The sequence below is a fragment of the Ochotona curzoniae genome, unplaced genomic scaffold (genome assembly GCF_017591425.1).
Source record: "Ochotona curzoniae isolate NIBS_2020 unplaced genomic scaffold, NIBS_Ocur_1.0 scaffold_3890, whole genome shotgun sequence".
Lineage (NCBI taxonomy): Eukaryota > Metazoa > Chordata > Mammalia > Lagomorpha > Ochotonidae > Ochotona > Ochotona curzoniae.
Window position 1 is genome coordinate 28,709,358 of NW_024467115.1, and position 114,671 is coordinate 28,824,028.

The 114,671-nt window shown below is 44.9% G+C and overlaps 3 protein-coding genes and 1 pseudogene across 12 annotated transcripts; 1 reads left to right on the forward strand and 3 right to left on the reverse strand.

The window, feature by feature from the left end:
- Window positions 1-235: 235 nt before the first annotated feature.
- On the reverse strand, window positions 236-14,112 carry NUP43 (nucleoporin 43). Its single transcript, XM_040965448.1, has 8 exons — window positions 13,953-14,112; window positions 13,619-13,741; window positions 11,097-11,174; window positions 10,039-10,219; window positions 8,814-8,949; window positions 6,385-6,536; window positions 4,928-5,050; window positions 236-577 (listed from the first exon to the last, which is right to left on the reverse strand). The coding sequence occupies exons 1-8, from the start codon at window positions 14,073-14,075 to the stop codon at window positions 348-350; spliced, it is 1,146 nt and encodes a 381-aa protein (XP_040821382.1). The 5' UTR covers window positions 14,076-14,112; the 3' UTR covers window positions 236-347.
- A 1,971-nt stretch (window positions 14,113-16,083) lies between these two features.
- PCMT1 (protein-L-isoaspartate (D-aspartate) O-methyltransferase) lies at window positions 16,084-57,924 on the forward strand. 9 transcript variants are annotated; one of them, XM_040965180.1, is made up of 8 exons: window positions 16,084-16,342; window positions 26,210-26,314; window positions 27,493-27,524; window positions 39,734-39,838; window positions 44,764-44,884; window positions 46,319-46,404; window positions 50,609-50,778; window positions 57,135-57,924. In XM_040965180.1, the coding sequence occupies exons 1-8, from the start codon at window positions 16,117-16,119 to the stop codon at window positions 57,145-57,147; spliced, it is 858 nt and encodes a 285-aa protein (XP_040821114.1). In that variant the 5' UTR covers window positions 16,084-16,116; the 3' UTR covers window positions 57,148-57,924. The 9 variants fall into 9 exon arrangements, with proteins under 9 accessions (XP_040821114.1, XP_040821117.1, XP_040821115.1 ...); XM_040965181.1 differs by having other exon boundaries at window positions 16,117-16,342; window positions 50,609-50,830; XM_040965182.1 differs by having other exon boundaries at window positions 16,117-16,342; window positions 50,609-50,822.
- An 11,182-nt stretch (window positions 57,925-69,106) lies between these two features.
- LRP11 (LDL receptor related protein 11) lies at window positions 69,107-101,248 on the reverse strand. 2 transcript variants are annotated; one of them, XM_040965362.1, is made up of 7 exons: window positions 100,587-101,248; window positions 93,806-93,963; window positions 86,546-86,687; window positions 81,280-81,405; window positions 79,984-80,193; window positions 71,416-71,505; window positions 69,107-69,333 (listed from the first exon to the last, which is right to left on the reverse strand). In XM_040965362.1, the coding sequence occupies exons 1-7, from the start codon at window positions 101,173-101,175 to the stop codon at window positions 69,179-69,181; spliced, it is 1,470 nt and encodes a 489-aa protein (XP_040821296.1). In that variant the 5' UTR covers window positions 101,176-101,248; the 3' UTR covers window positions 69,107-69,178. The 2 variants fall into 2 exon arrangements, with proteins under 2 accessions (XP_040821296.1, XP_040821297.1); XM_040965363.1 differs by lacking the exons at window positions 79,984-80,193; window positions 81,280-81,405; window positions 86,546-86,687; window positions 93,806-93,963.
- Window positions 76,126-76,793, reverse strand: LOC121146082 (annotated as a pseudogene).
- Window positions 101,249-114,671: the final 13,423 nt, after the last annotated feature.

Consider the following 114,671-nt stretch of genomic DNA (forward strand, 5'->3'; position numbering starts at 1 on the left):
TGCCACCCATAATCTGTTCTTAAAAAGTTATACAGGAATAGTAAAGGGCCCCACTGGTGGCCTGACAGCAGCAATGATGAAGAGCTGGTGCCACAGCGGCCTGCAGCAGTCTACGTGAAGGCACGAGGAGCCCTCAGATGCCCGTGCGCATGCTCCCAACGGTGTACCATCCAGGTGTCATGAGGTTCTGCAACCACTGTGGAGAGGATCCAACTGACCAGGACAAAGCTGAACATCAATATCAGCCACAGTTTATTGACATTCTGAAAATCTCATATTTTCTAATAATAAAATTTGTACACAGTTTGGGATTAACAAGGCTATCTGTACATTTTACCTCCATACTTTCATGAGAAAAGTTGTCTAGTAACATAAATTGCTTCTGCATCAGTTCCACACACAAGGCAAGGACCTAGAACATCCAAACTGTTCACAGACAGAGTCCTACTGGGGAGCAAGCTGGTGATTTCAATGCGGTCTTTCGCAGGGTCAGTGCTAAGCCAAGAACTGATTAGAGATTGGTGAGCGTTAACCTGGTGGTTAATGCTATGAGACAGAAACGTGCTGGTTCTTCCCCCTGGGAGAAAAAAGGGAAAAAAAAAACCTCTGAAGACTAACTCTGTATTAGCACACTTTCAAATATCTATAGATGCATCTACTTACGTGAGGTGACGATTTCAACTTGCTAAATTCTCAGAATTAATAGGCTGATAATTCCATTACCATTTAGTCATTTTTGACCAATGGCTTATTCAGTGATATTCCATGGGATAACGCAGATAAGAAACTTAAAGTCTTGAGACAAAACAGAAGATTAAATTTGAGCCTGTTACTCCATTAATTTTTTTTATTAAAGATTTATTTTCACTGTAAAGTCAGATCTACAGAGAGGAGACAGAAAGATCCTCTATACACTGGTTAACTCCCTAAGTGGCTCCCACGGCTGGAACTGAGCCAATCTGAAGCCAGGAGCCAGAAGCCTTCCCCAAGTCTGCTACACTAGTTCAGAGTCCCAAGACCCTGGGCTGTTCTCCACTGCTTTCCCAGGCCACAAGAGGGAGTTGGGTGGGAAGTGAAGCAGCCAGGACATGAACTGGCACCCACATGGGATCCTGGCACATGCAAGGTGAGTACTTGAGCCACTAGGCTACCATGCTGGGCCCTACTCTGTTAACCTTTTAATGGAAAGTCTCAGAAAGGCACCAAAATAGCCAGAAGGTAAGTAGAGTAAATAAGAAGAAAAAAAGAATAGAAATGTATAGATGTATTTCTGGATATATTCTCTTTTTTAAAAAAGTAGTATCAAGGATCATTATTCTTTATTTGAAAGGCAGAGAAATAGGGAAAGAAACAAGAGACATCTCTACTTTGCTGGTTTAATTTCGCAAAGGCTCACGATGGCTGGAGCTGGACTAAGCAGCAGCCAGAAGCTGAGAACTCAGCCTGGGTCTCCAAGTGCTTGAGCCACCACCTGCTCCTGCCTGTTAGCAAGCCAGAGGCTAGAATTTTATGAAAGGCACGTTGCATATTTTGCATGTTTTACTTTCTCAGTAGTAACAAACAGAATCTAGTGACCAGCTTTGTTTCTTCTCCAACTAGGTTCCTTAAGTACTGAAATTTCAAGTGCAATATAATGGGAGTAGAAGTGGAAAGAATTAGCAACCAAATACCTGCTGTTTAGATTAAAGGTTTTTTTCTCCATACTTGAAGCTGAAAAAGATATGCATACACACTCTACACACTGCATGCTTTTCAGAATTTTTCTGGGGTTTCATCAATTTCCCCCCTTTGTTTCCCACTTTCCTGCCCCTGTAGTTTATGCCCTTCTGTTAGAATCACTGCAACAGGGCCCAGTGCAATAGCGTAGCAGTTAATAGTCCTCGCCTTGAACACACCAGGATCCCATATGGGTGCTGGTTCTAATCCCGGCAGCCTGCTTTCCCATCCAGCTCCCTGCTTGTGGCCTGGGAAAGCAGTCGAGGACGGCCCAAAGCTTTGGGACCCTGCACCCACAAGGGACCGGCAAAAGCTCCTGGCTCCTAGCTTCGGATTGGCTCAGCTCCGGTTGTTGCAGCCGCTTGAAGAGTGAATCACCAGAAGGAGGATCTTCCTCTCTGTCTCTCCTCCTCTCTGTATATCTGCCTTTCCAATAAAATAAATAAATCTTTATATAAAAAGAATCAGTGTAAGGAGACACTTTCTCCCCCTCCTCTGTAGTCTGCGCCACAGCAGACACACTGACTCACTGGCAGCACAGGTCAGTTCCTGCCAGCCCTGGCTCATCAGGTGGCTTGCCATCACACTTAGCATGAAATCTGAAGTCCGCCTCAAGGCCTCCAGAGGTCTGTCCTTATCTTCAGCCACTCTGCAGTGCAGCTGAGCCGCAGCCACAGTGGCCCTCTGTTCTGTCCAGACGGCTTTCCCGTGACTCACACCTGCCGCCTCTCCTTGGACCTCTCACTAGGACAGCTCCCCCGCCTTGTCTCATTCTTTCATCTCCCTGTTCTGCTTTACCCTTTTCTACACTGATTGGTATCAGTGTACTTGGCCCAGTTCGTTTGTTTTTGGCCCCTGCGTCCTCTTTTCCACTTTTCTGAGATCCTCTGTCCTGTGGGGTCAGCTCCCTTGCAAACAGGAGGCGTTACTGCTGGGCGACTGTAGCAGGTGGGCGGCAGAGAAGCAGCCCCCTTCCTGTTCCAGGCTTTTGAACACAGCAGCAGTCCCAGTCTCCATGAGGAGGCATCTTTTCTGCTGATCCTGAACCAGCTTCGACAGCATTTCCCACACGGCAGCAGCTGAGGTACTAACACCTTCCGATTTTGATTTCTGATAGCTGCTCTCCCAGCTCTGCTGCTTCTGCACACTTTCTTTTTATTATTATTATTACTATTATTATTATTAATTACATTGTATTATGTGACACAGTTTTATAGGTACTGGGATTCCCCCCACCCCTCCCCTAACCCTCCACCCAGGGTGGATTCCTCCACCTTGTTGCATAACCACAGCTCAAGTTCAGTTGAGATTCTTTCATCTGCACACTTTCTAAAGATCGATTTATTTACTTATTCCTTAGTTTATTTATTTATATTGGAAAGGCAGAGCTTATCCAAAGCCAGGAGCCAGGAGCTTCCTCTGGGTCTCCTGCAGAAGTGCAGGGCTGTTTACTACTGTTTTCCCAGGGCATAAGCAAGGAGCTGGATGGGAAGTGGAGCAGCCAAGATACAAAGAGGCATCCATATGGGATCCTGGTGCAGGCAAGGTGAGGACTTTAGCTGCTAGGCTACCATGCAGGGACCCATGCACATGTTCTAATTGGAAAGCCTTCTAAAGCCTTGATTCTGAGTGGACTCTAAGTGACAGCATCTTGTGTGCCCCCTTGGGCTGCCTGTTCCAGGTACACTGACTTGTCCTGTTTGCTGCTGTAGGTCCCAACACTTAGAAGGGTGTCGATCACACAGTAGTCAGTGATAAGTGAACACGTTGGAATTAATGGGGGGGAAATCCTTTAACACAGCAATTTTGAAAAATAGGAAGCAACCAATAACAGAACCAAACCCTGGGGTACAGTGCGTTGCTTCTGGCTAACCTTTATCTGGCACTGACTTTAGTATTCCGCAGACAAGGCTTTTCAAGCTGAGAAGAAACTAGCACCTTAGTACATAAAAGTTCTAGTTTTGCCTGACAAACACCCTGTTTTGGCAATGCAACATAAAAGTGCATTACCTGTGCATACCCTGTGGGCCAAGGTCAATGTCACTCACAAAGAACCTTGGTTGTCTGAAGTGACTGCACTTGAAGCATGTTTTTAGACATCAGCAATTAGTTCATAGAATTCAAGATTTACAGTATTAAAATATATCCTGTTGCTGGAGAACAGAAACATTCTGACATTCATTGATGCTAAAATATTAGACTCTCAGGGCTGGTGAGGTGGTGCATCAGGCTAATGTTCTACCTGTAAGCGCCAGCATCCCATACAGATGCTGGTTCATGTCCTGGCAGCTCCTCTTTGCTTATGGACTGGAAAAAAAGGGGAGGATGGCCCAGGTCCTGCAGTCCCCGCACCTACACAGGAAACCAAGAGCAGGTTCCTGGCTCCTAGCTTTCAATCAGCTCTGGCTGTTGTGGCCATTTGGGGAGTGAGTCAGCAGATGCAAGATCTGTCTATGTTTCTTCTCTGTTTCTCTGTAACTCTGACTTACAAGTAAAAAGAACTCTTTAAAAACAAAACAAAACCAAGACATTGTGTAATTTGGTATTTAAAAACATAATGAGGGCCCGGCGCGGTGGCGCAGTGGTTAAGGTCCTCCTCGCCTTGCATGCCCAGGATCCCATATGGGCGCCGGTTCTAATCCCGGCGGCCCCTCTTCCCATCCAGCTCCCCGCTTGTGGCCTGGGAAAGCAGTCGAGGACGGCCAAGAGCTTTGGGACCCTGCACCCGCGGGGGAGACCCGGAAGAGGCTCCTGGCTTCGGATTGGCATAGCATTGACCGTTGCACTCACTTGGGGAGTGAATCATCGGACGGAAGATCTTCCTCTCTGTCTCTCCTCTCTCTGTATATCCACCTTTCCAATCAAAATAAAAGAAATCTTAAAAAAAAAAAAAAAAAACATAATGAGCATAGGAAGAGGGATGTGCTGTCGGCCTCACTGTTAAGACACCCAAATCTCCCGTCAAAGAGCCTGGCTCCACTCTCAACTCCTGCTCCCTGCAAATGTACGGCCTGGGCGGCAGCAGGTGACAGCTCAAGGAGCTGAGTCCTTCCAGTTCAACTACGTTCCTAGCTCCCTGTTTCAGTCTGTGGCAATTTGGGGGAATAAACCAACAGATAGAAGCTCTCTCCCCCAAATAAATACATAAACTTTTTGTTTTTAAGAAAACACAATCAAAATACAGAAGAGAATCTTCACTAAGATGCTTTACCTTGATGAAAGAGTGAGGACTTCTCAGGGACGTTGGAGGAGGCATCCCAGTGCCAGAGGGATCCATCTTCAGAACACGTGAAGAGATGATCGGGATTGGAAGGGTGGAAGTGCACTTCCCACACTAAAAGGCAGAAACTAAGGCACTTACTTCTAGCTATAAATAAATCTTAGGCAAACAAAAACAAACAAAACAAAAAAACCCTGTCTCCAGGCAGCATGCTCCATGAACCTCTTAGCTCACACCATAAACCCCAAAAAGCTTCGGAATCAAAAGCATAATACAGTTCCCAAAAGACTGCATCTTGTACACTGAAAAGAGGCCAAGGGAATCTATCTGGGCATTAGCCAGAAAATGAATGACAATAACTGTGAATCATATGACAGTATAATCAAATACATTTCTGGCAGAAAATCATGACAATAGAATACACCCCCAAAATATTAGCACATATTAACAATAGCTTCCATAACACTGTTAAAGGACATTGTCACACAATATGCTAAAATAAAGAGTTGGGTTTTTTCTTTTTTCTTATTGGAAAGGCACATCTACAGAGAAACTAAGAGAAAGATCTTTCATCCATTGGTTCACTGATCAAGTGACTGCAACAGCCGGAGCCAAATCAATCTGCAGCCAGGAGCCTCTTCTGGGTCTCCGATGCAGGTGCAGAGTCCCAAAGCTTTGGGCTGTCCTCCACTGCTTTCCCAGGCCACAAGCAGGGAGCTGGATGGGAAGTGAAACATTGGGGACATGGACAGGCACATATGCGGGATTGCAGCCCTTAAAGGGAAGAATTATCCAGTTAAGCGATCACATTGGGCCTAATAAATTGGTATTTTTATACAGAACAATTTGGTAAACCTATATTACAGCTTTTAAAATTATGCAAAAGTTTTGAACCATCAATTTTAAGACTAATTATATTCATTATAGTTTCAAATAATAAAACATGCTATAGAAGTTAAATATCAAATAAAACAAGGGATTGACAATTTAAATGTAGATAATTCAGTGATTAAAAGCTATGATGTTGGGTGGTGGGAGTACGGTGCAATGGTTTAATTGGCTAATCCTCCACTTCCAAGTGCTGGAAACCCATATGGACACTGTTTCATGTGCCAGCTGCTGCACTTCCTATTCAGCTTTGCTGCCTATGGCCTGGAAAAGCAGAGGAGGATGGTCCAAAGCCTTGGGATCCTACACCCATTTGGGAGACTCAGAGGAAGCCCCTGCTTCCCAGTTCAGGACTGGTTCAGTTCCAGACATTGTGGACGTCTGGGGAGCGAACCAGTGGGTGAAAGATCTTTCCCTCTGTCTTTCCTTCTCCATATGAACCTGTCTTTCCAATAAAAAAAAGATAAATCTTAATAAGAAGAGAAAAGCCACGATGTGAGATGATGTACGTGAGTCTCACTGATGGAAGGTTACATCATGTAAAGCAGCATCTTACTTACTCTCGGCCTCATGAGCCTTCAGCAGAGACACGGGCATGGTACCCTGCCTTACATCCCAGACACTCAGCATCCCGTCCTGGCCTCCGGTAGCGACAATGTGCTGCTGGTTGGGATGTCTGTCAATGCAGTGCAGCGGCACTCGGTCTCCGGTCCTTTTGGGAGAAACACAATGCCATCAGGTAGGTTGTGAAGTGTAGTTTATCAATGGCTAGAGCTACAGGTTCAATCTTAATGATGCCAAAAAAATTAACCAGATCAGAGGATCTGCACTCCTGGCTTCAGATCGGCACAGCACCGGCCATTGCGGTCACTTGGGGAGTGAATCATTGGATGGAAGATCTCTCTCTCTCCTCCTCTCTGTATATATCTGACTTTACAATGAAAAATAAGTAAATCTTTAATAATAATAATATTTAAGATTAATTAATTGAACAAAATGAAACAATCAGTTGAAATGAATAAAAAACTTGGTGTTATAAAAAAAAAAAATCAACCAGATCAAAAACTACAATGAGGGGCCCGGAGCCATGGCCTAGTGGCTAAAGTCCTTGCCTTGAACGTGCCAGGATCCTATATGGGCACTGGTTCTAATCCCGGTAGCCCATCTTCCCATCCAGCTCCCTGCTTGTCTCCTGGGAAAGCAGTCGAGGATGGCCCAAAACCTTGGGACCCTGCACCCGTGTGGGAGACCCGGAAGTTCCTGGATCCTGGCTTTGGATTGGCACAGTACCAGCCTTTGCGGTCAGTTGGGGAGTGAATCATCAAATGGAAGATATTTTTCTCTGTGTCACCTTCTCTCAGTATATCTGACTTCACAATAAAAATAAATAAATCTTAAAAAAAAAAAAACTACAATGAACTATCCACTGATTTCAGTTAGAACAGTTATCACCAAAGAAATGAATCAAGAAAAATGTGAACGAAGAGCAATTCCCATATACTCCTGGTGGGAATTTAGCACAGCCCCAGCACAAACTAGAACAGTGGCAGGTATTCTGTGTACCAGTTAGGTCGCCCCCAGGACACCTGCTCCCATGCTAGAGTGCCCGGTCAAAATGCCAGCTTCCTGCTCATGTGCATCCTGGGAGAGAGCAGGTGACTCCCCAAGTCGTTAGATATCTGCCATCGACGGGGAAGACTGGCACCGAGGGCCACTCTCCTGATTTAGGCACAGTTGAGGACTGGCTCATTCCTGGCTTTTAAGGGCATTTGGAGAGTAAACCATCAATGGGAAGCTCTCTTTTTGTCTTTCAGATAAAATGGAAATAAATACCATATAAACAGTCTCAGAAATATAACTAGCATGATTCAGCAGTCCTACCACTTAGTATATATCTAAAGGAATTGGGGTTGTTACGTTGAAGAACCATCTGTACTCCCATCTTTACTGTAGCACTATTCACAATAGCCAAGACACAGAATTACTCTATGTGTCCACAGGCAGATGGATGAAGCAAGTATGATACAGATATATATATATATATATATATATATATATACACACACACACACACACACAGAGCTAAACAGAGCCTGAAACCATAATAAAAATTGGTACTTGCAGCAATATGCATGGAATTGGAAAACATTATGCTAAGTGAAATAAATCAGGCACGGAAAGAGAAACACTGCATAATTTCACTTACAGGAAGCTTAAGTTGGTCTCATAAAAGCTGAAATATACCAGTGGTTGCCAGAGTTGGGGCTGGGTTTATGAGAAGGGATGTTTGAAGAGAGGACAGTTAACAGGCACAGAGAGGTAGATGAATAGAAGGAATAATTTCTAATGTTCTACCTAGCACAACAGGATAAATGGTTGGCAAAAACTGATTGACTATTTCGAATAGTTACTAGAGAGGATAAGGGATGTTTTCAACACCAGGAAATGACAAAGGAGGTAATACTCAATCACCCCGATCTCATCATCACACACTGTACACATGAATTTAAATATCACAGTATGTTAAAAAAACAATAAATGTCAACGATCTATACTGTTTTTTAAGAAAAGACACAGTAAGAAAATTAACTAAATATCCTTCTAATCAACAACAACAAAAAACCCTTCTGAAATTCATGGTGAAAATTACTCCTTTCTTTATCTGGAGACATGGGAAGCAAGATACTGTGATGGTAGGACACATAAAATACATTTCCATTCCTTAGGTTTTTACAAATACCATACACTGGGGTAGACACTATGGCATCACCTGTGATTCCCAAATTCCATGTTTGCATGTTGATTCAATGGCACAGTTTCTGACACAGTTACTACATGAAGCCTGGCATTCTCAAGTTTAAGTTAGCTTACACTATCAAATTGAATCAGGCATCATTTGAAAATGCAATCTGGGTTGAAGTCAACTGCTATAAATGATTGAACAAACTGATATTGCATTACACTACTGAAATTATGCAACAGCACTTACAGTGATAATATCTGCGAGGGCTCATTTCCTTGTTGTCTGAAATCCCATATTTTTAACTGTCCAATTGAATTTACCGTGAGAATCTCAGGAGTGCGAAGGAAGGTTACGGCATGGAGTGTGCTGCTATCTGCATTGTCTACAAATTTAAAAAATGGTATGCATGTTAATGGATCCCTTTTAATTTAGGGACATGTTAAATCACACACCTACTGATTGAAATTTCACAAATGAAGCTTCCAATGAATTCTGGTTTTTACGTCTACAGAAAAACATGTGGTAATGTATAGGTTTAGACTTTGCTTGGATTGAAAAACAGAACTCTGACATCTGAGCCGCTTTCTTAACGGAGAACCGTTTTCACAGATACCTTCCCTCACATGCTCTTAGGACTGTGACCCTGTGTTTTTGATAATTGATAAAGCTCTTCTATATTCAGCTTTTTCAAGTCCTTGACCCTGAACTTCTATTTTACATTGAACCCAAACTCGGTATACCCTGTAGATCTTACTCTTTGCATTATTCTGCTAATTCACCTCAAATCTATTCGTCTTTCTTTTCATCTCCAAAAGATCCTCCCTGACTGCCATTATGATAATGATCCTTTTCTTTGAATTGCTAGATTTTCATGGGATATAATTTAATCTATACTTATAAATGTTAAACCAGCAGGCAAGCATTCTTAATAATGATATGTCAAGTATTTCAGAAGTAAAATCTGTAGCAAATAATACACAAACATGATTCCTGGCTCACTCTCCGGGGATGCTGACTGAGGGGCCTAAGTTGGTGCTTAGCAACTGCCCCGGCAGTCTGGGCGAAGTGCTGCTCAGAGCACCATCCTAGGATTGTTCTGCAAAAGCAAGACTTGGAGACTATCACTCCCCTGCTCAAAACCTTCTCAGGCCTCTTTAGTTTTCCAGCTAAAAAATACGTAACACTTGTGGTTTAGCATTACAGAATTTTCACAACCTGGGCTCAATTTACCTTTTTGGGTTCACTGTTTGTCTCTCTAATTTAAATAATTAAAGTCAGGTCAAACTATGTTTGCTCCAAATAGTTGTTGACCTCTATCTGGTTCTGTGCCACTCCTTGTCCGGCATGTTATCTTTCACTCCTGTGGTCAGTTACTTTTATGAACTTGCCTTGTGTATTTATAACCCCCTCTTGGCCTTGTGTTTATTTAGTATTCTGTGTAACAGAAAAGACGTGGGACGATTCTTCTTACTTATGGTTCTTACAGCTTCCTTATGATCAGCTCTGAAGAGATTGATTCGACCGTCTTCTCCAACCGTAACAATTTCTGGGTTGTCACACACAATTCCCGTACATGGCGCACTGCTATAGGAAGGACTGCCGGGACCTGTGTGATAGTGAGCTGCGTTCCACTGCTGGCTGACTGACAGCGTCTAGGCATCAGAAACAAGGACAGAAGTAATTAAAGCAAACACCAGGGCACTAGCACGCGACCAGAGTATTTTAAGGTCTAACTCCTAGTTTTTATTAAGTGTAACTCTCTCCCTCTCCTCTGCATGTCATAGTATCAATACTCAGAAGGAATGACCCTCATAGTTCTAGGTTCAAAAGCAATGTGTCTTAATGATGTCCCACATTTATCTCAAATTAATATATGCTTTACAATCATGGGAAATAAGTGTATGTAACAAGTAAATCTCTACTGCCTTTCCTAAGAGACTTCACTGAGGAAAAAAAAAACTTCAGAGCATCTGGGTATTACATTCACTAGGCATGCCTATAAGCAAGGGGGTGTTTAACCCAAAATCCTAAATCCACACTCTCCTCCAGCAGCTCCAACGATGTCACTGCTAATGGAGTTATTTCAGAGAACTGCCTTCACTGTTGGGCTTCAGTACACAAGAAAGCTCTGAGAATTAGCTGTTAAGTTTTCTCACAGCACAAACTGTATTCTGATGAAGACCTGAGTTCCGGCCAGAGGCAAAAGAGCCTACCATGCTCTCTGCTACCATGCCTAAACTAACAGCTGCTCTTTCTTACAAAGACTAGAATAGGAACTTAAAAAGGAGAAATCACAGGCCAATTAAGAGCTATATCACCCAAGTGTTACATCCAAACTAACAGAATGTATTGAATTTACTCTAGTGCAGTAATAACTCACAAAAACATGGTTTTAAAGTTAAATTAATACAAAGGGTATAGTGAAAACCTCCCCATTCATATCTCAAGACTTTTAAATTAATTACAATCTTCTTTAAGTTTTTTTTAAAAAAAAGATACAAATTCATTTTTCAAATTAAACTTCTTTACCTGGTTGTTTGGATGGTAAAGGAAAATTGTTACAGATCCTGTTGATGAAGCAGCTACAATTCTTTCCTGGTCAAAAAACTGAACAGAAAAATTTCTTATTATGGATTCAGAAATACTTGTAGGGATGAAACCCATTTGGTTTAACTAAGTTTATAGCAAATCATATAACAATTCTATAAATGCCAAGCAAATAAAATTTGTTGGGCCTAAAAGTTAACACTGCTATACAAATAAAGGCATTTTTCTGAAGAAAAAAATGACAGTTAATTTTTTCTAACTCATTTGTCTATAATTGCTTCGAACCATGATAAATAAAGCTTCAAATATCATTCCTAGGCCTGGCAGGTTTTTATAGAATGCTGAGACTCTGAGAACAAACTGGGATTTGAAAACCTAATTTTTAATCCCTACCTCTTACTATTGACTGGAAGCATGGATGGTTAAAATCTCTAAGTCTGGGGCCAGTGTGGTGGCATGGTCAGCAAGGCCAAGTCTATGGTGCCAGCCTCTCGTTTGGGCACCGCTTTGAAGCCTGGCTGCTCAACTTCCAATCCAGTTTCCTCTGGTACACCTGGGAAGGCAGCAGAGCCTGGTTCCCTGAACTCACATAGGAGACCCAGCCATAGCTCTAGACTCCCGGTTTTGAACCAGCCCAGCTAGCACTGTTGTAGTGATGTAGGGAGTAAACCAGCAGATGGAAGATCTCTCCTTGTCTCTTCCCCCCAGTCTCTGTATCTCCTAGTTTGAGTCTTGGAATGCAGTGGCCATTTGGCTTGCTATGATGGTGGGCTGACAGACTCAAGTTTCCATGATCTGGGTTCTATGACCAATTTTGGTTCCGGACTTCTGCTTCCTGCTAATGCACAGCCTGCAAAGCAGCAGCGATGGCTCAAGAAACTGGGTCCCTGCCACCCACGGAGGGACACACACTGAGACCTGAACTGAGGGTCTGGCGCCTGGTTCCTGCCTGCTAAAGGCATCTGGTAAATGAATCAATGCATGGGAGTTCTCCAAAATGTTTTTTTTTTTTAATATCTTAGCCTGGCACAGTAGCCCAGTGGATAAAGTTCTTGGCTTGCATGTGCCAGGATCCCAAATGGGGACTGGTTTGTAGCCCGGCAGCCCCGCTTCCTATCCAGCTCCCTGCCTGTGGCCTGGGAAAGCAGTCGAAGATGGCCCAAAGTTTTGGGACCCTATACCCACTTGGGAGACCTGGAGGAGGCTCTGGGCTCTAGGCTTTGGATCAGTGCAGCTCTGGCCATTGTGACCACTTGGGGAGTAAATCAGCGAATGGAAGATGTGCCTCTCTGTCTCTCCTCCTCTATCTGACTTTCCAATAAAAAATAAAATAAATCTTTAAATACATATATTTTGAAACAGCACTAATTCTACTTAGACTAGAATTCAAGAAAGTTTTCTTTGAAAAGTAAACTTCAGGGCCCAACATGGTGGCCTAGCAGCTAAAGTTCTTGTCTTGAACGTGCTGGGATCCCATATGGGTGCCAGTTCTAATCCGGCAGCCCTACTTCCCATCCAGCTCCCTGCTTGTGGCCTTGGAAAGCAGACAAGGACGGCCCAAAGCCTTGGGACCCTGCACCTGCATGGGAGACCTGGAGGAAGTTCCTGGCTCCTAGCTTCAGATTGGCACAGCACTGGCTGTTGCGGCCATTGGGGAGTGAATCATTGAACAGAAGATCCTCCTCTCTGCCTCTCCTCCTTTCTGTATATCTGCCTTTCCAATAAAAATAAATAAATCATAAAAAAAAAAAAAAAAAAACAAAGAAAGAAAAGTAAACTTCAGGGCTCAGCACTATTGCACAGGATCTTAAGCCTCTACCAGTGATGCTAGCATCCCACATGGATACCAGTTCAAGTCCCGGGTGCTCCACTTTCAATTCAGCTCCCTTTCGATGCCAATGGAAAGCAGCAGCAAACGGCCCAAGTGTGTGTGTCGCTGCATCCACGTGGGAGGCCTGGAAGAAACTCTGGGCTCTCGGTTTTGGTCTGGGCCAGCCCTGTCCACTGCAGCCTTCTAGGGGAGTGACCAAGTAGATGGAAGTGTGTGTCTCTTTGTGTCCCTTCTTCTCTCTGTAACTTGGATTTCACATAAACAAAAACACCTGCCCTGCACAGTATGTCAGAAATGAAGATACTTCAAAACGTTTGTGGAAAATGAAAAGACAGACTATTTTGATACAAAAAACTTCTAAACCTGTGCAGTCTTTTTCACAACATGCATTTTCCACAAACTTCAGAGATCCTTAGTAGTGTGTGCTCAAAAGATAATTCTAGAGGGTGAGAAATAATATTTGATTCACAGGCATGCAATTAAAACGAAGTTACGTAAAACTCTGTCAATACTGTTTGTATATAGGAGTTAGGTAATTAACTTAAAACCCTTTTTCACCTACTTCTTTCCAAGTTCTCTGACCGTGCCAGTGAGCACAGAATCTATATCGGGCCAATCATCACCTAGAGAAGCCAGCTTCGCGTTAGCTCAGAGTGCGACTCCACACACTTACCTGTAAGTCCATGACATCGCCGTGGTGTCTGATATCGCACAGCAAGCGATGGTCTCCTTCTAAGCCTCCATCGTAGTCCGAGTTTCCGAAATCCCCGACAGACCACAGGGAAACATGGTTTTCCTACAAAGCGGTAAAGTTTCCTCTTGAGATGACAGCAACAACAACGCTCGTAAAGGGAATGAAATTTACAGTGCCTGAAATCTACCTAGGTTCCAAAGCACGGGGAGACGGGAGGCTCCGGCACACCGAGGCCGGGGAGGACCCCCGAAGGGCGAGCACGGCCAGAGAAGCCTGCGCGCACCTGGCACCCCCGCCCCACCAGCAGCGGTACCTCATTGTCCCAGGAGCCCGTGGCGAAGGTCTCGGCGATCTGCAGGCTCCCCGGGGGCACCGGCCGCCAGCGGGTTTTGCTGATTTTCTGAGAGACGAACTTGGCATACAACAGCTCCTCCATGCCTGAAGGGACCACGGCGGATACTTGTCCGGCACAACGCGCGCCTCGCGGGCCCGCCCCTTCCCGCGGAGCTCTGATTGGGTCGGGCCACGCCGGGGCGACGGTGGCTGCACTGAGCCAATCCTCATCGGCCGGCTGTGCAGACAGTGAGGAGCACTGGACCGTCAGCGACCAGGGATGGCAGAGGTGGCTGTGAACACGACCAAGCACAACTCGGCTTGTGTGCAGTGGGACCTGCGCCTGACACGCAACTTCAGCACAGAAACACCGAGACAACGTACTTGTGCACTAACTGTGCAATGTGAAACTTAAAGAGCTTATGAAACAGAATCATTCCATTTGAAACCACCTTTCCACCAAGACCTCAATATTCGCTTGCGCGGCACTGTGCATATCAAAGAACACAAAATCCTTAAATTTTCAAGGAACTTTCTCCAGGAAAGCGCCTATTTTGTTAACCTGAGCCTCGTACCCAAATTATTTGGCTACATTGTTAATGTATAATGTCAGAACCGATCTAAAGCCACGAACCAGGAGCTTCTTCTGGATCTCTAATGTAGGTGCAGGGTCCCAAAGTTTTGGGCCATCCTCCACTGCCTTCCCAGGCCATAAGCAGGGAGTTGGGTGGGAAATGGAGTAGCGGGACATGAATCGCCCATATGGGATCCTGGCACTTGCAAGGGGAGGATTTAGCCTTTGAGCCATCATGCAAGCCCCTCTCTGTTCATTTTCTTTTGTTGCAGTTCCTTTGCAGTTACGATGTGAATCCTACTGAATACCAGAAACATGACATTCCATTTCTATGTGTCGGCTCTTGGAGAGAGGTTGAGATGGGTTGCTGTCCTCAAGTGGTGGTCCCACTTCCCAGGGACGGTTTGTGGAAGCACTGTGTGGACGTGTCACGCCCCTAGGACAGTGGTCCTGTCGAGGACTCTCCGGCTGAAGACCTTCAGGAATCTGTAACCGTGCAGGTGGCAGCTGGTAAAGGGATTCTTTTTCCCACCAACGATCTTATTCCTATCAGACGTCGGTGTAAAGAACAATTGTGTGTGTTCCCACTTCTGATCACAGAGTCCCACAAAATAGGAATTGCGTCTGTTTGGAACGTCACATTAGACAAGCTCTGGTAAGAACTAGACTTTCAAATCTGTGGCTGCTGTAATATCAGTTGTGACTTTTATTTTGGTTTCCTGAAAGTTTACTAAACTAAGTGGTGGCTGGGTTCTGTCAGTCTCCATGCTAGTTTAGGAGTCAGGGATGCGGACGCCGCAGGCAGTGTCCACGCCAGTGGTTCTCTCTCAAGGGACACAGCTAGCATCCACACGGGGAGTGACCTCTCTGAGGCTCTGTGGGCTGAAAGCGCACACCCGTGTTGCGAGGACACCTTAGCCCTAGGACGCTGCGCTACCTGTCCCCCACGGTAGCTTGCTCCCTTTGTTCTGAAGGAGCCAAGCATTCCCCCTCACCACGCCCCCAGGAGCGCTGCTCTCCCGCGCGCCTGTGTGCTTCTCTGGAGTTGAGAACAATCCAGGGTTAACAGGGAGGCCCCAGTCACAAAAGCTAATGACTGGAGCGCTCGGGGCAGAGCCGGTCGCAGAAGTCGGGGTCCTTCCCGGCTCCAGCTCCGTGAGCTCACGTCCAGTCTCCTCCACCGAAACGTTGGTCAACGGGGTTGGGTGAGGCAGGACTTCAGGAAGCCCCCACCGTCTAACAATCTGGACAGCTATAGGAGCAGACCCGCCGCTCGCCTCAGCTGACCCAGCGGCGACGACAACGGAGCCGCCAGCAGCCGCCGCACAGATCGGCCTGTCATCCCGCCGCCGAGCTCGGGGACCGCCAGGCACAGGCCGGGCGACCAGTCCCGAGGCCTCGGGAAGGGGTCACGCAGCGGCTGCGGCGCCGCCGACTCAGCCTGCGGCCCTCGGGAGCCCGCAGCGGCCGCCGCCCGGGGCAGAACGCACCAGGCCTTCCCGCCCTAGCGGCCCCGCCCGGCCGCGCCCCGGGCCGCGCGGCGTCGTAGGGCGCATGCGTGCCGCGGGGGATGCCGGGAGCGCGCAGTGGCGGCAGCGGCGGCGGCGGCGGCGGCGGCTCCTCCAGCGGGGACGCGAGCGGGGCGGTGACCGTGTGGGAGGTGGTCTCACTCTTGGCCAAACTGTTGGGGACCGTCGCCGCCCTGAAGGTGGTTCTGTACCTGCTCCGAGTGTGCCTAGCGATGGCCTGGAAATCCGGCGGCGCCAGCCACTCGGAGCTGATCCACAATCTCCGCAGTAAGTGCCACCCCCGCCCGGTGTGGGGCAGTTGGGGCAGGCTAGGCCTGGACAGGGTCCCCTGGACCGTCCGGAACGTTCTGGGGGCCAGCCCCGGCCCCCGCCCCCACCTCCACTCCGCGTCGGTTGCAGGACTCCTGCGGAGCCGGGACGGTGGTGGCGAGCTGCAGGCGCTGGCCACCGGCTGCCCCGGGACCTGTCCCTGGCAGGACGGGCGGCGGGGAGATGGTGCGCTGGGGTCACCGCCGCCGCCGCTGCTGTTGGGGCTCAGTGTCCCCCGGCGCGCCGGCGAAAAGGGGGCGCGGCCCGGGTCCGGCCTGGGCCGGCGAGGGGCGTGACTTCACGGTGGGCCTGGCCGCTGGGCAGGGAGCCGAGGGGACCGCAGGCTGGCCCCCGCGGTCCTTCACCTTGCTCCTCCTGCTCCGTGGACTTCTCTCCTGTTCGCCTCCCCCGCCCTCCGGGTTTTCCTCCGGAGGGAGATGCGGCTGTCTGATACCCGCGAGGGGAGGGGAGGAAGGCGAGAGCATCCTGCTGTTGTGGATGCGGGGAGAAATTTCTCGGGCTGCTGTCCGGTGGGAAGCTCCGTGGGGGACGGAGGAGGACAGAATGGGCCCAGGGTGGGTAGGGGCGGAGGCGGGACGCTGTTCCCGGGAGACTTGTGTTTTGGGGGCGTTTAGAATTCCCGAATCCAGCAAAAAATACTGTGTTTCGGGCTACCGCTGGCTTTAAAAACCAAGGGAGGAAGTTTCTTTAGACCATTCTCTTCAGTTATTGTATTTCTTCTTCTGATGATAATTTTAGGGTGGGATGAGTGCTGTGTCACTTTCTTTTTTTAAATTGAAATATAGTGTCGCCGTCTGTTGAGGAGACCAGAAAGAACGCGATGCATACATAATTGCAACTGGGCAGCATTATAGCTCTCTCTTGGCTGTTAACTTTGCGAATAATCGGATTCTGCCACGTGGTATCTTCAGTTGCCCTGTTTTTATATTTTTATTGCCCCCCCCTCTTGCTTTTTCATGTTTGTCCTACACATTGGATCTGTAATCAACTTGGCATCTGGGAACATTTTTTAAAAAGTAGTCTTTGAATCTTCTAAAATAAAGTCATACTTATCCGTTCCCTTCCTGCCTAATACATACTGATTATTCACTGTATCAGAGGACTTCAAATAGTTCGTGGAAAATGGAATGAAAGGATACTGTTTGTTTTGCTGCAAAAATGTTTGGGTTCCGGCCCAGGTTCTTCAGGAGAGGTTCCCCGTGAGTGTGTTAAGGGCTGCAGGTGCTTAGCTCTGTGCTAGGACTGCAAAGGCAAAAGAGAAATAGAGTCACGTCCTTGGCACTTTTTAAAAGTCATCGGACTTTTTAAAACAATACTTGAAATGAGAAAGTTGTGTTTTTAATGTTTAGTAATGAAAACGGTTGAGAGGGAGAGCTTTGTCAGTCATTGCCGGTGTTCACTTCCCGGACAGATATTTGGAAAGGGACATTTATGTAACTGAGGCAGTATTATAAAGTGTGCATAATCTCAGTATGCCGTAAATGCAGGTATGAGGTTTCCTAATGGGATCTGAGTGCCTGCTCTTGCAGTATATGTATCTGAAACAGTCTGTGCATGAATTGTGATCAAGTCGTTTCCACCTGCTGTAGATGATCACCATTAGATGCTTGGCTGTGGCTGGGATTTGTAATCAAGCTCTTGAAAGACTTCTTTTTTGGTCAACTTTGTGGTGAACCAAGACTAGATCTTTACCCTGTGGGTTTATAATCACTTTAATGTATTGTATTATTGTTCTTAGTTAAAATTTCCAGGGAGTTTTTTTTTCTCCCCAGAAAATCTAGTTAGGAATGTTTAGCATAGTTGGTATTGAAAGTACTTGGCTTCCTACTAGACCTCTGATGGGGGAGAGGAAGTTACAGTAGTCAGGTTGCTGAGCCTCTTTTGTAACACTTGTGCAAGCTTAGTTTCAGCTTCTTGCTTAAGTAATTCTAGCTAATTGGTCTTTTTTATTTATGTGTGGAAACATACTAGTAAGTAATTTATAGTGCATTGAATGCTAATGAATTTATATGATTTTTAAATTTTCAATATCAATATGTATCTACTTTAATTAAAACTAAATAAAATTTAAAATTCCATCATTTTATCATACTAATCATTTTGAAAGAGGTAAAAGCCACCTGAAGCTAGTGGCTGCCCTGTGGGACAGAGTAGATGCAGCGGTATTATCTCACAGAAGGTTCTGTTGGGCTCTACTAGGCCTAGCTGCTTGTGGTATCATGTTCTGTGTAATGGAACTTCAGGCTGTGGAAGAAGCAAGTTTCTTTTTTGGCAGACTTGCTTTAAAAGTGACAATAAACGATGGTCAAGATGGAAGTTGAAGATAATAGGAGGATTGGTGTTTTCTATGGTTCTTTGATGAGTTGATATTCTTTTTTAAAAAATAATTTATTTGAAAGAGTTACAGAGAGAGAGAGAAAGAAAGAGAGATGGAAATCAAGTGAGCTTACATCCTCTGGTTTACTCCCAGGTGGCTGCAGGCTCTGAGGCCAGGCTAGATAGAGGCCAGGAGCTGCCGCAGGTGTGGGTCTCTGCTGTGGGTGTCAGGAGCTGCCGCAGGTGTGGGTCTGTGCCGTGGGTGTTGGGAGCTGCCGCAGGTGTGGGTCTCTGCCGTGGGTGTCCAGGAGCTGCCGCAGGTGTGGGTTTCTGCCATGGGTGTTGGGAGCTGCCGCAGGTGTGGGTCTCTGCCGTGGGTGTCCGGGCTGCCGCAGGTGTGGGTCTCTGCCGTGGGTGTCGGGCTGCCGCAGGTGTGGGTCTCTGCCGTGGGTGTCGGGAGCTGCCGCAGGTGTGGGTCTCTGCCGTGGGTGTCGGGAGCTGCCGCAGGTGTGAGTCTCTGCGGTGGGTGTCAGGAGCTGCCGCACGTGGGCCATCCTCTGCTTCTTTCCCAGGCACAGCAGCAGGAAGTTGCATTGGGAACTGAGCAACTGGGGTGGTGAGGAATGCTAACCTCACAGGTTCTTCCCCTTCTGGGCCACAATGCCTTCCTGCAGACTGAGAAAGGGTGCTTAAATAGTTAAAGAAATGTCATTAAAATGGGCCCAAACCAGGAAAATTGAAAGGCAGATTTTGACTTTGTAAAAAAGTTGTTATTTTGGTTTATTTGAAAGGTGGATTTACAGAGAGGAGAGACATAGAGAGATCTTCCATCCGCTGGTTCATTCCTCAAATGTACGCAATGGTTGGAGGTTCTTTGACTTTCCCACGTGGGTACAGGGGCTCAAGGACCTGTGCCATCATCTGCTGCTTTCCCAATTCATTAGCGGGGAACTGGTTCAAAAGTGGAGAAGTGAGAACACCAACCAGTGCCCTTGTGGGATTGCTGGCACTACCAGGCTGAGGATTAGCCTATTGAACCACCTTGCTGATACCAGAGTATTGTAAGACATATAGTAAGGAAGAGTTCACAACCAAAGTCAGCTTTGAAAAATAGTGTTTTCTACCAGGATTGGGGCAGGGGTGGCTGGACAGAACAGTACCCACCAGTAAGTCTGTGGGCTGGATAATAGGGCAGGTTGGGTAGCACTAGGCTTCAATGCCCATTGACATGTATGAGAACTGAATGGGACGTGGGGCAGACTGAATAAGTCTGGTACATACTGGCAAGCATGGGAAACAGGGTAGGAGCAGGCCTGATGGAAGTTCTGAGGAGTCACCCCAACTAGGCTGCAGCTCCCATTGGTTTGCGTGAGGGCCCAGTATGAAGTGGACAAGATCCAGCTGGACTGCAACACCCATTGGTTCCCGTGCAAGACAGGGCTGGAAACAGAACTGACTCCGCAAATGCAACCACCAGCATGTGCATAAGCTGATTGGGGTGAGGGACTGTGTTGGACCCTGTACTGGCAAGCACACACAAGAATCTGGCCTAGGATCACCTCAGATGAAGTTTCTCTGGGGATCCCTCCAACTGAACTGCTGATCTCAGAACCCCAACCTTGAAAAGACTATGTCAACCAGTGGATTCTGAAGAGATTTCATCATGCTTGGAGTGGTGAGACTGGCAGCAATTCAGAATTGTTGAACTATCAAAACTGCATGAGCAGGACCCTTGGAGCATGCCCCACGTTGGGGACCTGGGATGAGTGGGAGGCTGGATGGGGCTTTTACTTTTATCTCTCTTCTTACCCCAGATACAGAGAAAAATAATATTAATGTGGAAACAAAAAAAGAAAAAGAGTGTTTTCTGTTATTGAATTTGTTGACGTCACTAACAGTTGACCAATTTAAGGAATGTTATAGAAGAGCATTCATCATGAAATTTGAATGCACATTAGGTTTCTAAAGACTTTTCTAAATTTTAGTGAGTTTTTAATGACATAGTTTATTATTAGTAGTATTGTTATTACCATTTAAAAGATCTATTTATTTTTATTGGAAAGACAGATATATAGAGAGAAGGAGAGACAGAGAGAAAGATCTTCCGTCCCGTGGTTCACTCCCCAAGCGGGCACAACGGCCAGAGCTGAGCCAATCCGAACTCAGGAGTCAGGAGCCAGGAGCTCTTCCAGATCTCCCATGTGGATACAGAGCCCCAAGGCATTGTACCATCCTCAATTGCTTTCCCAGGCCAGAAGCAGGGAGCTGGATGGGAAGCAGGGTTGCTGGGATTATAAGATTCTGGCGCATTCAAGGCGAGGACTTTAACCACTACTCTATCGTCCCCATTGTTTATTATTTATTTTATTTTATTTGAAAGAAAAGAAAGGATCTTCCACCTGCTATTTGCCTTTTGCATATCCATAGCATGCAGGCTGGACCACATGGAAGCCAGGAGCTAGGCTCACAGTCCTGGTCTCTTGCAGAAATGACAGGAACCTAAATACTTGAGCCTGCTGCTGCCTCCCAGGGTGCTCGTAAGCAGGAAGCTGGTTCTGAGTCAGACACTCTGATAGGGATGTAAGCATTGCAAGCAGCATCTCCCAGCTGGAATAGCCAGGCTGGAGCCAGGAGCCAGAATCACTATCTGGGTCTAGGACATGGGTGATAAGACCCCAAGTACTTTAGTCATCTTCCAAAGCACATTAGCTGGAAGCTGGATCTGCGCCAGAACTGCCAGGACTTAAACCAGTGCTTTGACATGGACTGTCGGTGTCAGCCATGGGTTACCCTCTGTACTACAATGTTGTCCCCTGTCTCCCTTTGAATTCCCCTCCTTTCAAGTCCATTTTGTCTCATGCTGATTTTCCTAGCATGCTTTCTGTTGTCATTCTTCTACCTAGGCCTAAAGCTTACTGCAGCAAGCACAAGCCTTTCTTGCTTAGCTCCTATGCTCCAACTCTCATTCTGTTCTTCAGACTGATCTCACATTCCTACTGCTATACTTTATGCATTATGTATGTGTTAAGCTGCTGTAACAAAGACCAGAATCACAGTGGCTGTCTCCCATAACAATCCAAATACTGTCCGTTCAGGGCTTATATGGTGGTTGAGTGCTGTCGGCGAGCAAGACTCCTTCTGTCCTGTTGCTATGCTCTTGTCATTGATAAGGTTGGAGCTGGTTTACCTTTGTAGTTAATGTATTCTGGGCCTGGTGTGGTATCCTAGTGGATAAAGTCCTCACCTTGCATGCACTGGGATCCCATATAGGTGCCGGTTCATATCCTGGCTGCTCCACTTTCCTTACAGCTCCCTGCTTGTGGCCTGGGAGAGCAGTAGAGGATGGCCCAAAGCCTTGGGACTGTGTGCCCACATCAGAGACCTGGTGGAAGCTCCTGGCCCCTGACTTCAGTTGGGCTCAGCTCCAACCATTGTGGCTACATGGAGAGTGAAACTGTCGATGAAAGATCTTTCTGTCTCTCCTTGTCTCTGTAAATCTGACTTTCAAATAAATAAATAGATAGATAAATAAATAAAACTTTAAAAAAATCTTTAAACAAGATGTATTTCTTTTTATTGGAAGGCAGATATACAGAGAGGAAAGGAGGAGAGACAGAGAGGAAGATCTATCCGATGATTCACTCCCCAAGCAGCCGCAACAGCTGGAGCTGAGCCAATCCAAAGCCAGGAGCTTCTTCCGGGTCTCCCACACGGGTGCAGGGTCCCAAAGCTTTCGGCAGTCCTTGACTGCTTTCCCAGGCCACCAGCAGGGAGCTGGATGGGAAGCAGGGCTGCCGGGATTAGAACTGGTACCCATATGAGATCGCACTGCTACACCATCGCCCCAGGCCCAATAAATAAATCTTTGAAATCATTTCCATATTCCAGGAGAGCAGAGTCTTTCAAGGGAATCAGTGTGGAGGTTGCATACATCATTCTTGTCTACCTCCCATTGACAAGAACTTAACTGTAATCCTACTCATGGTTACGGACCTCCTGAATGCATCCAGTTAAAATGCATTACTGAAGAAGAGACAACACTTTTCATCGTACTTATTAACACATATTATGATGATTCAGTGCAGAGAATTAAAAAGAAACTTTAAGTTGAGTACTATATGTACATGATCAAAATGTAAGAAGGATGTAGTGAAAGTTGTCTACGGCATTTCCTTTCCTGAACTCAGACTGATGAGCCCCGTTGAATTAATTTTTTTTCTGATTATTTTCATATCTAAGCCATATGCCTGAAATGCTACTCCTCGTTTTATCAACTTTAGACAGCATTTGCTGACCTCCTGCCAAGTTGGATGAGCACTTGTACACTAGAGACAGAATCTTGCCTTGATAGTTACATTGTACCTTTTGGTTTCTCTTTTGTGGTTTATGAGTGAAACTTTACGTTGTATCCTTTAACCTCTCATTTGTGTTCTTAATTCTTTCCTGTACTGTAATTTACAAACTTACCCCAGCTCCTAAGCCTGTCTACTTAAAAAAAAGATCTTCAGTCCATTAATTCACTGCCTAGAGGCCTACTGTCTTCAGGGTTGGGCTAGCCAAAATCGGGAGCTTGGAGTTCATTCCAGGTTTCCAACAGAAGTGGCAGACCCTAGTGTTTGGGCCATTGTCTGCTTCCTAGGGTGTCTTGTTAGCAGAAAGCTAGATTGGAAGCAGAGGTCCTGGGGCACAAGCCAGGTACTGCAACAGGAGGTGTGGTTGTGCAAAGTGGCTGCATATCCCTCACCCTCTCCCAACTACTTTGTAGGAAAACAGTGTTAGGAAACTTCCTCTCCCCTCTCTTTCCTGAATTTGTTAGCAGCTCTTTTGCCAGAGTCAATGGGATTTTCATTCTGGCGATAAAGCTATATTTTATTTTGCTGATTAAAAAAAAAGATTTAGGTATTTACTTGAAAGGCAGAGTTACAGAGAGGGAGACACGCATACATACGTACACACATACAGAGAGAGAGTGAGAGTGAGAGAGTATGAGAGAGGAAGAGGGAGAAAGAGCCGTCTGCTGTTTCATTTCCTAGATGGTTGCAGCTGCTGGAGCTGGGCCTGGAACTTGTTTCAGGTCTCCCGCATGGGTGCAGGGGCCCCAGAAGCTTTTCTTATTTTTACACTTCACCAATTGCTTGAAATCACGCCACAGTTTTATTTTCTTCGTATTTGATCCATAGGTCCTGAATAGTATCTTTAATGTGGTTTCTTGGGATTTGATTCTTTGGTTTTCCTCTCTGCCTCTCCAGTTTGAAGGCACCTGTATGCCTTATTGCCAAAGCCCTATTTTTTCAGGCATTTTAGTGGCTTGTAGCTTGGATGCTATTCCATTTTCCCTTCTGCATCCTGCTAACTTCTCATTTGGATCACTTACATATTTGAACCAAATTAGCTGTTATAATTGTTTTTTTTTCGTTGTTTTTATTTACCTTTCTGTTATAATTATTAGACTCTAGGGCAACATGGTATGGATGGTTCTTTAGCTGCTACTTGTTCAAAAAGCCTAGTACATTTGCAGATTTACCATTAACTCAGGTACACGTGCAACATGAAGTATCATAGGACTTTTGTTAGAAATGTTTCAGGACACTGACACAGGTCGTAGGTTTTTAAATTGGAAAAACTGCAGTAATTTAGGATGGTTTGGTTTAAGCATTTTTCACAATGTGGAATCCTGATCAAATATAAGTAATAACCTTGTAGGGGCAATTACTGTGGGGAACTACACAGTATTTGCCCAGTGAAACTTAATTCTGAACCTTGATGCAGGCAGGTTTTTTTCCTAAGAATTTATTTATTTGAAAGGAAGAGTGACACACATACCACACACCCTTCCCTCCCCACCCCACACAGAAAAAGAGGATGGGATAACTGGCAGTTTAATTTGTTAGCCTCTGTGCCTACTCCATATTAGCTTTTTAGTATATTTCTGAGTCACTTAGTAATTTTAGTTAATTTCATTGGTTTCTACACTTGTGGAGTAAGAAAAGGATCAAAGAAACTGTGTGTGTGTATTTAATTTTACAGTTTGAATGGCAGAGAAATAGAGAAATCTTTCATCCAATGGTTTATTCTCTTGGTGTTTTCAAAAGTGGGGGTAGATCCAGATAGATACAGGAAGAAAAAAAATGTGTAAAAGAATGGTCTCGCCCACCTTTCTCACATACTCAACCCTTCCACCCCATCAACTATGTAAATATAAAAAATAAAATTTAATCTGGATCTCTCATGTGGATGGTAGGAACTTTATTATTAGACCATCCCCATTGCCTCCCAGGGTTTTGATTAGCTGAAAGCTAGAATCTGGAGCTGGAACCTGGCAGCAAACCCAGGCACTTTAATGTGACAGAGGGTCATTTTGTGTGTCTGTGTTTTTAAATTTTTTAACTCTTGATTGGTAAGACAGATCTGCAGAGAAAAGGAGGGACAGAAAGAAAGATTTTCCATCTACCGGTTCTCTCTCCAGTGATCCCAAAGGCTGGAGCTGAGCTAATCCAAAGGCAGGATCCAGGAGCTTCTTCTGGGTCTCCTACATGGGTGCAGAGTGCCAAGGCTTTGGGCTGTCCTCAACTGCTTTCCCATGCCGCAAGCAGGAACCTGGATGGGAAGCAGCCAGGATTAGAACCAGCACCCATATGGGATCCTAGTGCATGCAAGGCAAGGACTTTATCCACTAGACTATCACGTGGGCCTTCTTACATCTTTTCAAAAGGCTTTTTTATTAAAAGGCAAAGAATATCAGAGACAGATATCTTCCATCTGCTGGTTCATTCCCTAGATGGTCCCAAAAGCCAGGGAATGAGCCAGACTGTAGACAGGGTCAGGCAGTCCATCTGGGTCTCCCATGTGGGTGACAGGGTCTCAGGTACATGAGCTATTAACTGCTGCCACAATATTTTGTTTAAGTCTTTGATCTATTGAGTGATTTTTGCACACAGTGTGAGTTAAGCATTGAAGTTCATTTTTTCACATGTGGCCATCCATTTGTCCTAACACTATTTGTTGAGAAAAAAAAAAAAAAAAAAGAAAAAAACCCCACAATTTCGTTGAATGATCTTGGCACCTTTAAAATCACGGATTTTCAAGCTCCTTCCTATGGCCATTGCTTTGAACTTGCAAGTCCCAGACAGTTTCTGTGATATTTAGTTCCTGAATAACTGTTGTTTTCCTGATCTCTTGCCCTTGTTGAGGATTTTTCAAAGCGGTGGATGGGATCAGCAGCTCAGGCATTCCTCCTATTGCACCCACTCTTGTTGCCAAGCACAGTGAGTCAGGTGGAGCTTCCAAATGGAAGGCACCACGAATCCTTCCACTTTCCTCCATTCCTGCTATTGTTATTGAAGTTGTGATGTTAGTATTAACTTGTGTTGTGAATACTTTATCTTGCTTACTTTCATTCCAGTCTCTGTAGTGTAGCTAGAATAATTATTCTAAGATGCATTTGGTCCTGTCATTTCCTGAGTAAAAGATTTCCCTTATTCATTTCAGAAAATGGTATCATAAAGACAGATAAAGTATTTGAAGTTATGCTGGCTACAGATCGCTCCCACTATGCAAAATGTAATCCTTATATGGATTCTCCACAATCAATAGGTAAGCTTTAAATTTCTGAAAATTGGAGAATTTTTCTCTGTTACTCTGTTATTTTTGTAAGTGGAAAAGGACTGGGACATATGTTTATCTCTTATTGCCTTGCTAATTTGAATGTTATGACTCAGTAAGTTTCATAATCCCAGGCATATCCATTTTACTGAGATGATGTATCTTTATCTGTTTCTCACATGGTTTGTAATACGTGTAATGATTAATAAAAGAAAAAAACTTCATAGAGAATATTTTAATAAAAAGCAGAACTTTTAATCAATACTTGGTTGTAGGTGAGGGCTGATTTTCTTTCCAGGCCTTTCTGCTGACTTTTTTGAGAGGCCATGGATTTTCTAAATATTTAAAGGAAAAAAATGTAATTGTTGTTGATTTTTCTGTTTCACTGGCCCTGATGTTTTTGGGTTGCGTTTGTTTCTAGAAATGTCTACATTTGCCTCCCTCCCCTGAAGCAGGTTTTGCTTAACTGCTGAGCCTTGGCAGTGGGCGCCTTTGAGGCTTAGAAGGGCCTCAGGATGCCGTCGGCGCGGGCTGCCATGCGGTCTTCTCTTGAAGTACTCTGTCAGCAGAGAAGATCCTGAGGGACTTCTGAACCCCGAAGGCACCTGCTCCCAGTGCTCAGTGAAAACTGCTTCAGAGGCAGAAACAGGTAAAGACTTCGTGAGATGTAGCATTGGAGCAAAGTAGGAGTTCAAAGCCAGGAGAGGACTGTGTGAGTTAGCGTCCGTGACAAAGGCCAGTAGGTCATTACTCTCAGAAGCAGCTTTAGTTGTCACTCGCTCAAGTTCTCAGAAAATTCTTTTGAAGTTGTTGGAAATGTGAAACAATTTAATTTTACAAAGATTTTTAAATATTTTTAATATCCATATTTAGAAGCTTATTTTCTTTTTATAAATCTGAAGAAAAAAATGCAAAAATCTAATACTTCTTGTAATCCCTCCTTTCTTAAGTAAGTGTACAAAAGTCATTTCCGGAAGCCCTGGGACTGTTTGAGATGAGTGTGTTACCCTTGGCATGATTCTGTGTTCTCATTTTAGCTAGTGCACATCTTGAAATTATAAAAATAAAAAGGGATCATTAGGAAAATACTGCATGGGCATTAGAACTAGAATTATGTGAAATATTTGGTGTTTTGTGGCAGAATGTATCAGTAGTCTCTTGTTTTGCAGGTTTCCAAGCAACAATCAGTGCTCCACACATGGTAAGTTAATTTTGTTCATTTTGTTGTAAATGGGTCGTATTCTCTATGAGCAACTTCTTCAATCAAAAAAAAAAAGTGATGAATTAAGAGGAGAATATTTAAAGTAGCATAATGGACATGTTATAGAAATCTCAAGTTGGGGCTAGCATGGTGGCATAGCCAGTAAATCCACTTCCTGCAGTGCAGGCATCCCATATAGGCACTGATTGAGTCCCAGCTGCTCCACTGCTGATCCATCTTCCCCAAAAAGCACTTGGGAAAACAGTGGGAGATGGCCCAAGTGTTTGGGCTCCTACAACTACGTACATGGGGAGACTCAGAGGAAGCTCCTGGCTCCTGGCTTGGACCTGGTCCAACCCTGACAGAGTGATGGCCATTTAGGGAGTGAAAAGCAGATGGAAGATTGCTCTCTCTGTTTCTCCCTGTGTAATTCTTTCAAATAAATAAATTAACAACCACAACAAAAAAAAATCTGGAGTTAAACATTTTACGGTTTATTTGGGAAGTTAAGTCTAAGAGCTGTAAAATCATGACCTTGGAGGACCTGTTTGCAGTGATCTGGCACTTTTAATCTTGAGAATTTTCTTGTGTTTAAATGTCAGTTATTTGAATGAAGACTCTGTTGGACTTAGCTGGAGAGAACAATGGCTTTTCAAATTCTCTGCAAATACTTGGAGTTGCAAAAGCTCATATTTAAAATCTACTCTAAATAAGTTTTGCCCATTTATTTATAGTCAATTGATAATTCTATTAAAAGAAGAAATAGGACACATCTTTAAGGCATGGTAGAAACCCAAAAACTGTAACATAAATTCGCTGTTTTGCATGATGAAAGTTAAGGATTTTTTTTTTTTATTACATTGCATCATGAGACACAGTTTTACAGGCACTGGGATTCCCCCCCGCCCCTCCCCAAAACCCATTCCCCCCCCCATGGTGGATTCTTCCATCTTGTTGCATTACCACAGATCAAATTCGGTTGAGATTTTTTTTCCTTGCAAGCATCTACAAAGCATAGAGTCCAGCATCTTATTGTGCAGATAAGTTCGACAGTTTCATGGGGAGACAGTCTCTGGTCTGAAGATACAGCTGAAAGAGTATCATCCCAATCAATTGAAAGCCCCGACATTGCATCAGTAACAATTTATAATGTAATGGAATTAGTTGACATGGTATTGTGTAACCAGCATGTTAAAAGAGAGAGAGAGAAAAAAAAGAGTGCAAGTTCTGAACCACATCCTATGACTTCTACATTGACATTACAATTATTAGTTTATATACAGCTGGGTTCTATACACCTTAAAATGGCTATAGATTACTATTCAGCTGTCTCATGTCTATTTTAATTTTAGTATTTAGCAGTTCATAGCATTGAAGCATGATTTTGCAGAACCTGGCTGTTTTTTGGGTAGTCTAACGCTATAACTCTAACAAGACATATGTCAACAATTTAGGTGAACAGTGTTAGGAGGGGTGTGCAGAGAAATCCTCAATACCCTAGTGAGGAGCAACCAATCTTCGTGTCCCACCCAGTGAGTTATAAGTGCCTCCCCCTGCCCATTTCCTGTTTCTAAGCTTTCCTTGCTGTTCTCCATCTATTCTAGGGGGGTTTTTTTGTTTGTTTATTTGTTTGTTAGTTTGTTTTGAGGGGTCTGGAGCAATCCTGATGGTCATTATGAGAGAGAGTGGGGACCGAAAGTTAGAACCAGGCAAGAACCAGAGAAAGCTCCTCTCCCTAGTCCCGAAGGAAGTTTACTGTTTTGTTTCTGTGGACTGCTCAGTGCTCCTGGTTGTCGTTCCGATGACCTTGGATCCTGCAAGGCGGGTATGGGCTTCTTCCATCCCATGTGTGAGACCCAAATGGAAATGGGTGACCTCAGAGTTCTCGGCCTCCAAAGGCACTCCAATTCCCCGTGGTCTCCTTGGCGGTTGGGATGTAATCCTCGGAGCTCGTACTGATAGTCCTTGGTGAGGATCGAGGAGTCTTCAGAGTTGGGATACACGCTTCCTCCTGTCTGCCTGCTCCACTCTGGGGTTCCCCCCTGCTCTGTGCATATGACCTCCTGTTAAGAGGTTGTTGGGATTGCTCCTGATTCCCCCCATATGCCTTCGTAGTTTTGCTATTGTCTAATGCTGACTCGAGTCTGTTGTCTATGAGTTACCAGTTATGATCCTGATAGGTTATACTTCCCGTCTTCCTCACACCTTCTTGGGTTATGTAAGATTTCTCTGCTCTTCCTCCCCCTTTCCGAGTAGCATAGAGCCTTACAAGTATATTAGGTTTTACAATTCTTTGATGTAGATCAGAAGCAGTCTGACTCATATCGATTATTGATTCATTGATTACTTCACAATATCTTATTGCATGAGATACAGGCTGTTTGGGGTTGAAATAATATTACTGTTTCAGATTGACATCAATTCATAACAGCCACATCAACAACAACAGCAACAACATCGACAACAAAGTATATCACCCTGAAAAAAAGTAACACCACTGAATAGCCAACACATGCATGACAAAAAGGAAACACAGAAGTCTCTTGGGAAAAATGGTGCCAGCATATACTTCATAAGCACGTGATGAATTTTACTAGAGAATAGAGATTATTTGGAAGCAACCAAACTGAAATAAAAACATCAAAACACATGGGATACAGCCAAAAAAAAAAACAATCAAGAAAATAAAATTAAATTAAATTAAAACCAGGATAGATTGGACTGTTGGAGTTATCCTTTCTATGTTGGCTTCCTTATATGAGAGAGAATATATGGTATTTGTTCTTTTGTGATTGACTCATTTGTTTTATTTTTATTGCAAAGTCAGATATACAGGACCCAGTGGAGTGGCCTAGCAGCTAAAGTCCTCGCCTTGAATGCCCGGGATCCCATATGGGCGCTGGTTCTAATCCCGGCAGCTCCACTTCCCGTCCAGCTCCCTGCTTGTGGCCTGGGAAAGCAGTTAAGGAAAGCCCAAAGCTTTGGGACCCTGTACCCATGTGGGAGACCTGGAAGAAGTTCCTGGATCCTGGCTTCGGATCGGCGCAGTACCGGCCGTTGCACTCATTTGGGGACTGAATCATCGGACAGAAGATCTTCCTCTCTGTTTTCTCCCTCTGTATATCTGACTTTGTAATAAAAATAAATAAATCTTTAAAAAAAAAAGTCAGATATACAGAGAGGAGGAGAGACAGAGAAAGATCTTCTGTCTGATGATTCACTCCCCAAGTAACCGCAATGGCTGGTGCTGTGCAGATCCGAAGCCAGGAGCCCAGAGCCTCCTCCATGTCTCTCATGTGGGTGCAGGCTGCCAAGGTTTTGAGCTGTCCTCGACTGCTTTCCCATGCCAAAAGCAGGGAGCTGGATGGGAAGTGTGGCTGCCAGGATTAGAACCGGCGCCCATATGGGATCCTGTTGTGTTCAAGGCTAGGACTAGCCTCTAGGCCACGGCACCAGGCCCTGGGATTTTTGTAGTAAGAAAAATACTACAACCAAAAATAAATGAAGACAAACTGAGGGAAATACTTGTTTGTATATTTTCAGTATTTGTTGGAATACTTGAAAGGTAATGCAACAGGGACGAAAGGTAGAGAGAGAATGAGGCAGAATGAGAGGACTGATGTTCGCCCTCAGGTTTACTCCCAGAAGTCTGTTGGAGTCGGGGTCTGGGCCAGGCTGAAGCACAAGCCCATGGTTCCACCTGACCTCCCGTCTCCCAGGGGTGTGATAGGAGCCACATACTTGAGTCAGTATTCCTTGCCTCCCGGCATACGCTATCAGGAAGCTGGGTCCAAATGGAGCCTGGATACAAATCTAGGCCTCTTGTTGCGTGATACAGCTGCCCCTGGAAGCAGCTTAACCCGCCATTCTTGTCAACAAGAAGTATTGGTAACACAAATGACATTGTAGGACATATTTCAATGTGTATAGATATATGCATAGATAATATATGTGTATTCCTTACGTTAATAAGTAAAACACTGGTAAGTCAAAGGAAAAGGAGAAAAGGACAAGATTATTTTGGCGGGAGTGGGGTCAGTTGCCTGACCAGAAAAAGCTCTTGACTCCCCTGGCTTCGAATCAGCTCAGCTCCAGCCATTGTAGTTGCTTGCAGAGTGAATCAGCAGATGGAAGATCTTTCTCTTTGTCTCCTGTCCTCCTTGTATGTCAGACTTTCTGATAAAAATAAAATAAATCCTTAAAAAAAAAAAGGTGGGGGGGCCTGGCGCTATGGCTTAGCGACTAAAGTCTTCCCCCTGAACTTGCCCAGGATCCCATAAGGGTGCCAGTTCTAATCCCGGCACTTCCCATCCAGCTCCCTGCTTGTGGCCTAGAAAAGCTGTCGAGGACAGCCCAAAGCCTTGGGGCCCTGCACCCTTGTGGGTGATACAGAAGAGGCTCTTGGCTCCTGGCTTCGGATTGGCACAGCACCGGCCAATGCAGTTATTTGGGGAGTGAATCAATGAATGGAAGATCTTCCTCTCTGTCTCTCCTCCTCTCTGTATATCTGACAATAAAAATAAAAGTGGGGGCTGCTGAGTGCCACAAAAAGTGTTCTTGTGTCTACTGGTTCACTCCTCCAATGCCCACGAGAGCCAGGGCCAGACCAGGCTGAGACCATCAACCAGGAACCTAATTTAGGTCTCCCACTTGTGTGGTCAATTATTTAGCCATTACTGTTGCCTCCCAGGGTGTGCATTACCAGGAAGCTGGACTGAAGTGAACTTGAACCAGGTGTTTCAGTGTGTGTGGACATCCCAAATGATGGATTAACCATCTTGCCAAACACCTACCCTAGATCCCCAATTTTAATATCAAGGTATTTACTCTATATTGTACAAGTGAAAAATCTCTTGAGTGAAGTTGTTCATTGGCACATTATTTGTAATAGAAGAATGTAGCAATAAACAATAATAATCTACTAACAGTAATTTAGAATACATTCTTCTAGTAGTGTTGTATAGCTGTTAAATGAGGAAGGACTACAAGTATGAATAAGGGAATCTCTTAGGAAACAGTACGTAAAGTGGGATGTGGAGGATATTTAGAGTAATCTGTAGAGCATGAAAGCCAAATAGATGCACATATGTATGTAATTTTCCTATAGAAACTAAAGCTAAATTTCTCTAAGGGAATTACATGATTGGCAGTGCAGGAATAGAAATAAAATCTGATTTTTGAGGATTTTTTCTTACTGCTTTTTACCCTTTAGCTGTTATCTCTTTTTGTTTGTTTACGACGGAATAGGAGTGGCTTTTTTATACTTTACCCATTTAATTAAAGTAATGCATAATAAATTATGCTGTTGCGTATTTGGCCGCGTGGCCTCGTGCTGTTTGGGACGCTGCACACCCTGTCAGGTGCCTTGTTCCCAGCCCTGGCTCCTGCAAGTGTGATTCAGCTCCATGCTAGTTCACACACTGGGGGACTGCAGGTGATGGCTTAAGTGCCTGGGCCCTTGCCACCTGTGTGGGAAGCCTAGGTTCTGTGCCTGACTCTTGGCTTAGGCCTGACCTGTCCCTGGCTGTTGTGGGCGCCTGAGGAGGAAACCAATGGGTGGATTTTTTCTGCTTCTGCTTCTGTGCCTGTGAAAGAAATGGAACTTTTTTTTTTTTTAAGATTTTATGTTATTTGAAAAGCAAAGTTACACACACAGAGAGCAAATGTGGGTGTATATGAAAGAGAGAGAGAGAGAGAAAGAGGTAAAAATTTTTCATCTATTGGTTCTCCCCACATGAACAGAGAGCTGAAGCCAGGAACCAGGAGCTTCCTCCTGGTCTCCTATGTGTACAGAAGCCAGGTGTTTGGGCCATTCTCTTCTGCTTTCCCAGATTCATTAACACAGAGCTGGATTGGAAATGAGACAGCTGGGACTCAAACTGGAATCTTTATTGAATGCCAGCATTATCTTCCATTTGCTGGCTCACTCCTCAAACAGTTGCAATGGCCAGAACTGAGCAGATCTGAGCTGCTTCTGGGTCTTCCATGTGGGTACAAGATTCCAAGGCGTTGGGCTAATCTCTATTGCTTTCCTAGGACTAAGTAGGGAGCTGGATGGGAAGTGGAGTGGCCAGGATTAGAACTGGTGCCCATATGGGATGGTGGTGCCCCTGAACCCTCACTTCGGGCCCCTGGTAGTTCACTTTCTTAATGGCTGCTTTCTAAATGACTGTAGTGGCCAGGGCTTGGCCAGGCCAAAGCCTGGAGCCACTAGTTTCTGCTTGGTCTCCCACGTGGGTACCGGGACCCAAGCACTTGGCCCATCTTCTATTGCTTGTTCAGGCCATTAGCAGGAAGCTGGAACAGAAGTGGAGCATCTGGGACGCTAACTGGCACCCATGTGGAAGGAGGTATTTGCAGGTAGTAGCTAGCTGTACCTGCCACGTCATGATGCAAGCCCCTGGCCTTTTCTGATTGGCATTTAGGATTTAGCTTTCTTTTTTCAAGTCTGCATATGAGTCAGTACTTCATTCTGTTTTATGGCTAAATAATATTCCATTTATATATACTGTGTCAGCTGTTGGATTATTACTACCTTTTCTAAATAATATATACAAGTTTTGGTGTGGGTGTACATTTTTTTTTTGTATTTATCTAGGAATGAACTTGTTCAGTTATAACTGCTTGATAGTTCTCAGACTCTTCTAAAGTGGCTATACTGGTTTACAATTCTACAAGTGATTGAATCTTCTAATTGCCCTGCTACATTTTTAGTGTTTGCTATTATTTATTGATGACTTTGAAGTGGTGTTTTCTTGTGAATTTACTTTACATTTTCACAATGATTAATGATGTTGATCTTTTCATATGTTTATTGATCATTTGTGTATCTTTCTTGAAGAAATGTCTTCAAATACCTTACCCATTTTTAAATTGGGTTGCCCTTTTACTGTTGAGAAGTATGCATTTAAGGCCCAGTGTGGTAGCCTCGTGGGTAAAGTCCTTGCCTTGCACAGACCGAGATCCCATATGGGCAGCGGTTCCTATCCTGACTGCTCCACTTCCCTTCCAGTTCTTTGGCTGTGGCCTGGGAAAACAATTGCCTATGTGGGTACGGGTGTCCAAGCACTTGGACCATCCTCTGCTGCTTTACCAGGCCATTAGAAGGAAGCAGGGTTGGAAGTGAAACAGCCAGTACTCCACCTGGTGCCTGTATGGAATGCCTGTTTCACATTAAAAAGAAAAGTTTAAAGTAAATTCTATTTATTTGAGTCAGAGAGAGAGAAACAGAAATTTCCAATTCTCTAGCTCATTTCCCAAATACCTGTGGCAGCTGAGCCAGGCCGACTCCTGAAGCCAGGAACCCTGTCTAGGTCTCCCTTAGGGGTAGCGAATTCCCATTATCTGCTGCCTTTCAGGTTACTCCTTAGCAGGAAGTTACAGTTAGGGACGGAGCCAGGTCTTGAACCCAAGCACTCTAATATGATGTGCTGGCATCCCAAGTGCCTTCTTAACCATTGGGGTAAATCCCCGCCCCTTTTAACAATTCTTAATTTGCTTAAATCAATATCATAAGCTTTTAATTCTAATAGATTCCTCATTTTTTTTTTAAAGATTTATTTTTATTATTTTTTCATTGGAAAGGCGGATATACAGAGAGGAGAGACAGAGAGGAAGATCTTCCGTCCGATGATTCACTCCCCAAGTGAGCGCAACGGGCCGATACTATGCCGATCCGAAGCCAGGAGCCTCTTCCGGGTCTCCCACGCGGGTGCAGGTTCCCAAAGCTTTGGGCCGTCCTCAACTGCTTTCCCAGGCCACAGGCAGGGAGCTGGAAGGGAAGCGGGGCTGCCGGGATTAGAACCGGCGCCCATATGGGATCCCGGGCGTGCAAGGCGAGGACCTTTAACCAATTGCGCCGGGCCCAGATTCCTCATTTTATAGGGTCTTTAATTATTGACAAAAACCATCTGTCCCGTAGAATTTTCTATATTCCGAATGTGAGTGTTTTGATGTTGAATTTGTTCCTGAAGAAACATTTTTTTTTCTCAAATAAAACAGTTCCTAACAGCAAGGTCTTGCTGCTTCACCTCACAGGTTATGTAATACATAGAAATTTTAGAGGTTAAAATAGCCTCTAAACATTGGGGGATGAGCATCTGGTACAGTGATTAAGACAGTGCTCGGTGAGTTGGGCCTTTGGCATAGTGCTTCAGTCACTGTACGGACTGCTTCAGTCCCGTGTTGGACATCTGAGTACCCGTCATATTGCAAGCTAGCTTCCTGCTAAGGTACGCCTTGGCAGGCAGCAGGCGATGGCTCGAGAGCTGAATTCCTGCCACCCATGTGGGAGACCCATTTGAACTCTCTGGCTGACCCAGCCTTTACTGTTGAGTGAATGGATGGAAAGGAAGTCTCTTTTTATTTCTTTGACTTTCAGGCTGATAAATGTAAGCAAGTAGTTTAAGTAATAGATTTTACTGGAGACACTGAGATGTTTCATCCCATTTTGGAGTGTCTAAGTTTAAGTCTTGGCTTTACTTCTGATTCCAGCATCCTGTTAATGTGCACCTGGAAGACAGAAGGCAGTGACCAAAGCTAAAGTACTTGGGTCCCTGTCCCCGAGATGGGAGATCCAGATGGAATTCCTGGCTCCTGACTCCAGCCTGGCCCTGGGCTTTTGGGGAGTGCGCCAATAGATGGGAAAATCTCTCTTTCTCTGTTGCTCTGCCTTTCAAATAGAAGTTTTAAAAATTAAAAAAGTTTTGTTGTTGTGATATATATACAGGAAAGCACACAAATATTCAAATGTCAGGAATTAAAAGCATGGGCATATGTATAACCAGTGCTCAGATCAGGTACTTTGTGGAAGAAAGTGCTGCAGAAGGTTCACGCCTCGCCTTTGCTAGTTGGCCCCCGCCCAGGGTAGCCAGCATTCTGACTTCTATGACCTAGATTAGTTTTGCACAGTAGAGAATTCCCATGCCTTCATTTGACATTGCTGGTTTCTGATGATAAAATTAAAAATACGTACTTTCAGGAATGGTCATAAGAGTAGTGCGGTTTTCATGTGTTCATTAACTGTGTTCTCCAGAGAGTGTTGTATATTTGTTTTATCATTTATTCTCTGTTATTTTCAGCTCCTCCTCATTTATATGTGTGTGTAAGTGTATGTAGTATGTGTTTTTTTTTTTTTCTGAGATCTTTGAAAACAATGTTTAGGCTGTTTACCTGTAAAAGTAGAGAGTTAAAATATTTAAAATGATGCTCTTTAAGTTTGCATTTTAGGACATTCTCTTACCTGACTGAAGTATATTTCGAAAAATCTCAGAATTAACATGCATACAACACTGTTAGTCAATTTACAAACTTTATCTATATTTTATTAATTGTTCTAAACATGTTTCCATTACAGAAAGATTGAATAACAGTTCCTCAGTCTTGTCTTTTTTGGCCCTAACGTTTTTATGAAAGTTGTTTTAAATAATGCCTCTCTATTTGGATTTGATGTTTCCTGCACAATTTGAATGGTATGTTTGTCTGGAATTATTATTACCCCACAAGTGATGCCCGGCAGACATGTCCCTTTAGTGGTGATGTTAACCTTGAACGTCAGGTTAAGATGCTGTCAACACCACGGAGAAGCTTCTTTGAATTCTATTGTGAAGCTACATGTCTTCATTAGTATCTTTGTGGTTATGTAACTATCAAGTGCTATCCATTAGTTTTCAGCATTTGTTTATAGTTTTTGCCTGAATCAGTTACTTCTGTAATGGCTATCCAAAGACAGTTTTCTTAAGTTCAGTATTTTTTTAGCATGTAAATTGGGAATAATGTCCCTCTGTTGTCATCTGGCCATGAAGCGTTTATCACTGTGGATTCATAGATACATATTTTTGTTAGCTTAGATCTGGTAGAAAATGTGTTGCTACTAGATTCAAAACTTTTTTTAAAGATTTATTTATTTTTATTGGAAAGTCAGATATATAGAGAGGAAGAGACAGAGGAAGATCTTCTGTCTGCTTCCCAAGTGACCAAAATGGCTGGAACTGAGTCAATCTGATTTCGGGAGCCAGGAGCTTTCTTCTGGTCTCCCATCCATGTACAGGGTCCCAAGGCTTTGGGCCATCCTTGACTGCTTTCCCAGGTCACAAGCAGGGAACTGGCTGGGAAGCAGGGCTTCCAGGACACGAACCGGTGCCCATATGGGATCCCAGTGTGTGCAAAGCAAGCCACTAGGCTAGTGTGCTGGGCCCCAATTTGTTGGTTTTTTTAAAAAGATGTATTTATTTCTATCCAAAAGGCAGATTTACAGAGAGGAGAGACAGAAAGATCTTCCAAGTGTTGGTTCATTCCTTAAGTGGCTACAAGGGCTGGAACCAAACAGAACTGAAGTCAGGAGTCAGGGGCTTCTTCTGGGTCTCCCACGTGGGTGTAGGGTACTAAGGCTTTGGGCCTGCCTCTACTGTTCTCCCAGGCTACACGTAGGGAGCTGTATGGGAAGTAGGGCAGCCAGCCAGGACATGAATCAGCATCCATATGGGATCTGTGTACTTGCTAAGCAAGGATTTAGCTACTCAGCCATCATGTTGGTTTTCCAATGCTCTCATACCCACTCACCCCCTTAAAATTTTTTTTATTTAAAAAAATTTATTATTATTTATGTTTTTATTTTAATATTTATTTTTTATTTAAATCATTTTAAAAATTGTAAAGTCAGATATACAGAGAGGAGAGATAGAAAGATCTTTCATCTGCTGATTTACTCCCAAGTGTCTGCAGTGGCCAGAACTGAGCTGATCTGAAGCCAGAAGCCAGGAACTTTTTTCAGGTCTCCCACATGGGTGCAAGGTCTCAAGTTTTTAGGCTGTCCTTGACTGCTTTCCCAGGCCACAAGCAGGCAGCTGGATGGGAACTGGGGCCATTGGGATTAGAGCTGGCGCCCATATGGGATCCCAGCACATGCAAGGTGAAGATTTCAGCTGTTAAGGCTACCATGCCGTCCCCCCTTCCCCTCTTTTTTTTTTTCTCTCTTAAGATTTATTTTTATTGGAAAGGTAGGTTTACATAAGGAGAGAAAAAGATACAGATTTGTATAAAAATTATTCATTTTTATTTGAGAGGCATTTTAGAGAGAGCAAACAAAAAAGATACGTATATAAAGAGATCTTCTATTTGCTAGCTTACTTTCCTAATGGCTGTAATGGGCAGAGCTGAGCTGATCCAAAGCCAGGAGCCAAGAGCTTCTTCTGGGTCTCCCATTTGGGTACAAGGGCCTGAGCCATCCTATTTTGCTTTCCCACATTATAGGCAGGGAGCTGGATTGAAAGTTAAGCAGCGGGAGCTTGAACTTTACACATACGGATGCCTGCATTGTAGGCGGATGACTAGTTTGCTGAGCCACTGTGCCAGCCCCTAGATTTGATGATTTTAATAGTGAAAATATTAGACATGTAAGGATCGCTTTTGAGATGTTATTTGTTAGTTTCAATCTTGTATTTTAGAGAAATGCTAAAATTTAAGTTTATAAAGAGGATGGAGTAGGGAAGTCTTTATTTCTTAGTTTGATTCAAAGCATAAACTGTGATTTGTTTATAATTTATACAGGCTATAAACATGAAATGTGTATTCCTTGGCTCTTTCAGTTCAAATTTTTGAATTTATTATACAGATATAATGTATAAGATTTTTATAAGGATTATATTTTTGTCATACAAATATACCTGATAAGATTATTTCAGTTCTTTTTGTTGTAGACTTACAGCTTACTTAAAAACCTCTTATTAGTGATATTTGTCATTATAATATATCCATGTGAGGATATATTCCTCAGGCATAAAAACAAATGAATAAGCAAGTATTGATATAAAAGGTCTTTCAAAGTATAATATGTTACGCATGCATATGTATTTGCTCATACCTGCATAGAAGGAATGTTTTAGAAGGAGCCAGAAGAAACTGGTAACTTTGGTTGCCTGAGTAGGAAGTGAAACTGGACTAGGGATTGGAATAGATTGGGGTTTTGACTGCAGATCCTTTTGTATGAATTTTAACTCAACTTTAAAATTCCACATATAACGTCTAAAATTACTGAGAATTTTATCCTAAATTTTTTCTTATATAATTAATTTATAGATGTAAATAATATACATATATATGCATATGTAACATGCTTTCACTGTTTAGCTGACAATGGAAAAATATTGGGAGAAAGTTGGTGAATTTAGTTATATACCATGGTATGTATATGGTTTCTGTTCTTTGGGCAGCACGCGTACGCACTGGAACTTCTATTTGACCAGCTACATGAAGGAGCTAAAGCTCTTGATGTGGGATCTGGAAGTGGAATCCTTACTGCATGTTTTGCACGTATGGTAAGAACTTTATTTTTATTCTGCCCCCAACATAAGCATATGCTGTGATTTGGCTATATAATGTTCAATAGTGGTTTTGATGGATTTTGAGTTTTTTTCCCCACTGTGGTAAGATTCATTTGTTTAATTATTTGAAAAGACGAGTCACAGAGACAGAGAAATTTACTGTCTGCTGATTGATTGCCCAAATGGCTGCAGCAGCTGGGATGGTGGGTGGAGAAGCTTGATACTGGAGCCATCCTCCTCCGCTGCTTAGGTGCATAGCAAGGAGCTGGGTTGGAAGTGTATGGAGTAGCCAGGCCTGCAGCTGACTCTCTGCAAGGGGGTGCTGGCATCACAAGCAGCAGAATTTGCTCTGCCCAACACCTGGCCACTCCATCACTTAGAATTTTGTTGTTGTCACAGGTGACAGAGCACCCAGCCCCAATTGGCAGGTGATATATTTGGTTTATATTAATGGAAAAGTCTGCTGGCACAGCTGGTCTCTTGTCTGGCAAGTTTGGAAGACGTCCAGACGTTGTTACTGGCAGTGGCTTTCTCTTTGGTTCTTGGTCTGGCTTTACTTCCTTCTACCATTTTGCTTTATTATCAGACAAGCTGTACCCTGGTGACCCCAAGATAATACTCCCAAAGTATCTTCTTCTAAGTTTTCATTTGGCATGGCAGAATAGAGTGAAGCTCAAGTTTGTCCACACTCCTGTGGGCTTATTAGCAATGAAGAGAGTGCTTTATTATTGTTGTTATGTTTTAGTTAAACATGTTTAAGTTATTTGAGAAGCATGGAGAACTCCTGCTAGCCCTTTCCCTATCCAAATGCCTGCAAAGGCTGGGGTGGGCCAACCTGATTCTGGGAGCTAGGAACTCAATTCAGTTTTCCCATGTGGGTGGCAACTTGCTTGAGCCATTGCCACTGTCTCCCAAGGTCTGCCAGTAATTGAACCCGGGCACTCCAGTGTGGAACATGATTGTCTTAACCAGTGGCGTAAATGCTAGGCAGAAAAGGGCTTTTTGAAAAGCACTTATGGGCCCGGCACGGTGGGCTAAAGCTAAAGTCTTCGCTTTGAACCTGCCAGGATCCCATATGGGCACTGGTTCTAATGCCGGCAGCTCCACTTTCCATCCAGCTCCCTGCCTGTGGCCTGGGAAAGCAGTCCAGGACGGCTCAAAGCCTTGGGACCCTACACCTGCATGGGAGACCTGGAGGAGGCTCCTGGCTCCTGGCTTCAGATCAGCACAGCACTGGCCATTGCATTTACTTGGGGAGTGAATCATCGAATGGAAGATCTTCCTCTCTATCTCTCCTCCTCACTGTATATCTGACTTTACAATAAAAATAAATCTTAAGAAAAGCACTCTTTATTCTCCAGTCCTTAGTACCAGGGATAGAGGATTCTGCAGGGCAGAAGCAGGGGACCCACTTAAGCAGCTTGGAGAATAGGTTCACTTTTACTCAGGTAAGTCAGTTAAGTAATTGCAAGAAATTGTGTGTCTGGAAGCCCCAATGAAAGGTTCTAGTCTAGTTGAGTAGGGATTTGGGGATTCATCTAGAACCATTGTCAGTTGCTGCCAGTGTTCAGCCAGCAGATGCTCTAGAATCAAAGCTCTGCAGAGACAGGAATGAACTAATTCCTTCTTACATGATTGTGTCCCTACTCAATGAGAACTGCATCTGGCACGTGTAAAGGGCTCACATGCTTATTTCCAGAAGCTTTGCTTGTTTTGCAAAGTTCATATTCTCACTAATGAATGGCAAGGGTTTAAAAAATACATTTATTTAATTATTTGTTTCAGAAGAGAGAGCTCTTATGCACTCATTTATTTCCCAAAGGACTGCAGTGGCTGGGGTTGGACCAAGGCCAGGAACTGAAACCTCAAAACAGGAGTCTCACTTGAGAGACAGGGACCCATGTATTTGAGCCATCATTGTTGGCTCCCAGGTCTACAGCAGGAGGAAACAGAGGCAGGTGTCAAGCCTAGACCCTTGGGTGCTGGAGTGCCTGCTCCTGCCTTCGGGCTGGCTGAGCCTGTCTGCTGCAGCCATCTGGGGAGTGTGCCAGCACACGGACGGCCTCTCTGTCTTTCCATGTGTCCTTGTTTGCCTATTAGATACATGAACAAATGTTTTTAAAATGCATAATGTTTAAGTAATGACAATTTTTCTATAATTGACATATTTATGGTTTTTGAAGAACATTTACTACTTCCAAATAAATGAATCTTTAAATAGTGAAAAAAAATTAAAAAGATGGTTAGGTTTCTGGGTTTTTATGTTTCTCAAATGTTTCCCATGTACTAGTGTTTCAAGTGCTTTATGTATTCTATCTAATCTTCATATTCTTTAGGGGATGTATGCCATTTTCCACCTGTGTTTTGTGGATGAGGAAGTTCATAGGAAGAGAAGTTAACTTACACAACTACAAAGTCAAACAGTTCAAATTAAGTTATTCAGCTTAAATGTGAACCGTGGTAGTCTGACTTCATAGCCTTTTTTGGTAAATTTGATTGAACATTTTGGTCCTTTTTGTGTTCTTCTAGTTAAAGCAGTAGAAACAGGCTTAGGCATTTATAAAATAAAATATTTTATGTAATATTTTAACATTTAAAGTTATATTTTAGATGAATTTTTTTTTATATTCTTTTTTTAAAAGTAGTGTTTCTTTTCTTTTGATGGTTAAGAAGGATGCATGCTCATGTAAACTGCTGATTAGGGTGGGGAGGGGAGGGTCGATGAATGGGGGAAGTAGATGAGACAGCTGCCTCCAATCTCCCTTTTTCTTCCTGTACCTGGGAAATGTGGGTAGAAAGAGAAGAGGACCACTCCCAGCTGACCAACCACATCAGCACCTGGGACTTGGGGACAGCCACCTGATGTCATCCCAGGTTCCTTGATGTAGAGCATGTTCCAAGGGTGCTGCTTAAGTGCTTTCAGTAGTGCTGAGATGCTGTTGATTTTGTTGTTCAAGGGTTGAGGAAATCCTTCCAAGGTCTGCTAGCTGACCTGTCCATCTTAGGTCTCCTCTTGCCCAGCTGTCCTATCTGTTCTGTCCTTTAGGCTACTAGACATCCTCTGCAGGCCTCAATAAACGGGTTGTCATGTTTCCCATGTGCATCCGGCCATGCTGCCCATTGCATCTGAGGAGGCCCAATCCTCCTTCTTCTTCTTTTTTTTAAAGATTTATTTATTTTTATTACAAAGTCAGATATACAGAGAGGAGGAGAGACAGAGAGGAAGATCTTCCGTCCAATGGTTCACTTCCCAAGTGAGCGCAACGGCTGATGCTATGCCGATCTGAAGCCAGGAACCTCTTCTGGGTCTTTCACGTTGGTGCAGGGTCCCAAAGCCTTGGGCCGTCCTGGACTGCTTTCCCAGGCCACAAGCAGGGAGCTGGATGGAAAGTGGAGCTGCCGGCATTAGAACCGGTGCCCATATGGGATCCTGGCGCATTCAAGGCGAGGACTTTAGCTGCTAGGCCACATTGCTGGGCCCGAGGAGGCCCAATTCTAACGCACTCATTCCACAGTCAGACCACAGAATATGATTTTCCCCATGGTTGGAGTTCTGAGTCCATTGATCCAGTTGGGGGGTCCCCAAAGAAACCTCACCAGAGGTGAACCCCAGACCTGACTCCCATGTATGCCAGTCTGTGTGGGGTCTGGCTCAGTCTATCATCCATATTAGCTTACATACACACTGGTGGTTGCAGTCACCTGTTCAGTTCTGTCCCCAGTCCATTCCTGCCCACCACACACTCAATCCTCACGCACACCAAGAACTGCAGCCTAGTTGGGGTAACCCCCAGTAATTCTCACCAGGCCAGCCTCCAGCCTCAGCTCTTGAACATGTCAGTGTGTGCAGTAGACTGGTCTAATCTGTCCCATGTCCCATTAGGCTCTTGTATACATCATTGAGTGTTGTAGCCTAGCTCAGCCTGACCAGCACCACTGTCCAGCCCACACTCATGCCAGTGGATGCCACTGCCTGTCCAGCTAGGCCCATCCCCAACCAAGGTTCCCATGATCACCATTGGAAGCTGCAGCCCATCACAGGAGAGCCCACAATTTCCCTACTAGGCCTTCTCCAAGCCCTGGATCTTGTACATTCTGGGTGGTTCAGTGGTTAGATGGAATTTTAAATTAAAAATTATTGTACTACCATCAAATACTGGAAAGTTTAAAAAGTAATTTGTTTTCATTGCATTTGAAAGGCAGAGAGACGTAGAGGTCTTTGAACTGCTGCTTCACTCTCGAAATGCTCACGGCAATCTATGCTAGGCCCAGCCAAAGCCAGGAGCCCAGAGCCCCCAATGGTGTCCCACACAAGTCGCAGGAACCCACGTAGCTGAGCCATTGTTAGGGACTCAAGCACTTGAACTGTCCTTTGCTGGCTCCCAAGATATTCATTAGCAGGAAGCTGTTTGGAATCAGAGGCGCCAGGACTCAAGCCAAGCACTGCAACGTGAGAGACTCAGGCATCCCAAGTGCCAGCTTGATCACTGACCAGATCCCACCGCCAAATATTGGCAGTTAAACCCTACTCCAAAGTCTTGGTTTCAAAACTAGAATCTAAGAACAAAAACAAGGGAAAGCAAAAATGTTTGTGTGTATGAGTACTGTTGTAAATAGTTTTATAAATCATTGTTTATGCTTTGTCAAACCAGTGGTTAAGAATATTAGAGTACTCTAGTTGCAGTCATTTGATTAGTTTAAAATTTACTTTGGATAGGTGAAATGGCCGGTGAGAATTATACTTATGCATGATTAATTAATTATGAGAAACTGTTTAACAATCTAATTGGAGGCTTAAGCTGTTTTTTTGTTTGTTTTGTTTTGTTTCTTTCTCATTGGAGAATAAGGCTTTAAATAGAAATGACACTTGAGAAGAATGAATTTACCTCAATGAGTTGTTGAATTATTTTTTTTTCCAGGTGGGATGTAGTGGAAAAGTAATAGGGATTGATCACATTAAAGAGCTAGTTGATGACTCCATAAATAACGTCAGAAAGGATGACCCAACGCTTCTGTCCTCCGGCAGAGTGCAGCTGGTTGGTAAGTATGAGCAAACTTTGAACACTTCTCTACAAAAACTTCTATTTTTAGAGGATCCTATGCAAGCTAACTAATACTAAGAGCTAATTATTGCTTTTTTTTTTTAAATTTAAAATCATTTTACTGAATGACTATGGAAGATTCACACAGCACACAAATTAGCATTTCTACTTGGATGGAAATATTTCAGTGGGCAGTACAGAATTGATACGGCTATAGACACATCATGAACACACATCCACAGTTTTATTAAATAAGTTCCCTCAAGAAAAACAAAAGAAGTGGCTATCTTGAAATATTAGTGAGGTGTACATTCCCCTCCACTCATGAGGAATGTATATCTTTTTAAACAATTTTTAAAATGTAATTCCCAGCTGGTTTTTAACAGATTCCATATGATTTGTAGATAAGTTCTAAACATAATGATATTCTTGGCCTCTCTCTTTCCCTTAATGTCTTCTGTTCCATTCATTTTTAAGAATACGACAGGAGTGACTTGGGTAAAGTCAATGAAAAGTCAATAAAAATGTAAAAAGAGAAAAAAAAATGCGACAGGAAAACAGCGGCTCAGTTCTCCTGGCGAGTGGATAGCAATGTACATTTTTGTGATTTTAGCGTTGTATTTTCTAACCTGTGAGGCTGCATACTTTTTCATGGATTTGACCACTGGGCTTTCCTGTTTTGACGTGCCTGTTCAGATATTAGATTGTGTTTTTCTTTGCTTTTTGGAGCTGTAGAGACTAACTTTTTGGTGGCTACACAGTCTTAATATCTCTTCTGCTGTCTGTTGTGTACCATTTTCATCTTTTTTTTTCCCTTAAGATTTTATTTCACTGCAAGGCAGAGTTACAGAGACAGACAGAGAGATCTTGACTCTGTTGATTTACTTCTCAAATGGTTAGTGGTGGGCCAGTCTGAAGCCTGGAGCCAGAAGCTGCTTCTGGGTCTCCCAAGTAAGTGCAGACCCCAAGCACTTGGGCTGTCATCCATTGCTTTCCCAGGTACATGAGCAGGGAGCTGGATTGGAAGTGGAGCTGGGACATGAACTGGGACCTAAGTGGGTGCCAGTACTGCAGATGGAGGCTATACCCACTGAGTCACATTACCAGCCCTTATGTTTTCATCTTTTGATTACTTTTTAATAAATACAAATTCTTAATTTGAGATGTATTTAGGCTTCCTGTGTTTTTCCATTAATTTCTGTGTCCTGTTCAAGATGATCCTAGACTCATCAAGTTGTTTAGGTTTTTGATCTTCCTAATGTTGATTTTTTGAATGTTTGAGGTAGAGGCTTAATTTTACTTTTTTTAACATACGAATATGCAGTTGTCCCAGAAAAATCTGTCTTTTCTCTATTTTAAATCTCTAGTACTGTAATTCTTCCCACTCTTTGCTCTGAACAGATTTCTTAAGCCTAACTTTTTTTTCTTCCAGTGGGGGATGGGCGAATGGGCTATGCTGAAGAAGCCCCATATGATGCTATTCATGTAGGAGCTGCAGCCCCAGTCGTGCCTCAGGCAGTGAGTTGGGATTTTTTTCTCTGTGTGTTTCCTTCAACTAAAACTTTAAAAGTTATATAGGACTGACTTCTAGATGTTGGAAGGATATTATGTAATTGTGTTTCGCGTTTTGACTATAGTTAGCTGGCTCTTTTTTTTTTTAATGTGTAAATAATTATATAAGTGACACAAAAATCACTGACTCCAGCACATGGCTATGTTATCTGAAGCCATATTCTATCCAAGTAAGAACTAAGACAGCAATAGAAGTGGGAAATTTCCTGTGGAATTCTTGACCTGATAATTAGCTAGATGGGTTTGATATATTAGGTGCATGGGAGATACTAAAAAAATGTATACATTGTACTTTCACAAAAGTGGTATTCTGGAAGAGATACATCATACACATTAAGAGGGAATTTAATGATTTCAAAGCATGCAATTAGTACGTGATACATAATTTGTCTGGAAAAGAAAATATGTATACCAAGGACAGATTATTGCGATGAGTAGTCAAGGCAACTTAATATAGGGCTAGACATTGCCTGTATCTTAGAGAAGAGGAGGTTTTACATACTTAGTAATGACAAGGAAGGATGTCACCGAAATGGATATTACATAGTCAAGAAAATGTTTAAGGTACAGTATTTTTTTGTTTGTTTGTTTTGTTTTGTAAAATGCTGGTCAGGTTGTGTTGATATTTAATAATCTCTGGATGAATTTACTGTAATGTTAAGTCTCCTTTACCTAGGAACTTTACCTATTTCTTGATCAGATGACCGGGAAGTGAAAATGATAGTTTCTTTAGCCTAGTCTTATCTATACCTAACGTAAAAGTTTTTTGTTGTTGTTTTTGGTATGTTCATATCAGTTATGAGAAGGTAAAAGTTAGGGAGTTTGTTCTGGTCTTTGAATTATGGTCCATTGGATGAGTGACTTTGGGAAAAATGCCTTATTTTGTGTCTCAGTTGTAATTTTTAAAAGAGAGACTAGTCCTGTGGCTGCAGTAGCTTTTAATTGAAGTATTAATAAAGTAGAATGGCATACAAGTCAGGAATGAACATCTCAGTGAATTTGCATATATGTACCCATGGCTGCAGGACTTTTAATTAATTAATTAAATTTTTTGGTTTGTTTTTATATTGGCAGCCTAGAGTGAACAGTCCAAATCTGAAATAGTTTATGTTTCTTAGGAAGAGGGTAGATGTGTGGGGCACAACTTTCCCACGGAAACCCTGAGGTGGTCTGAGGACTTTGTCACGTTACCTCAACATGAACTTGTATGTTGTAGGATTTGAAAGTGTTATATTTATATATGTCTATATACATCTTATAGGAACTGTTAAGATAGCTGATCCATAAGGCTTTGCAGTTAAAATATCAAAGTAAAGATGCTGATGTCACTTTTTGGATGTCACCTCCAAACAACAAAGCAGAGCACAGACTGCATTCTCAGTTAAACAGGAAGCAGGTGTGGCCGTAGCTGATGGCTGGAGGCTAGAGAAAGCAGAAACAAAAGCAGCACAGAGGAGTGTCAGTGCTGAAAGCTTTGCTCTGTGGAACTGCAAAATGGCTTAGGGATTGGAGGAGAAGCAGGGCCTTAAAAGAGAGGGTGGCGTGTGAGGAACAGTTAGCCCTATGCAAAATATAGTCCCAAACTGAACGATGTAATTCTGTAGCTTATATAGGTCTACTGGGTACCGTGAATTCTTCTAGTTAACAAAAAATAGCTACAATATTATCATGCAATTTTAGGATATTAGGGATAGCAAGAAGATTCTAAAAGCTCTCAAAAAAAAAAAAAAGGTCATTTCTTTTGGTAATCACAACTGCATCAGGTTATGAAATAACAGCATGGGAATCAAGTCTTTGGAGCAGACTGGATTCTGACCTAAAAATGAGTCCTAGCCTCAAACTCTGTGGGCAGATAGAATACAGATAGCTTTAGATTTACAAATCGGAACTCTCTTTCTTCAGATATTCCTTGCTGGGGATGAGTGGCTAGCCTGCTGGTCAAGGCACCAATTGAGACACCAGTGTTACACATGGGAGTGCCTGAGCTAGCTCGCTGCCTCCAGCTTTCTGCTCAGGTAGACACAGGGAGGCTAGGCCATGGCTCAGGCTATTGCGTTCCTGACACTCAGTGAAAGAAGACTCAAGTCCTTGGCTTCGGCTTGGCCTGGCCCAGTGGAGACCTGGCCATTGCAGGAACTTGGAGTGTGAGGTAGCAGGTGGAAGCTCTCTCTGCCTAACTATTGTTGTCTTTCAGGATTAGACAACTAAGTTTTTTTTTTTTTTTAATCCATGCCTTAAAAAAAAAATGAGGATTTGAGGATGGGGAGACAGTAGGAAAAAGCAAAAAGGGAAAGCCATGGGGTCTAGGACATACAGCATTTTGCTAAAGAAGAGGTGATGGGAGTTTCCAAGATTATTGCAGTGGGAAGCCCCAGGTTGAACGCTGTAAATATTGCAGGCCTGGAGAATAACCAGCTCAGATTTGGAGCAAGAGGAAGAGGGTACAAGAAGGGAGTACACAGAAAAGAAGGGGAGGGAAGGAGGGAAGGTTGGGGAAACACTAGATAAACGAATTTGATTGAAGATTTCACTGAGAAGCTGTAGTAGGGTGGAAAGATTAGACACTTAGCATAAGAATTAAGTGATGAATAAAGAAAAGTCTTACATTTTACCTGCCTGGGAAAGAAAATTGTTGTATAAAGAAGTAAGCATTAAATACCTCTTGACTCAGCAGCAAAATATGTTTGAAGTCATTAACTGAAAATGTTTGTAATAAAAACATGATTGGCTGCACTGAGGAAAGGAAGCGGAATTGTGACTGTGTTGACAGGATCTCAGTCCAGGGGCTGGCTATGGCATAGTCAGTAAAGCTCCCACCTCCCACATTAGCATCTCCTGTGGGCCCGGATTGGAATCCTGGCTGCTCAGCTTCCCATCCAGCTCCCTAGTAATGGGTCTGGGAAAGCAGCAGAAGGTGGCCCAAGTGCTTTGGCCTCTGTGTCCATGTGGGAGACCCAGAGGAAGCTCCTGGCCCCAGGTTTTGGCCTGGCCTACCCTGACTGTTGTGGCAGTAGGAGGTGAACCAGTGGATATGGAAACTCACTCTTTCCCTCTGTTTCCCTTTTTGTAACTCTGCCTTTCAAATAAATATATATTGGTGGTTTTTTTTTTTTTTTGAGAAAGCTCAATCTTTATCTACCTTACAATTGATAATATTAAGGTAATTAGATGTCACAGCTGAAAGAATTTTAATTGGCTTAATGTGGGAAGCAAGATTGGGATGGGGAAGCAGTTGCTGCTTTTTGTTATAAACCTGGAGAGTTACAAGAAAAAAAAAAAACTACTTGCAATTGTTACTTGGAGAAAAAGTGAAATGGGAAAAATAAGATAGACTAGCTGGTAAACCTCATTTTAATTGAGGACACCCTTCCTGGGGTGCTGCTATCCAAAGCCAGCTCCTTACTGATGAGTAGTGACTCATAAAGCTATGTTTAAAGGGTAGCATATGACTTCAGCAGTTTCTAACTGCACAGGTTTTTGTTGGCCAGACTTAATTCTTCGCAAGTTGGAGTGTTCTCAGTGATTCTGCAGAGACTCGCATTCTGCGTCACTCCTCTTGCCAGTACTCCCAAATTGTGTTACACAGCTGAAGAATCCTTACCTTTGCTTAAGTGATGCCGGTAAGAGGAGATATTTCTTACCGATTTTCTGCACTTGTCCTCTTGGCCTACTTTAGTCATTCCAACTCAAAAAGAGTCAAAATTGGCACGAGGGCATTAGAATTTTCTGCCTTGCCTTTGCCCTTCCCAAGAGGATTGTTCTATATTAGGTGATGAGTTCAGACATTCGCAGCACTGCGGTTGTACCGGGTACCATGTAGATGCTAGAAGCATAGAGATGAAGTAGATAGTCTGCATCCTCCAGGAGCTTGTAATAGAGAAGGAGGACAGACCAACATGTAACAAAAAAAAAATCCATGTAAGAGCGCTTACAAAGTATAGTGAAAAATCTAATAGTGAAATAATTGCAAGGATTTCAAAATACTTTGCAGCAAAATGAAACTATCTTTTCATTCCATGGTTCCATGAACTTTTTGAAGCCACCTGTGTATACTAACTGCATGTCTTCTTTCTGCCCGTACAATGATGACTATGCATTTGACTAGGTCTAAAATATGTTAACTTTGGGGATGTTTTTTCTTTTTCTCCAGCTAATAGACCAGTTAAAGCCTGGTGGAAGATTGATATTGCCAGTTGGTCCTGCAGGTGGAAACCAGATGTTGGAGCAGTACGATAAGCTACAAGATGGAAGCGTCAAAATGAAGCCTTTGATGGGGGTGATATATGTGCCTTTAACAGATAAAGAAAAGCAGTGGTCCAGGTGGAAGTGATTTTATCTTCTGCTCTTTCTTCCACACATGCAAGGTGAAAGGGTGTGAATTTTAAGATATTAGATTGTAAGAACTGTGTATTGGTTCCACCTTCATGCTGTCATGGAAACATCAAAAATCATCATATTGAATGTGAAGCGTTTTGCATGGTCTCCCCGTCTTACAATGTAGCTCATATTTTTGGGAAAGGGAGGGTGAAATTTGGTTGGCACAAAGGATTTTTTTTGCAGTTTCTTCCTTAACAAACTTTCAGTGTTTGGGAGCCCGGTGTGATAGCGTAGCAGTTAAAGTCCTTACCTTGCACGCCCGGGATCCCATATGAGCACCGGTTCTAATCCCAGTGGCCCTGCTTCCCATTCAGCTCCCTGCTTGTGGCCTGGGAAAGCAGTTGAGGACAGCCCAAGGCTTTGGGACCCTGCACCCGCGTGGGAGACCCGAAGAGCTCCTGGCTCCTGGCTTCGGATTGACTCAGCTCCAGCCGTTGTGGTCACTTGGGGAGTGAACCATCGGATGGAAGCTCTTCCTCTCTGTCTCTCCTCCTCTCTGTATATCTGACTTTCCAACTAAAAAAAAGTAAATATTAAAAAAAAAACTTTCAGTGCTGTCTAAGCTTGTTTTACTACCAGCTCCCTGTTCCTGTAGGTATAATCATTATCATAACTGCTTTGTTGGCCTGGAAACAAAAGCTTCAGTCTGGAAAAGGGGCCATAATGTCCTGCCTGGTTCAGCGTATTCTGCCATTGTTACAAGGAGAAAAATATCAGTTGTTCCACTTATTATTATTATTAGAAAGGCAGATATACAGAGAGGAGAGAGAGAGGAAGAGCTTCCATCCGATGATACACTCCCCAAGTGGCCATAACGGCCAGAGCTGAGCCAGTCTGAAGCCAGGAGTCAGGAGCTCATCAAGGTCTCCCACACGGGTGCAGGGTCCCAAAGCTTTGGGCTGTCCTCGACTGCTTTCCCAGGCCACAGGCAGGGAACTGGCTGGGAAGTGGGGCTGCTGGGATTAGAACCGGCATCCATATGGGATCCGGTGCGTTCAAGGCAAGTACTTTAGCCACTACGCTATCACGCCTGGCCCAGTTGTCCCACTTTAAAAATGTCAGGAACCCAGAGGACATTCTATCTTGTTTTCTGTTTTTCAGTCAGATTCATGGATGTCTGATAGATCTGTGCCTGTTTTAAAGGCAGCTGTCTCCTCTCCATTCTGTAGAATAGGCCAGCCAAGTTTCAAGCTATTCTCACTAAGTTCTAAGAAACTTGGCAATTCTCTAAGCTAGCCAATGAGTGCCCAGGTCTCACCAGCCCACCCAGAGGGCTAAGAGCATGCCTTGGCCTCTTCACAGCATGGGGTACCCTAAATGTGATGCTCATTGTTTTGTCATCATAATGTCAGCTTCGTCTCAAGCCCCATCTGTTCCTCTCTCCTCCTCGGCTCCCACTCGCTTTGATTAGAAGGCAGTGACATCAGTATATTCAGGTGCCGTTAGCCAGGTTGAGACTCATTTGAAGGTAGACACCAGAGTCAAAAAGGCTTTATAGTTTCCTTGTCCTGGAATCTGTTTTCATTTGGCATCAGGAGCAATATTTTAAGACGATTATTTTCTTAATAAGTAAATGGTGATTATAAGTTTAATAAACTTCTCAATTTTGTTTTCTGGAAAGGGGAAAAGTACTTTTTGAGTAAATGCTTAGTTATAAAAATGGTAATGGACCGTAGTTTGTTCACAGTTATATTTTACTTTACTAAATTCAGACTGACTTTTCTAAGAATCTGATTAGGCATTGCATTCATTTCTCACCTAATATTATTATAGTTCTTTTCCTTGAATTTTAGTCTGGAGCATACACACTGCTTTAAGAGATCATGCGAAAAGCTATTGGGCTTGCCAGCTAGAATCAGCTGTAGTTACTGACAGCTGATAAATGACTTTCCTTGGCTTTGTTTCTGATATGGTTATGCCTTCACATGATTGTATGGAAGGATCGCACTTAAGAGTTTTCAAGGGCTTTAATGAAGGTCTTCTCAGGAAAATGGGAAAGCTTTTGGGAAACAGTAAAGGATGGTGACTTATCTGGGGACCAGCCATAGCCAGGGGAACAGCTGGGAGCTTTTACCGTTTATGCCTAGCAGGGAAGGGGACACAATGTTACTAGAACTCATTGAGAGCCAGGACAGGAAGCCCAGGGCACGGGAGGGCTGGGAAAGGAGGTCCTGACAGAGGAGGTCACGTCCAACTGTGCAGTCACCTGGGCATGCCCTCACTGTTACCAGCATGGCACGTGGCTCAGCCTTCAGGTGCTGCTTGTGGGCTGAAACCAGTTCTCAGTTACCCTGCTTCCTCTTCCCTAGTAGATATGGGGTTTTAAAATTTAGGTCTAGAATGTATTTGAATAGATCGCTAGTTTTATGTGCCCGGTATTCTATCCCCTTTAGGCTAATCTATGCTTAAGTTGTCCTTGACAAGAAAAAGAAATTGCCTGTGGAAAAGTGGCATGCCCTACTTTTCTCCGGCAGTTGGTTCTGTTAGCTGTTTGTCGGTGTTGAAGACCTTGATATCATGCATCAACTCCGCAAGTGTTTGTGTGCCCACTCTGCCAGGCAGTCCTGGCGCCAGGAATCTTCAGTTTGGAACTTGAAACTGACTGTTCTCACAGGGAGCGTAGTCGGGTCAGAGAACCAGACAGACCATGGCAGGCAGCCGCTCGGAGCGCAGGGAGTTTAGACTCGCAGCAGGAATGGAGTGTGACTGAAGCTGTGAACTGATCCAGCTGCTGTGAGAAAGGGGCTCTGGCTGTGCTGGCGGGAGCAGGTTGTGAAGGAGCACAATTAGACTGGGTATTTCATTTTAAATAAGTATTTACATATGTGTCTAACTTTTTGCTAATCTAGCAAAGGCTTTGCTTTTTTCTTGCTCTTCTTTTTTATTGGAAAGTCAGATATACAGAAAGGAGGAGAGACAGAGAGGAAGATCTTCCGTCCGATGATTCACTCCCCAAGTGAGCACAATGGCGGACACTGTGCCGATCCGAAGCCAGGATCCAGGACTTTCTTCTGGGTTATCCCGCACGGGTGCAGGGTCCCAAGGCTTTAGGCCATCCTGGACTGCTTTCCCAGGCCACAAGCAGGGAGCTGGATGGGAAGTGGAGCTGCTGGGATTAGAACCAGTGCCCGTATGGGATCCAGCGCGTTCAAGGTGAGGACTTTAGCTGCTAGGCCATGCCACCCGGCCCTTTTCTTGCTCTTAATAGCCACAAGAATTAATGCAACAAGGTCGCTCCCTAGTTTGTAGAGCAGGAATGTTTCAGGGTTCTCGTTTTTTTTTTTTTTTTTTTTTTTGTAAAGATTTGTTTTTATTTTTATTGCAAAGTCAGATATATAGAGAGGAAAAGAGACAGAGAGGAAGATCTTCTGTCAGATAATTCACTCCTCAAGTGACCACAGCAGCCAGGGTTTCTCATATTTTAAGCTCTTCATATTAATTTATTCCTTAGGTGGTATGCCTTCATACAAGAAAAAGAAGATGTTATGAATGAATTGTGCATTTCTACATTTAGAATGTAGCCCCCAGAGAATCCAGCTGATCCTACATTTCATATTCTGAATTGTCCCTTTTACATTTCTTTTTATGCCTCTCAATATTTTATCAAACTACATAAAGCCTTTTTTTTTTTTAAACCTCAAAAACGCACTAACTGGGCCCAACATGGCAACCTAGTGGCTAAAGTCCTCGCATTGTCTGTGCCAGGATTGCATATGGTTGCCAGTTCTAATCCCGGCAGCCCTGCTTCCCATTCAGCTCCCTGTTTATGGCCTGGGAAAGCAGTCGAGGACGGCCTAAAGCCTTGGGACCCTGCACCTGTGTGGAGACCTGGAAGAGCTCCTGGCTCCTGGCTTCAGATCAGCGCAGCACCGGCCATTATAGCCACTTGGGGAGTGAATCATCGGGTGGAAGCTCTTCCTCTCTGTCTCTCCTTCTCTGTATATCTGACTTTGCAATGGAAATTAAATAAATCTTTCAAAATAGAAAGAAAAATGCCTGCTTTAAAAAAATCTCACTAACTTATTAGAAAATATTTATGAATTTGATTGTTGCTTCCTGCTAGGAATTTTGCATTTGTTTTTGTATAAGGATATATTAGGCTAAATGTTAATAGCATGGCATTATTAAAACCTAATAAGCAAATTGTATTATGTAAAATTATACTATATAAAACCTAATAAACATTTACATAGTTATTATCATAATGACTATATTTAGTACATACTTATACATGTTTTCAAGAACCTTTTTAAAAACCAGATACTGTTTTTTAATAATCTATTCATGAAAGACAGATAAGAAACATCGTTAAGAATTGTGAACATCAGGGGCCCGGCGCGGTGGCGCAAGTGGTTAAGTCCTCGCCTTGCACGCCCGGGATCCCATATGGGCGCCGGTTCTAATCCCGGCAGCCCCGCTTCCCTTCCAGCTCCCTGCCTGTGGCCTGGGAAAGCAGTTGAGGACGGCCCAAAGCTTTGGGACCCTGCACCCGTGTGGGAGACCCGGAAGAGGCTCCTAGCTTCGGATCGGCATAGTATCGGCCCGTTGCGGCTCACTTGGGGAGTGAATCATCGGATGGAAGATCTTCCTCTCTGTCTCTCCTCTCTGTATATCCGCCTTTCCAATAAAAAATAATAAAAAATAAATCTTTAAAAAAAAAGAATTGTGAACATCAGGGGCCTAGCGCAGTGGCCTAGCAGCTAAAGTCCTCGCCTTGAAGGCACCATGTGGATGCCGGTTCTAATCCCGGCAGCTCCACTTTCCATCCAGCTCCCTGCTTGTGGCCTGGGAAAGCAGTCGAGGACGGCCCAAGGCTTTGGGACCCTGCACCCGTGTGTGAGACCTTGATGAGCTCCTGCCTCCTGGCTTCGGATCGGCACAGTGCCGGCCGTTGTGGTCACTTCGGGAGTGAATCATCGGGCGGAGGATCTTCCTCTGTCTCTCCTCCTCTCTGTAAATCTGACTTTGTAATAAAGATAAATAAATCTTAAAAAAAAAAAAAAGAATTGTGATCATCAGGAAAAACTGTGTAACATGAAAGTTGTTTGTTTTAGTTTATGGATAGAGCATTTTGCAGTTAAATTCTTTGTGGACTGGATATTTAATGTTTGCATGAATTTAAGCAAAAGCTGTGCTATGAGAGTTATAAGCCAGTCCTTAAGATGAACATACCAGCTGGCATCAGAACTGGTACTCTATTACCTGAAAGATAATCCAGTGCAATAGGATAAAGCAATTTGTGGGAAAAGCAATTTTTAAAACTTTTTCTTGCCTAATTTCTAAAGTTTATTTTTTAAAAAGCAGATTATCTGGGAATTGTTTGAATCACCACTTGGTTATAAAATAAATCTCTTGATTTTACCTTCCCTTCGAATTTAATAACTTTTCCAAAAAATTTATTAGAGAATTCTTGCTATACTAGTACAAAGAATTGTTAAATGTTTTCCTCCAGGGCCATTAGTTATTAGCGTTCTCCTGCTCTGTGTAGATGTACAGTTGATGTTTTAAGTGCAGACATGCTTCTTTATCCACACAGCAGTTGAATGTCTGATGTCTCTGTCGTTCAAACTGCGCTCAGGTGTGAGGGGCGTAGGCTTTTCTTGCACTCATCTTCAGTTGTGTTTTTTTTTTTTTTTCACTCTTATGCCATCATTGAGGTGTAATTGAAATATCATATGAAATTGTCTTGGTTCAGTGCCACACGGCCTAGCACATGACTTTGTGCTGTGCCGCACTGGCCCAGTATGTGGCCAAGTACAATGTTGCATGGCCCAGCGCATGGCTTTGTACAGTGCTGCATGACCTGGTGCAGTGACGCACGGCCCAGCGCAGGGTTCCTTCTGGAGTTGTCAGTGCTGCCTTTGAGCTTAGCCATGGGTAGAAGGAGGACTGATGAATTTCTCCCTGATACTTTATGTTGAGATTGCCCCACTCAGAGAAGCTAACAGATTCTCTGAGGAAAAGAAATTTTGTCCAGTTTTGTGACTGTACTAGTAAATGTCATTTAAACTCTATGCTCAACATGTTCTTGCATGTACAAATTCTTTTTCTTTAGCAATAAAAAGTAAACAACCCAGGTCCACAAGGTTTTATTACTTATTTGGGAGTAGCAGGAAGGATGTGCAGAGTGACTGGCTTCCACCTTTGCTTTGCCATGGGATTGCTTGCTTTTCATTTTTTGTCTTTAGTACCATGCTGGGGCTTGGTGCATCTTTGCTGACTTGGATTTATACCTAAGTTCTTAGCCAAGATTTGCAGCGTGTAAGCTTTACTCACACATTTCTCTCTTTCTCCCCCAGGGATGAATTGTAAGAGCATCAGCTTGACGAGCCTAGACTATTTGTGGATTGCTCATCTCAGTCCTCAAAGCTTCTTGAAAACCAACAGCATCACAGCTTGTTTTGGACTTTGTCACACCTTATTTTCGGCATGAAAATGTGTGGTTTTGTAGGGTTTGCTAATTCTTCAAAGAGGCACGGAGCCCAACTGCTAGAGGAAGGCTGCAGAGTAAGACTGTGTGTGTGACTTCTTTCACATGCCACAAGTTTACTTTAAAACAGAAAAAGAAGGGTCCTGCAAAATGGAAAATTTAGTTAATGATTGAGTTTAAGGCGTGTTTTTCCTTTTCTTGAACACTTAATTCTGTTCTGATGTTAATTTATCAAATTTCTTCTGTGTATCAGATAACACCACCATTTACCAGTTAAGATTCTTGGTATTTGGATGTCTGTTAGATGCTACTAAGAACATAGAGATGAGCTTTCTTTTTAAAGCTTTTGATGTGGTGTCATAGAATAGCATGTTGTAGATACAGTCAGCTGCTTTGTCACTTTAGGCATTTGTAAATATCGAAACTCCAGATGGCAGGTGATGTCCTGTTAATCACTGAGCTGTTCAGATTGGACATAACTGACATGGTTCTTTTCCTCTCTGTAAAAATAATAGGAGATTTGAAGCTTAGTATTGTTTTCTGTGTTTCTAATTTGCTGCTGGTAATGTATATGAATCTAACATGCTGTATAAACCGTGTCCTTGTCACTGCACAGTTTATGCAGTGCTGCTTTGCCAAATAAAGTTCAGAGCAAAAGATGCAGTGGTGGTTTTTGAATCTGGAAGAAAAATACATCATATCCACTAGACCCAGAATATTGCTTAGGATCACAAGTCGGTAGAGCAGCAGCATTAATCCAAAGTCAGTGGTAGAATGTGCTCACATGTCTTTACGGCAAAGAACTGTATCATTTCCCACATAGCCAAGGGCTTGTTCTGTAGCAGATAATAAATGCTAAATGAGTGGGTGAATGAATTAATATCAAGGAAGTGGGCCCAGTGTGGTAGCCTAGTGGCTAAAATCCTCGCCTTGCATATGGGCACAAGCTCCCTGCTTCTGGCCTGGGAGCGCAATCAATGATGACCCAAGCCCTTGGGACTACACCTGCATGGGCGACCTGGAGGAGGCTCCTGGCTTCAGATCAGCTCGGCTCCAGCTGTTGCGGCCACTTGGGGAGTGAATCAGCAGATGGAAGATCTTTACTTTGTCTCTCTTCCTCTCTGTTGACTTTCCGATAAAATAAATTAAAAAAAAAAGTCAGGGAACATTAGGGTTAAGGACAACCATGCCCTAAACAATAATTAATCTATAAATAGACTTATTAATATGATGACTGTAAAATGTGCTTATAAAAAGGGAGTTAACACTAAGATTTTTAAAAAATATATATTTATTTTTATTGGAAAGTCATATATACAGAGAGCGGAAGAGACAGAGAGGAAGATTTTCTGTCCATTGATTCACTCCCCAAGTGACCACAATGGCTGGAGCTGAGCTGATCCAAAACTAGGAGCCAGGAGCTTCTTCCAGGTATCCCACACAGGTGCTGGGTCCCAAGGCTTTGGGCCGACCTCGACTGCTTTCCCAGGCCACAAGCAGGAAGCTGGATGGGAAATGGGAGCAGTGGGACATGAACTGATATTCATGTGGGATCCTGGCATGTGCAAGGCAAGGACTTGAGCTGCTATGGTATTATGTTGGGCCCAAGATTTTGTCTCACGTTATGGTTTTGTAAAATGATCTTGGTTCCTTTTTTTAAAAGACATTTATTGTTTTTTGAAAGGCAGAGTTAGAGATTGGTTCACTCTCCAATTGGCCACAGTTGGTAGAACTGGACTGGTCCAAAACCAGGAGCTAGGAGCTTCTTTCAAGTCTCCCATGTTGGTGCAGACAAAAGGCCCTAGCCCATCTTCCTCTGCTTTTCCAGGGCTTTAGCAGAAAACTGGACCCGAAGTAGAGCATCCAGGATGCTGGTGTCCATATGGGATGTTTGTACTGTAAGCAGTGGCTTTATCTGATACACATAGTGCCAGCCCGGACTGTAGTTTTTCTTAAGGTCCTGGAACTTGAGGAAATATCACCAGTTCTACAATGAACACAACTAGCACTACAGAATTGAAGAGACAGAGGGAAAGATTGTCTATCTGCTGGTTTGCTCTCCACATGGCCACAACGGCTAGAGCTGAGCCAATCAGAAGCCAGGAGGTTCTTCCTGGTCTCTCACATGGGTATCGTGTCCTAAGGACTTGGGTTATCCTCTGCTGCTTTCCCAGGCTATAAACAGGGAGCTAAATTGGTAGTGGAGCATCCGGGATACAAATTGGTGCCCATTTGGGATGCCAGCACTTCAATGTGGAGGATTAGCCTATGTAGCCATGGCAATAGCCCCAGCACTCCCACTCTTAAATAATTTATGTGCATTGAAAAGGCAGATTTGCAGATTAGGAGAAACAGAGAACTTCCATCTGCAGTTCACTCCCCATTGGCTGCAATGGATGGAGCTGAGCCAATCTGAAGCCAGGAGCCAGGAGCCTCTGTTTCCCATGGCTTTGGGCCATTCTCTACTGTTTTCTCAGGCTACAAACAGGGAGCTGGGTGGGAAGTGGAGTAGCCAGGCTTAGAATTGGTGCTCATTTGGGATCCCAGTGCCTTCAACATGAGGATTTAGCCACTGGGCCATTGTTTTGAGACTCTTAAGTAAATCTTGATTATCACTTTTAAAATATGTTTTTTCAAGAATTGTGTATGCATCTTTTTTTTTAAGATTTATTTTTATTGGAAAGGCAGATATACAGAGAGGAGAGACAGAGGAAGATCCTCCGTCCGATGATTCACTCCCCAAGTGAGCGCAACGGCCGATGCTATGCCGATCTGAAGCCAGGAGCCTCTTCCGGGTCTCCCACGTGGGTGCAGGGTCCCAAAGCCTTGGGCAGTCCTCCACTTCTTTCCCGGGCCACAGGCAGGGAGCTGGATGGGAAGCGGGGCTACCGGGATTAGAACTGGCGCCCATATGGGATCCTGGACGTTCAAGGTGAGGACCCCAACCACTGCACCATCACGCCGGGCCCGTATGCATCTTTTTTACAAGTTTATATTCTTGGGTGGTCAGAAGTTTTGTGCCCTATTTGAGTATTTGTTGTTGGCTTAAGTTGCTTTTTACACTTCTGAATTCCAACAGAAGGCTGTGTGTGCAGGATTCCATGTCATTTGGGGTGATTGCAAAGATCAAATATTTTTAAGACTTCAAAATTACTTTTGGGTCTGAACAAAATAAGTTTTTATCTTTCATTGCCACTAGGAATATGTTCTTGAGTATGTTTCTGTTAGGATCTGTGGATAGAAGCCAACCATCACTCTGAAGGAGCTTGCATTCTGATTGAAGTTTATTAGTTGAAATAGATGAACTTGGTGGCACATGGTTATACAGTTACAAATGGTTTTTGAAAAATACTTTCACGTTGCTCCTAGATTTCATTTATATATATATATATAAATATATATATATATATATTTTGAATTTTTGAATGATGTAGTACAATTTTGTATAGACTGGGATTTCCTTCCAAACTCCCAACCCCCTGACAGATTTTCCCCATTTTACTACAGTGGTATAATCCTTCATAAGGAATCATAATTCCATTAGTCTCTTATTTAAGTATACCCCAACATTGCTGGTACAGACAAAGTCAGACAGTCCAGCATCCCATTGTCTACACTTGTCCAGCAGTCTCACTGGGAATCCATCTTTCGTCCGGAACCAGGAATGCATGCTGCATTATAGCCCCACATCTGGATATGGTAGACCCCAGTACTCCATCATTATACACTTCCATAATTGAGAAGCCATGATGTAACAAGGTCAACAACTGGTATGAGTTAGAACAACAGCCTTGGGCCTGGCACAATAGCATAATAGTCCTCGCCTTGAGCGTGCCAGGATCTCATATGGGCACTGGTTCTAATCCCTCCTCTCTGTATATGCACCTTTCCAATAAAAAAGTAAATTTTTTTTGCATCCATAATAAATTTATTTTTTTGTTTTAATATATTTTTATTTTGAATTTTGAATTGCGTGGTACAATTTCATATAGGCTGGGATTCCCCCCAAACTCCCACCCCCATCAGATTATTTCCATTTTGTTACAATAGTGCAGTTCTTTATAAGGAATCATAATTCTGTCAGTCTCTTATTTAAGTATACCACATTACTTTTTCTTATTTTATTTCATTTCATTTTATGATACAATTTCATAGTCTCTGGGATTCTCCAACCCCTCCCTTTCCCCTCCTCCCATGGTGGGTTCCTCCACCTTGTTGCAGTATTACAGTTCAAATCCAGTCATGATTGCTTCATTGCAAGCATGTACAATGCATAGAGTCCAGCATCTTATTGCCCAGATAAATTCAGCAGTTTCATTGGGAGACCATCCCTGGTCTGAAAGCAGAGCTGGCAGAATATCATCCCGTCCAGTGAAAACCCACAACAAAACGTCCACATCAATTTGCAACACTATGGAATTAATTGACATGGTATTGAGTGACCAATATGTTAGAAAGTGCAAGTTCTTATTCACATCCTGTGACTGTTTCATTGACATTTCAGTTTTAGTTTATATACTACCGGCTTCTATGCACCTTAAAATGGCTATAGGGTACTATTCAGCTGTCTCATGTCTACTTTCATTTTTATATTTATCAGTTTATAGTATTGAAGCATTATTTTTACTGAACTTGGCACATTTTAGGCTAGTCCAAACTGGCTTATAACTCTAACAAGGCATATGTCAACAGTTGAGGCGCAGAACAGTTTTAGGGGGGTGTGCAGAGAAATCTTTAATAGTTTAGTGAGGAGTAACTAATCTTTGTGTCCTACCTAGTAAGGTATGTGTGAGTCCACACTGACCGTTTCCTGTCTGGTTCTAAGCTTTGCTTATTGGTCTCTATCTAATCTAATTTTTTTTTGGGAGGGGGGGGTGGTGCTCCGGAGTGACCCTGATGGTCATTGCAAGAGAGGGTGGGGATCCAAAGTTGGAAATAAGTAAGGACCAGAGAAAGCTTCTCTCCTTAGTCCTGAAGGAAGTTTACTGTTCTTGTTTCTGCGGACTGCTCAGGGCTCCTGGCTGTTGTCCGATAACATTAGATCCTGTGAGGAAGGATTTGGGCTTCTTCCATCCTATGTAGGTGATCCAAAATGGAGTGGATGACCTCAGAGTTCTCGGCCTCCAAAGGTACTCCAATTCCCCATGGTCTCCTTGGCTGTTGGGATGTAGCCCTTGGTGCCCGTACTGATAGTCCTTGGTGAGGATCCGGGAGTCTCCAGGGTTGGGATACAAGCCTCCTCCTGTCCACCTGCTCTGCACATATTACCACCTGTTAAGAGGTTATCAGGATCGCTCTTGATCCCCCCGTATGTCTTTATAGTTTTGCTACTGTCTAATGCTGATTCGAGTCTGTTATCTATAAGTTACCTGTTATATTCTCTTTTTTTTTTTTTAAGATTTATTTACTTTTTTATTGGAAAGATGGATATACAAAGAGGAGGAGAGACAGAGAGGAAGATCTGTCTGATGGCTCACTCTCCAAGTGACTGCAATGGCCAGAGCTGAACCAATCCGAAGCCAGGAGCCAGGAGCTCATCAAGGTCTCCCACACGGGTACAGGGTCCCAAGGCTTTTGGCCTTCCTCGACTGCTTTCCCAGGCCACAAGCAGGGAGCTGGGTGGGAAGCAGGACTGCCGGAATTAGAACCAGTGCCCATGTTGGGAAGCCCAGCATGTGCAAGGCGAGGACTTTAACCACTACGCTATCATGCTGGGGCCTAGTTATCTGTTATATTCTTGATAGGTTATGCTTAGTTTCTTCCTCACACATTCTGAGGAGGTCAAAAATTTCTCTGCTCTCCCGCCCCATTACGGAGTAACATAGGGTATTAAAAGTGTATTAGGTATTACAGTTCTTTGATATAGATCATTAGCAGTCAGACTTACATTGATTATTGGTTCATTGCTTACATCACAATATCTTATTGCATGTGATACAGGCTGTTTGAGGTTGAAATAATATTACAATTTACAGGTACTGTTTTTTGGATTGACATCATTTCATCTTAAGGCAAACGTGGTATCTAACCTTTTGGGATTGGTTCATTTCCCTTAGCATAATGGTTTCCAGATGGGCCCATTTGGCCACAAAGAACTGCAATTCGTTATTTTTTTTTAATAGCTGAGTGGTATTCCATGGAGTAGATAAACCATAGCTGGAAATGTGCCCACTCCGGCATTTCATCCCTGGGCTGTTAGCTCCAACCCATTACCAGTCTGCCCCGCAGTCCACAGCTCTCTTTCCGTTCCTTGCTGGGCCAAAGTATTTGGCAGGATTGGCCAGTCCCAGCCTGCCTTCACCTCCCAAGCTCCCCGTGCGAACCCAAGCACCTACCTGGCTGCCGCAAGGGCAGATCTGTGGCCGCCTCTGGATCTCTGGTTGTCGCTGGAGTCCGGATCACAGTTCAACGGTGGCTGGTGGGTTTTCTGTTCCCTGTAACTCTGTTCCGTTGTCGTCACCTCTTCCCTGTGTTCAGGGGTTCTCCAGGTACCTCCTTGTTGACTTCCTGATCCCTATGTTTTTCTGTAATCTGCTCTCTGTTCTTTACCTTGTCTGATAATTTTCCGTCATCTCAAACATGTCTGCACCCTTTGCCAACATCTTGATTCTCTCTAGACTTCATGTTTTCATGAATTAAAATTTTGGATGTTGAACAAGTAAGATTAATTTCAAGGGTGTTCCAGTAATAGAGAAATAATTAATTTTTCACAAGTCTAAGATATTTTCTTTACGAGAGCTATATATGATTTAATTTATTGGGTTCAGTGCAGTGGCCTAGTGGGTAAAGTCCTTGCCTTGGATGTCCTGGGAGCCCTTACAGGTACTGGTTGATATCCTGGCTGCTCCATTTCTCATCCAGCTCCCTGCTTGTGACCTGGGAAAGCAGTAGTGGATGGCTCAAAGCCTTCGGATTCTGCACTCATGTGGGAGACCCGGAAGAAGCTCCTGGCTTTGGATATTCTCAGCTCCAGCCTTTGTGCCATTTGAGGAGTGAACCGGAGAATGGAAGATCTTTCTGTCTGTCTCTCCATTTCTTTGTAAATCTGACTTTCCAATAAAAAAAATTTTTTTTAGAAAGAGATTCAATTTATTGAGTCATTTATATGTATAAAGAGAGCTATTCCACTCAGTAGTTCATTTCCCAAATGGCCGCAGTGACTGAGGCATGGCAAGGCGTAAGCCAACAGCCAGGAATTGCATCCAGGTCTCCTACATGGGGACTCAGGCCAATCTTCTGCTGCTTTTCCAGGTGTATTAGTATTGTCTGCAGTTTGAATCAGCAGCTACACAGGCTGCCAGTGTTGCAGACAGCAGGTTAACCCAATCTGCCACAATGCCAGTGTTGAGAGTTGAATTTATGAACAAGCCGTTCTTCAGAAAGTTCATGGGGAATGAGTATAAAAATCAATTACAATTTCCCGTGACCATTTTGAAGTTGGCTTGTATTTGTGTAGATTAGATAAGAAACATCTCCTGTATGTGGTGCCTATGCTTGCTAAAACTTTGATGCTGTATATTTCCTTACCAAGAATTGTTCTCTTACATAAGGGGAAACAATGAAAGTATTTCAAAAAGTTCAAGTCTAGTGGTTGTCTAAACAAAAGGCCAGCCTAGCTTTCCAACTTACTGAGAAGCCTGCTTTAACAGTTTCAGAAACTGTACACTTTGAACGGTCCAGGCGATGACATTTGGGGGAAATCATCCATTACCACTGTCCAGGCAGTCCCATTTTTAATGTTAAAAAGCTGCCATCATTTTTTAAAACCAATACCTTACATTGGTTATAAGTACCTACGCTAAAGTGTCTTAAAAATGGATTCTGAAGTGTGTCCGCTGCCGTGGAGCCGCAGCCATGCTGCGCCGGGGGCTGGGCCCGACTTTGAGTATTTCAAGCGTGGCTTTTTTATGCCGGCGAGGTGGCCGTACACAACCAGGCCGAGGACCTCTGGGTGTCGTGCCTGGGGTACAGGTACGAGCTGACCCCGCTGGCACAGGAGTACAAGGGGAACCTGCTGCTGAAACCCATCGTGGAGGTCGCGGGCCAGGACATCAGCCACTCGTTTGATCCGAAGACCAAGGACATCCGCAAGCACATAATACATTTTAAGACAATTATGAGAAGGATAGTTTCTGGGGAAAAAAGTCCTGGCCCTCTTGGAACCTTGGAGCTCCTGAGCAGTCAAGGAGGCGGGCGCTGGAGCTGGGGAAACAGGCCAGGGAGTCAGAGATGGGTGTCAGGGAGTCTCGGCTGCTGCTGCCTCGCCCGCCTTCACACGCATACGCTCCGGTACACAGCTCAGGGTTCTGATTTCTCTATTCTGTACACAAATCTCCAGAGACTCACCTGAGGCTACTTGATTTAGTTGGATTTTTGGTTGTTTGGTCATGAATTGATGATTATATAAAAATGAAAATGTTAGAATCTTTTAAAAAATAATATCAATGATCAGTATATTTTTCCTCCAAAATTTTAAAGTTATTTTTGCAATTGAAATTTGTTCTCAGGAGTTTCCTAATTTTTAAAAATAACTCATTTTACTTGAAAGGGAGAGCAGGAGAGGAGAGAGCTTCCATTCACTGATTCACTCCCCAAATGGTCTCTATGGCTAGAGCTGGGCTAGTCTGAAGCTGGGAGCCACAAGCTGATTCTAGGTCTCCCATGTGAGTTTGGAGGCCTAAGGCCACGGGCCATCATCGCTGCTTTCCCAGGTATAAGCAGGGAGCTAGATCAAAAGAATAGCTGGGACTAGAACTAACACCCATAGGGATGCCAGCACTGCAGGCTGAGGATTAATATGCTATGCCACTGCACCAGCCCCTGAAGTAACTTTCTAAAGAGAAATTTGAGTAAGTTGATCTCTTTGTGATTTACACTCCAGTTTGAAAACTGATGTACTTTGAGATATAAAGGAGGTAGGAAGACAAACATACTTTGACCTAAACAAAGCAAATGTGGAAACTCCAACTCATCCTTGAAGAGAGCTCTGGGATGTCAGACTTTATTTTCACCATTGGTGGGTGCATATTTAGCCAAAGAATTTCAAAGAAGCTAGCTATAAAAGCAGCCATAACTTATAATATGCACCTTATTTGCAGAATACCATACTCTGGGACAGCAAAATCGCTTGCAGCACGGGGCCAATACCCACAAAGGTGGTTAGAAAGGCAGCAAGCGGGACATCCGTGAACAGCAAACTGCAAACTAAGCTTTCCCCTGTTTATACTCAGCCCCGGCAGTTCCTTGGTAGGCAGCCTCATCTAGTTTTAATAGCAAGAACTTGTAATTAATCTGGAGATTTGAAAGCAAATGATTGAAATAGCTCCACTACGAATAAAGGGACACGATTCCCCAAGAATGTCAACTGAACATGAGACTGGTTACACTGGAACTGACGGGGTCCTGGTTACAGCTGCAGGCTGAGATGGCGTGGTTTAGGGGCCATGCGTTCTGGGGCACGCATGGTGTGTGCAGGAGAAATCCAGCTAAGACCTTCAGTATCACCTGCCTCCACGAGCTGCTGTGTAGAGAGCAGAACCTGCCGGGGAACCACTGAGCCAGGGCCTCGGTTTTGAAGACATTGGGAGGGCCAACTCTTGCTTCTTGGACACTAGAAACATGAAGATGCTGTGGAAGGCTGGAGCATTTTCCTGAGGGTTTCTGTAGGCCTTCTTAGGAAACACGTGAGACATAAACACAAGTGTGCTTCAGAGGGAAACTGTGGACACCTTTCCCTCCGAGATAGTTTTTTTTTTTTTCAGAATGTTTCGTTTCTCCTGCTAGAAGGGCAGAGCAGGAAAGCAAGAACAGACCTACCCACTGGCGTATCCCTCACCTGCTCGCAGAGGCCAGGTGAAGGGCAGGCTGAAGCCAGGAGATGGCAATGCCATGTGCATCTCTCACTGACTGGGGCAGCAGGGATCCAGGCACTTGGGCCATCATTTGCTGCCTCTGGATTCACTGGCAGGAAGCTGGATTGGCAGCAGAGCAGCTGGAACTCCTGAGTGTTACTCTGATGTCAATGTGGGCCTCTGTAGTGTCAGTTGAACTCACTGCACTGCAACACCTGCCCCCCAAAATTAATGTCTTAGATGTAGAACTCTTCGAATCATATAATCATATGTAAGAAGAATGTTTTAAAAATCCCATTCTATCTGAAAATATTTTTGTGTGCCTTAAGTCCCCCCCCCCACCCCCGCCCCACAACATGCTTCATGTGACGCTGGGTGAGCTGCTTTTCTGTTTAGTTTCCTCCTTTGCTAAATAGGATTGGGATGATTGGATCTAAATAATACGGGAAGCGCTCAGTCAACAGCAGCTTACAGACTGGTAGTAAAAGGTTTTAAAAAGGCTTAAGAACAAAATACAATTTATTAGAGGAATATTGCTTACATAGATATGGGGCACCTTTCTCAAGTATTTCAATGCCATAGTGACACTAAATTGTGTTGCAATGTTTTCATGTATAAAAGATATGCTGAACAAAGCATGCCTCAACAGTTTTTATTTTATTAGATATGGCTATAGATGATCTCTCTATATAAAAACAATCTGCACAACACTACAGAGGATACACATCAAGTTCATTCACGCAGTTCACTTTAAACTGCCCTTGAAAATTTTAGATTCACTCAATTCCAAAGAATTGCTAGAATTTCTCAAGGAACAAAAATGCTACACAATTATTTTGTTCTTCTAGAACGAACTTTCCTTTTGTGAATATATTTTGGCTTAAACCACCTTCCCCTCGCCCCCCAAATCAAACCCTTTATCAAAGGAACAACCTTCTTTCAGTTTGAGTCTAAAAATAAAGAGTAGTAGATCCTGGAGCGTTTTTCAACTGTTTTAAGATTTTCCACTTAAGGTAAAAACAAACAGAAAAGAAACACCTTATGTGATCATGGACAGGCACTAAACTATACATTCCTCTAGCACAATAATTTCTAGAGTGTGTATAACCTGGTATCAAGGGAGGATGGGGATGACATGGGGAATGATCCTAAGCTAGATGTGCCCGTTGTCTAGAAGGGTGAATTTCAAAGATCGCTCCCTCCCACTGTTGAAGTACATGAACCTGGCTTTGGCGTTTACCCATTTAGAACACTTAATAATATTAAAAAATAAGAGCTGGCTCATTCCATTGCATGGAGGAACCTGCTGACACTTAGACACAGTGACAATTTTACAAAAGCTATGACCAGGGATCCTCTCGATTTCTCCTTTTTAACTTACATGTTTCTCTTTCACCCACAAAGACTCCTGGGGAAAGATGGTTATCAGTGGATTGTTATGTTTTGGACCAGGGAGCAGCCATCCAAATTCTGAGCTTTTCCTTTCAAATCAGCTGAAGGGAACAGCCACCTACATGCCTTGATACCACAGGTACTGGGAGGACTCCAGAGTCACCTTCCTTGAAGTTACACTCAGACGCCCTTGCCATTGATAACTTCTCACTAATGGACGAAGTTCTCTTGAGATCCACTCTCAACCACGGATTCTGAAGGGGGAAAGATCTGGGCCACAGAACCAGGGAACGCTGTACTAAAGGGGCCAACAGGTGGCTCCTAAAACACAAAAAGTCAGTACTGCCCTCCAACCTGGAATTCACCTCTGCATAGACTGACCTTTTGCCCTGGCTAACTACAAATTTCTATTTTCATGGACAATATATGTAAATCAGAATTAGATTTGCAAAAGTGTTTCACTCTACGACTTGCTAAGTTTTAAAATATTTCACATACGTCCTAAGAAAAACATTTTTCTACAACAAAGACAACGATTTGAGATTTGCAGAATCTAGGCCATTCAAAAAAAGAAAAAAATGGATAAAGCAGTTGTAAATGCCAGAGCTTAATGTATGCATAAACTGGAATTGAAACATGTCCCTGTCGCAAGCTTCTTAGGTTACATTTATTATAGATACATCCCATTTATGAGGTAGTCGGATTCCTCAGACGTAATGGGACGAGCTTTTTTAAGTTTCTGTTTGACCAGTCGAAGTCGACAGGTGACCATGAGAAGCAGCAAAGCAGTGATAGCCAGACCCAAGGCCAGGGGCAGCACGGCACCTGTGAAGAGGTTAGAGGCCAACAGGAGGCGTCAGTGACCGGAACCAGGGATGGCCGCCACCTCCCACACGACAAGCACTTGCAGGCATTAGCTGAACAGCTCCCGTAGGTGCTAGCACTGCCACTGCACTGCAGATGAAGGTGCCAGGGGCTTGGGCAAGCTAAGGGAGGCAGAAATCCCAGGAGCCCTAAGCCATTTCTTAGGAACTGAAACTCAACAGTCAGCTCAGGTCTACCTATCCAGGGGGCAGGAAATTAAGACAACAGCTTCCAGACCTCAAGATGCGTCTGTCTAGTTCGAAGAGAAGTTAGTGTGGAGGCTGAGAAGGTCTGGGCTGGGAGACCCAACCCCAACTCCAGGGCTCAGATTTAACTATTCTAATCCTAGACTAACAATGAGCCAACAAGCTAAGACAACATTCCAACCTGCCAAACCAGATACAAGGTGCCAGGCCATCAAATATGACTCTCAAAGATGCAGAAGAGGAATTCTCCCATTAAAGTTATTTGATGAATATCCAAAGTTATTGTCTACTTTTTAATCCTTGGTTCCCATAGTTTCTTCTGTGTTTTTAGTTTGGCTACTTTGAGATTTGGAAGTTTACCATCTTCCTCTGAAATGCACCATGATAATGTCCTCATACCCAGTTAAGGTGACTGAATTACACATTCCGTTCACACGATGGGAGTGGTGTTCACAAGGGCCTGCAAGCAGAGTGGTCACTGGCTAACAGGAACTGAGACTTGCCAGACCCATCCCTGCATGGTGGCAAGAGGCAGGCTGCTTTCCTTCCAGATCGATGGAGGAAGAGACCGGCTGAGTCCACGAGGCCAGCAGACCAGCAGAGGGGCTTCCAGGGAGTGACGTCTGCCTTATTCTCAGACACCTATTGTCTAAAAATTGAATTTGAATATTGTCTAGATACTAAAAAGACTTCTGGCATCAAAAGTGTTTTCCAATGTTTAGATCTATGAGAATCGTATGTTGCTTTCCTACATCTTTATGAATTAGTTTGTAGGATACAGAGGACTAAGCCTGCCTTTCTACAGAACTATGTCCAAAGCATCTTCTTTCTGATTAAGATCTACCAAAATTACAGAAGCAGGGTAAGCAGTCCCTGCACTGCCTAAATTCCTCCAGTTCATGGTCTTCTGTCATCACAGACAATGAGGCATTCTCATACTGTTTTATTTTTATTAGTAAATCTTGTTTCTTTCCTTTTTGTTTTTTTTTTTTAAGATTTATTTATTGTTACTGGAAAGGCAGATTAACAAAGAGAAGGAGATACAGAGAGAAAGATCCTCCGTCCACTGGTTCACTCCCCAAGTGACTGCAATGGCCAGAGCCTTGAGCCATCCTTTGCTGCTCTCCCAGGCCACAAACAGGGAGCTGGGTGGGAAGTGGAGCAGCTGAGATTAGAACCAGTGCCCGTATGGGATCCTGGTGCATGCAAGATGAGGGCTTTAGCCACCAGGCTACCGCGCCAGGCCTTGCTTCTTTCCTTTTGAGAGGCAGAGACAGATGGAGCGATCTCCTATCTGCTGGTTTACTCCCCAGCAGCCTGCACCAGGCCGCACCAGGCCAAAGCCAGGAACCTAGAACTCAGGATCTCCCACATGGATAGCAAGATGAGCTCCTTGAGTCACTGCTGCCTTTCAACGTGTGCATTAGGATCCAGGCACCTGCTACAGGATGTGAGCATCTCGAGTGGCAGTCTGTCTGCTGTACATAAGCACACCCAACCCCCTTTACCCCTTCTGAATAGTAGGTAACTCAGGAACGATGGCCATCATTTATAAAGGTGGCTCATCATGCAGGCAAGCAGGGCTCTAAATGCTTCCCATGAACTGTCCATTTCTTCTCCCTAACAACCTTGTAAGGCAGTTGCAGTTACCGTCCTCATCTCATCAATGCAGAAACTGAGATCCAGAGTTAGGACCCGTCCAAGGTTGTCACTTCTGCTAGTGGAGCCACTCACGAGGCATCACATTGTCTGGACAACATTCATCCTGTGGCACAGTGGTTAAAAGTCCCGCACCTGTCTTCACCCGGTGGCAAGAGTTTCCAAAACACACATTTACCTGCTTCTGGAGCTGGGTGTTCTCCTCGACTGCTCTTCGACTCAAAAATATACTTTTCCTCCTTTCTCTGCTTTGCTGGAGAACTGCTGTCTGCAGAAAATAAACAGGGCATACACTGAAGCTGCATCAGAGACTCCAGGAAATAATGTACAATAAAACCAATCCCTTTTACTTGATACAGAATTGACACTTCAACTTACTTGGTTTTTAGAAGATGGACTTAAAGAAAGGGCCTGCAGGATTTCTTTCTCTAATAAACATCAAGCCCTTGTTTGATAGTAAAGCACTAGACACTAGGTGCGGCCAGTTTGAGAAAGCAGAGTATGTGGCTGATCCAAAACCACCAGCCAGAGAGGGAAGGAAGGGCTGCAACTCCAGCTCTGTCCCCTGGAGAGGGAAGGAAAGACCAGAGCCCAAGGTGGTCTCAGGACCTCACCCCAGGCAAGCAGAAAGTCAGGAAAGGCTTGCCTCTGAGGAACGCATCATGAGCATGCAAAAGGCATTCAGCCATGCTGTGGGCTTCCCCCACCACTCTGGCAGGGGTACCAAAACCTTAGGCTTTTCTGTGTAGACTCAGGATCCAGTTCTCACGTGGGTCCACCCAGGTACTAAGTAGGTCACTGGAACGGGATTCTAATAAGTTCAAGTGTGTCTTCCAGTTTGCTGATGAAAACCAGCACATCTAGTACTATTATATACAACTGAAGGAACACACTAAGAAAGATCCAATTTGGGGGTTTTATCCCCGGATCTTTATGGGCTGTGTCTGTGCCATCTTTTTTCCCATGTAGAGCTTTAAAACATTTGTATCTATTACATTAATATAATACAGACTAGGGGTAGTTAGCATTCATAGTGTTACTTCAAGGCTGAATCTGAATGTTCTAACACTTAGTGACAAGGAATCAGAAGCGATCTACTGCCAAGATGGTTAAAGCTTTTTTTTAAACTCACATGGCATCAACAGAAATATCTGTAATTCATGAGATTGAAATAAGACTACTTAAAGGTGATACATAAAAATTATTTGATAATTTATATTGAGACTACCTGGGGATTTTCTATCATAATGTTAACTGGAAAACAAAAGATTGTAAATTTAATCTGAGTACCCACAACAGCCAGATATCAGTGATTAAAAATGATCGTCACAGACACGGGTTAAACGGAGGGAGCGCCGACACATTTATCTCCTTGAAAGCCTCCCTAATGCTCCCTGCCACGCAACACTTTCCTGTTCGTCACCACAGGAGACAGAAAACTGAGGATCTTCAACAATATTTTACGGTTTTAAGTAATTCTTTGGGTTATTTTCTTACATACGGTCAGTTTCTGTGAATGCCCCCAGAGCTTTTGCTTGATCATGATATAAGAGACTGTACAGTACTTTGCTTTGGAGTTAATGATGCCCTACTTTCCGAACGTCAGTTGCTACTACATCTGACAGATCTAAGCTGTACTTACAGATAATAGTTCCTGCAAACAACCTTACCCCCTTATACGGAAGGAGATGGAATTCAGAGAACTTAACTACCTGGCAATTCTGCTGCTGGAATCAGGACTCAGGACTGAGTCTCTCCACTGTACTCCACCGCTCCCAGATCACTCCAGCACCAAGGAGGTCTGGGCTCCAAGAACTCACAGCTGGTTCTGTTTACAAATACGGAGCACACACCTAGCAGGTATGGCACTTACTTACTTATACACAGCCTTTAACTGCTTCCTTAGAAAGGGCTCGGGCAAATCTCCATCACAGCTGTGGTAAGAGATCAGTGAACTGTACTTGGCACAGGTTCTAGACCTGGTGGCGGGGGCTGGGGGGCTGAAGGGGGATGCTGTTTAAAACACTGCACAAGTCCATCTGAATCTTTATCTGTCCAAACTAAATTGTATTTTCTTGGAAACTCTTGTTCCTGAGGATAGGAAGAGAGCGATGAAGGAAGGGGGAGGGATCAGATGCTGGGGAGGAGAATATGCTTAGGAGACCTCAGGAGGTACCGCGGCCATGAACCCTGGGAGGACACCGTGCCTGGCCCTGGTATTTCAAAGGTGCATTTCTCCTGTGCACATTCCATGAAGGGATCCACCATAACCCCCAGGCCGCCTGATTCCAGCACATGGAACACAAGAGGCCGGCTTTGCTTTACAGGCTTACCCAGCACGGGCAACCAGAACAAAGCCCTGACGGTGAGATCCTCTGCAACTATTTTTTTTTTATATAATGATCCTTCTAGAAGAGTTCATGTTGCAGGAAAACATTTTTCTTCTCTTTTGCATGATCTACTGGATTCTACCATGCATGGGCACACACTCACACTGGGACTGGGCAGCTGGATGGAAGCTGTTCCATTTTTTTTTAATTCAATAAACATGTGAACTTATTTTAAATCAGTTTGGCACATGATACAGACTGGTTTTGCCGAACTAAAATAGAATTTTCTAAACACAGCAGTGTCTGCCTGTGCAACAAGTATCTAAAAAGTAAAATAAGGTACACGATACAACTACACCTGCAGGGACAAATCAGATGACAAATCGGAAGAGGTTTGTGTAGATCTTCAGGATTAAAAAACACACACACAAAAATTATTAATGGCTCAAGATATCACTTTGCTAAAGCGGTACGGGGTAAGAGGCGGGAGAGGGTCAGAAAAAGGCTGCTGAGTTCTGTTACAAGAGCTCATTTGTAGATCTGCAAAATCTCAGGGGTTTCAACAGAATGCTTTTGTTGTCAGAGCGTGCTAGAAAACACGGAAGCCTCAAAGCAAGCTGCATTTTCACATTTGCTGCCTGTGTGGACACTAATGTGTGGCAAGGAACACATGCTCAGGGAAATGATAACTACACTGTAGCTAATTTTACCACCTTAGGGAGAATGGAAACTGCAATTTTCAAATGAATCTTGTGGCACTCTGTAAAAGCTAACAGCCATGGCACCATAATAAACCTCTGAGGCAGCTAGGGTAGTACTACCAATGGAAACACAAAAACGTGAGGTAAACCTACCTTTCCCCAAAAACCTTTGAAGCCAGAGATTTTAAACAATTAAGGCATTTGAAAACATTGGGCATATGTACAATGTGCGAGTAAAACAAACTTCAGCTCTACCAGTAACAAAGGAAAGAGTCAATCTTCACTTCTAAGAACCTTTAACACCATCTGCTAAATGCAGGGACTTCCATTCTAGAAAATGAACCAAAGCAATTTGTCATTTTCTGTTACAAAATATTGAAAACCAAGTGCTACATTCAGCCAACAAAGGCTAAAGAAACTACAACAAAAAACCTTTATGACCTAGAAAAGCCAAAGTCCATTTTAAACTAAGAAAAGCCTTTGAGCTCATCCAATGTGTCAAAGGCCAAGGGAGAAGTGACCCACTGGGAGGGGATGGAGGCAGCTAGAGAAAAACTGCTATAAGACAGCTAGGGAAATTAAACTATGCATGCCTATTACACAATAGGAATCCAAACCAGGAAGGGAGATTAGAAAAGAGAAAAACCACATTCATTCAGAAAACCATCATTAAAAATCTACAGTCTGATCAATTAAAAACCCCTAGGGTTTTTTAAATTACACTGGTTACATCTGCTGTCTGGAAAACCTAAAATGATTGTCTTACCTAAAGGCTACGTAATTCTGGAATTTACTTTATTCCTGCCTAACTAAAGAAGTGACTTTTCAAGAAAGCTTGGTGGAAATCCTTTCAAGGTGCAACAGTGTTAGGGTACTTTGTTGAAGCACAAAGGGAACTGTTAAACCTGTTCCCTCCGTACTCTTCAACAGCCATAAAGAACAACAGTGGGAGGTTCAGTCCGGAAGGGCTTTCAAATTTGTGTAAGATCCTTTAGCTCTAGTTTCTCAGCTCTGAAATACCTTATCCACCCTAGATGTTTTCCATTAAATTCAATAGTACAACGTCTAAAAGCAGTTTACTACTGCTCACTTCCAATGATAGTCTCAGACCATTTACCTTAATGAGAACAGAGAAATCACACACAGTTACCTCTCTTTTAAGGCACAGCTCTTTATTTCTCAATGACATAAGGTGCTTTATATATTTATGAACAATAACCTGTCACACCTGTGCACTAATGCTATGTATTCTTTTACTTCTTTAACTCTGGAATGTAATTCCCTGCATGGCACCTTATTTCTAATGTAGAAAAATTAACTTATCAAGCACCAAATTTCAAGTTTAAGGATACAGCTTATACAGCAGAATGTATACATGTATTCCACTTTTGAAATAACCAAAATCCACCTGACTGATGCTCATTTGGCACACACTCTTCTCAATTCTGGTCACTACATTATATTTTGGGTTTGCATGAACGTAATGTAGCTCTGAGGCTTCAACATAACTAACCTGGACAGACTCATGAGGTTGTCTAGATATAACAACATTTTCCATCACTTACAGAAAGTTACATTTGGCATGTTAAAAAAAGAAACATAACCCAAGGCAGCAGCCATTTAAAATAAAAGGCAACAGCCACAAGGATTTATGCAGAATATTGGAAATATTCCTGTTGAGCAAATGGTTTAACCTATTTTTCTTCCAGAACGATGTTCCTGCACAATCCTGTATGTATCCTGTGGAAATGTAAAGATCCTGGAATAGCGTCTTCCACGTGGGACTTCTTCAGAGTTTCTTGGTTCCAGTGAGTTACTCAAACAAATCGCCGGTCCTTGTGAATTCAATGGGTCTGTTTACAAAGTGTGGCAATTTTGTTCTTTAGATTTACAGAATTTATAGAGCAAGAAAATTACAACCTGCACACCCCAAGACAAAGACAATTCCTCCAATGAAACTGGCTGCATCAAAGGTGGACTTCCGCCCAGGTGATAAGGTTAGGGTGAAAGTGGTATTTGTTGCACCTGAGGTAGTGGCTGTGGTAGAAGTTGCAGGCCGGGTTGTGGTTTTAGCTGTAGAAGTGATTGGCACTGGAGCAGTTGGAGTGGTAGTGCTGTGTACCACTATGCACTGAGCTGATGAATTATGTGAACAGTAGCTCTTTTCTTTGCATTCTAACCAAACACAGGTAACATCATCGATACTAGTATTAAAACAGGAAGCACAGCTGCCACGGCTGGCACACGTTTCTACTGCTGGAGTGCTGGTCAACGGGGCAGGTGTCCTGGACGTCAGCACTATCAGGGTGGGCATTACAGTCGAGGTGTTAGTCCTGCTCCGGGTCAGGGCCAGGGCCAAGGTACTGTTTGAGTCCACGCACAGGATGCAGAGTGCGGCCAGGCAGGCGGTGGCCCAAAGCAGCTGGCAGCAGAGGCCTGACATCGTGTGCTCAGCGCTGGCATCTGGGGAGAAACCTGCGGTGCTCCACACTCGGGCTGTCCCTCCGTGCCCTGCAGCGCCACCTTCAAGACTCAGCTCCATGGAGGCTGTTTTAAACAAAGCTGGAAACACTAGCTGGGAAAATGGCTACCATTTTCCAGAACATTATGGAGTTTCCTGTGGCCCAATCAGCACAAACACTAGCGTGGTCCTTTCTTGCTGTTTGTTCAGTGGGAGATCAGACCACAGGTCTGTGAAGCAGGTGAGAGAAAGTTCCTTCAGGAAACTTTCGTATTGTGAAACTTTTGTGTTGTACTAGCACAACTTTTGAAACTTGGCCTATGTGTAATCTAGGCCTTATGATAGCTGCACAAAGCTCCTCCCTGACATGTTCTTTGCTCATTTGAATACTGTGGTACCAACAACCTCTGATGAAAGTGGAATAATAAAATATCATTTCTTACAAACATATTTTTACTCGACAGCAGAGTAACAGTAAAACCTGTCAGGATGCTGGTGGTATTTAACTAATTTCTAGATAAAATGAGCCATGTCATTTTATTTAAAATTAAGTGGTTCTTTGAGACCAACTTACATATGGGTTGTGGGGGGTTACAAGACAGAATTTGCTATGTTGATCATCTATAAATTTCAAACAATAACAAAGAAACTGCTCCCAGTTCAGTACCCAAAACTTTCAGAATGAGTGAGCCCAGAGAAGGCCTTCTAAGAGGGCTGTTCCTGTGAGAGCCCCAGCATCACAGGGTGCACTTCAGAGGCAGCTGCTGCTGACAGCTGGCTGAAGGAGACTGGCCTCAGCAGAAAGCAACTCCACTCCCGAGGAACGGCTCCCCTTTGAAGAACCGTGGAATCAGCCACCTGAGCATCCTGGTGGGTGTGAAGGGAGCTTGCCCACCCTTGCTTTTCCTTCCATGCAGGAACAGAACAGCATCCTAGCGCCGTGCTGTAAGATGGCAAATGCTGAGGTGTGGGCATGGCTCAAATGCGAACCCCAGGGACGTACATCACAGAAGCTTGGCTCCCAGGGTGGTGGGGTTGTGGTTTCAGGATCTTCAGGCAGGACCTAGGAAAGTGCTCATCAGAGTCGGGGGATGCTACCCTTGGGAGGGATTGTATTCTCTCAGTTTCTAAGTAAGCAAGTGATTATAGAAACAGCAAGTCTGACACCCAAAGCCCTGTGGCTTGGTGTCCCTACATGTGACCTCTTCCACACGCCCTCCTCTGCAGCACTACCCCTCCTGGAACCTTCACGGAGGCCAAAGAGACGATGCACTCAAGAAAAATAAACCCCTTTCTTTATAGGGTACATGCCTCAGGTATGCTATAGCATCATAAAACAAGCGGCTAAACAGATGTGCTGGCTCTCAGGATTTAACACAATCCAATGACCATCCAGGAAGTGTGATCTTGTGGTTTCAAAAGGAAAGCCCAGATACATATGAAATATCTAGGGCATGTGGGGAGGAAAATCCTCCAAAACAGCCTTTATGGGTATCCTTTCTTAGTAAAAAATTTTTTCAAAAATTAAAAGAAAATGTTTTGTGGGCCCAGAAGACCCATCCAGCTCCCTGCTTGTGGCCTGGGAAGCAGTCAAGGATGGCCCATAAGCCTTGGGACCCTGCCCCCATGTGGGAGACCAGGAAGAGGCTCCTGGCTTCAGACTGGCGCAGCTCAGGCCATTGCGGCCACTTGAGGAGTGAATCAATGGATGGAATATCTTTCTCTCTGTCTCTCCTCCTCCCTCTCAGTATATCTGACTTACAATAAAGATAAAATAAATCTTAAAAAAAAGTTTTGCATGAATTTAAAGGTCAAAGCTGCTTACTCTAGTCCCTGCAACAGAAGCTGAATAAGGAAGCTCTGGACTATTTCACAGGGAAGCCATGACCATGGCTCCACAGAGAGGTCACAGATTCGCCCAGGTGACTGTGGCTCCACAGAGAGGTCATGGATTCACCCAGGTGACCATGGCTTCACAGGGAGGTCACAGTTTTGCCCAGGTGACCGTGGCTTCACAGGGAGGTCACGGATTCGCCCAGGTTCCATCACGTTCCTTAAAGAATCAGGCTGAACTGCTGCACTAGACGTCAGTTCTCAAGCTGCTTTATGTCACTCCCTCAGGAGATGCGGGTTGGGTACCTGGCTCCCATCTTCTAAACCTCTGGGGAATGAACTAGCATATGGCTCTCTCCGCCTGTTTACCTCTCAAGTAAACACATAGCATTTTTTAAAAGTAGTGTTCAGTCAAGGGTAGTGTTTTAAATTATTTTGGATCTTCCCATATCTTGGACAATGGACATTAATTAAAACAGTGATGAATCACTTCAGTAAAATGTATGCAGAGACTGGAGACAGCAATGGCATTTACAAAAGCTTACCCAAGTGTGGTCATGTATACTTGTGTCTCATATGTCACATAATCATACAATCTAAGCACGTGGAGAAGAAATTTCATAGGATGGAATCAGTAATCCATTAGTACCTTGAATATATTTTAAAATCTTACTAGTCTTATTTGAAAATAAAAACAGGATGGAAATGGTTCAATCACGGGGCCTAACACTGGACTTCAAGCACAGGTGGCAGATTCAAGCTGACAAACACCTTGACAATCACATGTTGTGAGTAATGGCGTGTGCCAGACATCACAGGATTCTGCAGCGGCAGCTCAGAATCACCTAAACTAGAATATCCTGGGCACCAGTGTCCATCCACCAGGCGTCCTCTCTTCCCAACTTGGACGTACTAACACATTCCTCTGGTGGTGTCCCTGGAGCACATATGTACGCATGCACAAGGGTTTCACATCCGTGGATTCTATCAGCCAGGGACTGGTAATATTTAGAGAAAAACTTCTGTACTAAACACTCTTCATACTGCTCCATAAACAATATGGCATACAATGCTTCCTACAGCACTTAACACCGAGTTGGTAGCACCGCAAACTAGAGCTAAGCACATGGGACTCAGCACAGGTTATACGCGCTTACTGTCCCATCTATATAAACAACTCGAGCGGTTCATGGAAGTTGGTACCGTGGGAGGTCCTGGAACCAACTCCCCATGGATGCTGAGAGAAGCCTTTATTTAAGCAGGTCTTCCTACAAATAAGCAATTTATTGGGCTTTTCCTCCCCCTACACTTGCTTTTTGGTCAAATTTTATTCTTTCCAAAAGAAAGAAGAGTTACAATGAAGTATAAGCTCAGCTTAGCTTGGAACCACACTCATGTGGCTCTTGAACCTGAGAACTCACCTGGCATCACAGGAATGACTTGACCTTCCGTCCCTGCGAAGGCCAAGTGGTTCTTCTCTGTGTGGGACACCACAGCTGGCTGGCCTGGGGCGGTGGCTTCGTGGGACTTTTCCAACAAGGACACATCCTCAGCATCTCTGATCAGTGCTGTCGTTCTTGGCTGGGCAGGAGTAGTGGCTGTGTGGGTCGCCATCTTTCGGTCAAGGCCCACTGAAGCATAGAAGAGCTTAGTTAGCTGTTATATTTCCTTTCTGCGTTTTTTCATAAAATTATTTGCAGTTGACTTAAAATTGCACCTACTTTGGAATAATAACCCACTTAATAAGGCACAAACAGCCTTAAGACTATTTTTTCTGGTTTTTGAATGGATGATCAACCTAATTTTTTTTTCAACCACTAGTTTTTCAAATGCTGTGTATAAAGAAAGGAACAAAGAGAAAATTATCACCCTAAGGTTCTCAGACTTTGTGCTTCCTCCAACCATTGCCTCACTGAGCTTCCTGTGGTTCTCTTGGGGGGGAGGGGAGGACATGTATATGTGTGTATGTGACTTACATAGCATATTTAAGCTCTGACTTCGGCTACACCTTTGGATCAAAAGTTAAATTTTGCCAGAACATTAATTCATTGCCATTTATTGAAAAAGGCATATATGATATAGCATTTTTTAGGATATGGAGAATCTAAAAAGTTCAAAAGTTTTAAAAACACAAGCAATACCAATAATTGGACACTGATAACTCAGAGCACAGACCCATAGTGAATGCTTACTTACCCATAGCTTTTGGCCTTGGCCCTGTAACACAGTGAGCTAAGCTGCTGTCGGCAACGCTAGCAACTCGTGAGCTCAGGCTTGAGTTCTGGCTGCTCCACTTCTGATTCAGCTCCCTGCTCATGTGCCCGGGCAAGCAGTGGAAGATGGCCCAAGTATTAACCCTATTCCTGCACCTGCATCAGAGACCTGGATAGAGTTCTTGGCTAGCCAGGGCTTAACATAGCCATTTGGGGAAAGAGAATTAGCAAACAGAAGTCTTCCCCATCTCTCCCTTTCTCTGTGTCAAGCTGCCTTTCAAATTAGTAGAATCTCAATCTTTTTTTAAAACACACATCTTTTTTCACATAAACTTACATGTAAACTATAAACATATATACACATAGTTTACACACATACATATATAGGTAAACTATAAACAGGAAGAGGAAGAACACTGCTCTCTTATTTGACTCTAAGAACCCAGGCATGCCCTCTGCACCCCTCCCAGCTCCTCTCCTGACAAGGTGACACAGCCAACTCACAGTTTTGACAGAAAGCCTCGTCAGAGCCATCGGGACACTGCCGCTCTCCGTCACAAGCCAAGGTGATGTCAATGCAGCAGCCGTCGTCACAGAAGAAGTGGTAGCGTGAGCAAGTACCCAGGCACCCTGTTTATAAATGAATCCCAGGTCATGGGAACACAGGCAAAGCTCAGACGTCCAGCACAGCCAGACAAACAATGTGTACAAGATGTACTTGGATGGCTGGTGTGATAGCCTAGCTGCTAGTCCTTGCCTTGAATGTGCTGGAATCATGTATGGGTGCTGGTCTAATCCCAGCAGCCCAGCTTCCCATCCAGCTCCGTGCTTGTGGCTGGGGAAAATAGTCGAGGATGGTACTAAGTCTTGGGACCCTGCATCCACGTGGGAAACTTGGAAAGCAGCTCTGGGCTCCTGGCTTCAGATCGGTTCAGCTCCAGCCATTACAGCCACTTGGGGAGTGAATCATTGGATGGAAGACCTTCCTCTCTGTCTCTCCTCCTCTCTGCATATCTGCCTTTCCAATGAAAATAAATAAATCTTTTTAAAAAATGTATTGAGGTAAAGAGATACAGGTAAAAAATGTACTGAGGTAAACAGATGCAGGTAACTGCTTGAGGACTGTGTTCCGAGCTTGCACGGCCAATGAGGCAATGGTGATCTCCTCCATCCACTTGCATGCCCCCTCAGTCTTCTACTCTGCATTCACCCACTTATCCAAGCTGGGGATCCCCTTACCCTGGGCCATTTACTGCCTCTTGGTAGGCCACCTGACAACACAGCCCTACCTCTTGGCAGACCATGCATGAACCACCAATTCACCTAAGTTGTGCCCTGCATTCTTGTTTCCCGGGTAATGCCATTTATGGACTTAGCTTTTTTATATCTGGATCCTATTTGCTGACTACTGTAAAACCCTAACTGCAGTTAAGCTGCTGGTGTGAATCTTTTTCCATGAAATAATGAGTCTGTAGTCAGCTCACAGGAGCTTCCAAAACTGTCTCAGAGGCCATTTCATGCATGCGTGATTACAAGTGATTTTGTTAGACTTAGCTACACAAGCACTGAGTGACTGGACCTGAAGGGCTCAGGGAGTCTCACAGTTTTTCTGGGACTCACTGGTTCTCTTTGGGAGGATGGGAACAGTGGCAACTTCTATGATGTTCTGCCAGGAACAAATGACCAAGCACAGCATGCATACTTGAGTGGAACCTTAAGCACATGCACTTGGAGTGTGTCTTGGTCCAGGAGATGCCTAGGGCGCATCTTATACATCAGTCTGGAGAGCTGATCCTGATCACAGTTGAACTGCATGCTAGCTCTTAGAATTGGTTATATTTTTTCCCAACATGCAAAGGGGTTCAAGATAGTAACGTATTCAAAATTAAAAGAATGATGATCATACAAAAAGGATACCTTTACTCTGGTAGATGTTATCTTGGTTACTATAACAACTGTGTAGTTAATCACAGGACCAATAGATACAACAGAAGTGGCAGAAATATTCTCTCTCTCTTTTTTTCTTTCCTGGAAGTAAGAAGCCATTCTATTTTCTCAATTGGTGACAGAAACTGACCTTGGTTTTGTGAGTTTGCTAGTGTTGGGGGGCATTATAGCATTGGAATTCTCATGATGATTTGTTCCAAGCCTCACATCTGTATTTTACTTATCCACTGAATGGAACATATTGAAAATGATCCCATTTAGACACCATTGATGGGAGGTTGGGGCTTCCTCCTCCTTAACGGCATCCTGAGAGCTAACAGGATTTACTGATGTTCCTCAAATCCATCCTACACAGCTCTTTCCCTGTCTGTTTATTCAGTGTCTCCATGTGATGTTTCACACAGCTTATGTAATAAGTCCTTCCATTATAACCAGTAAGTGATCCCAGATACAGTTAGTACTATACTGATTTCTTCCTCATTTTCTATATTAAGACATATACGTAAGATCTAGACCCAAGTGGCTCATCAGTCATCAGAAGTGGTTCACATCACTTGCTGCTACTTCAGAAACATTTTACTATCATTGTGGAGAAGGTCTGGAAATGTACAGCAGGCAGATCACTCTGGGATTGGGGCAGCTGGCCTGAGAAAGCCACTAAGGTAAACAAGTGGCTGGCGAGGCTTTGGCCATCTGCTCATGACAGTACAGAGTATACAAAAGCAGCATTTTCTACTTTCTGTGGGGATGGCTTCTCCCAACAGCACTTCACTCGGTCTTGCCCAGGTGAGTCCTCCTGCTCAGGGAAGATGGGAAAGGTGATGCTTCCGGGGATCCCGCTGCACAGGGTGCTGCTTCTGCTGTGCAGCTGCACCAAGTCTACTGCACCACTCCAACCTAGGCTGGCCTGGACACACTCCACTTTCGTCGATCATCATGGAAGACCCCAGAGTGCAAGAGAGGACCTGAGTTTGGCTGTGGCCTCTGCATATGGCATTTCCCTCGGTCTACGTGGGAAGCTTAAACGAACTGAGCAGGAGTCACTGGCTGCACATTTTCTAATGCTGCTAATGCAAGTCACCACGGTTGCTTCTCAGGACGCTAACATTTCTAGCTACTCATATAACTTTTTCCACATGCATCTTTTTAAAATAAATTTATCTGAAAGTCAGAGAGACGCAGACAGAATCTTCCATCTGCTGATTTGCACCCCAAATGGTTGCCATGGCCAGGGCTTGGCCAGACTGAAGCTGGAACTTGGAGGTTCTTCTGGGTCTCCCAGGTCAGTGCAGGGGCCCAAGCCCTTCAGCTGTCTTCTGCTGTTTCCCCAGGCATACTGGCAGGGAGCTGGATGGGAAGTAAGACAGGCAGGACTCAGACAGGCACCCCCACAGGATGCAAGTGTACAGGCAGAAGCTTAGCCTGCTACACCACAGTGCTGGCCCCTGTTTTAGATGGAAAACTAGATCCACTATAGTGCAAGTAAGTCACAGTCACATTACAAGTCTTGGACCCTTCTTCCTCAAAGTGCTGACTCATTACCATTCAAATACTGAATACTGATAAATGCCAGGGTTACAACGGCTATGACAGTGGTTTTAACAGACTACAAGCAACGGGAGGTCAGGGGCTGCATCTACCAGTGCACTGCCCTGGCCGTGGTGCTAGCACAACTATTGAATCCAGAAATGAAGAAATGAGGATCTTCACGTGACCAGAATCTCAGCACTCATCCACAAGTCAACTGTGTATGAGAAAGATCTCTCTGGAATATCCTCCCATGCTCCAAGTCCCATGTGATGGGTATTATTGTTAGCCGAAGCTCACCCAAGAAATGAGGACTTTGGGAAGATAAGAAACAAATGAATGAAATAAATGAGTTTTACATTGTGCAACAGAATGTGAGAAAGTACATACAGTTTGAACTATATTACTGTGCCTATGCATCTGTGTAAAATATCCATGGAAATTTTTTAAATTGTGCTTTTAAATGGATACAATGTGCTTTGCATATTCCAATTTATTTTAACTTTAGTGCTTAGCTGCATTCTTTCCTTCCTTCTCTTGCAAATGTTCTAAAGTGAGGTTTGGTGGTGTGGCATGGACGGTTAAGGCACCGCCTGTGGTGCTGGCAACCTGTATGGGTGCTGGTTCAAGTCAAAGTTGTTGTACTTCCAATCTAATTCCTGCTAACACATCTGAGAAGACAGTGGAGAAGGCCAAAGTTTGTGGCTCCCTGCACCCACTGGAAGACCTGGAGGGAGCCCTGGCTCCTGGTTCTGGCCTGGCTCAGTCTGAGCACCAGCCCCAGCTATTGGGATCATTTTGAAAGTCAACCCACAGATGGAAGATTTCTGCCTCTCCCTAACTCAAATTCCTTAAAAAAATTTTTTTTTAATTCTAGAATGATTTATTTTACCAACAATTCATGCCTTTATTTAATTCTGTTTTTATATTTTACTTTTAATTGACAAATAATAATTGTACATGAGGTTTTCAAAAAGTTCATAGAAAATGTGCACAATGAAAAAACTATGCACGGACATAATTTTTTTTTTGCACCAAAATAAACTTACTTTTTTTTTTAAGATTTATTTTTATTATTTTTTTTTTATTGGAAAGGCAGATATACAGAGATGAGACAGAGAGGAAGATCCTCCATCTGATGATTCACTCCCCAAGTGAGCGCAACGGCTGATGCTATGCCAATCCGAAGCCAGGAGACTCTTCCAGGTCTCCCACGTGGGTGCAGGGTCCCAAAGCTTTGGGCCGTCCTCGACTGCTTTCCCGGGCCACAGGCAGGGAGCTGGAAGGGAAGCAGGGCTGCTGGGATAGAACCGGCGCCCATATGGGATCCCGGGCGTGCAAGGCGAGGACCTTAACCACTCGCGCCACCGCGCCAGGCCCAATAAACTTACTTTTAAATGTCCTTCTCCTGTAAGCTTTCTGAAGTCCCTTTGTAGTGAAGTCTTACTGATTGCAGTCACTATATGTGTAACAGATCACTCAAACTTATTCCTCCCATCCAACTGAAAGTGCAACCAACATCTTTCCTCCCAGGCCCTCAACCCCCACACCACTTTACATCTGAGTTAGATTGTCTTGTCTGTGCTCCTTGGCTGTGAGCTGCCAACCTACAAATGAAACAGAATCAGTTTCAACAAAGTCCTCTCCTGGGAAAGCCAGAAACTGTCATTCATGGAGCCAAGTCAAGAAAAGACTGGGGGGCCCGGTGTGGACCAGGTGGCTAAAGTCCTTGCCTTGAATGTGCCGCTGGGATCCCATATGGGTGCCAGTTCTAATTCCGGCAGCCCCGTTTCCGATCCAGCTCCCTGCTTGTGGCCTGAGAAAGCAGTCCAGGACAGCCCAAAGCCTTGGGTTCCTGTACCCATGTGGGAGACCTGGAGGAAGTTCCTGGCACCCGGCTTCAGATTGGCGCAGCACTGGCCATTGCAGTCACTTGGGGAGTGAATCATCGGATGGAAGATCTTCCTCTCTGTCTCTCCTCCTCTCTCTGTATATCTAACTTTCCAATAAAAATAAATAAAGCCTTTAAAAAAAAAAGAAGAACAGACTGGGGCTTCTCCAGGGCGTCTCATGGTCTGTTCTTACGTCTTCCTTCCACCCTAACCTAGCAGTGCCAACTTATCCCAAAGCAAAACAGAATCTATTTTTGTTGTATTTTTATACTTTCTTCTTCAACACCAAAAACTAGAATGGATGAGCCCACAGACTGCACAGTCGGAATGTAAAGTGCCAGGCAAGCATCCCCCTCCCATGGACAGCCGGCTCTGGGTTGGTCACAGAAGGACTGCCCTCTCACCTTTGGTGGCGTGGGCCACGGGAAGCACTGTCACCGACACATTGTCGGAACCCCTCTGGCCTGCAGTGTCGGTCACAGTCAGCTGGAATGTGTAGGTTCCCTCCTGCAGGTGGGCCAACTTCAGGGTCCCTGACTGAGGCACCTGGCACATAGAGAAGACATGTCACAGTCAGCAAGGACCCCAAGCACAGGCCCCCTCACGCTCCTGAACGGGAAGTCAGCTCCTCTTTGGAGCAGCGACACGAGCCGCCCCTCTGCTTGGAGTCCAAGGATGCTGAATACTCAATCACACCCTGATTCTGGCAGCTTGGATCCAACTTGAAATCTTCATTTCTGGTGTTCTCTGAGCTGCCAACATCATGGACTGACGGTCCCCTCACCTGTCCTTAGTAGATGCTCGTCCCAATCTGCACATCCCTCTTCAAGCTCCGCACTCATCCAAGAGATCCCTCCCTTTTCCAGCTGCTGTTACATAGCTGAGTTCCTCTCACCACGTGTTGCCTTTAGCCCCCTGTGGGCATTGCTTTGGCACCTCCCACCCTGGGGAGCCTCATCCTCTGTCGTCCTTGCACCACTCCCAGGTGGTCCCTGGTCCTGGCCAGAGCAATGCCATCCAAGGCCTGGCTCTGCAAGTGACTTTGGACATTCAGCCCAAGGACTGCTTCTTCAGCTCGCCTAATAATTCTGTCAACTGCTCAATGCGTTTTTCAGAGAAATCTTCTGCTTCAAGGAACTAGTTTAGACATTGTCTTCTGCCAGTGAACACTGACCATCGCACATTCTACTCCATGGATCCCTTCCTGGACTTTTGAAATCACTGAAAACCCATCCAACTGGAACAATCATCGACTTGTTTTCATGTGTGAAATCTTAGAATTTAGATTCCTACATACCACCTTGTTTGACACTTTAGGATTTGTCAGTCCTACATAGAGTTGCTAGAAGAATGCTTACACAAACTTAGAGGCAATCTAGCCAGACATGGTGATGGTTGTACTTGACACAGTTTACTAATGACCCAAGCCTTTATCAAGACATGCTTTGCCAGCCTCAGCCTTGGGGGGTCTGAGTCAGGGGCCTGGCGAGTGGCACTGGGATTTGGCAACTTCGTCTGCATACTCAGGTGACCCACAAAGCCTGTCACTCAACAGACTTTAGACTGGATGCCTGCCATACTGCACACTGGCACGTGACTGCACCTATGCCCTAAGTCCTCAGTTTCTTCATCTGTAAGATGGAATACTAGTACCTGTCCCTTACAGCATTTTAAATTTAGTTTTTTGAAAGGAGATTGGCAGCGATTCATAACTGTTGAAATCTCAAAACCACTTGAGCAAGAACCTCAGAGCATACCCTACATCTGGGACCTGGGGAGGGTGGGAAATTTGGTGGGCCTTCTCCCTTAATACCCACTTTTCAACATGAAGGAAACAATATGGAAAAAAAACAAGAAAGGAGGTATGAAAAGAAAAGAGATCCCATCCGTTGATTCATTTTCCAAATGTCCAAAATGGTCCAGGGCAGAGAGGGGCAGCAAAGATGGCATCTGGGAATTCAATGCAGGGCAGGAATTCCTCCCCAGTGGCAGGAACTCAATTACTTGAGCTATCACTGCTGTCCCCCAGGGTCTGCATGGGCAGCCAGAGACAGGAGTTGGTGCTGGGAACACACACAGGTATTCAGCTGTGGAGTGCGGCCGTCACAAGCAGCATTTTAACTGCCCTGCCAAACACCCACCTTACCTAACCTGAGAGAATCCATGGCTTCATGAAGTTGACTAGAGTAACTTTCACTCAGAGAGATTGCTAACTTTTTTCATAAACCCATGACAACAGAAACAGCAAGTGACCAGATGAGAGGCCTTGATTATTTCAGCAAGGGAGAAACAGTGGGGCAGGGAGAAAGTGAGAGCAGAGCAGAGAGAACAAAGGGGAAAGGCATCTTTTATGGCCTGTGGCTGTAGGTGGACACCAGGAATACACGCCTCCGTGGATTGGTGCAGCATTCAAGGGGACTGAGAACTAGGGGATTGAGGGCAGTACTGGACAAGCAGGTGTCCAAGGTGGTACTGAGTCCGGGATGGTGAGGTCAGTACTTGGAGACCCTCCTTACAGAGATGGAGACAGAACTGAGGCCTGCAGATGTACAACAGTCTGCGTGGGCCAACAAGCTGTCCATCAGTTCCTTGTAAAGGCTTCAAGCTGGAGAGCTGGCAGGGAAGGCCTCCAGTCCTTTGTGGTATGCTTCAAAGAGAGCAGTGTTCACTGCCAGGCTGTTACCTTACCTCCAGGCTGACAGGGAGAGCAAGCAGCAGTCACTCACCGAGTATTCAAATGCAAAGAGGGTAGCAGAAAGTGAGAGTGACTTCAAACAAGTCTGCAGTGAGCTACAATGGAGGGCAGCAGGAGAGCAGACAGAGAAGATCAAAGCCCCAGACATACAGAACTCAAGCCAGACCCGCAGATGAGGACCTGGGATTATATGTGGCCCCTTTTCCTATCTCACACGGAATAAATCAGGAAATTCTGTAACTAAAACTCTAGAACACATCTGGACTCTGCCCACAGCTGCCCATGCACATTGCTCCAATTCTAGTCTGAGCCCTCCTGCTTCCCCTTGATGGGGTCATAGGCAGTGGGCAAGAAACCTGAGCAATGACATCAGGGCCAGGTACAGGCTGCCTGGGCAGAGGGGGTGTTGGAGTGGCAGCAGGTTCCAGTTGCGTCTAACTGGCTCAGAACCAGGTGGCCTGTCAGGGGGCAGCACTGCAGTCTGCACTCTCAGCATTCAAGAACACAAGTGAACATGGCAGCAATCATAATGTGTTGGTGCTGGGCCTTGTGGTGAAGAACCTAGATGTTCTCTGCTTTTGTGATCTGCCTTACTTGCTTGGCTGCGGGCTGATGTCACCCAGGGCTCTCTATGAAGGTGAGAGACTTGCTGAGTTCTAGGTGCCAGACTTGGAGTGCACAGGGAAGTACGTGCCCATGCTGGGGCTGGAAGTGCAGAGTACCCTGGGGAAGAGCCAATCACTGGACTTTGCATATTTCCCTGGGCACCTGGGCTCTGACACAGCAGAGACTGGCTCCAGAAGCAGATGTGAACCAATCACCTTCATGGTCTCTCTAGAGCACAACCCCTTCCACTTTCCACTCACAGAGCCAACACTACAGGGTTACAGTGAGTAGATCAGCAAGATGTGCATGTGCAAGGCCCCTGGGATCCTTCTTGACATTGCCCCACATGTAACAGGACCCTGGAAAGATTTCCAGGACTGCACAGAATCTAAGTTTCAGGATAAAAGATATCAATATATGCACAGATAAACACAGCCTAAATAATTTAATAAAACAGTGGGCTGCTTTCTTCTTCAAATTTATCCTTTTTCACCCCATTTTAATTTTAAATGTATATTGAGGGAAAAGAGAGAGGGAAGGAAAGAAAGAGAGAGAGAGAGAGACACCAGGATGGAGGGATGGAAGTAGAGAGAGATGGAACTTCCTTCCGCTGGTTCACTTTCCAAATGCCTGCAAAAGTCAGGGCTAGGCCAGCATGAAGCCAAGAGCTTGGTTCTAAGTGAGGTCTCCCATAAGGATGGCGGGTCTCAAGCACCTGCGTGGTCATCACTCTTGGTGGGGTGCATAGCAGCAGGAAGCCGTATCAGAAATGGAGTAGCCAGAACTCATCAAGTACTCCCTTACAGGACTGAGGCTCTAGGAATTCAGAGTACGGCTAGGATACGTGTTTGAGCTTATTTTAAGCATGCATGTGTGTGGACACACACACATACACAAAGTTATATACAGACATATATTTATCACTGCATAATTTAGTTACAAAACACTTATCCATTTCTATTTTTTAAGATTAATTATGTGAAAGGTAAAGCTACAGAGAAAGACAGACAGACAAGCAGAAGTAGATGGAGAGGGGGGAAAGAGAGAGAGCAAGTTACCTTTCATCTCCTGGTTGGCTCCTCAAACGGTTATAATAGCTAGGTGTGGACCGGGTGAAAGCCAGGAGCCAGGAACTCCACCCTGGTCTCCAACATGGCTGCTGCCATCCCAGGTGTATTGGCAGGAAGCTGGACCAGGCGCAGAGCACTTGGGACTCAATCCAGAACTCCAATACAGGAAGCTGGCTGATAGTGGTCTAACCCGATATGCACCAACACAGGTCCACTGATCTATTTTTAGAAAGTACTTATTAGGTAAGTCAGTGAGAAACTGCCTTTGGTTCAGTAATGAAGCTGTTGGTATAAACAATATCCATCTTTAGTAGGCTCCCTTTGCACATGATATTCTGGAAACATTGTTGTATAAGGTTTGTTCTCCTCCACATTCACATGTTGAAACTGAATCCCAACTGATGGTGTCGTGGAGACAGGGAATTTAGGAGGGACACAGGTCATGTATATGCTGTTCTCATGGATGGGATTTGTGTCCTTAGGAGAGAAGCAACAGGAGCTGCTTTGCACCTCCTACCAAGGAAGGCTGTGGCAACAAACAAACAAACAAAAACATCTCCCTATGAACTAAAGTACCTGGATTTTGAACTTTCTAGAATTCAGAGCTGCCAGAAAAATGCCTGCTTTACAAGCTACTCAGCTATGGGCTTCTGCTGCAGTGGCCAGAATGGACTAAGACAACTCTTGAGCTGAATGTAAATCAATCTGTGGTTTGTGAGTTCCAAATCTCTCTGTATGAAGTTCCTAACTGTTATGAAGTGATGGCACACAGACCATAAAAAGTTTTCAGGCCTCACCTAAGAGTGACAAAGCCTGCACGAGGGGAACCATCTGTCACCACAGTGCGTAATCAATGGTGGGTACGACTATGATGACATCACAGCAGGAGGCAAATGCACTTTGGGAGTGTGAACGAATGTACGTCACTATAAGAGTCACAGTTTGGCAGCAGATGGCTCTCCCACTCTGTCACTAAGATGATGGCATCTCACCCAGCTAAGGAAGTGCTCCAGACCTTGATGACATGGCACTCGGGCCAAAAAGCCTAGGAATATACCGAGTTTTCTCACTCCTTTATAAGTATCTTCAATAGTATTCAATAGTATTAAAAGATTCAATAAGTATTCAATAGTATTCAATAGTATCTTTACCATTTTTTTATTTGCTAGCAACAGTTTTTCTTTCTGTTTTTCATTTTCAATGATACAGGTTTGTAGATATAGATTCCTCCCTCCTCCTGTGCTTCTTCTCTCCTTCCTTTCCCCTCCCACCATTTTTCCTCATATTATCACAGTAGTATAATCCCTTAGTCACAGCTACAAGTTTAACTTTCTGTTATTTAACTATATTATGGCATAGTAGGTAAAGGCAAAGGTAGAAAATCTAGTAAGATATTGTAAAAGCATATTCAAATGCTTCACTGGAGTCCTACTTTTATTTGGGAGTACAGACATGTACTGTAACATACCTTTACTTCCTGTTTTTTCACTATTTTTATTTGTCAGCCATAAATGTAATTTCTAGCTAATAAAATTCCTAGGAACATGTATGATGAGCCAAATGATGAGAAGCAAATGTGCAGCTGCTTGCACACACAGATCCCCAAGGTGCTTGAAACAGGGTCCGTCCCAGGGCAGTTCCCCAGGGCCATGACAAGGGACTTGTCCCCACATCTCTCCTCAGCGACCTCAGTTCTCCAAATTCCTGATTCATCAATTTTGCAGCTGACACAAAATATGAAAGAATAGTCAATATGACCAGTAACACTCAATGTCCTGGATTATTTGTGTTGTAGATAAAAAGCTGAAAACTGAGATGAGAGAAGTCCCTGCACTCAGGTTCAATAAACCAATCACACAGCAGGGGGAGTCGTCAGAATGGCAGTTCTGATGAAAGGTGGAGCAGGCTGCAGGTGATCCTGCTAATAGAATACTCTGCATGAACCCTCTGTGGTACAACTAACATGATTCATGCAAATTATGCCTCAATAATAGATACAAAGACAAGGTATGGATCATCAATGGTGACAGCTGCCAAAGAGCCCGGGTTCCATCAGCATTTGCAGATTTTAAGGATGTAGATTAATTTGAAAAAAGCCAGGGACTGGAAGGTGGGCGGCCTGAAAAAAATTCATGTGTACAACCTCTAAGAGAAGCGGAGGTGTTGAGTTTAAGAGCAGTAGACCAAGTGGTGATGTTTATTTTGTGCAAAGACTTTGAGGACTTCTATTCAGAACTAAAGGAGGCCAATGCTATGGTTTTCCAAGGAAAGACCTGGCACTGATGCACACAAATGAAGGGAGGCGCAACCTAGTTCCCTAGTAATCAGGGCAGACTAGCAAGTCGAAGGACACAGGTGGAACAGTGAGCTTTTATCCTGGAAAAGTCAGGCAAAGAGTAGCAGGCCTCTGACAGAGTTACTAGAGAAGGGACTCCTGAATGAAGGAGCGGCTAGGTAAGACGCTTGGTGAGGACACAGTCCAATTCTAAGACTTTACAATCATTGAATGAAACCTTAATAATAAATGATAAAACAAGAAAAACTTAAATTAGTGTTGAGGGACTAGGTGCCCACCGTCCTGGCTTTAGTTCCAGCAGAGTCTATAATCAGTGTTTGTGCATGTCCCCTCCCACCTTCTCTAACTCAAGCGGTCTGCATGATGTTCATCTGTCCAACCTTTAAAATGCTCCCAACTAGACAGCGACCTGATAAAGTTCATAAAAGAAACCATTTGTCTCACAACGTAATACCCCCGGGGATGCCGAGGCAGCCACTGTTCAGGTGGGTCTCCTCCATCTGCAGCAATCCCAGCCCAGCCCAGAAGGGGCCCACAAAGAGTGGGGCACGCAAGGGAACACCTACCACTCACACCCTCACTCCGTGGCTCAGACCAGCAAAATGTTCACTTTCCTGGCAAGAGGAAGAATAGCCCACCCTGTTATTTCTCCTCTTTAAACAACTCTACTTTGTAAGTTTTAGATATTCTACTTGAGTCTGCACCAAGCATATGAATAAACACAACTTTCAAAAAGTGGGTCATGGAAGCAAAGCATCAGTCTTTTTCTCCTTGAAGTCAAGAAAAAGGAGCAAGAACAAAGGTGAGCTCAAAACAAAGGATCCTGATCACCATCTACTCTGTGGAAAAGTAAATTTACAGCATGATCCATTTTCAGACAAACAAAATGGTATTCTCCACTTCAGCCTCTTCTGCCTGCTTACAAAAATTCAGATGCAAGAGGAGAACACCCTTCTCTGAGACACCAGTTTCCACTAGTAAAGGCCACGTGGATTACCTTCATGTCCACCGACGGGTCACCCTGCAGCAGCGTCCACTCATAGTGGATGATGGCATGGTCATCTGTGCTCTCACGGCCATCCAACGTCACCTCGTCTGTGGGTAGATGCAGGACCACATTCTGTCCAGCCTTGCTTTGCGGAGGCTCGTCCTTTTCTATGAAAGAAGGTAAATAAATCATGAGAGGATTCTCTATTCTTTTATAATTTATGAGGCAAGTATCTTGGTTGTTGAACAGATACAGGTCAGCTAGGAACTACCAAGAAAATGCACACTCACCGAAGATTATTTTCCTCTGGATTTTCCTTGTGTTCTCTTACACAGCATAATAAAATCACGAGGAGTAAGGAATGTAGCTCTCATATGTGTGGAAGAGGAAATGTGGAGGTAGCAGAGGCTGCCACAAAGCTGGTAACACAGTATACCAGGACCACCCAATGTGTAAATATGTGTAAATATGAATTTTTCTAAAAGAACTTTTCACTTGATATTTATAAGCAACTTGGCTTCAGAAATTTGTTTAGATAACATTTTAAAGACTTTTTATTGGGGCTGGTGCTGTGGCTCCATGAGTTAAGCCACTGCTTGTGAAGCTGGTATCTCATGAATGCCAGTTTAACACTCAACTTCTCCACTTTCACTGCATCTCCCTGATAACGCACCTGAGAAAGCAGCAGAGGATTGGCTAAGTGCTTGAGCACCTGCCACTCACACAGGAGACTCAGAATTCTAAGCTCTTGGCTCTAGCCCGGTCCAACCCCAGCTGTGGCAAACCATTTAGGGAGGAAACCGGAAAATGGAAGAGCTCGCTTGCTCTCTCTCAAACATTTGCTGTCACTCAGCCTATCAAATAATAAATAGATATTTACATATATTTATTAACTAGTTATTTAAAGTACATGTAGTTACATAAAGGTATACTGTTTTATTGTATATTATAGTACTATACATCACAATTATATACATTACATTTTGCCGGAGTCCAGCTCCAGCTGAGTTCAGAGCTCAAGAAGGGTATGTGAAATAGGCGTAGAAAGAAGAGAGACGGACCACTACAATTCCAAGATCATTGTGGACCATGCGAGAAAGCTGTCTGCTTTATTTATACAGAAGCAGTCACAAACTCTGGCACAAACTTTTTACATCATGGTGTTGCATCCACTCCACCAGAGTACGGCCCCAAGCAGTACAATTACAAAGTTTTCTTTAGGGGCAGTTTGACATAGCTTCAAGGTGGGGCACAATTTACAACAGCTTGAGAGGTGAGTGAGGAAGGATTCTACATTCCTTGCTTATCTCAGCTTGCCAGCCCTCACCTGCTCTCCTCAAGTCTGGGTTCTATCCTTGGCACACCTGTGCCAGCCAGACCCCTACCTTGAATTATGTATGGGTTAGTAAGTCTGGAGTCTTGGTTTATGGGGATTAGGGGCCATTGGCATGAAAGGCCATTAGGCCTGCAAGCTCACACAGTTTGTTAACTAAACAAGTAAAGCAAGAATTATAACGGAGGAAAGAATTGTAATTAGCTGTGAGCTATGTTTACTCCATTTAAGTTTCAACTCTACAATGGGCAAGTGAATGTTTCCAAAGATAATTCTACAATTTGTTTCACCTTAAGACAGGGCATTATCCATTCTGATGTTGCAGCTAAGAACTTCTCAGTGGACAACACATCTCATTCAGTAATACACTCCTACTGCAATTCTTATTCTACAACTTATCCACCACTTAACGGGAAACACAACAAAAGAAAAAATACATAAAGATCTAAGACAAAAAGTTTCAAACATTAAATCCCTCTACAACTGCAGGTTCTACAACGTCATAAAAACAATCAAACAATAATCAAAAGTATATTTTTATGATGTTATTAAAATCACCCTATATTTCCTCTAGTTAAAAAATTATGAAAGCAGCTACAACAACTACATTTTCTATGTTCTAAAGAGTTGCAAGGACAGGCTAACCCATTCAAATTAAATCCCATATGAAAAATTTTTTTGGAATCCAGTTTTTCTTTGGAGGGTCAAAGCTTCTAAAAATTAGTTATGGTGAGCCCAGTGGTGGCCTAGTGGCTAAGTCCTCACCTTGTAACCACCAGGATCTCATATGGGCGCTGGTTCGTGTCCCAGTTGCTCCACTTCCTGTCTAGCTCCCTGCTTGTGGCCTGGGAAAGCAGTGGAAAACGGCCCAAAACCTTGAGCCCTACACCTATGCAGGAGAGACCCAGAAGAAACTCCTGGCTCCTAGCTTCGGATCAGCTCAGCTCCGGCCTTGGAGGTCACTTGGGGAGTGAACCAGAGGATGGAAGATCTTTCTGTCTCTCCTCTTCTCTTTATATCTGCCTTTCCAATAAATAAAATAAAATAAGTCTTAAAAATAAGCCTAGTCGTGATAATAGAAACATCACATTGGGTTTCTGTGACACAAGCGACTAAGTAATTTATACCTACAGGGAATAGAAAATTCCTTATTATAGCGGTCTATGAGATGAGCCCTCTTCACAGTCATTTAAAGGGTTAAGGTCTGGTAACTTTAAGTAAGCCATTGGAGCAATTGGTTCTGTCTGTTCCCTGCCCTGGTGATCCTGCAGCTTTGTCCTGCTCCTCCCAGGTGGGAGCGGAGGTGTCTGCATTACCAGCAGCCCTTTTATGGGCATCTTCTAGTTCTGCAGGTACACGTTAGAGTTAGCAGCTATTTATATGAAAATTTAAATTGTTATTTTTACGAGAATAAAATTATGTCAATATGAACACTCATATATATATGTATATCTTATTTTTCATTTCTCAAAGATTTAAGATAGAAGAATCAGGTAATTGTTGATATAACCCATATGATAAAAACACTAATACACTCTATCTTTCTTGAAAGGAAAAATATCACTATAGCTATTTAGTTTTATTTAGCGGAGCTTTAAGGTACCATTTATGAACCCAGTGAAATCCTCAGCCTTTACATTGGTATCTTGGAATAAGAGAGATACTGTTTTTTTTAAAGATTCATTGATTTTTATTGCAAACTCAGATATACAGAAGGGAGGAGAGACAGAGAGGAAGATCTTCCATCCGATGATTCACTCCCCAAGCAACGGCTGGAGCTGCTACAATCCAAAGTCAGGAGACAGGAGCCTCTTCCAGGTCTCCCATGTGGGTGCAGGGTCCCAAGGTTTTGGGCCGTCCTCGACTGCTTTCCCAGGCCATAAGCAGGGAGCTGGATGGGTCTTCTGGGTCTCCCGCGCAGGTGCAAGGCAAGGACTTTAGCTGCTAAGCTACCATGCCAGGCGCCACATGTTATTTAGCAAAAGTATTTTATGTAGGCACAGTTCTGGCCTAGCTCTGGTGTTGACAGTGCTGCCAGCTGCCAATTTGGGATTCCAGCTTTGTACCAGGCACCGTGACAAGTGCTCCATCAGCACTGCACTTCACTTCCACACGTCCCTAAGACAGGCATTTGTGCAGCACTGATAAGGAAGCTGCACAGATGGGCCAGGTTAGCTGCTCAAGATTACACAAGTGATACACGCCAGGTCAGCTGTCAGGCCAGCTCTTTCTCACTCACAAGCTCTGTCTTTCTGTACACCCTGACACACCCTTCAGTCTTACATCTGGAATTTAATCAGTAGCTTTTTAATATATTCTTCTTATGGATATTTTATTCATATATTTAGCACTGCCCACACAATTCAAACTCACCACTATCATTTTAATTTCCTATCACATTGGACATTTGCTTTGTGACAATTTTTTTTCCACCATGATAAATAATGCCAAAACAAATCCTTTTCTGCTCATCTTTTTTTTTTAAAGGTGTATTTATATATTTCAAAAAGAGACAGAGGAATTGATCTTCTATCTTTTCTTTCAATCCAAAGCCAATCTCCCATACAGGTGGCAGGGGCTCAAGCATTCAGGCGATCTTCCACTGCTTTTTCCAGGCCATCAACATGGAGCTGAAATGGAAGTGGAGTAGCTGGGACATGAACTAGAACTCACGTGGGATGCCAATGTTGCAGGTGGTAGCTTTACCCACTGTGCCATAATGCCAGTCCATATTTTTTCTTTAGCATGAATCATTTTAATAAAAACTTTTCAGAAAAATGCATGAACATCACTTGTGTTTTAATGTTCTGTTAAGTATCTCTTCATTGATTTCCACGAAGTTGGCACTGCTTTACACCATAAGTGACCACAGAAGGGCAGGCATTTGACACAGAGGTTTAAAATGTTGCTTGGAGTGCCTGCATTCCAGGTCAGAGTGCCTGTCAGTCCTAGCTACTCCTCTTCCAATCTAGCTTTCTGCTAGCACGCATTCTGGAAGGCAGAAGATGATGCTCCAGGGCTTAAGTCTCTGCTAGCCACATGGGAGACCCAGAGTTCCCGGCTCCCACCTTCAGCTGCAGCCCATACTGCTTCAAGCTCTTGAGAGGGGAACCAGTGGATAGCAGCTCTCTCTCTGCCTTTCAAATACAGTCGAAATAAGTGAATAATAAAGAGCATAGAAAGTACATGTGTGCCAATCTAAAAGTAATCTTGTACAGTAAGTACAAGCTGAAATTATTTGTCGTTAATTAAAACTCAGCACTTTCCTTGTTTATTAACTCTGGGAACTGTTTTTGCATATTCATTTAGTTTTGTTATTCCTCTGTCTCACAAACCCTTTCTATTAATACAATATTTTTATCTCATGTGTCACCATACTTATGCTTACAATTTCTTCTTTTCATATATAAGCTTTTATAAACATGAATAGCACCTATCCTTTTCCTTTCTAATCTTCTCCAGAGTTCCCAAACTCTGCCTGGAGACACTGAGCTCCCAGGCTGAGGTCCTGGAGCCCTTACAGGTGATGATGTTCTCAGCTCTTCTGGGATGCTAACTGCTCCCTCTCCCACCCCAAACTTACGCTCTTTATTTAACCATCCCATCCAATCCCCCAGCTTTTCCAACCAGCCACATGACCCAAGTAGGCTCTGACAATGACACGTGTACCTGTACGGGCCATCTTTAGAATTCCCACAAGGAATTCTTAGACAACCCCCTCCCCCTCACCGCATGGAAGGGAAGGGCCAAGAAGAAAGGAGGAGGAAAAAATGATTCGGCAACTTCTAGAAACTCGATTTTTTTCCTTTTGCTTGCCCCAGGTGCACTCTTCCCTCATTTGTGCCCTGGGTTATGGGAACTCTGTGAGGTATTGTGGGCTTCTTCCAGATGGGCGCTGAGAACCACAGGCTGATTCTTGGCTGAGGGGTTTGTGGGCAGAGTGGAAGGCTCTGTGGAACTCAGAGCTCAGGGAGGCTGCTGGGGATCCCACAGAGGCGCTGCCTTCCAGTGACTGTCTCAAAGCCCAGCGTGGCCACAGTGACCCCTGACATCTGATATCTCAGATTAGAGGTGGAGGAGGGTTTAAGTGGGATCTGGGATCAAGATTTCCAAAGAGGCTGAGGCTGCCCCAAACTTCCCCCTCCACTAATGCTGTCATTCCCGTTACCGCAACTCACACTGCTATACTGCAGAGGACAGCACGCTGGGCCTGACCACAAGTGGCCCAGGCAAGGCCTCCCAGTCACCTCGATCTCCAACTCCTATAATCTTTATTGTCAAAAAGTTTGTGGGAATGAGTCTTACCAAAAAACTATGAATACGCTTCAAAATGTTTTTGCGCCAAAAACAAGTATCTTGTGAGGCCAGGTTCAGGGCCTTGGAGGAGGGGGTGGTGCCCACTTACTGGACCCCACCTCACAGTTCACTGCACACACCAGCTGGGCTGGCTGTGCAAAGCAAGACCTGGCGGTTGCCAAGACAATCAAGGCCAAGGGAATCTCCTTTCTGCTTCTCTGACCAGATCCTGGGGAGCATGAGGCCTCAGACCATGCTCCAAGATTAGGACAGGAAAGATAGTGGCTTGAATACCCTCATTCAAGACGCTTTTATCAGCCCAGACTCCTGGATCCCCCATGGCACTCCCCATGACTATGACTGTAAGAAAAAATACTTAAAAACCCCAAGCCGTTTCCCCTAAAGACAGTGTCTGGTTAGACACTCCACTTCCCTCTTCGGGGCAAAGTGCTCTCCTGTGGCTTTGTCTTAGAGACTCTGCGGGCCCTGTGACTTAGTCAAAGCACCTGTGTCACCATTCTGCTCTGCCTGTGCTTGCTTCCCCTGTGCAGTCTTCTCTAAGCTGAGGAAAGAATCCAGCGAGCTTCCCCCACCCACAACATCATCCAATGCCACTTTCTTAAGAACTTCCTGAAATCTGAATCCTTATTAAAAGCAAATCAAAAACCATCCCGCTAAAAAGAGATGCAGTATAACTTCCTTATTTTTTATTTCTCTCTTTCTGCTCCTCACCAAAGCGAACAGCCCCCTCCCGTATTTTGGTCTGATGACAGCAACCGCGGGTTGGAAGCGCCAGAGGCAACGAGGGTGGGCGTTAGCAGCACTTTGGTAAGCTCCCGAGATTGGGCTCTCAACAGCAGCTTGACGCAATATAAAACCCACGGGGCTAAAATAAACTTTGTCCGTCTCGCTTCAGAGTTCTCCTCCTCTACGTCGAATTTCCGCGAATCCTCTCCAGGCTGCTTTCTTCTCCTGGTTTAGGAAAATCCCAGCCGCTCTGCATCCCCTCCCCCTCCATCTCCCCCCTAGGGCCCGGGGAAAATCAAAGCTCCTGGTCCCTGCACAGGGGCGCCTAGAGTGCAGACCGGGCCCCCAGCAGGTGCCTGGGCAGGAAGACCCAAGCGCCCCGACCCCGAGCGGCCCCCTCCGTCGCGCGCTTACCGGGTCCGGTCGAGGCCCACGCGGCGTCGGGGACCGCGGCGCGGCTGAGGCTGTAGCTGCTGTAGCCGCGGAGCAGGGCGAACTTGCAAACGTTGCGGCCGCGCACTGTGCAGTTGAAGAGGTAGCAACGGAGGGCGGTGGCAGAGGGCGCGGGCCGCCGCGGCAGCTCCACCACCGCCACGGAGCAGCGCGGCTCGGAGCAGCAGGCGGCCACGCACTGCCGCCAGTCCCGCACCGACGCCGGCGCGCTCAGGAAGCTGGCGCCCGCCTCGATGGAGTCCTTGGTGCGGATGATGGCGTCCGGCATGGCACTGTAGCCGCCGCCGCCCCGGCCCGGGCAGCCCTCCCGGGGGCCGCCGCCGGCCCGCAGTTCCAGTTCCAACTCCTCCTGCGGCCGCTCTTGCTGCAGCTGCCGCCGGAACTCCTCCAACAGCTGCTCCACGCCCGAAAGCTGCGCGTGCAGGTCCGGCCGTGGCGCCGCGAGCGGCCCGGCCGCGCGGCCACTCGCCAGCCACAGGCAGAGAAGCAGCAGCCGGCCAAGAGCCCGGGGCCGTGACGAGCCTGCGCCCTCCCGGGCGGCGAGGACCATGGCGGCCTGAGGGAAGAGCTGAGGCGCGGCCGAGTGGCGAGGGAGAGGGCGAGCGCGGCCGCCGAGGCTGCTAGGCCCGGGCCTCAGAGCGCGGCGGCCCCGGGACCCGGCTGCTGCCCCGAGGTGGCGGCCGCAACGGGAGGCATAGCGGGCCGCGTCCGGCGCCGCTGCCCGCTCTTCCGCCGGCCGCCGCTTCCCGAACCGCGCGGGCACGAGGCAGCTGGTCCCGGATCAGCACCGCTTTGAGAACAGCGGCCGCGGCGGGGCGGAGCTGAGGAGAGTCCCGCCCTCGGCGCGCTCCCGCTCCTGCCGGGGGAGGCCCCGGGCGCGCTGCCCAGGCGACGCCCTTCTTGTCTGTGGAAACCGGGCGTGGCGCCTGCGGCTGCGCGGCCGACTCCGGTAACCAGTGCTCTGGGCGGACGGAGGCCGGGTTAGCTCGTCGGCCCGGGCAGCCCTAGTGACCTCAGGGACCTGTCACCTGAGGAACCTGAGGAACCTGAGGAAGGCCGACGGTCGGGAGCCGGCAGAGGGCGCCCCGCTCCCCGGGTAATGGAGACAGCGCCGCTGACGGGCACGCGGAGAGGAGAGGCCCGGTGCTCGGCTGGGGACGAGCAGCCGGGCCGGGCTGGAAGCAGCGGGATGCGGGACAAGGGGCCGAGCCCGCAGGGTCCCCGCGTCGGGGTGTGGGCGGCTGCGACGGCTTCCGCACCGGATTGTTTCTGGTGAGTTAGTGCTATTTTTGGTTTTCTCTTGTTACAAAAGTACGTTGTTTTGGTTTGGTTGGGTTTTCTTTGTGGCGGTGTCCAGAACTTTTGGATGGTTTGTTGTACGCTGTGAATCGAATATTGGTTAAATACCTGTACTTGTTTGTTTGTTTTTAACTGTAGGAGCTGACCTTGAGGAGCTGACTTTGAGGAAGTCATTTTTTTGGGGTGTGTTGGGAGGAGGGTGAGGCTGAGAGGAAGGGGAGGAACCCAGTGTTTCTTTGTGAAAGAGAAACTAGAAGGCTTTTGGTGCAGTGCAGTTGAGTGACTTTGAGGCTGACATGCCTTGCTTTGGAACCCTAGTGTGTCCAGACGGCGTTGGGTTGGACATCCTTCCAGCTGTTGAGATGTGTACCCCAGCCAGCTGTGGCCACTTTAGGGTGACCTTGAGGCATGTCAGGTGTGGTTGCTGTCACGGGCCTTGGCTGCAGCCGACTTCTGTGAGGAGAACTTTGACTTGTGAGGGTGCCATCCACTCTTGTAAAGACTAGTTATAAGAGTAATGACTAGTACCAGAAATAAACAAGTTTGATGCAATATTAAGTAGTGATGATATATGAGTGTGGGGTTTGCCCCATCACATTTTCAAAAAGTGTGTTTTGGAAAGGCCGAGAGACAGAGAGCTTTGTCATGTGTTGATTCACTCCTTGAAAGCCTACAGCAGTCAGAACTGGGACAGGCAGAAGCAGGAACTAGATCTGTCCCAGTCTCCCAGGTAGGTGGCAGAAAATCAAGGGTTGAGCCAAGCCCCGCTGCCAGGCAGGGCGCCCAGGAGCCAGGAGGTGCTCTTGCAGTGCTGGGACCCCATGTAGATGCTCCAGTTTGGGAAATGGTGTCCTAAGGGAGGACTTTGCCACGGTGCTGAGCCCCACCCCACACACTTTGACAAACATGATTTCGTCCTAATATTCAGTGAGATAGGACACCTATGACCCTTACTGCTGCCTGGGGACAGTGAAAGACTAGTCAATTCGGGATGAGACCGAGCTCCCGTGCTCTGATGAGGTGCAGCATTTCTTGAGTATTTGACAAGAACTGGAGGATAAAATGTAGAAGACAGGTTTTCCGACATCAGACAACAGATCATGCTGGACTGAGAGGGGGCAGGCAGAAGCAGTGGGTCTCAGCTCACTGCCCGGAGCAGGTTTCCAAGCTGCGTCTGGGAAGGGTACCCACAGAGAGCCTGACATTTCCTCTGATGAAGAAAATAGCTCTGAGAATTCTGTTTGCAACAACCAGAGTGCAGCCAGACCTTGTGATTCTAGCGCCACTGAGGTGCACAGGGAGGGAAGGATTGCAGAGGAGCGTCAGGGTCTCTGAGGGTTATAGACAGGCTGTGATCCCAAAGGTGGTGATGCTCTCCCTACCGAGTGTTGGGGATCTTCAGCGAAGTCATGGAATGCAAGTCATGAGATACCAGGGGCCGACACTGTGGAGCAGCAAGTTAAGCTGCCACCTGTCTTGGTGGCATCCTGTATCAGAACACTAGTTTGACTCCTGATCCCTCCACTTTGATCCAGCTCCTTGCTGAGGGACCTGCAAGAGCAGCAGCAAATCTCCTGCCATCAGGTTGGAGGCCCAGGTGGAGTTTCAGCCTGGCACAACCCTTGCTGTTGCAGCCATTTAGGGAATGAACCAGCAGAAGGAAGAACTTTCTCTTTGTGTCTCTACCTATTGCTCTATTACTCTGCCTTTCAAATAAATGACAAATCTTGTTTTATAAAAAATATTTATTTTTATTTGAAAAGCAGTTAGAGAGAGAGAAGGAGAGACAGTGAGAGAGATCTTCTGTTTGCTGATTGTAATGGCCAGATCTGGGCCTGTCTAAGGCCAGGAGACAGAAGCCTGTTTCAGTTCTCCCACCTGGGCACTGGCATGCAAGCACTTGGACCATCCTCTGCTGCTTTCACAGGCCAGTAGAGGGAGCTGAGTTGGAGTGGAGCAGCCAGGACTTGAACCAACACCTGTATGGGATATAGCACCACAGGTGGTGGCTTAGCTTCCTCCACAAGCCCCTAAATTTGGGGGTATGTGTGTTTAAGGGAAAATGGGAGTAGATTTCACAATGCTTTTTTGTCCCAAAATAAACTTACTTTTTAGTTTCATTTTGCACGGACATCTTGAATTCCTTTCATGTATGAAAACTCATAGTACAACTCAGCTGGCTAAATGCAACATGACATTGAGTGGAGATTCTCAGCATCTGGTGATTGTTGGGCTCAAGCAAGTCTCATGGCCTTTGAAAGCCCCTGTTGCTTGTAATGTAAGGATGAGTGTGTCACTGTGCTTTCAAGGTTGTGATGAGGATAAAGGGAGGCAAAGCATTTGAAGTGCCTGCCGTGGAGGCAGGCCTGTGGTAGACTCCATAGCTGTCGGCTGTGGTTAGCTTCCCTCAGCACATTGACACATCATGTTGGGAAGCTTTTCCATCTGGATTCTGTCATCCAGCATGCTTTCTATCCCATCTGGTTTACATGAAGTTGTTTCAACTTTATTGACATGTAATTGAAAAGAAAAGGTTGTTTCTATCCAAGGTATGTGATGACTTACTCTAATATACATTGTGTATGGTTTCCAAGGTCGTGTTAATGAATTAGCCATTACAACAGTTGCTGTGAGTGTGTGGGGTTGGTGGAGAGAGCACCTAATATCTGCTTTCTCAGCCAATGTCAGGTACACAATGCAGTATTACCCATTGTCCCCATGCTGGACATCCGCTGCCTGAGAACTCATTTGACCAACAGCCCTCGCAGCCCTTGGCAACCATTGTCTTACTTTCTGCTTTTACAAATTTGACTTTATTAAGATTCCACATGTAGAATTTGATTTTTGGCTTCTGGATGGTTTTATTAGCATAATATCCTCTGCCTTCATCCTCGTTGTCACAAGTGGTGGAACTTCTCTTACACTCAGCAATGTTCCGCTGCATATATGTGAGGGAACTAGAGCAAGTTTGTGGAGGGGCTTGCATTGGGGTGCAGTGGGTTAAGCCACTTGTGACACTAGCTTCCTGGATTTCTTTTTTTTTTTAAATAAAATTTTATTTTGACATTCTTTACATAGTTAATTAGGGTAAGAAGGTTCAAGGGCTACAGGAAAGTGGATAATACTAGTATGTTTTCCATATTGTTACCTTCATGTTTAAAGGGGGGTATTAAGGGAGAAGGCCCACCCAATTTCCCACCCTCCCCAGGTCCCGGACGTAGGGCATGCTCTGAGGTTCTTGCTCAAGTAGTTTTGATATTGCAACAGTCATGAATTGCTGTCAATCTTGCCACTCCAAGCACTATGAGGGCTTTGAAAAATCCACTGATTGACATAGTCCATTATAGCTGAGATGGTTGATTGACCTGTTCTGTCTTCTCTCTTTTCTTCGTTAGGGTTCTGAGTCCAGCATTTAGATTAGGAAGATCTCCAAAGAAACTTCTTGTATGTGCTAACAAGTACAGGGCCTGGCACCGTCCATCGCTCCAATCAGCTGGTGGTTGTAATTGCTGGGTTGGTTCTGTTTTCACTCCCGACTTCCACTGGAACCCATGGGTGTTGCAGTCCAGCCTGGTTCTGCCCCGCACATACTTGGCCCTCACATAAACCAGCGGGAGCTGCAGCCTAGTTGGAGCGACCCACAATAACCCCCACCAGGCCCACCCCCTACCCTGGTTTGCCAGTAAGTGTAGCAGTAATCCAGTCTGTCCCACACCCTATTCCACCCCAGCCGCTATTTTAATTTTATGTCCTCCTGTGGAAGTGGCAGCCCAAGAGGGATGAGCCCACTATTTCCCTCCCAGGCCTCTCCCATTCCCAGATTCCAGCTGATGCTGCGTCTAAGCCCAAACAAACCTCGCCCACTTTAATTTTGTTTGCACCAGTAGGAATAATCCGCCGAGCCCAGCTTTTCCCTGATCTAGTCCACATGAGGCACACAGGTGTGGTAGCTCTGCCTAGTCAGGTCTGCCCCCATCCCAGCCTATGCTCTCTTGTGGAAGTAGCTGTCCTGCAAAGGAACCCTCCCTTATTCCCCTGCCGGCTCTGCCCACTTCCTTTCTTGTTCTCAGGCTGGTTGGGCGCTGCGGTCCCTTCCGATACAGGCAACCTCACCTCGGCATTCCATATTGTGCACTAGTCTTTGTTGCGACTGAACCTGGGTCGACCCACACTGGTGCCTAGATTTGCCAGTGCGTGAGGTGGACAGATTCAGCCTGGTCTTGCCCCCACGTCTGCCAATTGTATGCCAGTATGTAGCTTTCCATGGCCTTTTCTGGGCTGTTTCCTATCATGTTTCTTGCGTTGACCTGCCGGGTCTGTGTCCTGCCAGAGGAGTTGCCCAGGCTCCTCTATCAGAACCTCTCCCAATGCCAGGTTTCACACTTACCAGTGGGTCCATGAGCCAACCCTACTCAGTCCACCTCCTGTCATAGCAGGAACTGTGGCTTTTCCTGACTGGCCTTCCACCCAATCTGGTTCTTGCTATTGGATGTTCCAGCCCAGCCATGGTTTGTCCATACCCACGTATGGCTCACATATGGCTCAGTAGGGGTTTGAGACCTTGCCTAGTCCATCCCACATCTGCCCTGGCCCTCCAGGACACCAGGGGGAGTCGGGGTCCAGCCCGGTTCGGTGCATCCAATCCCAGTCCACACTTGTGCCAAGGGACACTACAGCTGTTTCCAGATCAGAACGCAGCCCCCCTTCGAGGCCACATGCCTCTTGGTGGGAACCTCAGCCCAGCTAGGGTTGTCCCCTTAGCTCCCCAACTGGGCCTGTTCCCAGCCATAGATCACTTGCCTGCCAGTGGATGCTCTGACTCAGCATGGCACAGCCCCTCCCCTGTCCCGAATGCTGCCTTAGACACTGTGGCTTTGCGTCCCTGGCTTCCGCAGACCAGTAGGTACAAGAGCCTAGCTCGGCATGACCTTTGCTCCCTCCTGGTTTCTAGTTTTACTTGTGGGCTAAGGTTTGCTCAGTCGTACCTGATCTACTATGTTCCATTACCAGTTGACACATTAGCCAGCTGTTGGAGCTACTTTTGCAGGACAAGCCCCAAGCCATAGCTTCTGCATGGACTGGTATTTGATGTTCAGCATTATTAGTGATTACAAGTTTTGCAAAGGAAGAGTTACTGCCTATGTCAGGTCCAAGAAGCACAACGAGTTCAACCTGGAGCTAATTAAGCAGCAACTCAAAGAACCAAATCCCCAGAGCTCCCCAGCCGGGCGGCCAGCAGGCAGAGCCTGGCACCAAATAGCGCACTGGCCCTCCCAAATCCCATTCACCACCCCATGAAGGCGGCAGGTGGGTCCCAGACTTGCCCAGTCCCAGAGGCCTCCCCCCTCAGTCTACTCACCCCGAAGGAAGCAGCCCCCAGAACCCAGCAGGCCCGGGGAACAGCTCAGCATGTGCCCATGGCGGCTGTCCGGGATCCAGGCATGAGACGCCCCGTCCTGAGACCCACCAGCTGCCGGGAGGCTGCTGGAGGTTTAAATAACCCAGGCCCAAGGTCGTGCCCCTCCCAAATCCCATTCACCACCCCATGAAGGCGGTAGGTGGGTCCCGGACCTGCCCAGTCCCAGAGGCCTCCCCCCTCAGTCTACTCACCCCGAAGGAAGCAGCCCCCAGAACCCAGCAGTCCCGAGGAACAGCTCACCCTGTGCACATGGCGGCTGTCCGGGATCCAGGCATGAGACGCCCCGTCCTGAGACCCACAGGCTGCCTGGATTTGATTGTCTATTGTTGTGCCTCTGATTCCACTTCCTGCTGATGTGTCTAGGAATGCAACAGAAGATGGCTCAACAACTCAGGCCCGTACTACACGTGTTGGAGGCCCAGATGGAGTTCCTGGCTTCCGACTTCAGCCTGGCCCTGGTCATGTGACCCTTTGGGAAATGAGCCAGTAGATGAAAGATTCTCTAATTCCCTCTCTGTCACTCTGTCTTTCAAATACAAAAAAATTTTAAAAATAATTTTTTTAGTGAAAGGAATATATTAGTATGAAATTTAGAAGACCAAAATTTGTCATTTGAAGGTAACAGAGTGTCACTGGTGCATTAAAATGACTCATATATCAAAAACGATTTGCAGTTCTGCAAATTAAAAAAGAAAATTCATTTATGTGGGAGAGAGAGAAAAAGGAAGCAACTTCCAATCTGCTAGCTCACTGCCCAAGAGCCCAGTATCTGAGAACTCCATCTGGGCCCCTGTGTGGGAGACCCAAATGAAGTTCTAGGCTCCTGGCTTCAGCTTGGCTCAAACCAGGATGTTATGGCCTTTCCCAAGTGAAACAGTGGATGGAAGCTTGTTGCGTGCCAGCAGGCAACATTCCTGCAAGAGACCAGGCTGAAGGAAAAGACTGAAAGCCTAACAAAGATGTACAAAGACTTACAAGATGTAAGAGAAATAATGAGGAGCAGGCAATTCCACACACTCTCAAGGGATGAATGAGAAGGGCGCTCCCTGACATCGGCTTTCCTAAATTTCTTCTTTTTTGGTTTAATTCATCAAGGCTTTAATGAAATATATAATCACCCCAAGAGATGTGTTTGGCCCAGAGAGGAAAGCAGGCACATGGAAGTTCAGCTTCAGCCTGAGACAGGAGCAGCAACAGAACACCTCCTCCTTTGCTGTGCTTCACTTCGCTGCAGTGGCTGTCACAGTTTTGCTTCATAGCATTTTTCTTAGCAGGTCGGTTACACGTGATCTTCCTGAGTCCACCGCCAGAGGTCACACCAGAGCTTCACATCCAGGAGATCTGTTAGTGCCTTCTGGCTCTGCTAGGCTCCGGGATTCCAGTGAGGACCTCGCACTGGACACCCAACTCACATAGTTCTTCCTGGCAGTTTCCTGGGGCAGGCTGCCCAGAGCGTGCCACACCTCCCACCTGGCTTTATTGATGGAGTCAAATGCACCTGGGCTGGGTGCATTGCCGGGTCCTTCAGTTCAATGCTTGCAGAGTGCAAACTCTGAACTTCGGGTCATTTCCTGGAAGCTCCTTCAAGTGTTTCACCTGATTCTGGGTATTTTCAAAGTCCTCTTCGCTGGCACTCATGGCCCTGCTATTTGGGCACAGTTGGCATCTGGGTAAACCCCAAACCTGCAGAAGGCTTGTACCTCAAGCTCTGTGCTACTCTTCCAGACCTCTGCACCATAGTGAGCTCGGATCATATTAGGGTTCTTCCAATACATCATTAGAAGATTGATGATATTTATAGAAAAAAGAACATGTAAAGATCACAGAAACATAATAACATAATTTATCCTAACTGTTCAGGTGGTCAACTTCTGCCTATCTCCTGATTAGCCACACAGTTGACAATAAAAGGCTCCTTGACTTTCTGGCCATAACACACGTCCTCCTGTTTATCAGCACCATTCTCAGGCTGTCCCACTCAGAGCTTAGGAGTTCTCATGCATATGGTAAGATTGTCAAGGGCAACCCTGTGAAGAAAGAATGTTTAACCTTGAGAAGGCTAAGAGGCCTCACACCCACTGCCATTTGCCCCGGCCTACTTAATACCTAAGCAGCTGAACTGCAAAGAATTCCTGACACAAGCTCTCTCTGTCCCCTCTCTCTGTGTTGTTCCTCCAAATAAATTAATTAATTAAAAAAATCATAATGAGATTGCATGGTGTTATATTTTGTGGCATAACTTTTCCACTGAACAGTGTATGTTTATTTTAAAGCTTTATCTTTTGTTTGAAAGACAGATGTCCTCCATCTTCTGGCCCACTACCCACATGTCCACGAGGGCATGACCAGGGCTGGGTTGGGCAGAAGCCATGAGCATGGGCCCCTAGCCAGGTCTCCCCCCAGGGTGGCAGGGGCTCAGACACTTGGACTGTCTCCCATTGATTTCCCAAGCACACTGTCAAGGAGCTGCACTGGAAACTGAGGAGCTGGGGCTCGCACTTAGGCCCAAGGCACATGCCAGTGTTGCAGGCAGCAGTGTAATCTGAAGGGCCACAACTTGCTAAGCCACAACCCAACCCCCTGAGCATTGTAGTTTTTTATGCCTATGTACATTTTGAAATGATTGGTTTTTTTTTTTAAACATTTATTTTTATTGGAAAGGCGGATATACAGAGAAGAGAGACAGAGAGGAAGATCGTCCGTCCGACGATTCACTCCTCAAGTGAGCACAACGTCTGACGCTATGCCGATCCGAAGCCAGGAGCCTCTTCTGGGTCTCTCACATGGGTGCAAGGTCCCAAAGCCTTGAGCCGTCCTCCACTGCTTTCCCGGGGCACAGGCGGGGAGCTGGAAGGGAAGCGGGGCCGCCAGGATAGAACTGGCGCCCATATGGGATCCCAGGCGTGCAAGGCAAGGACCTTAACCACTTGCGCCACTGCTCCGGGCATGAAATGATTGTTTTGAATCATCTAATTGGTCAGGATATAGATGCAGTCTAGCGTGATGATGGCGATAAACACATTTGTACTTGAATATCTATTTCCTTAAAAGGGAATTTACTGGATTACACAATTAGGACATTCTAAATTCTTTTTAATAGATGCACAGTTTGCAATCAAAACATTGGACAAGGTGGGCTCTGAGGACCTCGTCAGCACACCCATGGGTCACTGGCCTCTGCTCTCTTTGGCCTTAAACTCAGCACTGAAACTGTTGGCAGAATCTCATCCTTCCAGGGACTCTTGGCACAATGACAGGCACAGGGGAGTATTTTATATTGACGTTCTTAGTGTTAGCCGTGGCTGTGCTTGGTCAGTACTGCTTGCTCTGGTTCCACTCCTACTACAATACATATCTCACTCTGGTTTGGTTTAACAAAAGTATTGAGTGGCTTTAATTTGGAAGAGAAGGAGAGCTGAGGGGTAAGAGAGGGAGATGTAGATTCTGGAATCTTTGCCTGCCTGGTTCACTGCCAAGGAGGTCCGTAGCAGCACATCTGGGGCAGTTGCCAGTTCTACCAGGGTCTGTTGTATGGGTGGCAGGGCTCGCCCTGACTTGGATTTGGACAAGTAGCCAGGGACACGGCTTAATGCGCATGATGGTGTGTGGCAACAAGACAGAAGCTGGGCTGCTTCCCCTGGCCACACCCAGCGCCCTCTGGTGTATGGGGTGAGTCATAACTCTGCCCCAGTCCTGCAAGCCCTATCACTGTCCTCATTCCTGCACGTTCCTGTATTCCCCACTAGGAGGCAGCACCCAGCCTGGCCCTGGACGGCCACAATGGCCCCCTCACCATGCCCTGCTGCCCAGCTTAGTTCTGGCACCACTTTGACCTCTGCTACAGTAACGATGGGGGTGGGGGCAAGGAGGAGGGTAGTCTGTGCTTCATAACTAGAGAACAGATTTTGTGATGTGGTCATCTCAGGAAGTGTTATGCAAAAACTAAAAGGAAGAGTGCATCTACATGTGCTGATCCTCAGGATGGCCTAGGAGTTCTGACCTGGGTGCTTCAGGGCGTGCAAAACTGCTGAGGGCAGCAAAGTAAACACTCAGGCCTATGCACACACAGCTTGTTTCAAAAGGCAAGAGGAGAGGCAAGGATTCCTTATGTCAAGTTTGTTTATGCACTTCTAGTAACATACCCTTGAAAAACCAGAAGAAGGTGAGAATGAGTCATAAGTGAGTCCTGATATGAGTATGTTTTGCAATAGTCCAACTGTGGTCTGGCATAATAGTGTAGTGGTTAAAGTCCTTGCCTTGCATGCACCACCAGGATCCCATATGGGGATCTAATCCCGGTGGCCCCGCTTCCCACCCAGCACCCTGCTTGTGGCCTGGGACAGCAGTCAAGGACGGCTCAAAGCTTTGGGACCCTGCACCTGCATGGGAGACCTGGAAGAAACTCCTGGTTCCTAGCTTTGGATTGGCTCAGCTCCAGCCATTGTGGCTGCTTGGGGAGTGAAGCATTGTATGGAAGATCTGAGCCAGGAGCCCAGAGCCTCTCTCAGGTCCCCCATGTGGGTGCAGGTTTGCTGGGGTCTGTGCAGTAGGTGTGGATGACGCCAAAGTGTGAAGAGAACAGCTCCCCTGTTTGACAGGGCCCAAGTGAGCAGGGCCCAGCGGCTTTCTCTCTGACCACCTTGATGCAGTCTCACCCCCATTTGCATGGACACTCAAGCACCCCACTAAGAATTCTGTAATCCATTGAGGCATTGTTGTTTGCCCCTGTGAGGTAGTTTTTGCCTCTGATGAGTGTGGAGAGCAGAGCCGCGCCTCAAAGATGGCACTTGTTGATGATTGTTTCGTGGCACAAAGGTGATAAACAGGTTTTGGGAAGTTACTGAGGATTGGGCCGAGCATGCAGGGAAGCTACCTGACCTAGGTCATGATTGGTGTGCTTACTGCATGATGTGAGGAGCTGTGGATTTGTTTGTGTAATGTAAAAAAAGTCTCTGTAAAAACTAATTAAAAGAGAAGATTGGCCCAGGCGCGCCGCTAGAGCTAAGGGTGTCGCTCCAAGGCTATTGCTAGCGCTAGGCTGTAGCTGCTTTCACTTTGCTGCAATAAATCTTACAACTGTTGTAACTGCTTTGCCACTACGCTTGAAGTCCACAGAAATAAACTTTTTAAAGAATCTTTACTGTATTGGGGTCTTGCTCGCGGGACGAGGGACCACCATAGATGAGAACTTGAGAGTTAATGTCACTGATAATGTCTTGGTGAGTGGGCCTTGTACAATTTACACATAGGAGCACAATTAAGCCCATGCCATTTCTGGACACCTTATTGTGTGCTAAGCATTGCCTCAGAATCTGGCCCAGAATGTAGCACACCTTCTGGGAAATGGCCCAAAAATATCCTAAATATTAATGCAAGTGATGGGAGAGAGAGCTGAAACTGGTATGGCAATAAATATAGTTATTGTTATCTCAAAGGCTAGCCTGTCTTTGCAATTTTTTTGGAGCCTAGAAAATGTAATTGTTTTAGCCGCTTTTATACTTTTTATCTAGAGAAATTAAGGATGCTTTTATTAGAGAAAATGCTTTTCATTATTATTTTATTGTTTATGGGATTGTAGAGCCTATAGTTGTAGGGGGATTTAACATTTGAAACTTCTGTTTTGGAGTTTACATTTTTCCCCCTGTAACCTATTTTCCCATTAAATAGTGGGTAAGTTGTAGAAATAGCAATGTGTTAGGAATGTACTACTGATTAACAGGTAATTGCATGTGCCTTGGCCTTGGGGTCCTGGCTGTCGCTCCATGACCCTCCAGATTTTCTCTTCTCCACTGGGCTTATTCTGCTCCCCAGGCCAGGATCTATGGGCAACCTATGCAGCTGGTTTCCCACCAGACAGCCTACAGCACACGGGACACTCAGTCACAGCAATTCTCCAGCCAAGAGTGTCCACAGCGAGGAGGGGACAAACCTGATTTCTTTGTCACACACTTCTCTCATTGTCTGTAGCACAGTGCTCACAACGCACTAACACACACCTCCAGCAGTGGGATCAGAAACCCTATCAGATGCATACTGCTCAGAGCCTGGACTGTGATTCATTTGAGCCAGAAAATTTGACCTGAAAATAGTAAGAATTCTTATCTTGGCTACTGCTGCCATACTCCCTTTTGTAAGGTTTGCTCTGTCCTCACATATGAAAAAACAAAGTAGAATCGGTATAAATTAACTCAGATAATTTATGCTTGCTTTCATGGTTCTTACACAAGTATGGATACATTTATTTACAACTACGATTATAGGAATTGACATTGTGGTACAGGAAGTTAAACTGCTACTTGTGACAATGGCATCCTATGCGGACTGCTGGCTTGAGTCCCAGGTACTCAGCTTCTGACCTGGCTCCCTACAAATACACTTAGGACAGTATTGGAAGACACCTCAGTGCTTGGACCCTGCCACCTGTGTGGGAGCTGCAGCTGGACTTCCAAGCTCCTGGCTTCAGCCTGGCCCAGACCAGGTTGTTATGGCTGTTCAGGGTGTGAAACACCAGATGGACGCTTCCTCTCTCTCATCTCTCTGTGTTGCTCTTTCAAAGAAATAAATTCATTAAACATAATAAAAATTAGCATGGTATGTGTACTTAGTGGCATAACGTTTCCACTGAACAATACGTGTTTGTTTTAAAGATTTATTTTTTGTTTGAAAGACAGACTTACCTAGAGATAGAGAGGTAGAAGTCCTCCATCTTCTGGCCCACTGCCCACACGTCCACGAGGGCATGACCAGGGCTGGGTTGGGCAGAAGCCATGAGCATGGGCTCCCATCCAGGTCTCCCCCCAGGGTGGCAGGGGCTCAGGGACTTGGACTGTCTCCCATTGATTTCCCAAGCACACTGTCAAGGAGCTGCATTGGAAACTGAGGAGCTGGGGCTCGCACTGAGGCCCACGGCACATGCCAGTGTTGCAGGCAGCAGCTTAACATTCAAAGCCACAACTTGATAAACACTTGGTAAACCACTCTGACCATTGTAGTTTTTTATGCCTATGTACATTTTGGATAGATTGTTTTTAATAATATTGTATTTGGTCATGATATAGATGCAGGGTACTTTGATGACTATGATAAACACTATGTCGTCGAATATCATTGCAGTAGGGAAAGACTGGATCACGCAACTGGGACAGTTTACACTCTTCATCTTAATAATTGCACATTTTATAATCAAAACATTGGGCATGGCAGGCTCTGAGGACCTTGTCAGCATAGCCACAGGCCACTGGCCTCTACTCTCTTTGGCCTTAAAATCAGCACTGAAACTCTTGTAGGGTTTTGACTCCAAATACAGCAGCAACCTCAATTCTTGTCTC

What these genes read in the sequence shown, in the direction of transcription:
- LRP11 (XM_040965362.1), bottom strand. Translation starts at nt 101,175, where the DNA reads ATGGTCCTCGCCGCCCGGGAGGGCGCAGGCTCGTCACGGCCCCGGGCT. An exon ending in GTGGGCCTCGACCGGACCCG is followed by an intron (nt 93,964 to 100,586) that starts GTAAGCGCGCGA and finishes CTTCTTTCATAG; the next exon opens with AAAAGGACGAGCCTCCGCAA. An exon ending in ACCCGTCGGTGGACATGAAG is followed by an intron (nt 86,688 to 93,805) that starts GTAATCCACGTG and finishes TCTATGTGCCAG; the next exon opens with GTGCCTCAGTCAGGGACCCT.
- PCMT1 (XM_040965180.1), top strand. Translation starts at nt 16,117, where the DNA reads ATGCCGGGAGCGCGCAGTGGCGGCAGCGGCGGCGGCGGCGGCGGCGGC. An exon ending in GCTGATCCACAATCTCCGCA is followed by an intron (nt 16,343 to 26,209) that starts GTAAGTGCCACC and finishes TATTCATTTCAG; the next exon opens with AAAATGGTATCATAAAGACA. An exon ending in CCCCAGTCGTGCCTCAGGCA is followed by an intron (nt 46,405 to 50,608) that starts GTGAGTTGGGAT and finishes CTTTTTCTCCAG; the next exon opens with CTAATAGACCAGTTAAAGCC.
- NUP43 (XM_040965448.1), bottom strand. Translation starts at nt 14,075, where the DNA reads ATGGAGGAGCTGTTGTATGCCAAGTTCGTCTCTCAGAAAATCAGCAAA. An exon ending in CGGGCTCCTGGGACAATGAG is followed by an intron (nt 13,742 to 13,952) that starts GTACCGCTGCTG and finishes ACCGCTTTGTAG; the next exon opens with GAAAACCATGTTTCCCTGTG. An exon ending in TTTACCATCCAAACAACCAG is followed by an intron (nt 10,220 to 11,096) that starts GTAAAGAAGTTT and finishes TCTGATGCCTAG; the next exon opens with ACGCTGTCAGTCAGCCAGCA.